The sequence below is a fragment of the Lissotriton vulgaris genome, chromosome 4_1, assembly GCF_964263255.1.
Source record: "Lissotriton vulgaris chromosome 4_1, aLisVul1.2, whole genome shotgun sequence".
NCBI lineage: Eukaryota > Metazoa > Chordata > Amphibia > Caudata > Salamandridae > Lissotriton > Lissotriton vulgaris.
This window is the reverse complement of record NC_141691.1, coordinates 2,086,452,490-2,086,596,668: the sequence shown is the minus strand read 5'-3', so window position 1 is coordinate 2,086,596,668 and position 144,179 is coordinate 2,086,452,490.

Genomic DNA, 144,179 nt, shown 5'->3' with positions numbered 1-144,179 from the left:
AGGAAAGACGTATGAATCATCATTTCATGCACAAAAAACAAACAGCAATTGGTTTCATCAGAGCCAGACACCCATTGCTGTCCACTGCATGCCATCTTCTCAATTATTCATTACCTGTTCTACTTTTTGTCCGCATCTTTTTTGGAAAGTGAGGGCCCACAGGGCAGCCTCTCCTGTCAATATCAGAAGTAACTCTGTCAGCAATCAGCAAGCATGTAGTCAGTCAGTAATTTCAGTCCCACTTGAGGGGACTCGTCTTAATCCATCCATCTGCTTTGAGGGAAATGGATAGGGGGAGTCTGGAGGAGGAGTATAAAGGAGCATGATTGAGTTATGAACTTGTGAACCTCAGGAATGCAGACTGCGGCACCTTCAAATCAATAAGGAATATAAGATGAAGACAGTGCTGCTGATGGACTTGTTGTGATTAGGTGATTAGAGTTTTGTTGTGGTAAAAGTTGCAAAACAAAGAAAGACACACAGGAATAAAAGTGAATAAGGACGAAAAAAAGGAAGTCATTTTCAGGTCTTGGTGTCAGGGAAGTAGAGCTCATCCTCAAACTCCATGAATTGAGACAGGAGTAGGTCAGGTAACAGGGAAGAACTTCCGTCACCTAAGTCAATGTCCTCTTCTTCCTGCGTGCATTCACGTACTTTGTAATCTGGTGGTATCAAGTGCTGATTCATCTTGATCAGTGTTAACCTCTCCACATTTTTGGCCGAGAGGCGAGTCCTTTTTGAAGTTACAATGGTACTAGCAGCACTGAAAACACGTTCAGAAGACACGCTTGCAAGTGGGCAAGACAAATAATTTATAGCCAGGTTGGTGATCAGTGGCCATTGAGCCATTTTCCTGTACCAATACAGCAATGGGTTCGGATTAACAAAGACCTCTATTGGGTCATCCAGATAGGCCTGCACCATCAAATACAGATAGGCCTGCACCATCAACTCAAACTTCTCCACAGTTGCTCCACTTTGTGTACCATCTGTGGCCTTCGCAGCACTGGAACGAGCAAACCCTTGATGAGTTAGCCAATCCGCTTCTGACAAAATTATGGCTGGGCCTGGTGCAGGTGAGGATGATAATACGGTTGCTGCTGGTGTCCTTAATGGCTGCAAGGGAAAGTGACTCCCTTTGCCCACAGATTCAGAAGTGGAACTTGACACTGGATGGCCTGCTGATTCAGTTGGACTTCTGCCGGCTCCTTGAATTTTCTGCCGCTCTTTTTCGAACCGAGTGGCTGACACAGCTAGCCAATGTTTGTACTTTGAAACATCTGCTTCATCAAAAGGAATAAATGCTTTGCTGACCACTGCCTTTTTGTACTGTGGATCCAGAATAGTGGCACAAATGTAATGTTGTTCTATGTATGTTTTTAAGCCTTTCATTGGCAACTAGTGGGATTAATAAGCTCTCCGCCAAATGATATGCATCTTGCTTTTTTTCACCAGCATCTCTGAACGTTGAAGACACCGCCTTCAGTTGGTGCTCTAGCATGACCAACAATGGGATAGCTTTGCCCAAAGAACAGTCCTCCCTGCTGACTTCACGCGTGAAGACCTCAAAAGGATGAAGCATGTCTGTCAGGCTTTTAACTAGCTTCCATTCTTCCAACTCTAGCCTCATAGTAGAACCTAGTTGAAAGACTTAGTCATTGATTACCATGCACTGCTCAGACAGACGCTCAAGCATGTAAAAGGTTGAGTTCCAACATGTTGCCACCTCCTGGATGAGTCCTATGACTGGCACCTTATGTTCATGTTGAATGCTCCTCAGCTCCTTCCGGGCCTTAAAAGAATGGCTGAAATGTGTGCAGATTCTTCGGCAGGTGGTCAGTAACTTCTTGACTGTGTTTTCAGTTTTCAAGAATTCTTGAACAACCAGGTTTATACAGTGCGCCAAACGCGGCACTCTGAAATATTCACCTTGATGCATGGCCTTAACTATATTACTGCCATTATCCGTGGAAACATAACCAACTATGCGATTTCTTAGTTGCAGCCATTCAGAGACCTTACTGTTAAACTCCTCCAAAATGTTTTTTGCAGTATGAGTTTTCTCCATGGCAAATATGGCTAATGTTTCACGTTTCCGAGTAGCTTGAAAAAGTGTGTCCAGGTCAACAACTGCACTTGACTTGTCTCTAACCCCTGCAAAAGACCCTGCAAAAGAGACCCAGTGTGCAGTGATGCACATGTAATCAAGGGCTTGGCAACTGGTCCACATGTCTGTTGTCAAGTGGATAGTGTGAACAGCATTCTTCTGCAAAGCTGCCCCAATCACCTCCAGCACATCTTGATGTAGTGCTGAAACCGCAACTCTGGCAAAATAGAACCAGCTAGGAACCTTCCATTTAGGGCAGACTGTTGCCACTAATTCTAGAAACCTCACCCCTTCCACGAAAGAAAAAGGGAGAAGGTAAAGCGCTATCATTTTAGCCAGCTTTGCGTTATACAGACGTACTGTTGGGTGGTTGCGTTCAAATGATGCCTCCGACCACAACATTCCGCGAATGGTGGGCTGAATCATTTTACGTGATGATGATGATGATGACGGCTTCAAACCAGTTAGGCCCAGTGATGTAGTTTTTCGCATTGGTGTCTCTCCCACACTCTTAGTGTGCCTCATAGATGTTGCAGGGGTAGAGGGTGTGGGCAATACCACTGCAGTGCTCCTGCCAGCAGAACTGGGTGTACCAGAAAAAATGTCTGTCGCTTCTTCACTTCCCCCCTGCACGAGCAGCATCTCGTCATCATCAGATACAATATCAAGGGATACATTTGGATTTGTGTTTCTTTTGCCTTCCTTGATCTTCCTCATATGTGCTTCCCAAATGATAGTGTGGTGTTGCTTGAGATGACCTCTCTGGCCTCCGGTACCATAGTTGTTACCAAGCTTACCCCGACTAACGGATACTTTACAAATAGAACAAACTACCATGTTTTCCGCCTTTGCGCTAACAGTAAAGAAGTCCCAAACTGTGATGTCTGCTGAAGGTGGAGGTGCTACTATGACTTTCAATGCCAGATGAAGTGGAGGATGGGCGTGGCTGAATTCGTTTCTGTTGTTCACTTACAGCACCACTACTTGAGGTTGAGCTGGATGGAGGTCCATGCCGGCCCTTCTGACTAAAAAAGATGGAAGCTGTAGGTCGTATTGGTGTTGTAGTTAAAAGTGGTGGTACCAGTGCTACGCCGCCCATATCCCGCTCAGAAGCCATTCGGGATAGGGTCAAAATGTGTGTCTGCTGCATGCCCGCTGGGGCTGGAGTGACAACTGTGATGACTGGGTCGTTGTCAGACTGTTCATCAGCAGCAGGAGACACCACTTTTTGTTCATTGTCATCACCCATAAGTCGAAGCTTTGCGGGAGCCTTCCTTTTAGGCTTTGCTACCTTTGTCGGCTCATGGTGTGACTCACTCTCAGACTGCATGGCTGGGTTCCAATCACGATCAAGGTCATCAGAATGAAGGGGGCTTGAAGAAGAACTTGTAGTAGTAGTAGTATCCCTCTTTGACCTGATTCTTGCTGGGGATCTGGAAGACAATGGATAATCATCATCAGGAGCAGTGGCTTCCTCGGATGATACCTCCTCTTGAATATCAATTTCCTGATGTGCCCCTACTTCTGGAGGAACAAGCGTTGTAGGCAGTTGTGCCGCTCCATGAACCTCTAGTTGTACCTCTCCATGCACCTGTCCATGCGCCTCTCCTTGCGCCTCTACTTGCGCCTCTCCTTGCAGCTCTACTTGCGCCTCTCCTTGAGGCTCTACTTGCGCCTCTCCTTGCGGCTCTACTTGTGCCTCTCCTTGCGGCTCTATTTGCACCTCTCCTTGCCCATGTACTTGCGCTTGTACTAGTTGCACCTGTGTTTGTGGCTGTGGTTGTTAAACACTCGTCAGCTGAGTTACACCCGGCTTTGATTGGATGGTACTTTCTTGTGATGAGCCAAGATCACTGGTCTATGTTGATTGAACAACCAAAATGGCTTCCACAGCAGCACTCATGGTCTTGGGCATAACTTGGCGTGGTGGCACTGAGCTCAATGAAGCGGAGGTGCTGCTTCCAGCTTGGTCCCCGGCGGACACCGCTGCTGCTGCAGGCGTACTTTTTTTTTCTCCCAAAAAAGGTGTCGGTGGGCACACCAGTCTCCTTGGTAGGTGGTGCCACTTGCTTCTTCTTCTCCTTCTTACTGGCAGTGGCACTGGCAACTTTTTTCGCTGAGGCGCTACGGCCAACTTTCTTTGGGGCCATATTCTTGAGATGTCAGAACAGCAGGCCGCAGTTGCACGAGTTGCAGTGTTGTCTTGTCTGTGGCCACACGTGACGCCACGTGACATTGTGCTGCACACACCGCTGCAGGACTTCTTCCTTCAGTACAAGGAAAATGGTCCCAGTGTGTGCAAATATTCTTAAATCATCATTCTACATTATATGGAAAAATGTTCACCACAAAATTATAACATTGGGCATTTACAACAAAATAAACAGTAAAACTTGCAGTATTCAAAGTGTGATTGTGTTTATTTCCACAATCATGTTCATTATAAATTGATTGTATCACAAAAATGACTTTTCATTGTGATCATATTGCACATTATGTAAGCATAGTTTACAAAGCATCACGGCGAAAGTGCTCTTGGTGAAGGAGGAAAGGGATGTTAACAGAAATGTGGATACTGACAGTAAATGGGCGTTCCACACTCAATAACAATGGGATAGTACCAAGAATACTAAGTCAACAGTAGGTGCTTCTAGAGGGAGGGTGCGCATCCAACACCCTAACCTTCTGTAAAAACAGAACCAAAATGTATTGTATCCCCAAGATCATATCGTTATAGTAATATAAACACAACACTTATACATCAAAGGCAATCAATCTAATCTGTAAGTGCCCTCATTCTTGTCCTAAATATTATTGATATTCATTGTCAATATTAAGACCCCTCTCCACTGCTCTCAATTTCATGATCCAGATCACTACTCTCCGTCTCAGTCTCAATTGTCTGTTACCCCCCCTGGGGTCTTGCACAACATGGTCAATCCCATGGTAACTAAAATGGTGCTGATGCTGATTCTCAAGATTTTGCACACTGTGGGCAGCAATCGGATATCTAGTGTCACCAATCTTCCAAGCTCGGAAGTGCTTCATCATCCTGTCTCTCAACCTCCTTATCGTGCTGCCCACGTATATTTGACCACTCGTACATGAAATCACATAAACCACATAAGTGGTTTCACAGTTAATAAATGTGTCAATATCAAATGTGTCGGAACCATTATAGCTAAAGCGTTGGACTTTTTTCTTTGCCCATCTACACAAGTTACAACGACCACATTTGTGAAAACCCCTGGCAGCAGATGTCAACCAAATTTTCTTGTTCTTGGTTGGGTAACTCGGGCTTAAATCATTGGCTAATGTTCTTCCTTTCCTAAAAGTGATTGAGGGTCTTTCACTGATGTGGGGCAGCAGGTCCTTATCTGCTCTTAGTAAGTGCCAGTGTTTATTGATTATCGAGTATAGCCGTTTAGACTCAATATTATACTGTGTGATGAGCCTAACTTTCTCTGCACCTCTCTCTATATTCTTCTTCTGTGCTAAGGTATGTGCCCTCTGGAGATTCAATGCTCTCTTTTTCGCCTTATTAATCACATTCCATTCATAACCCCTGGTTGCAAATCTTTGTGACATGTCTGGTAAATTAAATTGAAAATCCTCTTCCTCAGAGCAATTCCTTCTCGCTCTTACCATTTCTTAGTATGGAATGGAATTCTTCTGACAGTTAGGGTGGCAACTTGTTGCGTAAAAGACTGCATTACAACTCGTCTCTTTTCTGTACATTTTGGAACATAGTCTATTGTCCTTAACAAATAACTCCACATCCAAGTATACAATTTTCCTGGTGTCGTATTGAGTGGTAAATTGTAGGTTAACATCATTACTATTTAAATATCTAAAGAAGCAAAGTAAGTCATCCAGGGTACCAGTCCAGATCATGAGACAATCGTCTATAAATCTTCCCCAGTAATGTATGCTGTCAATCCACCTCTGACCACGATGGCCCCAGATCAACTCCGCCTCGAACCACCCCATGAAGAGGTTAGCAAAAGACGGAGCGAACCTGGAACCCATCGCAGTCCCAAGGCATTGCTTGTACGATTTCTGATCAAAGATAAACACATTGTTCTTTAACACAATCTCAGTCATATCCAACAACATTTTAGTATGTTCAAAAAGTTCCACAGATCTTTTGTTAAGGAAGGTTTCTATTGCTGTTATTCCTAGGGAGTGGTCAATATTAGAATACAGTGAGACTACATCTAAAGTCACCAAGTACATTCCTTCCTCCCATATGACATCAGACATAATATTAAGCACATGCTTAGTATCCTGTATGTATGAGGGTAAAGACTGAACATAAGGCCTTAAAAATATATCAATATACTGTGAGATCCTCTCTGTGGGTCCACCAATTCCAGAAATTATCGGTCTACCCGGTGGATTATTTCTATTCTTATGTACTTTGGGCAAAGTATAAAGACAGGGTGCCCTAGGTGCCATTACAGTCAAATAATTGTATTCATCGATGTCCAATAGTGTCAAATCATACCATTATTTCAGCCTACTGTTGATACTGTTTTTCAAGGATTCAAGTGGGTTGCCTCTCAATAATTCATAATACCTGGTGTTGTCAAGCTGAGACAGAATTTCAGCATTGTATTTGTCCGTATCCATGATGACAATATTGCCACCTTTATCTGCCATTCGGATGGTAATACTGTCATCTTCTCTCAGTTTTCTAAGGGCAATTCTTCCGGCAAAAGATAGGTTATCTGGTTTCCTGTAGTGGCAACTCTTAGACTTATTATCAATGATATTGTTGATATCTAATTCCCCCATCCTGTGGAATGCATCAATAGTATTCCCTGTTCCTAGTTGTGGTGTCCACTTTGATTTAAGTTTCAATCCACTACTCTCACTCAAATATCTATTGATTTCTAGGTCATCTAATAGTTTCGCCATTGTTATAGGATCTTGTTCAGTCTCCGTTAATGATAGCAAAAGCTTTGTAGCGTTAGCCCCCTCAATACTCAAGTCACTCATAGCCTGTAAAGTTTCACATCCTTGACTTTTAATGGGTGCATGCACAAAATGCTTCTTAATTTTCAGAAGCCTAACAAATCTGTAAATGTCAATCTTAGTCATATACCAATCCGGTACAACATTAGGGCAAAACCCAAGACCCTTCTTTAACAAAGTAGGCATATCTTCTGTTAAGGTAACATGTGACAAATTAATAATTTCTAGTTTACAATCTGACATAGTTTGAGTGTCACCTATTCTTTCCAAGATCTGAGTCTCATTTCCCTTCTTGTTACCTGTCGACCCCTTGCCCCTTTATCCTCTCCTTGTCTGAGAGAGAGGTGCAGAGAAAGTTAGGCTCATCACACAGTACAATATTGAGTCTAAACGACTATACTCGATAATCAATAAACACTGGCACTTACTAAGAGCAGATAAGGACCTGCTGCCCCACATCAGTGAAAGACCCTCAATCACTTTTAGGAAAGGAAAAACATTAGCCAATGATTTAAGCCTGAGTTACCCAAACAAGAACAAGAAAATTTGGTTGACATCTGCTGCCAGAGGTTTTCACAAATGTGGTTGTTGTAACTCGTGTAGATGAGCAAAGAAAAAAGTCCAACGCTTTAGCTATAATGGTTCCGACACTTTTGAGATTGACACATTTATTAACTGTGAAACCACTTATGTGGTTTATGTGATTTCATGTACGTGTGGTCAAATATACGTGGGCAGCACAATAAGGAGGTTGAGAGACAGGATGATGGAGCACTTCCGAGCTTGGAAGATTGGTGACACTAGATATCCGATTGCTGCCCACAGTGTGCAAAATCATGAAAATCAGCATCAGCACCAGTTTAGTTACCATGGGATTGACCATGTTGTGCAAGACCCCAGGGGGGGGTAACAGACAATTGAGACTGAGACGGAGAGAAGTGATCTGGATCATGAAATTGAGAGCAGTGGAGAGGGGTCTTAATATTGACAATGAATATCAATATTATTTAGGACAAGAATGAGGGAGCTTGCCTTTGATGTATAAGTGTTGTGTTTATATTACTATAACGATATGATCTTGGGGAACTATATTAGGATTCGTTTGGAACATCTATGATTCATATTAATAATTGCTGAGAATTTGATTGTTTATATTGCTTCCATAAACTGTTCTCTGCTCTTACGTGATGCCATTGGAAATTGAATGCTATCTCATATTGCTGAAAAGATTGTTGTCTATACTATGTACCTAACCCTTGATAATAATGATGTACTGTTATTATTGGTGACCTTACATTCGAATTGGTTATATGTATCTATGTTCTGTGTAGGCTTTGTTAGTACTGTATGTGTACCGGGGTTAATATGGCACACACAGATATACTCCTTTTTTTCACTCTTTATCTATACTTTCTCTACTACTCTTTTCAATAACTTCTTTATTATTATTATTTAGTAGGCAATATACATCATAGAATTCCTTAGTCTACTGTTGGACTCGTTGGTATGCACGCTGATATTAGGATTGTAGACATGATTGATTGATTAGGAGATGTGTAGTCTTCAACTGCTGTAACGGTTAAAGTAGGTTTATTACAATATTAATTTTGTGCCTAGTTTGGAACATATGTAGCTGAGCTATGTATATTCGGCTATAAACCGCATACTTCTCAGACGTTTTGATCTGATATTTATTACACGGGTTCGCTGATATACGTAACGCTATAATTTAATATATGTATGATCAATAGGACGATAAGATATTGTGATTAGCATCGATATCAGTGACTTTATTAGTATTAATTCATGGACATCATATTTACAATTCGTAACAAAAAACTTTTACCACTACAAGATGGCGCCTATTGTTGATCACAATAAATAGGCATTACAATATGGCGCCTACACAGAACGCCGAAGAGCAGTGAGCACTTTTGCTGCCGAATCGCAGGTATGCTTTGAATGAGATTTATTCATGGCTCGATTCTTGACGCTTACAATTGATTGTAGATAAATACGCGTCTACCTCTCTTTAATAGGAGGGGGTCGTTTGGATGAAGAACGCCATGAATATATGATACAGACATTGGGTAAGATATTTGAGAGTAGTAAGTTAGTAAGGACTATGTTTATCTATACAATTATAGTGATTATTGGTTTTTAACTGTTGCAGATACTTTTGGACGATTTATCCCCTCAACTCCAATTAAATTGTATTCGTGAATAATATTCTGCACTATGGATTGATAAATGATTGAGGACATTACCAGAGTGCTACATATACTCGGTAAGTTCTAGGCTTATCAGTTAGACAGGCAGTCTTGTGACATAGAGTGGAGGTAATTAGGAGGATTTTAAATACAAATAATCTTTCACTTTTTCAGCATATATCCTCAGAATTCACTCGAGTTCAGCACTTGTGGTAAGGGGTGTTAAGCTTTGTGATTCGTAATATCGCTAAGTTTTAGATAACTCTTGATAACGCCTATTGCCTTAGTAAACTATAGATCGATTGTTTAACACAGCGCTTGTATCGTAATTTGTATGTATTTATAATAGAGTCTGTTCAATAACAGCTGTTGCTTAAACAACAAATTTGTAATAACTGAGAGTTCGGTGTTCATGAGCTGTCTTGTATTTATAGATATTGTCAAGGAGAGATAGGACACTAAGCAGAGATCTGAGAAATGTTTCTAAATTTTATTGGTGAGTGTTACTATGCTTATGAATATCAACCAGTATTATGCGTATCAATTCGTCCTAGCAGACACTAGGGGCTTTTATGGTATAGCTTGAAATAGATCTATATATGATATTGCGATAATTTATTTTAATTATCGTGTGTTGTTGACAGCAATCAAATTATGGGTGTTAGATTTCTGAAAAAGTATCTCGTAGGTGATTGAATTACTACGATGAAGCTACATATAGGACATGTTTGGTGATTTGGTTTACGTTCATTTTGTTATATAGAGCTTTAACCTGGTAAAAGACTTGGAAGCTTTATACTCCAGGATATGAGATTATGTTTGAGGTAAATATTCTATATCAACTAGATATTGACAGTGTCTGGGTTATAAGGTATTCATGGAACATAAACCCTTTTGAAAGTAACTGAATGGTTATCCAGTTTCTGTCTTTCTCACGTAGGGTACCTACACTGACACTAGTTAATGGTGAGATTTATTTTTCTTGGTGGAGGTTACTATAATTTTCCTTCAATTTTCAAACATATAGAGGTTTTATGTTAAAATATGCATTGCTTTTATTTTTTGGTTACAGCCCTGAGAAAGTCTAAGTGTTGTATAAATACATGACGAAACACGTGTTGGCTGATGTGGCTGTAGTACCATCTATACACTGGACTGTTGTACTGAATGTACAGGAACATTGGATTGGAATAAATTTCGAAGATACAAAGTGACTGCAACTACTGAAGAATGGACTTGAATTCATTTTGATACCTTGTGGCTTGCCGAGTATTTACAATTCGTGAAACTATAATAATATAAAGACTTACATTGATATTACTATTAGTGTGCTCAGGGGGATACAATACATTGAGGAAAGGGATGTGATCGGGTTTGTGAGGGACTGGGTAAAGGGGGTGTGACATTTATAGCCTCACATTAACATTTGTAGGCCTTTGCATATAAACAAATACATGTGTTCCCTAATTGCATCACACATAGTTTAGACAAATCCAGTGCATTTTTTCTATGGTGTGCTGGGTTGGTGCAGTCTACGTTTCGACCCCTCTGGTGTTTGAAATGGTTATTCGAGCCTCATGTTGGGGTCTTCATCAGGAAGATAAATGTGAGCAGATTGGGTGGCAGTCAGCTTCTGCACCGCCACTGTGTGGGCCAGCGTGGCTCCTAACGATTTTTAATAATGCTCATATGAATGAGCATATTCATTACACCTAGGTCATGTTTTCAGTGAAGCGCGATTCCTTAATTCTTATCTGGCATCATACTGCTCTCCGTGCAGCGTTCGCTTCAAACGGCGGCACCGGGATACTGACCTGGTGAGTCATAAGTAGGACTTCTCCCTGGCACTGGTGGTTCTCTTGTGCACCTAAAAGCAATGGAAGCCAGAGGAACATAGGTTATACACCCTAAAAAGTTGAAAATCACTCCAAGGCTTCAACAACAACCCAAAAAGTCAAAAAACACTCCAGAATCACCACAATCCCATGCCATCCATGCCCTCAATCATGTTTAAATTCAAGACACCCCACAGAAAGACTAGGCCCATGCACCACTGAGTACCCCTGGGCATAATGGTTGAAAGCAAGGCAAACTGGGTGCAGGCCTGAGCACACTGCCTGGCTTCAAACTGGCTCCTTGACCCCACCACATGGCCAGGCCCTGCCTGTCCCAGGCCTCGAAATGGCCCCCACCCACATGGCCAGGCCCCAACAACACCCCAAAAAGTCGAAAAACACACAAAAATCACCACAATCCAATGCCATCCATGCCCTCAATGATGTTTAAATTCAAGACACCCCATAGAAAGACTAGGTCCATGCACCACTCACTACACCTGGGCCTACAACATACAACAGTGAGCTAAAATTCCATGACATAAATGAGAATTAAGTTAAAACAAAAATCGCAGAAACAGTTGTATTATGCACCCATGACTAACCCTGGGCCTACTGGATACTGTGGCCACCCACCACAATATATATTTTGTTAAAGTTGTGAAAAAAGTTTTAGAACTGTAGTTGCCTCAACTGCAATGCCCCAAACAAACAACACCAACTTACTTGTAAAATCTCAAGTCCAAAAGTGATCCAAACTCCAAAGTCCAAAAAGTCCTCAAATGCAAATATCCAGCAGCAGCCACAAAAAATAATCCTTCCAGCTCCACAGCCAAATGAATAGTGACCAGGACATGGACAAAGCACTGGGAGGAGACTGCTGGACAGGAACAGGAAGTTGGAGACTCTGGGGCACTTCCTTCCTCCCACCCCACCCCAAAAAATGGACTCCTGCACCAAAAAGTGCAGCCAAATGTCAATCTGAGGAGTTATTCTGATCAAAATCATCATTTTCACAAGGTTTATTCTTCCTGCGGTGGATTTCGTGTGCAGAATTGCAATTTTTGCAATTTCGGGAACGCAAGCTTTTCAAATCTCCCGCCGGAAGTCAGCTGCGCGCTGCATCTACGTGTTTGGCATTGTTTACTCCCGCAATGCGGATAGTTGTTCCGCTCAGCTGAAACATGTTGACCTCACTGCACAGCGCCAAAACATAGTTATATTTTCAGACTATTAGGTGCAATTTTATCTTTGACACTAGGACAATCCTTATTAAACTCGATTTTTTGCCCTAGTAGCCAATTTTAACATTTCACACACATCCTCACAAGCACTGCACATCATCAGCATCATTTGAACAACACTGTGGCTTGAGTTCCACCTCAGAAATCTATCTCTGCACCATCGATTGATGGGTTGGGCGAGGTTTGGATTTACTATCTGTATCCCACATGATGATATTCCGCCATAAGGGTGGGCCGATGGGAGTTTCTCAGCCCTGTGCTATTTCATTTGGTTGCTACATGATCTCACTTTGTCTTTACTTTCTAGTACAGCACACATGTTTACTTGACCGGACATCTCTTCTTTTGTTATTACATTTGAGTTGGGGTTTAGAGATGTCATGGTCGATAAACTGACCCCTTGAGACCCTCCTCACCTCTCTTTTTTCAATGTGCAGTGACTATTTATAAATCGCAAGGTTTGAGTGTAGATAGTGTTTTGGTGAATATTGGAAGCACTGTGTTCAAAGAGGGTATGGCATATGTTGCTTTATCTCGAGTCAGAACTTTATCTGGATTATACTTGATTGATTTTGATGAGACAAAGATTAATGCAGATCTGAATTGTGTGAAAGAGTATAATATGTTAAGAAGAGAATATGCTCCATATTTACCTCAATATACTTTATTTGAAAAGGTTGTGGTACGTTGAAAAAGAAGATTGGAGAAACATTGTAGTGAGGTTGTACAGAAAAGAAAAAAACTAAATGAACCAGTAATTGCAAGGAGAAGGCTAGTATTGAAGAGGTTTTTGGATTTCAGTTTGAAAACAGTACTGGTGTCAACTGCTATGCTAATGTAGTGGTTAATGTTGTTTTTTTCTTCAAACTTTACGGCAACAGATTGTTGATAATCAGGATCAAAGATTTTGTTGTTTGTTGAATTCTGTCTGAGAAATGTAGCAGTGATAAAACAAAAATAGAAAGTGTTTCTGATATTCGAAATGTTTTAGACATATGTTCTGAAGTAAATCAATTTTCACATAATATACAGCAAGATTGTTAGGAATTTCTTATGTATATGCTTGTTGTATTGCAAGATGAAGGTATAGATATTTGAAAAATATTTGGTGTATCTTATAAATGGCAACATGACTGTGATGATTGTTCGTTTTCAAGTAGTACTCAAATAGACACAGAAAGATTTATATATTTGACATTACCATACTGCAAATCAGTGACTTTTAATACTCTAGTTAGAGAAGCAAAACATGGTTTGTACCCAATGTAACTCAGAAATGTTATCAACATTTTTTTTACAAAGATATGGACAGTATGTCATTTTAATGCTCCAACGATGCAGACCTGATGGAACAAAATTGACAACTTTTATTAAAAAGTGTGTGGCTTCTCAAATATCAATTTCAGGAAGAACTTTTGTAACTGTAGCAATTATTTTCCATGTTGGTTCTTCTACAACATCAGGACATTATACAGCTTACTTAAAATGTGCAAAAGGCTGGACTCATTGTAATGATACTCAATTAACTTTTAAACAACGTTTGCCTTTTGAATTACCAAATTCTTACCTAGTGTTTTTAGAACCCAAATTTTAGGGAAAACAATTGGCCTAGGAAGATTAGTGCTGTAAAAAAAGGTTAATCTGCTGCTGAGAATTACTTTGTAAGTCAGGGTGACAAAGATAAAAAAAAACTTAAACTTGTCATAGAGGTAGTGTAATTGTATCATATAGTGAGTGATATGAGTATTACAGGAAATGTTGATCATGAGTGAGGCAATGGTGTTTTGGATTTGTTGTAGTTGTTGGAGATGTTGGTGACATTTTGTATTCCTTGTAGAGGTTTGTTTTAATGGTATACAGCTCCTTGGTGAAATAAAGGATGAGGAGAGTTTGATCGGCATACCAGATGATGTTGAGGTTCTGATAGCATGCTATTTGTTTAAGGTTCTATATTCACGATAAATACTATCGGGTGGAGATGCAACCATTGTTAGATGGTACAAAAGATGTGGGTGCTTTTGTTTCAGAAGGTCCAGAGACGAATGCTTAAGAGTACTATTAAGTAACTTCCAAACTAAGGATTTCACACATACTATTTGGCCATGAGGAATAGTATCACAAACAAATGACTATTTCGAGTAAATGCATATGTTTGGACATTACTTTATTTACAGTGTATAAGAAAGAAGTAGTATTGTTTTGTTACTTTGTGAATGTTTTTCACATTCTGTACTTACATCTGAAATTGCTGTTTGAAAAAGACATTTAAGATATGTTTTTTTTCTAATTGTTACATTGTCAATGAAAATGTTGAATGGTTTTGATTGTGTTTTTTTTTGCCCGCTGTCATATGATGAGTTGTATTGAACTCACTGTTTTTAGTGAAATTCAATATATTCTGAGAACAGCAAAATAAAACATATAACATATTGTACAAATTATTTTGTATTGTGAAAAATATATTATAACTCAATTGTTTTCTCTCTTCCACAGATGTTATATTTAGGTAGGTACGACAAAAAAATACTTTTTCATTACTTTTTTACTTCTATTTCTCTCTATCCTTTCTTCACTGTCTCTCTTACTTTTTTACCGTTCCTCATCTTACTCCTCTTCCCTCATTCTACTTACTCCCATTAATTCACCTTTACTCTGCTTCTCTCACCATAAGTTCTCTTTCTTCACCCTCACTCATCTTGCCCAACTCCCTCTTTCCTCTATCTGTTCCTCACTCCTCTTCTCTTTTTCTCTTTCTTATTCTTTAATTTTTCTCTTACTCACCTTCCTCTACTCATCTTAGTCTCCTTTTCTCATTCTCATTACTGCCCTTCATTCACTTTTACAGTCTTTCTGTCACTATCAGTACTCTCTCCTCACCCTGACTCAGCTTGTCCAACTCCCTCTTTCCCTTTTCTGTCTCTCACTTCTCTTTCCTATCTTCCTCCATCACTACCCTTTTTTTGCTGTATCGATCAGTCTCTTGTCACTGTCCCCTTACTCTCTTTCCTTCATATGATCATTGAGTGACCTTCACTCACTCCACTTCTTCCAGTTCCTCACTCCCTTTCGCTCACTGCCCTTTTTCCCATTCGTGTCTAAGTCTGTTCCTCTGTGCCAGTCAGTATAACTGATTTACTACTTCAGAGTCCATCACTCTTCCTCTGTTTTTCTGTTTTACTGTCTCCCTCTCTCTCTCCGCCAGTCTTCCTTTTGTTTTCTCTCTCTTTCCATACATTCTCTCTCTCACTTACTTCTTTTTCCTTTCTCTTAATATGCTTCTTTTTGCATCACTCCCCTTCCCTCACTCTTATATTGCTTCCCTCACTATCCCTGTCCTTCATTCAATCTAAGTCTTCTTCCTCCACTTCATGTTCTCTTCTCTCTGCATCACTCTCATTCCATTTATCCTGCAACCTTTCCCTCACTCTTCCTCACACTCTTATGCTTACTCCATTCATCAATTCCCTTCCCTTAATCTCGTTTCCTCATTCCCTTTTGGTAACTCTCATTCCTTTAGTCTCTCACTCCTTTTAGTCCATTACTTAGTTCCTCTCTTCCTCTGTGTTTCTCCCTCCTCCTTCCTTTCTTTCCCTTTCTGTTTTTTTCACTTCTACTTTCTTTTGTATTATGAAAAATATATTGTAATTCATTTTTTTCTTGTCTTCACAGATACTATATTTATGGAAAATAATTATTTTAAGTTGTCATTATTTATAAGGAAAGTATGACAAACACGTTTTCTTCACTCTCTTACTTGTGTTTCTCTCTTTTCTATTCTTTATTCTCTCTCCTACTCTTCTTCCTCCAGTCGTCTAACTCTGCTTTTGTCATTGTTATTATTGCTCTTCATTCACTTTTATAATGTTTCTGTGACAATCAGTACTCTCTATTTTCTGTCACTCACCTTGTTCAACTCCCTGTTTACCATGTCTGTCTCTCACTTCTCTTTCCTATGTTCGTACATCACTACCTTTGTGAAATTGTATCATTTAGTCTCTTCGCAGTCCCCCCTTACTCTCTTTCCATAACATTAACCCTCACTGACCTTCACTCACTCTATTTCTGTCACTCCCTCACTCCCTTTTGCTCAATTCTCTTTCTTTATTCCTTCCCTCACTCACCTTTCCTCCATCTGTTTTTAAATCTCTTCCTCTGTCTTAGTCACTGTAACTGATTTACTCCTTCACACCCCCTCACTCTCCTTTTGTTTGTCTCTTTTACTGTTTCCCCTCTCTTCACGACTCTTTCTTTTATTTTATCTCTCTCTTTCTATAAATATGGTTCTTTTTGAATCACTCATTTTTCCTCAATTTTATATACCTTCCCTCACTGTCACTGCCCTTCTTTTAATCTGAGTCTTTTTTCGCACTTCATGTTCTCCTCACTATGCATCCAATTTTGTCTTTACCCTCTCTGTCCCTCACTTCTCTTTCTATCTTCCTCCATTACTACCTTTGTCTTGCTGTATCACTTAGTCTCTTCTTAATCTCTCCTTACTTATTTTTCTTCATATCATCCTTCAGTCTTTCACTCTCTCCCCTTACTCCTCTTTCCTCATTCACTTTTGCTTTCTCCCATTCGTTTAGTCCCACACTTCCTTTCACTCCTTTTCTTTCTCCCTCTCGTTCCCTCTATCTCACTCAGTCTAACGGCCTTACTCCCTCTGAGTCACTTGCTCTCCCTCTCTTTCTCTCTTACTCTTTCTCTCTCTTTCTCACTCCCTCACCCTTCCTCTCTTTCTCTTTCTGTTTCCTTCACTCCTATTTTCTTTTTTATTATGAAATATATATTAAAACTACATTTTTTCTTTTCTTCCACAGATAGTATATTTTTTGAAAAAAATATACTATAAAGTTGTAATTATTTATAAGGTGAGTTTGACAAACAAAAAATACTTTTTCATCACTCTCTTACTTTTCTTTCTCTCTTTCACATTCTTTAATCTTTCTCTTACTAACCTTCCTTTACTGTTCTTACTCTCCTTTTCTCGTTGTCATTACTTCCCTTCATTCACCTCTACACTCCTTTTCTCTCCAAAAGTAATCTTCCTTCACCATAACTGACCTTGTCTAACTCCCTCTTTCCACCTCCTGTTTCTCACTTCTCTTTCCTATCTTCCTCAATCACTACCTTGCTTGCTGTATCATTCAATCTGTTCTCACTCCCTCTCTTACTCTCTGTCTATTACATCATCCCTCACTGACCTTCAATGGCTCCACTTCTCTCACTCTTTCACTCCCTTTTGCTCACTCCCCTTCCTTTCTTCTCTCCCTCATTCTCCTTTCCTTCATCCGTCTCTAAGTCTCTTCCACAGTCTCAGTAAGTATAACTGATTTACTCCTTCACACTTCTTCACTCTCCCTCTGTGTGTCTCCCCACCACTCTTTTTTGTCTTTCCTCTCTCTTTCCATCAATCCTTCTCTCTCACTCACTACTGTTTACTCTCTCTTAATATGCTTCTTTTTCCCTCCCTGTCACTGTCCGTCAGTAACTCTCACTCATCTTCTCCTACTTCATATTCTCATCTCTGTGCATCACTCCTATTCTCTTTCACCTGCTTCTATTCTCTCACTCTCCCTTACTCTCTTTCCCTCAGTCTATCCGTCTATCCTCTTCCCTTACTTCACTTTCATCATTCACTTTTGCTAACTCCCATTCGTTTAGTCCCCCTTTCACACCATTTTTCTCTCCCTCTCTTCTTCTGTGTCACTCAGTCTAACCGCCTTACTCCCTCTCACTCACTTCCTCTCCTTCTCTTTCTCCCTCATTCTTCTTCCCCCACCCTCATACCCTTTCTCTAACTGTCCCTGCCCTTCATTCACCGTCACTCCCCTTCTCCCACTACATTTCCTCCTGTCTCTATGTCACCCCTCTAGTCTTTGCCGCTCTCTTTGCCTCACTCTCCCTCACTCTCCTTCACTCATTTAAATCCTCAGTCCCCTTCCCTTACTACACTTTGCTAAGTCCCTCCATTCCCTCTCTCAATTTCTCTCTCCCTCACTCCCCACTTCTCACTTTCACTTATCTCCTTTTTATCATCCTCATACTCCTTCCCTCACCATCACTCCACTTCTCTTACCTTCACTCCCCTTACCCCACTCTATTTCCCTCTCTCTGTCCCTTACTCCCCTTCCCTGTCTCCGCCACAGCTCCCCTTTTCTTAATCCTCCTCCCTCACTCTCTTTTTCTTAGTGACCTTCCCTTACTTTTGTACTCCCCTTAACTCACTCCCCTACCCTTAGTCCCCTTCTTTCAGTCACTCTTTGCCTCCCCTTTCCTCACTCACCATACTCCCCTTTCCTCACTTATTCTCTCAGTCCGTTCCACCCCTTCACTCAGTAATTTCAGTCATTTATTTATACACTACACTTTCATTCAAAAAATGAATGACACAGTGTGTAAGAAATTCAGCTCTTTTTGGAGAAGTGAGTTAGTAGTGAAAATAACTTTTTTTTGTTTTGATGTTTTATATATTTTTTATTTTTTTAAAGTTTTATATATATTTTTTTTTTCAAACAGGAACAGGAAACTGGATTGGCAAAACTGTTCAACAGGAACAAAGTAAATCAAGAATAAAAAAAAATCATCTCCTCTGGGAGCATTGGTGGTCTCGAATTTTAAGTTCAACCAGATTGAGACTATGCTACCCATAGACGATTATTTTATTGCACATGTTGCATCTCATGTGCACAGAACTCAGGAATGGTGTCATATCCAATTGTGAGGTGGATGGTGAGGCATATGGTGGTGCTGTTGATGTGCTGGCCACAGCAGGTGAAATCTGATATTCAAGTCATCTGATTCTGAAGAGAAATCTTGTCTTTCTGCCATTATTAGGAAATTTCTCTGGAAAGCTGGAAAGGCTCCATCTCGCAAGAGAGTGAAACAGATAGTGAGGGAAGTGGGTGGGGTTTTTGAAGATTCTAGAACAGAAACTACTTTTAACCAATGAAAAGTGTTGTTTTCGAGTCACATGACTTGACGTGCGCACACGGTGCGCGCACGTCACATTAAAATGGCGTTTTATCCGATTTTCATAAAAGTTTCTAAATGGGAAAAGGAGACAATGAAGAGACTCCCTGACCCCCTAGGTTTTTTAGGGAGTCCCTGAAGAACCCCGATAGGAGAAAAAAAAGTTTAAAAATATAAAAAAATCACGAGGTGCGCGCACATAAGAAACACAAAAAAAATCAACACATTTAATTGTTTACATGTGGACTAAAGATGTAGAGTATACTGATCAACTTTATGCAAATCATAAAAAATATATGTGCTGTTGCATATTACATAATACAGTCAATGTATTACAACATACAAAGGCAGTTTGTTGAAAAATAAATTTATAATTAAATAATGATTTACAAATTAGCATTTTAAAAATATTGAAAATTCACTAGAAAATTCACTAGAAAATCATAGCTTTCACACACATCATAGTTAATATTTAGCATTTAAAAATCTCACTGAAAAAAACATAGGTTTAACACACTTTTTTGTTAGAAATTAGCATTCAAAAAACCTTTGAAATTCAATGAAAAACCATAGGTTTCAGGCCTGATATAGCTATGAATTAGCATTTGAAAAAACCATTAAAGTTCACAAAAAGAAACATAGGTTTCAGGCGTTATATAGTTAGGAATTAGCATTTAAAAAACCTTTGAAATTCACTGAAAAAAACATAGGTTTCACTATAACTCGCGCGCCCGCACCCGTAATCCACTGCTGATTATGTCACATATTACATCATTCATGATAAGGTCAGTGACATCACTGATGACATCTCAAATGACATCATCCACGTGACAATCACATACACCTTTTCATACACTAGTAAAATCTTTCATCACTGTTTGTAAAATACAGAGTATCATATTTGAATCCATTGACACAGCAATACAAGTACATTAAAACCCACTAAGAGATTCCTAGATGTATACATACATCTTAACACTTACCTGTAGATTCACTCATACATGCTGTCAATGAACAATAGGATTCAGAAAAGGGGGTGGTGATGGACAGAGTATCTGAATTAAGCAGAACACTCCTACCCAGTCAACAGATCAGGGCTTGATCCATCACCGTTTTTTAGCTCACTGCACCATCCCAGCTCAGAACCTGGCTACATGCAAATTAGTCTGTCCCTGGCCCAGTGCATCATGGGAACAGGGCAGACCAAACTACCAAGCCAATTCTTTTACTGGAAAGGAAACAAGCTTCCGGGGACCGGTTTCTGGCATTACAGCCGTCTTCGGCCCGGCTTGCTTGAATCCTGATGGTGCAGTGAGCAAGGGACTCATGTCTGAGCATACCCTTCCACGCTTATGGTGGACAAAACGATTCAGAGCACCCCCTTTTCTGAATCGTCAATGAACAATATCAAAAATACTTATACACCTATATCGACATTACACACCAGCACACATCCTAATCATATATGAAGTCATCCTACTCACTTATGCAAACAATGGATCATACTTACATAATTACTTAGCTACACACTTATACAAACACCACTTCATCTATTCATTTAGATAGTAAGTCATACTTAGTGAATTATAAAATCACTAGCAGCCCGCCCCAGCGTTGCCTGGGGCAGAAGAGGGCTGGGGGCTGCATTTGTAGCCCGGGGCCAGAAGGTGGCTGGGTCAGCATGTTGTCTTGCGGTGCACCCGCCGACTCCCTCCCGCTGTCCCCCACCTCCAGCCTCCCGCCCCCCCCGCCTCCAGGCTCCCGGCCCCCGCGCCTCCAGCCTCCAGCCTCCCGCCCTCCTGCCTCCAGCTTCCCGAGTACCGCCCCGACTTCCTCCCGCCCCCGACTATTTACTTTTGTTACCTGACCCGCTGCTCCTCCTCTTCATGTCGCCACCACTGCACCGCCGCCTCTTCATGTCGTTGCCGCCGCCTCCGCTCCTCCATGACGCCGCCGCTCCTCCATGACGCCGCCGCTCCTCCTTCGTCATGACGCACGTCGCGTCCAGCGCTAGGTCCCGGCCGGAGCTACTTTCAGGGGACTACTTTGTTTTGTAAATTATTTTTTTTATTTTGCATTTTTTTTAAAATTTATATAGCCTATGTCCATCTACACACCCTGACATTTTCAAAGATGTATCGGATGTGTAGATTGGCGCTGTGGTTCCAGAGATTACCTTGCCAAAAGGAGCAAGTTCTCTCTTTATAATAGTAGTATAGATTATTACAAGTATACAGTTATCCATACAGTCACTCACACAATCATTTAGTCTCATGTATACTTATTTATATAAAACAATTGACACACACACTGCCTTTTATTTTTCTAGTTTGATGGACATGTACCATTGAGAAATATATTTTCTCATCTCCACGCCCATAAAGAGATTCACTCACACAAACAACTGTTAGACCATGTAGTTATAACTTCATATATCTACTGAATCAACTATTCACACATCTTTTGGACACTCACACACCCCCCTCCGAACCACACACACTTTCACTCTCCCATACAAATACACAGTTAACTAATATAGACCTTCACATAGCTAGTAACCAACTGTAGAACCAGTTTATACAACAACTGACAAAGTGATACAGATATTCACACAGTTTAGTCACTATCCACTATATTTTGTGAGACACTATAAATTGGACAAGTAAACAGTCAATTACACTGCTACTAAATCCTCCATCAAAATATTTATTTATATATATCCACTCATTCTTCAATGAAAATTGCTATATATATAATGCATATTTAAATAACGAAGCAAACCACATTCACTGGATGATGTCATCAGTGATGTCAACAGTGATGTCATTTGAGATGTCATCAGTGATGTCACTGACCATGCCATGAATGATGTAATATGTGACATAATCATCAGTAGATTGTGGGTGCGCGAAATATAGTTAGTACAACTAACTATATAGGAGCAATTTCAATGGTTTTGTATGAGTGAAATGTCCAGTTAACTATAACACCCCTAAAACTTATAGGTTTTTGAGTGAATTTCAAAGGTTTTATAAATGCTAATTCCTAACTATATAAGGCCTGAAACCTATGGTTTTTTCAGTGAATATATATATATGGAAAGAAAAAGTTGCCGCTAGGTGGGGATGCACTTACAGGTAGGAATTGATGCCAGCGCAAGGGCGCGAGCTGCGAACAGAGTACCTTTCCTGCCAGATGCGTTTTGGGCCAACGCCCTCTTCAGTGGCAGCAAATGTGACATGACGGCAAGCTGCAGGCACCAGTAAATACCCTCAGTAATTATGCACAGGTGTAAAACCTGAAGCAATGCTCTCTGGGACTGGTGGTTCTGTAAATCCCAAGTGGGTTCGTCACCGCCATTCGCATGCAAAAAAAAGTGTTAAAGGGATTGCCAATGTCCCCGCAAGCACCCCGCAAGTAAAGGCACCTCCTGTACCACAGAAAGCTGCCTAAGTGAGGCAGCTGTGGACCCACATTTGTAAGCGGTAGTGCAACCCCGCGACCGGGCAGGCCGCAAAAAATGGAAATATATATATATATATATATATATATATATATATATATATATATATATACATAAATAAAGGAACACAACTTCAACCAAGGAAGAAAAAAAAACAGCAGAACATCAGTGCTATAGAAATGATACATTGAATTGGAGATATTCAGGGAGTCGAACATTGATGGATAATGTTGAAATGATACACAATGTAACCCAATAACATCCCATTTCCTCCTCATGCTCACAAAAACGAATATTTTGCAAGATTTAAGGTACTGTAGGCTTAAGTGCGGGGAGACGCTCAGAGGGATCTCCTCCTTCCTCAATAGAAGAACCCAGAGAATCTACCACCCACCTTTCACCTCTGATTCCAAGGGTTCCCCTAAGGAGTTCCCCAGGGCTCATCCCTGAACCCCAAGCTCATCAAGGCATATATGACCCTGCTGGCCAACACTGACAGATCCCGCGGTCTCAACATATTTTTCTATGCAGAGAACACCGAACTCATCCTCTCACACATGGACAACCCTACCACCACCAGAACCAACTTACACAGACGCATGATGAACATCTCTGACTGGATGACAAACAACTCAGCTGAACACAGACAAGACAGAAGTTCCCATCTCAGGAAACTCCACTGGCTCCCCGTACAGAAGAGATGCCAATTCAAGCTGCTGATCCATGCACACAAGGCTCCACACAACAAAGGACCCTCCTATATTAATCACCACCGGAACTCCTACCAACCGTCAAAAAGACTACGCTCTGCATCCCTTTCACTTGCCCATATTCTCCACATATACCGAAACAGAAGTGGAGGACATTCCTTCTCCCACATCACAGCAAAGACCTGGAAAACCTCCCCATGCACCTCCGGACCATTACCTCACTTTAGGAATTCCAAATGGCATTCAAGACCTGGCTGTAGAATAAGCCTCTGGAGCCTGCAAGAATCTGGATACCCTATCAGGATATTTGCCGTCCTTTTTAAATCCTGATTGATTTGAGTGAAGCCTACACACCCTTGTGAGAGAAGGTAGGTTAGTGGTCTAGCCCTATTCATGTATTTTTGAGAATATCATGGTCACCTTCTATTCCCAGAGATACAAACTCAATAACTGGAGATAGGGGGACACCTCAAAACAAGTCACTACTGCAATCATTGAATTTGAAGACCAGCTGAGCCACTTCAAGTCACAGACAGAGGATTGAAACTGACTTCATGTAGAAGGCAGCCAGGGCAGGGCACTGCCTATTGTTGCAGCACACACCGGACAGGTCTGGGTGGGGAGAGCCATTAAATATATCCTTGCCCTACATTAACATCTCACTTGAAAAACCATTTTCATGTTTGACTGTGTGCTGGACAGCACAAGCAGCAAGGTATGGCGAGGACTGGGTGTGACATCACCTGAGCAGAATGCAGCTGAGGCAGAAAGAGGCCAGTAATAATAGACAGATATAGAAGTGCCCTAATCCACACTAGAAACTACAGACTTCATAACAATAATGCAGCCTTCCAAGTTCCACGCATCAGGCGTTAGACTTTGCATTTCAGTGCAGTGGTCAAGCATTAATGCGCCCCCTCAGCTGTCTAGACTGAGGGCTGCTGTAATATGCCCCTCTGACTGAAAGCTGCAGCAGCGCACGCTCCCCGCAGGTTAAGGAGCCTGGCTCAGCTGTTCGCAGTTCTAGCTGCTACTAATGTACCTCGAGGTAACACTTCTAATGTTGTAGTACTGAACACAGGCAATTTAGCATATTTACAATTTTATAGAAACAGACCCACGCGACTGTTTAAAAGAAAACAAAAGTGAGCTGAGAATATTTTCCCCAGTGTCAACACTTCCTCTTCATCTCTTCCTTTCTCTCTCTCACACTTTATCTCTTTCTCTGTCTCTTCCTCTCTCTCATTCTTTTTTCTCTCTCACACTCTTTTTCTCTCTCACTTTCTCTCTCTCTTCCTTTCTCTCACTCTTTATCTCTCTCTCTTCCTCTCTCTCACACTCTTTCTCTTGTTGTCTTCCTCTCTGTCTTACTCTTTCTCTCTTTGTCCGTCTTCCTCTCTCTCACTCTTCATCTCTTCCTCTCTCACTCTTTATCTCTCTCTTCCTCACATCACACTCTTTCTCTCTTCTTCTCTCTCACTCTTTCTCTCGCTATCTTCCTCACACTGTTTCTCTCTCTCTCTCTCCCTTGTATCTTACTCTTTCTCTCTCTTTCTCTATCTCTCTTTCTTCCTCTTTCCCTCACTCTTTCTCTCTTTCTTTGTTTTCCTCTCTCTCACTCTTTCTCTCTTCTTCTCTCTCTCTTCCTCTAGTAGTGTGGTTTATGGGCCACTTTTTGCGTGCATGTTAAGTAATAATGGCTTGTTAGGAGTATAAACGCCATTTTACCGTTTGCTGCTTTTTGCAGACGACACGGCTTAGCTGTTTTTGCAGAGTTAGCTTCCACGATGTTCTATACATGGGAAAGGGTTTGTTTTTCAACATCTCTAGACATACTTCGTGCCCCCAGTCTGTACAGTGAGTGCTGAGACGCCAAGGTTATCATAATGTGCAAGCCTGTTTATCGGGATGTCCGTGTAACACATTCTAGAAAAAAAACATTTTGGCAGCTGCAAACCGAGTAGATTTCTGGCGCCTTTATCATAGCACACTTGCCATAACCGGTCCTGATGTAATTTACAATTCCTGAGCGGACAAGTAAATGGGGTCCCCCTAACAAAGCTCAAGAGACCTTCTATAGTTTTATAATACATAGTTCCAATATAGGGAGGGTGTTTGAACTAGGTGCTTTTATCACATGTTTGCACTATTATTGTAATATGATTCCTCCTTTTGTATTTTATGGAGTTGTTAGCATGCTGATCATATTATTTTTAATCATATGTATGCTTATGTTGACTAAAATACTGCGCTTGAGATCAAGTCGTTAAAATAAATATTTTAACCTTAGTGTGTCTCATATTTACTCCTGTTGTGGACTGTTATGGTAGTATAACAAAAGAGTGTTCTCACTTCCCACCATTCCTGAGATGGTCCTAAGTCGCATGTTCTAGGTTATCTAATCATTGGTTTCTTTTCTATAGGACGAGGAGCTAATGTGACACTGATTGCTAGTCTGGTAGGGGATTTTGGGTGCTAATGTGAGTTTTTGGCACACCCTAATTCACTGAGGTCCTGAGTCTCTGTGCACTGTTCTGTATCTGAGCAGAATCCCTGAAACACTCTCTTTCATTCTCTCTCTATCTATCTCCTTTGCTGGACGCATGACGCACCATCTTATCCTTCTTTTTGTCTTGCAGGTTGTGTTTCACAAATGGACCAGAGATGACACGCCACGACTGTACATAGTTTTATTTGTTGTTATTTTGTTTTAATAAAATGTTGTATATGTAAATCTATACATGACTAAGATTCTTATTAGTCCAACCTCACAAGCATCTTCTTAGTAATAGTTCGCAGAGGGACATTTCTGGGCCCAAGAAGGTTGTTGGGGGTATGCTGGTGATGTGGGAAGGTGGTGCATTACCTGCTAAAATGGGAAGACGCAGCATGAATGGGGTATCTCTCACATAAAGATCTCTGGTATGTTTTCAGAAATGCCCCGGACAGATGCCAGCAGACGGACTGAATATCAAAATGGCTTTCCAATGCTCATATAGTGTGACTCATGAACAGTTCGCACCCAGGCTCGCAGAGGGACAACTGCGGCCTGTGCGCTCGACTCACAGAGGCAGAATTACGACCCGTCCGCTCCCAAAGGAACAGCAGCTTAGTAGATGGCAGACGTAGAGGCACAGCAGCGTACTAGCTCGCAAAGGTAGAGAGCTGCGAGCCGACGGACTGGCTTCTAAAGGCATAGCTGTGAAGTGGTGATGTTGGACATAGGGAGCGTGAAAGAGTTATCTTCCTACTGGTGTCCTGGAGTGGAAGTCCTGCTGCCTGGCGCTAACCTGTTTCTCGTTTATTGTTAATAAATCTTAAACCTTCACTGCTTCCCAATCACCATTACACAGAGTTCCGCTATATTAAATTGCCCCCGGAATCTTTCCTATATATTTTCACTTGATGCGAGGCACAAGATGGCTGCTAACACTTCCTGGTTTGAAGTGTTAGCAGCCAATCAAAGGCAAGCTCGTGCTTGGCAGTTAGGCTCCAAACGGATATATATATACATTTTTTTCCTTTAATATCTCAAAACACTACTGAACGGATTTACATCATTTCTACAAAAGCACGCTAATCCTTTCTCCCGTCCAAATTTGTCATAATTCAGTTCAGCAGTTTCACCTGTAGCCTTGTCTAAAGTTTTGTATGGAGAACGCACTGAGAAAACATGTTTTGGGACTCCCCTTTTTTCTCAACCACCCCTTAACCAATCACCCCTAAACTTTCAAGGTAGGAGCTGATCAAAAAAGAGAAACATTTTGGAAAATGTCATAAACATTTGTCAAACGACGCCAAAGTTATAAGCACATGGAGAGCTCCAGGAGAGGGGCTGCGCAATTCCCTGCCCAACATGAGTATACCCCGGCACTGCGGGGACCCCAGGGGGCCCCCGCAGTCTCAGCAAGCCCCTGCTATTTTTTGAAAAAATTCCCTCAAGACGTCGCTCCCCCGGGGTCTCCTTAAAATAAAACACAGGAACCCATGACCCCAGCGCAAATTGCGCTGATGTTTTTAATAAAAATGCTTTCTTTGACCTGGGGGTCCTTCTGAGACCCCCTAAGCATGCCGATGGGGTCGGGATGTTTCTACCCTACCACCTTCTCTTCTTTTATACCTTTGTTTCTATGTTTTCGGGTGACTCGCTTCTACAGAGTCACAAGATGGTTGCCAACACTTCCTAGTTTGGAGTGTTGCTAGCTAATCACAGTGAAGCTCATGCACAGGACTTAGGCTCCGCATAGATAACAAAACGTTTATTTTTCTATTTTCTCAGCAACTACTGAACGTATTTACACCATTTCAAAAGATGGTCGCTTGGGGATCCAAGCACTACCGTTCTTCCAAATTTGGGGTTATTCCGTTCAGTAGTTTTGGCTGTAGCCTTGCTCAAAAGCTACTGAACGGATTTACACCATTTAAAAAAGGTTGCTTTCTGAACCAAGCTCTAATTTTTTGCCAGATTTGGGCAAAATCTGTTTAGTAGTTCGGGCAATAAGCTTGTCGCAAAATTTCCTATGGAAATTAACATGGAGAAAACGCTTTTTGGGACCCCCTGTTTTTCTCCGCCCCCGCTTGACGAATCACTCCCAATCTTTCAGGATAGGAGCTGACCTGGATAGACTTTTTTAGGAGAATTCCAGGAATATTCATCAAAAGACGGCAAAGTTATTAGCAAAATCAAAAAATGCTTTTCCTACGGAAACTAGGTTCTAACTATAACTACCTACTGGCGACCGCCAGTAGGTTATATATATAAATATACGTAAATAAAGGAACATAACTTTCACTAATGAAGACAAAAAAATACAGCAGTGCTATAGAAATGATACATTGAATTGGAGATATTCAGGGAGTCGAACATTGATGAAGAATGTTGAAATGATACACAATGTAACCCAATCACATCCCATTTCCTCCTCATTCTCACAAAAACTGATATTTAGGAAGATTTAAGGTACTGTAGGCTTTAGTGGGGGGAGACGCTCAGAGGGATCACCTCACTAGATGATCCCAGAGAATCTACCACCCACCTTTCACCTCTGATTCCAAGGGGTGCCCTGTGGAGTTTCCCAGGGCTCATCCCTGAACCCCAAGCTCTTCAGCGAATATATGAGCCCGCTGACCAACACTGACAGATCCCACATCTCAATATATTTTTCTATGCAGAGGACACCCAACTCATCCTCTCACACACATACAACCCTACCAACACAGGAACCAACTTACATAGATGCATGATAAAAGTTGCTGACTGGATGAAGAACAGCTCAGCTGCACACAGACAAGACAGAAGTTCCCACCTCAAGAAACTCCACTGGCTCCCTGTACAGAAGAGATGCCAATTCAAGCTGCTGACCCATGCACACAAGGCTCCACACAAGTGAGACCCTCCTATATTATTCACCACCTGAACTCCCACCAACCATCAAAAAGACTACGCTCTGCCTCCCTTTCACTTGCCCATATTTTCCACATATACCCAAACAGAAGTGGAGGACGCTCCTTCTCCCACATCACAGCAAAGACCTGGAACAGCATCCCCATGCACCTCTGGACCATTACCTCACTTCAGGAATTTCAAATGGCATTCAAGACCTGGCTGTAGAATAAGCCTCTGTGGCCTGCCTGCATCTGGATACCCTATCAGGATATTAGCCATCCCTTTTAAATCCTGATTGATTTGAGTAAAGCCTACATACCCTTGTGAGAGAAGGTAGATCGGTGGACTAGCCCTATTGATGTACTTTTGAGAATATCATGGTCACCTTCTATTCCCAGAGATACAAACTGCAATCATTGAATTTGAAGACCAGCAGAGCCATTTCAAAGTCACGGTCAGAGGATTGAAACTGAATTCATGAAGTAGGCAGCCAGGCTAGGGCACTGTCTATTGTTGAAGCACACACCCAGACAGGTCTGGGTGGGGAGAGCCATTAAGCATATCCTCACCCTACATTAACATCTCACTTGAAAAACCAATTTCATGTTTGACTGTGTGCTGGACAGCACAAGCAGCAAGTATGGCGACGACTGGGTGTGACATCACCTGAACAGATCTGTGTTTAATCCGACATGGCACATTAGCTCACTTTGCCACCCCAGTTCAGACCCAGCCCCATGCAAATCAGTCCAGACCCTGTTCCTCATGGGAACAGTCCAGCCCGAACTGTCAGGTCAGGTCTTCCCCGGACCAGAAACAAGCATCCTTTACACAGTTTCAGGGTAAGACCCCCTCATCAGCCAGACTAGCTTGAATCCAGTGGCAAAGTGAGTAAAGGTCCCACGTCTGGGCATACTAACTTAATGCCAGCAAAGCAAATACAAGGAGATGATGGATGGTGCACTGAAACTTTTCAGATGCTCACCCCCAGTCACAGATCTGGATTGAATCCATCATCGTTCTCAGGCTCACTTTGCAACGCCAGTTCAGGCCCAGCTTTCTGCAAATCAGTCTTGACCCTGTGCCTTGTGGAAGAGTCCAGCCCGAACTGCCTAGCCAGGTCTTCCCTGGACCGGAAAAATGCATCCTGGCCTGTCAGGAGGTGCCTGTTCCAGTACTGGGACTCTGGAGGTTGTAATTAATACTGGGAGCTGGACGAAATTTGAAGAACAATGAAATTTGATGCATCGCTATTCCTGCGGTTGTTTTCCTGACAAAGCACCGCTGTGCAAGAAGAATCTCCACACATCACTGCACAACTGCCAAAGCCAACGCAGCACCTGTCGTGCTCCAAGAACCGATGCATCAAGGGATCGTGGCTGACGAAACCGATTTAGCGCCGTTGGCCGCTGCCTGCCACTGCCGAATAAATCACCACTGCATCCTGGATTTCCATGCATTTTACCTGCTTGCTACCTGCATCATACCTGTGCCGTAAGTTTTTCGCAATGCATCACCCACTGAATCAACACATCACTTCTCCCTACACCCCGGATTCGACACATCACTTCTGCGTGAAGCTGAACTGTCACATCGCCTCCCCATGGTCTCAGAAACTAATTCATCCCTTTGTTTTTCAACCATTTCCATTTCTGCGGCTGGTTGTCCTTTTGAATTTTGACACATCTACAGGTACTTTGTGAGAATTCACACATCCATAGTTTTCTATGGACCAAGTTGTTTGAAGCCTTTTTAAAGTCATGTTTTTGTTGTTTTGCCCTTGTTGATGTGAGATAAATATACTTTATTTTTCCTAAACTGGAGTGGTTTCCATTTGTGATGTTATCAGTGTATTCCTGAGTGTTTTGAGAACAACAGCTTTACAGATAGTCTTTGAGATAAGTCGGTCTGCTCAGACCAAGCCACCCAGGGGGTAAGCAGGCGTTAGCTAAAGTGTGTACCCCACTTACACAGATTAGAAGCAAGGGTCCCTATGTGGACAAAGGTACCTACCGCTGTCTCCTAGAGACCCCTATTTCTAGCAGCACAAATATAAAACAACATTACATATGTTAATTGGCTTTTTTTGCAAAAACATAGCACCTGAAAGCTGGTATTTGACCTTATTTACTTCGATAGCATCACAAAAACAATTCTGCAGTTTGGCACAAGGGTACAAAAAAAGCTAGTTTTTTTCATCAGCCGTTCAATAGAACTACTATAACGATTGGACAATGAATTGATGACATATACCTTACAGATGATGACTTAGATGCCTATTTGGTCAGATTAAATTGCATAATATGGGACTCTCTATGGATGGATACAAATTAAATTTAAAACAATTGAAAATTGCATATCTCAGTGTCTGTTCTTGACTATTTCCTTGAGGAAAGAATCTGCAAAAAATAGTCTTTAGTATGATAGTCACTTGCCCCATTTCTCATGATACTGCCCCTCATGGCTCCGCCCCTTTGTGGCGCGCACTAAGTTTATGGTATCACAAAATAAAACTTTTCTGCTTATAACACTGTACAAGGATCTGCTGTGAGGTTAGAAAAAGAGACAACCTATGGTGCGCACATATTTCAAGCCCAGCGCATTGTTGAACCCCGCAGTCCTCACGAATGGTAGTAGTTGAGATAGATTCTCAAAAGGAAGCTTGACTGTTGGGAAAGGTGAGTGAAAAGATAGACAAAGTCAAAATGTATAGCTAGTTAGAAAGTTCTGAGGATTAATATCAAAGGATATCTATGTGCAGTTGATAAGTCACAGATCAACATGCAGGGTCAACTCAGCTTTTAATCCACCTGAGATAGAGAAACTGAGGCAACATTAACTGGGTCTCACTAAAACCTTTTATTTACAATACTGAAGTCACAAGCACTACAAAAAACATAGCCCTTACTCCCCAAAGCACGGTGAGCATATGGGTGATCTACTAAATGCAAAGTACAAAAGATTTAACTTTCACAATACTGTCAAAGTAACTTTTTGTTGTGTTTTATACGGCTCAAACTCACTCCTATTTATAAGGCATGGGAAGATCACAACCATTCTTCCAGGTCATGTGGAGGAATATATACTGGAATTAAAACACAGGGCAGAGCAGCAAGCTACCTTGCTGCACTACCCTGCATCACTGGGAAAGGACAGGAATGCAACATATTTATCCAATATGGTCCTTTCCTCCTGTGCTGGCATTGCTTCAGAAGCCCAGCACCAATGCAGGCACCCTTGCACCTTGGTTACAGGCAGGATTTGTTTTGTTGAGGAGGGGCACCGTCCTGCACACAAACAATCCATGCAGGCGCTTTCCTCTTTCTATGTGTGCTACAGAATGTACCTCACAAAGATTGAGGAAACCACAAGGAGAAATAAGCATATTTCTCTTTGTTATGCCTCATTTGGCGATGAGAATGATCTTGACACATTCCTAGAATGACAAGTCCTTGTGAATCTTAGAATGCTTTAAAAATCATGGAAGTTCTTGTGGAAACACCCACTGCAACACCCAGGAACACCACATTGCGCAGAACAAGATAATCCAAAGATTTGTGCTACATTGCATCACTTCATGTTTGTTAAGCCATTCAAAGCTATACAAAGTGGTTGTGCGTGACCTCATAAATACGACTGAGAGGTTTGTGTCATGCATGTACCACGTTGCAAGGTGCAAGAATGAATAATACCCCACATGTATATGCCCCGTGATGTGGACCCAGGTAGGTATTTTCAAACCTGTATCTAAGTTCGACAGCTCTGGCAGTGAGGCCACGTCTCATCTCTAAGTAGATAAGTAAGTTTATAAACATCTGGCTACTCTCACCTTCACGATGTTTTGCAAATCAATATTTTAGAGTCAATATTGTTGCAGGTCAAATTTTTGTGTTTGATATTTTGACATACAACAGTCAGAGAATTAAAACTGAATTCATGTAGAAGGCAGCCAGGCCAGGGCACTGTCTATTGTTGCAGCACACACCCAGACAGGTCTGGGTGGGGAGAGCCATTAAATATATCCTCGCCCTACATTACCGTTTCACCTGAAAAACCAGTTTCATGTTTGACTGTGTGCAGGAGAGCACAAGCAGCAAGGTATGGCGAGGACTGGTTGTGACATCACCTGAGCAGAGTGCACCTGAGGCAGAAATAGGCCAGTAATAATAGAAAGATCTAGAAGTGCCCTAATCCACACTAGAAACAACAGACTTCAGAAAAAGAATGCAGCCCTGCCAAGTTCCACGCATCAGGAGTTAGACTTTGCATTCCAGTGCAGTGGTCAAACATTAATATGCCTCCTCAGCTGTCAAGACTGGGCGCTGCTGTAATGCATCACTCTGACTTAAAGCTGCAGCAGCGCACGCTCCCTGCAGGTTAAAGAGCCTGGCCCAGCTGTTCACAGTTCTAGCTGATACTAATGTTCCTCGAAGTAACAAGTTTAATGTTGTAGGAGTGAAAACAAGCAACTTAGCATTTTTATAATTCTATAGAAACAGACCCATGTGACTGTTTAAAATGAACATTGAAAAACCCTTGACCCCAGTCAAAAATCTGGGTTTAATTCATCATCATTCTTTAGCTCTCTACACCACCCCAGTTCAGACCCAGCCATTTGCAATTCAGTATTGACCCTGTTCCTCATGTAAATAGTCCAGCCTTAACTGTCAGGCCAGTACCTCCCTGGACCAGAAACAAGAATGCTGAGACCGCTTTTTGGGTAACACCCCTCATCAGCCAGGCTAGCTTGAATCCAGTGGCAAAGTGAGCAAGGGACCCAGGTCTGTGCATACCCTGCCAACTTAGGGCGAACAAAGAAAACACAAGTAGATCATGGACAGAGCACTGAAACTGTTCAGACACTTACCTCAGTCACAGATCTGGGTTTAATCCATCATCTTTTTTTAGCTCACTTCGCAACCCAAGTTCAAACCTAGTCAATCTAAATCGGTCTTGACCCTGTTCCTGATGGGCACAGTCCTGCCTGAACTGTTGGTCCGGAAACATGCATCCTGGGATCGGTTTCTGGGTAATTCTAGCCAACTTATATTCCAGTGGCAAAGTGAGCAAGTGACCCACGTCTGGGCATACCCTTCCAACTTAGGACAAAAAAAGAAAACAGAAGGAGATGAGGGACGCAGTGTTGAAATGTTTCAGACACTCACACTCAGTAACAGTTCTAGGTTTAATCCATTATCATTCTTTAGTTCAGTTCGCAACTCCAGTTCAGACCCAGCCATAAGCAAATCCGTCTTGACCTTGTTTATCCTGGTAACAGTCCGGCCCAAATTGTCAGGCCAGGCCCTCCTCGTTCCGAAACGAACATCTTGCGACCGGTTTCGGGGTTACTCCGCTCATCAGCCAGGCTAGCTTGAATCTAGTAGCAAAGTGAGCAAGGGACCCACGTCTGGGCAACCCTGCCAACTTAGGGTGAACAAAGCAAACAGAAGGAGATGATGGACGGAGCGGTGAAACTTTTCAGACACTCATCCCCAGTCACAGATCTGGGTTTATCTATCATCATTCTTTAGCTCACTTTGCCACCCCAGTTCAGACATGACCATATGCAAATCAGTCTTGACCCTGTTCCTCATGGGACCAGACCAGCCAGAATTATCAGGCCATAACCTCACTGGACCGGAATCAAGCATCCTGGGACCGGTTTTATAGTAACACACCTCATCGGCCAGGCTAGCATGAATCCAGTGGCAAAGTGAGCAAGTGACCCACATCTGGATTTTCCCTGCCAACTTTGGGCTAACACATAAAATACAAGAAATGATGGACGGGGTGCTGAAACTTTTCAGAAACTGTCCCCCAGTCACAAATCTGGGTTTAATCCATCATCATTCTTTAGCTCACTTCGCCACCCCAGTTCAGACCCGGGCATATGCAAAGCAGACTTGACCCTTTTCCTCATGGGAACAGTCCAGCCCGAAATGTCAGGCCAGGTCTTCCCCGGACCAGAAACAAGCATCCTTCACACAGTTTCAGGGTAAGACCCCCTCATCAGCCAGACTAGCTTGAATCCAGTGGCAAAGTGAGTAAGGGTCCCACGTCTGGGCATACTAACTTAATGCCAGCAAAGCAAACAAAAGGAGATGATGGATGGAGCACTGAAACTTTTCAGACGCTCACCCCCAGTCACAGATCTGGATTGAATCCAGCATCGTTCTTAGGCTCACTTTGCAACGCCAGTTCAGGCCCAGCTTTATGCAAATCAGTCTTGACCCTGTGCCTTGTGGAAGAGTCCAGCCCGAACTGCCAAGCCAGGTCTTCTCTGGACCGGAAAAATGCATCCTGGCCTGTCAGGAGGTGCCTGTTCCAGTTCTGGGACACTGGAGGTTGTAATTAATACTGGGAGCTGGAAGAAATTTGAAGAACAATGAAATTTGATGCATCGCTATTCCTGTGGTTGTTTTTCTGACACAGCACCGCTGTGCAAGAAGAATCTCCACACATCACTGCACAACTGCCAAAACCAATGCAGCGCCTGTCGTGCTCCAAGAACCGATGCATTAAGGGATCGTGGCTGACAAAACCGATTTAGCGCTTTTGGCCGCCGCCTGCCACTGCCAAATAAATCACCACTGCATCCTGGATTTCGATGCATTTTACCTGCTTGCTACCTGCATCATGCCTGTGCGGTAAGTTTTTCCCAATGCATCACCCAGTGAATCAACACATCACTTCTCCCTACAGACCGGATTTGACACATCACTTCTGCATGAAGCTGAACTGTCACATCGCCTCCCCATGGTCTCAGAAACTAATTCATCTCTTTGTTTTTCAACCGTTTCCTTTTCTGCGGCTGGTTGGCCTTTTGAATTTTGACACATCTACAGGTACTTTGTGAGAATTCACACATCCCTAGTTTTCTATGGACCAAGTTGTTTGGAGCCTTTTTAAAGTCATGTTTTTGTCGTTTTGCCCTTGTTGATGTGAGATTAATATACTTTATATTTCCTAAACTGGTGTGGTTTCCATTTGTGGTGTTATCAGTGTATTCCTGAGTGTTTTGAGAACAACAGCTTTTCAGATAGTCTTTGAGATAAGTCGGTCTCCTCGGACCAAGCCACCCAGGGGGTAAGCAGGCGTTAGCTAAAGTGTGTATCCCACTTACACAGATTAGAAGCAAGGGTCCCTATGTGGACAAAGGTACCTACCGCTGTCTCCTAGAGACCCCTATTTCTAGCAGCACAAATATAAAACAACATTAGATATGTTAATTGGCTTTTTTTGCAAAAACATAGCACCTGAAAGCTAGTATTTGATATCTATATATCGATAGCATCACAAAAACAATTCTGCAGTTTGGCACAAGGGTACAAAAAAAGCTAGTTTTTTTCATCAGCCGTTCAATAGAACTACTATAACGATTGGACAATGAATTGATGACATATACCTTACAGATGATGACATAGATGCCTATTTGGTCAGATTAAATTGCATAATATGGGACTCTCTATGGATGGATACAAATTCAATTTAAATCAATTGAAAATGGCATATCTCAGTGTCTGTTCTTGACTATTTCCTTGAGGAAAGAGTCTGAAAAAATAGTCTTTAGTATGATAGTCAATTGCCCCATTTCTCATGATACTACCCCTCATGGCTCCACCCCTTTGTGACGTGCACTAAGTGTATGTTATCACAGAATAAAAGTTTTCTACTTATAACACTGTACAAGGATCTGCTGTGAGGTTAGAAAAAGAGACGACCTATGGTGCGCACATATTTCAAGCCCAGTGCATTATTGAACCCCGCAGTCCCCACGAATGGTAGTAGTTGAGATAGATTCTCAAAAGAAAGCTTGACTGTTGGGAAAGGTGAGTGGAAAGATAGAGAAAGTCAAAATATATAGCTAGTTAGAAATTTCTGAGGATTAATATCAAAAGATATCTATGTGCAGTTGATAAGTCAAAGATCAACATTCAGGGTCCACTCAGCTTTTAATCCACCTGAGAGAGAAATTGAGCTAACATTAATTGGGTCTTACTGAAACCTTTTATTTACAATACTGAAGTCACAAGCACTACATAAAAAGATAGCCCTTACTCCCCAAAGCACGGTGAGCATATGGGTGATCTACTAAATGCAAAGTACAAAAGATTTAACTTTCACAATACTGTCAAAGTAACTTGTTGTTGCGGTTCATACAGCTCAAACTCACTCCTATTTATAAGGCATGGGGAGATCACAACCATTCTTCCAGGTCATATGGAGGAATATATACTCGAATTAAAACACAGGGCAGAGCAGCAAGTTACCTTGCTGCACTACCCTGCATCACTGGGAAAGGACAGGAATGCAACGTATTTATCCAATATGGTGCATTCCTGTACTTTCCTCCTGTGCTGGCATTGCTTCAGAAGCCCAGCACCAATGCAGGCACCCTTGCACCTTGGTTACAGGCAGGATTTGTTTTGTTGAGGAGGGGCACCATCCTGCACACAAACAATCCATGGAGGCGCTTTCCTCTTTCTATGTGTGCTACAGAATGTACCACACAAAGAAAGAGGAAACCACAAGGAGAAATAAGCATATTTCTCTTTGTTATGCCTCATCTGGCGATGAGAATGATCTTGACACATTCCCAGAATGACAAGTCCTTGTGAATCTTAGAATGCTTTAAAATTCATGTGAGTTGCATGGAAACACCCACTGCAACACCCAGGAACACCACATTTGCGCAGAAAAAGATAATCCAAAGATTTGTGCTGCATTGCATCACTTCATGTTTGTTAAGCCATTCAAAGCTATACAAAGTGGTTGTGCGTGACTTCATGAATACGACGGAGAGTTTTGTGTCATGCATGTACCACGTTGCAAGGTGCAAGAATGAATAATACCCCACATGTATATGCCCCGTGATGTGGGCCCAGGTAGGTATTTTCAAACCTGTATCTAAGTTCGACAGCTCTGGCAGTGAGGCCACGTCTCATCTCTAAGTAGATGTGGATTTTTAATAGTAAGTTTATAAACATCTGTCTACTCTCACCTTCACGATGTTTTGCAAATCAATATTTTAGAGTCAATATTGTTGCAGGTCAAATTTTTGTGTTTGATATTTTGACATACAACAGTCAGAGAATTAAAACTGAATTCATGTAGAAGGCAGCCAGGCCAGGGCACTGTCTATTGTTGCAGCACACACCCGGACAGGTCTGGGTGGGGAGAGCCATTAAATATATCCTCGCCCTACATTACCGTTTCACCTGAAAAACCAGTTTCACGTTTGACTGTGTGCAGGAGAGCACAAGCAGCAAGGTATGGCGAGGACTGGGTGTGACATCACCTGAGCAGAGTGCACCTGAGGCAGAAAGAGGCCAGTAATAATAGAAAGATCTAGAAGTGCCCTAATCCACACTAGAAACAACAGACTTCAGAAAAAGAATGCAGCCCTGCCAAGTTCCACGCATCAGGAGTTAGACTTTGCATTCCAGTGCAGTGGTCAAGCATTAATACGCCTCCTCAGCTGTCAAGACTGGGCGCTGCTGTAATGCATCACTCTGACTTAAAGCTGCAGCAGCGCACGCTCCCTGCAGGTTAAAGGAGCCTGGCCCAGCTGTTCACAGTTCTAGCTGATACTAACGTTCCTCGAAGTAACAAGTCTAATGTTGTAGGAGTGAAAACAAGCAACTTAGCATCTTTATAATTCTATAGAAACAGACCCACGCGACTGTTTAAAATGAACATTGAAAAACCCTTGACCCCAGTCAAAAATCTGGGTTTAATTCATCATCATTCTTTAGCTCTCTACACCACCCCAGTTCAGACCCAGCCATTTGCAATTCAGTATTGACCCTGTTCCTCATGTAAATAGTCCAGCTTTAACTGTCAGCCCAGTACCTCCCTGTACCAGAAACAAGAATGCTGGGACCGCGTTTTGGGTAACACCCCTCATCAGCCAGGTTAGCTTGAATCCATGGCAAAGTGAGCAAGGGACCCAGGTCTGTGCATACCCTGCCAACTTAGGGCGAACAAAGAAAACACAAGTAGATCATGGACAGAGCACTGAAACTTTTCAGACACTTACCTCAGTCACAGATCTGGGTTTAATCCATCATCTTTTTTTAGCTCACTTCGCAACCCAAGTTCAAACCTAGTCAATCTAAATTGGTCTTGACCCTTTTCCTGATGGGCACAGTCCTGCCTGAACTGTTAGGCCAGGTCCGGAAACATGCATCCTGGGATTGGTTTCTGGGTAACTCTAGCCAACTTATATTCCAGTGGCAAAGTGAGCAAGTGACCCACGTCTGGGCATACCCTTCCAACTTAGGACAAAAAAAAGAAAACAGAAGGAGATGAGGGACGCAGTGCTGAAATGTTTCAGACACTCACACTCAGTAACAGTTCTAGGTTTAATCCATTATCATTCTTTAGTTCACTTCGCAACTCCAGTTCAGACCCAGCCATAAGCAAATCCGTCTTGACCTTGTTTATCCTGGTAACAGTCCGGCCCAAATTATCAGGCCAGGCCCTCCTCGTTCCGAAACTAACATCTTGCGACCGGTTTCGGGGTTACTCCGCTCATCAGCCAGGCTAGCTTGAATCTAGTAGCAAAGTGAGCAAGGGACCCACGTCTGGGCAACCCTGCCAACTTAGGGTGAACAAAGAAAACAGAAGGAGATGATGGACGGAGCGGTGAAACTTTTCAGACACTCATCCCCAGTCACAGATCTGGGTTTATCCATCATCATTCTTTAGCTCACTTTGCCACCCCAGTTCAGACAAGTCCATATACAAATCAGTCTTGACCCTGTTCCTCATGGGAACAGTCCAGCCCGAATTTTCAGGCCATAACCTCACTGGACCGGAATCAAGCATCCTGGGACCGGTTTTATAGTAACACACCTCATCGGCCAGGCTAGCATGAATCCAGTGGCAAAGTGAGCAAGTGACCCTCATCTGGATTTTCCCTGCCAACTTTGGGCTAACAAACAAAATACAAGAAATGATGGACGGGGTGCTGAAACTTTTCAGAAACTGTCCCCCAGTCACAAATCTGGGTTTAATCCATCATCATTCTTTAGCTCACTTCGCCACCCCAGTTCAGACCCGGGCATATGCAAAGCAGACTTGACCCTTTTCCTCATGGGAACAGTCCAGCCCGAAATGTCAGGCCAGGTCTTCCCAGGACCAGAAACAAGCATCCTTCACACAGTTTCAGGGTAAGACCCCCTCATCAGCCAGACTAGCTTGAAACCAGTGGCAAAGTGAGTAAGGGTCCCACGTCTGGGCATACTAACTTAATGCCAGCAAAGCAAACAAAAGGAGATGATGGATGGAGCACTGAAACTTTTCAGACGCTCACCCCCAGTCACAGATCTGGATTGAATCCATCATCGTTCTTAGGCTCACTTTGCAACGCCAGTTCAGGCCCAGCTTTATGCAAATCAGTCTTGACCCTGTGCCTTGTGGAAGAGTCCAGCCCGAACTGCCAAGCCAGGTCTTTCCTGGACCGGAAAAATGCATCCTGGCCTGTCAGGAGGTGCCTGTTCCAGTTCTGGGACACTGGAGGTTGTAATTAATACTGGGAGCTGGAAGAAATTTGAAGAACAATGAAATTTGATGCATCGCTATTCCTGTGGTTGTTTTTCTGACACAGCACCGCTGTGCAAGAAGAATCTCCACACATCACTGCACAACTTCCAAAACCAATGCAGCGCCTGTCGTGCTCCAAGAACCGATGCATCAAGGGATCGTGGCTGACAAAACCGATTTAGCGCTTTTGGCCGCCGCCTGCCACTGCCAAATAAATCACCACTGCATCCTGGATTTCCATGCATTTTACCTGCTTGCTACCTGCATCATGCCTGTGCGGTAAGTTTTTCCCAATGCATCACCCAGTGAATCAACACATCACTTCTCCCTACAGACCGGATTTGACACATCACTTCTGCATGAAGCTGAACTGTCACATCGCCTCCCCATGGTCTCAGAAACTAATTCATCTCTTTGTTTTTCAACCGTTTCCTTTTCTGCGGCTGGTTGGCCTTTTGAATTTTGACACATCTACAGGTACTTTGTGAGAATTCACACATCCCTAGTTTTCTATGGACCAAGTTGTTTGGAGCCTTTTTAAAGTCATGTTTTTGTCGCTTTGCCCTTGTTGATGTGAGATTAATATACTTTATATTTCCTAAACTGGTGTGGTTTCCATTTGTGGTGTTATCAGTGTATTCCTGAGTGTTTTTAGAACAACAGCTTTTCAGATAGTCTTTGAGATAAGTCGGTCTGCTCGGACCAAGCCACCCAGGGGGTAAGCAGGCGTTAGCTAAAGTGTGTACCCCACTTACACAGATTAGAAGCAAGGGTCCCTATGTGGACAAAGGTACCTACCGCTGTCTCCTAGAGACCCCTATTTCTAGCAGCACAAATATAAAACAACATTAGATATGTTAATTGGCTTTTTTTGCAAAAACATAGCACCTGAAAGCTAGTATTTGACCTTATTTACTTTGATAGCATCCCAAAAACAATTCTGCAGTTTGGCACAAGGGTACAAAAAAGCTAGTTTTTTTCATCAGCCGTTCAATAGAACTACTATAACGATTGGACAATGAATTGATGACATATACCTTACAGATGATGACTTAGATGCCTATTTGGTCAGATTAAATTGCATAATATGGGACTCTTTATGGATGGATACAAATTCAATTTAAAACAATTGAAAATTGCATATCTCAGTGTCTGTTCTTGACTATTTCCTTGAGGAAAGAGTCTGCAAAAAATAGTCTTTAGTATGATAGTCAATTGCCCCATTTCTCATGATACTGCCCCTCATGGCTCCGCCCCTTTGTGACGCGCACTAAGTTTATGGTATCACAGAATAAAGCGTTTCTGCTTATAACACTGTTCAAGGATCTGCTGTGAGGTTAGAAAAAGAGACGACCTATGGTGCGCACATATTTCAAGCCCAGCGCATTGTTGAACCCCGCAGTCCTCACGAATGGTTGTAGTTGAGATAGATTCTCAAAAGAAAGCTTGACTGTTGGGAAAGGTGAGTGAAAAGATAGAGAAAGTCAAAATATATAGCTAGTTAGAAAGTTCTGTGGATTAATATCAAAGGATATCTATGTGCAGTTGATAAGTCAAAGATCAACATGCAGGGTCAACTCAGCTTTTAATTCACCTGAGAGAGAAATTGAGCCAACATTAACTGGGTCTTACTAAAACCTTTTATTTACAATACTGAAGTCACAAGCACTACATAAAAACATAGCCCTTACTCCCCAAAGCACGGTGAGCATATGGGTGATCTACTAAATGCAAAGTACAAAAGATTTAACTTTCACAATACTGTCAAAGTAACTTTTTGTTGTGGTTTATACAGCTCAAACTCACTCCTATTTATAAGGCATTGGGAGATCACAACCATTCTTCCAGGTCATATGGAGGAATATATACTGGAATTTAAACACAGGGCAGAGCAGCAAGTTACCTTGCTGCACTACCCTGCATCACTGGGAAAGGACAGGAATGCAACGTATTTATCCAATATGGTGCATTCCTGTCCTTTCCTCCTGGGTTGGCATCGGTTCAGAATCCCAGCACCAATGCAGGCACCCTTGCACCTTGGTTACAGGCAGGATTTGTTTTGTTGAGGAGGGGCACCATCCTGCACACAAACAATCCATGGAGGCGCTTTCCTCTTTCTATGTGTGCTACAGAATGTACCTCACAAAGATTGAGGAAACCACAAGGAGAAATAAGCATATTTCTCTTTGTTATGCCTCATCTGGCGATGAGAATGATCTTGACACATTCCCAGAATGACAAGTCCTTGTGAATCTTAGAATGCTTTAAAAATCATGGGAGTTGTGTGGAAACACCCACTGCAACACCCAGGAACACCACATTTGCGCAGAACAAGATAATCCAAAGATTTGTGCTGCTTTGCATCACTTAATTTTTGTTAAGCCATTCAAAGCTATACAAAGTGATTGTGCGTGACTTCATAAATATGATTGAGAGGTTTGTGTCATGCATGTACCACATTGCAAGGTGCAAGAATGAATAATACCCCACATGTATATGCCCCGTGATGTGGACCAAGGTAGGTATTTTCAAACCTGTATCTAAGTTCGACAGCTCTGGCAGTGAGGCCACGTCTCATCTCTAAGTAGATGTGGATTTATAATAGTAAGTTTATAAACATCTGGCTACTCTCACTTTCACAATGTTTTGCAAATCAATATTTTAGAGTCAATATTGTTGCAGGTCAAATTTTTGTGTTTGATATTTTGACAAACAACAGTCAGAGAATTAAAACTGAATTCATGTAGAAGGCAGCCAGGCCAGGGCACTGTCTATTGTTGCAGCACACACCCGGACAGGTCTGGGTGGGGCGAGCCATTAAATATATCCTCGCCCTACATTACTGTTTCACCTGAAAAACCAGTTTCATGTTTGACTGTGTGAAGGAGAGCACAAGCAGCAAGGTATGGTGATGACTGGGTGTGACATCACCTGAGCAGAGTTCACCTGAGGCAGAAAGAGACCAGTAATAATAGAAAGATCTAGAAGTGCCCAAATTCACACTAGAAACAACAGACTTCAGAAAAATAATGCAGCCCTGCCAAGTTCCGCGCATCAGGAGTTAGACGTTGCATTCCAGTGCAGTTGTCAAGCATTAATACGCCTCCTCAGCTGTCAAGACTGGGCGCAGCTGTAATGCATCACTCTGACTTAAAGCTGCAGCAGCGCACGTTCCCTGCAGGTTTAGGAGCCTGGCCCAGCTGTTCACAGTTCTAGCTGATACTAATGTTCCTCGAAGTAACAAGTCTAATGTTGTAGGAGTGAAAACAAGCAACAAAGCATTTTTAAAATTCTATAGAAACAGACCCACGCAACTGTTTAAAATGAACATTGAAAAACCCTTGACCCCAGTCAAAAATCTGGGTTTAATTCATCATCATTCTTTAGCTCTCTACACCACCCCAGTTCAGACCCAGCCATTTGCAATTCAGTATTGACCCTGTTCCTCATGTAAATAGTCCAGCCTTAACTGTCAGGCCAGTACCTCCCTGGACCAGAAACAAGAATGCTGGGACCGCTTTTTGGGTAACACCCCTCATCAGCCAGGCTAGCTTGAATCCAGTGGCAAAGTGAGCAAGGGACCCAGGTCTGTGCATACCCTGCCAACTTAGGGCGAACAAAGAAAACACAAGTAGATCAAGGACAGAGCACTGAAACTTTTCAGACACTTACCTCAGTCACAGATCTGGGTTTAATCCATCATCTTTTTTTAGCTCACTTCGCAACCCCAGTTCAAACCTAGTCAATCTAAATCGGTCTTGACCCTGTTCCTGGTGGGCACAGTCCTGCCTGAACTGTTAGGCCAGGTCCTCCCTTGTCCGGAAACATGCATCCTGGGATCGGTTTCTGGGTAATTCTAGCCGAATTATATTCCAGTGGCAAAGTGAGCAAGTGACCCACGTCTGGGCATACCCTTCCAACTTAGGACAAAAAAAGAAAACAGAAGGAGATGAGGGACGCAGTGCTGAAATGTTTCAGACACTCACACTCAGTAACAGTTCTAGGTTTAATCCATTATCATTCTTTAGTTCACTTCGCAACTCCAGTTCAGACCCAGCCATATGCAAATCCGTCTTGACCTTGTTTATTCTGGGGACAGTCCAGCCCAAATTGTCAGGCCAGGCCATCCTCATTCCGAAACTAACATCTTGCGACCGGTTTCGGGGTAACTCCGCTCATCAGCCAGGCTAGCTTGAATCTAGTAGCAAAGTGAGCAAGGGACCCACGTCTGGGCAACCCTGCCAACTTAGGGTGAACAAAGCAAACAAAAGGAGATGATGGACGGAGCGGTGAAACTTTTCAGACACTTATCCCCAGTCACAGATCTGGGTTTATCCATCATCATTCTTTAGTTCACTTCGCAACTCCAGTTCAGACCCAGCCATATGCAAATCCGTCTTGACCTTGTTTATCCTGGGGACAGTCCAGCCCAAATTGTCAGGCCAGGCCATCCTCATTCCGAAACTAACATCTTGCGACCGGTTTCGGGGTAACTCCGCTCATCAGCCAGGCTAGCTTGAATCTAGTAGCAAAGTGAGCAAGGGACCCACGTCTGGGCAACCCTGCCAACTTAGGGTGAACAAAGCAAACAAAAGGAGATGATGGACGGAGCGGTGAAACTTTTCAGACACTCATCCCCAGTCACAGATCTGGGTTTATCCATCATCATTCTTTAGCTCACTTTGCCACCCCAGTTCAGACACGACCATATGCAAATCAGTCTTGACCCTGTTCCTTATGGGAACAGTCCAGCATGAACTGTCAGGCCATAACCTCCTTTGACGGGAATCAAGCATCCTGAGACCGGTTTTGGAGTAACACATCTCATCAGCCAGGCTAGCCTGAAACCAGTGGCAAAGTGAGCAAGGGACCCACCTCTGGGTATACCCTGCCAACTTAGGGCTAACAAAGCAAATACAAGAGATGATGGATGAGGTGCTGATCCTTTTCAGACACTCTCCCCCAGTTACAAATCTGGGTTTAATCCATCATCGTGCTTTAGCTTACTTCGCCACCTCAGTTCATACACAGGCATATGCAAATCAGACTTGACCCTTTTCCTGATGGGAACAGTCCAGCCCGAACTGTCAGGCCGTGTCCTCCCTGGATCAGAAACAAGCATCCTGGGACCTGTTTCAGGGTGGTTAATCAAAGAGAACTAGTTATGTCTGTGTGCTATGTGTCTGCATCGGAAACCATTTGTTTTAGTATGAAGGCCCTTACCCACCAACCTAGTTGGTGGCATGCTTCATCATTGGGCCCCACCCGAGGCACCGAGTGCGCCTCAGGTGTGCTGCAATGCCAGATTACTGGGGAGCTGGTTTTTTGGGAAGGTGAGTGTGCTGTGCAGGTGTGTTGTGTGAGATTTTAAAATGCTGTCCTAGGGGTCCCTAACAGTTACTTTATTGGTGGGCTCCAGGCAAAGGTTAAAAACAAAGGCTTGGAAAATGTAGGGGTTTAATTATGGTCTCACACGTCCAGTGTGGTCGACTAGTTTCAGCCAGGCCTTTTATTAAACTGCCTCACCAGCCATGCTAGCTTGAATTCAGTGGCAAAGGGAGTAAGGGACCCACGTCTGGGCATACCAACTTAGAGCAAGCAAAACAAACAAAAGGAGATGATGGACGGAGTGTTGAAACTATTCAGACACTCATCTCTAGTCTCAGATTTGGGTTTAATCCATCATCGTTCTTTAGCTCACTTCGCCACTACAGTTCAGACCTAGCTATATGCAAATCAGTCTTGACCCTGTGTCTCATGGAAGAGTCCAGCCCGACTTACCAATCCAGGTCTTCCCTGGACCGGAAATATGAACCCTGGCCCGCTAGGAGGTGCCTGTTCCAGTTCTGGGCCTCTGGAGGTTGTACTTGCTGCTGGGAGCTAGAAGAAATTTGACGAACAACGAAAATCAATGCATCGCGGTTGTTTTCCTGACACAGAACAGCTGTGCAACAAGAATTTCCATACATCACTGCACCAAGGCCAAAACCGGCACAGCGCCTATTGTGCTGAAAGAATGGATGCATCAAGGGATTGTGGCTGATGAAACCGACTTTTCGCCACTGGCCACCGCCGCATCAATTGCCGCTGCATCGTGGATTTCCATGTATTTTACCTGTATCCTACCTGTGCAGCAAGTTTTTCTCAATACATCACCCTTGGAATTGACACATCACTACCCCCTAAAGAACGTATTCGAAAAATCACTTATGCTTGCAGCAGAACTGTCGCATTGCTTCCCTAATGTCTCAGGAACAAGGCATCTCTTTGTTTTTCAATGCTTTCCATCCCCGTGGCTGGTTGGCCTTGTGAATGTTGACACATCTACAGGTACTCTGTGAGAATTCACACATCCATAGTTTTCTATAGACCAATCTGTTTGAAGCCTTTTTAAAGTCATATTCCTATTACATGTATGTTGTATTTTTGTAGTTTTGATCTTGTTGAGTTAAGATAATTATACCTTATTTTTTCCTAAACTGGTGTGGTATCCATTTGTGGTGTTATCACTGTATTACTGAGTGTTTTGAGTACAAAAATCTTTACACATTGTCTTTGGGATAAGTCTGTCTGCTCGTGCCAAGCTTCCCATGGGGTGACCATGTGGCCAGTCCTACACAGTAGGCCACAAGAGATCCTGAGTAGTTACCTCCTTCTCTCACTACAATACAGGAAATCTATTACACCCCGGCTGGGGTATTCTGATACTGAAGTGCTGCTACTACTAGTCACATCAACTTACAACATTCATTCTGCACACTCAACTCTACAAAATTCATCAACAAATGTAAGTAACAATGATGTGTGCTTGGTTACACCATTGACGTCAGCTACAAGTTCAATAATACCTCTTAAAGACCTTGTCTTTACATAAAATACCTCTGACTACTTTGTCAACGTTAAGACCCACCATTGCATGGAAATTGTGCATCAATAATCTGGCTCAAATAAACATACTTTGACTCCATCATGGATTTATATTTGAATTTTACTGGCATTGCTTCTTCTTTCAATTTGGATTGGATTTGCAACTGTGTAATTTATACTTTTAAATTGACATTTTCTCCCAAAAGACTCTGTGCTAGAACTTGTGGTTTAAATATTGAAGCCTCATTCATCATCACACAAAGTGCAATGAAACCTGTCTGGTATGAACATTAGAGTGGTTCCCTACTGAATGGAATTGTTTGGGATAAGTTACCTTTTGAAATTCTTTGACCGACAGAAGTGCTATGAATTTCTTATATTTTCAAATTGACACTTCAAGATGTTATTACTCCTGGCACCATATCTTATGAATGTATGAATGGGACTTTAATTCAGTTAAGCCTATGCTCACTGAGCTAGCACAATATACTATATTCGAGAATGAAGATATGTACAGGGGGATGTCTAATTCTGATGAAATGTCCTGTTTCCACCACTATACACTAACCTCCCACAACTTTTTGGAGCAATTGTGCACCGCATATTTAACGCATCAAATACGGCTGTAATTTTTTTTAAATCAATTGGAACTGAGCAACTCAGTACGTCCCAGACTTTATCCAAAGTAATTCACTCTTTTATACACTCTGTTGTGTCCAGCATGTTTGGAGGTTTGCCGCTTATCCTATTTTTTGATTGATGGTATCTTGATTTCATTTTGCCTGCACCTCAATGGATGTTTCCGCCTTGCAGCCAAATGAGAATGAGACAGATGTGCTGCTGAGTTGGGATAGAATGAGGCAGTATTTTGGTGCACCTGTGCTCCAGCAACTGAACGAAAATTGATCTTTGCCCTTTTATCCTATATGGTTACATTGTGTACAGCCAGTCTTCTGTTGCATATTCGAGTGTGCAATGGAATTATGTCTGGTTAAACAACTGGTTCAGGCTTTGGAAGTAAGGTTGCTAATGGGTCTGTTACAAATCGACCTGCACCAATGTCCTGGGAGATTGCCCTTGTTGCAGAAGGCATTCTCTGAGTCTTCCACGGATGCTGACCCCAGCTCCTCATTGAAAGGAACACAACTGACAGCCACGCCTTAAGCAGCTGCATTGTGAGTCAAAAATTACTATGTTTGTTATCTAGATCTTGTTTTTGGGGTGACAACAGAAATATCATCTGTGGATGCTGGAAAAGAAAACGTTCCAACTGACTCAGAGCTTCTGACAGCCCTGGGTGGGTATTATAAAGAAGATTTAGCTGATCTGGAGCTCAGACACTGAATGAATGGGTTTTGTTTAAATCGCTTGAGCCCTTGCTTAGGCAGACTAGCATTTCAACAGGATTGTCTTGGTCACCCTAGGCCTGAACAGGTAAATGGGGAGTTAGACCACCCTAAGGGGTTCTGTCAGATTAGCACACCAATACTTATTAGGATAGGTAGAACTAGGTAGGGGTACAATTATATGTTTACATATAATTTGATGTGATTGTACAATGTTGAATCATTCATCCTGTTTACCATTCTTGTCATGTCTGTGACATTGGTTTGCTTCATTTTATTAATCATTGCAGCACATATATGTAATACAACATTGCAGGTACCTCAAGAAATATCGGAAACGCCACTTGTGTATTTCTTGTGTAGCTCTATGGGCATGCCTGAATTACAAACAATGGGGTAAAATTTGTTTACACAAATTCCTTTGAGGATTTAGGGTTGTCATGTAATGAGGTTGCAGACACAATCCAGTGCACTGTCAGTTTAGAGGCCTAGATGGTGCACTGTGAGCTAGTCAGGTACCAGGTCAACATATTCTTATGGTATATGTGAAATCAGTCGCATATAATTTTGACACTTATGTTACCCAAAAAGCACAGTCAAACCTAGAAAGTGGGAACTGTACGGCACCTCCCGGAGTGAGAGCTAAAACCAATGTGTGACTAGTGACCCATCTCTATGCTATGGTATAAATAAATGAACAGCATGTGCCCCAGCAGTGAGAGCTGAAAGCAGTGTGACTAGCGGGCTTGGTCTATGCAATGATACTGTCAAGCATTCAAACCCCCCTCCCCTCTCTGCGGCTGCCCGCACTCAAAGACTGCAGAGACAAAAAAATATGGCATCATTCAAAAGTAAACATTTAATATGGGGTTTGGGGAGCCAACACCCCCACATCTTATTAAAGAAACTGCCACTGCACTCATTTATATACATAATTTCCAAAGCCCATGTGTTTAGCACTAACCACAGTAAGAGCGTCACACATGTTTTCAAGTGTCTGGAGGCTGCAGTCACTCCGGCGGATCCAGTTGGGACCCTGCTAAGAACATGAAACAACCAACTCACAATTGATATTCTGCTACAGCCAGTATCAATCCCACTATGATCACGGTGTATAAAAAAACGGCAGCACGCAAATGCCCCTGTGTGCCAAGATCTCCCCAATATCTTGAAATCAAGACTGAGTAGGGTTAAGGGGGGCAGGAGCCAACATTCAGGGCTTTGGACCCGCCATTGGTGGCACAACCAGCACAGCTTCTTTGGTAGTCAGGTGATGGTCCTCATGGTAAAGTTAGAAAATACGTGGAGTCAGCTGCCCCTGCAGCTCCTTATAGAAGCACACCAGGTGCCCGCGCATGTGCATTTGTGAGGAAGAAGTCGGCAATAAACCAGGAAGAGGGAACCCCAGGACGCCGCATCTCAGGCAAGTCTTTTTATTACTTTTACAATGCTTTTAATGATTGTAAGGGCATTTAAAAGAGGGCGGGAGGGAGGCTTGCGGCACGTAGTAGGGCTACGCGGAGTCTGTGGGTGTGCGTAGATTCCCCCTCACTTAGTGATGCTCCGCATAGCCCCACTATGCCCACTACGTCCAAGGTTAAAAATAAACAAAATAAGGAAAAATGAAAAGAATTAAAATCTTTGTGATGAATTAAAAAAGCATCTAATAGCAACTAAATGAAGTTTGTAAAGCACTTGCTCAAAAATGCCCAGAAATGAGTCATTCTGATGTAGCTATATAGATTAAAAACAAAAAGAAGTTTATGGAGTGACAAACATGTTTTTTAGTTTTGCACTCAATCAATAAGAGTGACATACTTCTTTATAGTATTCTTATTAAACTCTGGATGGTCTCTGATGAGTTCCTTTTCTATAGACAACATGGCCAATGCATACAGACAAGGCGTGGACAGAGGGAACTCCGCAAAATGACCAGAAAACTCTGCCATGCTACGCAGAGTTTGGCAAGTGGCAGAATGAGTTACGTTGTAGTGGTAGTTTTTCTATCTCAACTTATCAAAACTTGACACATGGTAACCTGCATGATCAGTGAACATAATTTGTAACTTGGCAGGCAAGTGAGACTGGGCAAGATGAGTTTAGCATGTTGGTTAGAGTTCCAGTCACAGGGCCTCATGGTTGTTGTTGTGACCTCAAACTCACATTGTAAAAACTAGTAAAATGGTTATAAAAATAATATAAATGCTTTTAGGATGGGCCATACATTTGCATATTTACACAAGTCATAGGCCATGTGATGATATTTTTATGTAAACACAAGAAGATAATGGATGGAGCGCTGAAACTTTTCAGACACTCACCTCCAGTCACTGATCTGGGTTGAATCCATGTGTTTTCTAGGATATTTTTATGGAAATCCCATTACAGACATCCTTCCAACATGCGGCATGTTCGGGAGATTGATAGATGTGCTCTTAGATGCAACACTACACGTTGAAACAGACAAACCAACATCTCTGAGACTTTCAGTATTGCTTGGTATGAAAGTTAAGAGAAAAAGCATTAGCAAAAGCAGAATTAAGAGCATAAGGACATTGTGGTAGTGTGAGTTAGTGAATTGTAACTTAGCAGACTCCACTCCTCCAAGTATTTCTGTCAGGCCCTCAGAATACAGGATGGCCAAGACCATCTCCTCCCATGGGAACAAATGTAACAGGTTGATGGAACAGCCACCAGCAGTCCTCTGGGACTCCAGGTGGTGGATGTTGTACCTGGTAAATCCCTCAACCTGAGGTCAGTCCACCTCCTCCTAATTTCCACCTGAGTGTGCATGATGGTAGCAATAGTATGCAGTCTGTTGACAATCCTGTCCCACAATGTATTTTTCCTACTGAGAGGAGTATGCTGGACTTGGAACCCAAAATTTGGGGCCAGGCATGGTATATTAACACCTTGGCTGCTGGCAGTTTTCCCGTCCTGTGCTGGGAATTGCCATTTTGCTGGTGTCATGACGAGCTCAGCTCGTCATCAGCACAGCTCAACTGTGCATCATGACGAGCTGAGCTCGTCATCAGCATCGAAAGGGTTAAAAACCTGAGTGACTAGAAAAAGAAAAAAGAAATAAGTGATATTGGTGAAAAAGTGTGAAAGTAAATAATTAAAAACGTGGTGGTGAGGGCTCAATGGTAAGATGTGAGCAGAAAGTGGTCTGCCTGGGGATCAGCACACTGTCTCCTGCTTCTGTGTTCTTAGTGAGTGGCAAAGGATCCTCGTCAGGAAAGAAAAGTGTGTTTTATGGTGTGATTTGAAAGTGTGTCCACTTAGCAAAAGAACATCAGGTGTAAAGTTTTTGAATTAATCAAGTGGTCACAATTGTGTTGATTCACTGCGAACTTACCGTGGCTGTGTACCACCATTGCCTATCTGTCACTGGGAGACTGCCAGGACGCCTATGTGGTCGTAATAGGCTCTGTGGGACAGCTGCATCCCTGAAGGCACTAGTCTGCATCGCCAACATTGCAGACCACTGCTGCCCCGGCGGCAACTTTGCCACAGCCACGGTTGGCGTTTCAGGCAGTAAAACATGGAATGTGGCGGGTGGAAGACCACCCCCAATGCTGTGTGCAGGAGGACTAAACTCGTAATTGGCCCCTAAGTAATAAATAAAACAATTGGAATAAATTAATAACATTTTGGAAATTATTATTACTTAAATAACTTCCCATCCTATTCTCCTAAAACACAACAACAAAAAATATATATAACATATACAATTCTTTTTTACAAAAGTATTAATAAATACATATTTCAATTAAAATATTTAAATTAAATTAATTACTTCCAACCCAATTCCCTACAAACTGGTGGTAGCACAATTAAAATATAACTTAACAAATGCATTTTCACAATTTGGAATAATAATGAATTAAATAATTCATAATTAATTATAGATCCATTATTTCTTAATTATTTTCCCACCGTATACCCCTAAAGACTCAACAACCTGCACCTAAAATATATCTTAACAATCATAATATCACACAATATACTAAACTAATAATCAATTAAACAATATATTTTAAGTTATTATGAATTCATTATGATACTATTACTTCCCACCCTTTACCCCTACAAATACCAGAACGCACACCTAAAATAAAACTTTAAAAATTAATTATTTACACAATTTACATCATTATCAAATGCATAATTAATTACAATTAATAATTGATTAATATTAATTTACGTCCAACCCTTCAACCCTATAAATACCATAACCCACACCTACAATAGAACTTAAAAGATACATTAATTGCAGTTTACATAATTATCAATAACATAATTAAGTGTAAGTAAAATAATTAATTTATAATTAATTTATTTCCAGCCTCTTCCTCTGACGACCCTACAACCAGCTATGAGAGTAAAATTAACAATTAAATTACATATAAAAACAACTAAAAATACATTAATTATATTTAAAAACATTTACAATTTTTATATGAACTGTTTATAACATATACAATTAAAACATATATTAAAATACATAAAGATAATTAAAAAACATTATAGTTTGCAAATGTATTTTTGTAAATGATTAACACAAGATAAATAGGGGCGTGGACTGGCCACAAAGGAAGATGGCAGCCTGAACGTAGAGCTCTGCTTCGGGGCGGTCTCTAAATGAAGGCAGCGTTCTTCCCAGCACGTCCAGGGCTGTTACAGTGATGTTTTGCGGAGAGCCATGCACTGTGGCTATGATCGGTCCTTGTTTTGTTGAACAGAACTCTTTTCGAGTTCATTCTCAGCTGGGCATCATTTGGGCCTTGTGAGGCAACAAAAGCCTCGGACCTTGCGTACTCTGTGTGCCCTGCCCGTCAATTTCGAGAAGATTCCCTGATATCGCTTACAGCGATTTTGAAGAGAAGAGATCCTCTTCTGCTTCGGTTCCTCCAAAATGGAAGGCAATTGCAAAGTCTTCATAAAATACTGTGAAATCTCCTCTGAAATTACTTTTTAAAAAGGAAATGTTAACCTTCTATGAATTGAGGCATTGTGCACAGTATTTTGAAGGAGAAAGTCATTTTGAGCGCTTTTGAGTGATATTCATTTTAAGAAGGTGACAAGTTAGGTCAGCACTCCTCATATTACAGAGGTTGTTTTGTGGCACTCTTCATATTATACTCCAGAGATAAGGATTCAGTGGTGGAAATCCATGTTTTTTTTAACATTCAGAACAATTCTCCTGCCATTTTATGAGGAGATTAATTTGATTGAGGCTGGTCTGTGTCTTGATGTACGATGAATTATTTCAGATCCTATTCAGCCAATGTTAGAGAGGGACTCTGAGGTGCAAGGAAACCGCTAGGCCCTGTGACACACTTCGAGCCTAGGGTCTTATGCATTCTGTAAATTTTATATTGAGCCTCCATGAAGGTCTCCTAATTTTACGCACACTACTATTGAGGAAATATTATTTCCCTCCGTATTGAGGATTACAAAAGCATAACATATTATGTTGAACTTCATAAATTAATTGAAAATGTACTGTTTCTTCTTCCTTCATACAACTTTACACAGAACCTTACAAACAACATTCTGAGGTAAGGAATTGCCATACCTGTTTCTACAAGATATCCATATCTGGAATGTGACAACCCCAATCTATGATTTACACACTGCTGACGCCCCTAATTTGAGAAGTTATTTAGACTATAATTGAGGAGAGTGGCAAAGTCGCAAAAGCTACATTTTTTTGTTATTGTCGGTTTATGGAATTTGAGTGACGCTTTGTAAACAATAGTGATTCAGAAAAGGGGGTGGTGATGAACTGAGTGTCTGAAATAAGCAGACCACTCTTACCCAGTCCAAAGATCAGGGCTTGATCCATCACCGTTTTTTAGCTCACTGCACCATCCCAGCTCAAAACTTGGCTATATGCAAATTAGTCTGACCCTGGCCCAGTGCATCATGGGAACAGGGTCATGGAACATGGGAATAGATAAAATAAGGCTTTTATGTGAACATCCTACTGCACATGTTAACTGCAGTGGTTTTGTTTCAGACCCATTTCAAATCAGCAGAGGAACACGTCAGGGCTGTCCCCTTTCCCCCTTCTATTCCTATTGGCTATTGAACCTCTAGAAGCGGCAATTAGTCAATCAGCCAATGTTGTTGGCATTCATCTTCCGGTGGGAGAATCTAAACTATCTCTATGCTGATGACATTCTACTTACTATTGCTGATTTATCACGATCTTTGCCATCATTGCTTAAAATCATAGAAGATTTCTCCAATTATTATGAATATAAAATTTATTGGGATAAGAGTATAGCACTCCCCATATCAGATTGAACTACAAAAGCATCTATACAAGGTTATGTCTTTCACTGGCAACCTTCACTTTTAAAGTACTTGAGTATTTTAGTGAATAAGGGAACAGAAGGGATGGACACAGAAAATTGATGCCCTTTACTTACCCAGATGCAGCATGATTTCGACAAATGGAAGATATTGGGAGTATTCATGTGGGGTAGGGTCCAAGTAATAAGAATGGTTACACTTCCAAGTTTCATTTGTACCCTTGGAATGCTTCCTCTTCAGATTCCATCATCCTCATTGCGCCTCATAGATTCTAAGATCAAATCTTTAGTATGGGGTTCTGTGCAATCTCGTTTAGCTGAGAGTAAATTAAATGCTCATCACTCTAATGGAGGTTTGAGTCTTCCATCGATAGAGCATTATACACTTGTACTACAATTATCTCAAGTAACGCACATGTTAACAGAAAATTCCAATACATCACAATGCGTAAATGTTAAGAGGCACCTGTTGTTTACAGAGCTGGGTCTTTCAGCCTTATATGGGTCAGGCACAAGTTGCCTTGATTTTCATATTCCATTGTTGTATGCAATGCTCAAACATGGCAAAGAGCACATCATATATTGATTTTAATTCACGTAACATTGAGAAAACCCCAATATGGAAAAATGCATGTATACGTATTAAAGGGAAAACTTTATATTAGCCCCAATGGAAAACAGCAATTATCCTTACTTTAGATCAGCTTCTTCATGATTGAGCTTTGAAATCTTTTGCGCAACTGGTGGACGAGTTTAACGTTCGATCACAAGAAGCAGAAAATTACACACAACTCAGTAACTGCCTTAAGACTCTAGGACGAAAGCCCTGGTTACTGCAAACCTCACCAATAGTATTCTATCTGCACACTTTGAGGAGGAATAAAGGGGTTATATCCGGTTTATACAAAACACTTACATCACGCTTATTCTCACAACCCTTATCACATGATCTTCGTGCTAAGTGGCAAACACGTCTATGAACCTCCTATGAAGATGAAGAATGGGCGGACTAACTGGAAATTTTTAGCTAGAGGTTCCCGAGAATCTAGACTGAAATTTGGTCTATTTAAAATATACCATGACTGGCACTAGTCCCCAGTAAAATTACATAAGGCAGGATTACTGCCTCAAACTAATTGCTGGAGATGTAATACTTCTGGTTGTGACATAGTTCACGTCATAAGCAAATGCCCTATGGGTCAATCTTACTGGTCTTTCATAGGCCAGATTTTACATAATACTAAACCTTTACAACTCCCTTAACACCTGCTACCATTCTCTTACATATCCCATAATGAATATTTCAGCAAGTTAAAATATATGCTTGTCACTTATTATTATTTTTAATTCCAATCTTTTTCCATTTACATTATTAACTTAGCATCAATTCCTATCAATAGGGAATCACTCTCCCCATGAACATAAACTGTTACTTTTTCAAACACTAGGTTGTATCTGTTTAATGCAATATATAATTTAATAACTTTATAATTTAATATTTAAAAAAAGTTTGCTTAATAATTGAATGCTTTAATATTTAATGTGTCATATTTAAGGTTCATCTATTATAATATACTGTGTTGTGTTTTGCACATATTTACTGCCAGTTTATCCCTTAATCTACATTAGTATGAAATTGTTTGTTCCTTTTCCAAAACATTTTTCAGATATAATATTATGTATATCTCAATGTACCCGTTTATTTATTCATGTGTTCATTTACTAATTTCTAACTCCTGCAATTGTTATAGAAAATATTATATCTTACTGTAATTTATTTTGAATTATGCTGATAAAAATTGTCAACACAAAAAAACAGGATATTCCTGTATCATGATATTTGTGTATCTCAATAATAAAAATTTTATATTTCTGTGTTTCAACATTTTTGACTTGATATTTTGTCAGAATACCGTTCCTCCTTGCACCTCTCTCAAGGGGAATTCCTTTATCACATCCTTGGTGACTTCGCCCTGATCATTCCACACTGGTTCTTTCTTTGACTTTCCTTTTGCTCCTTCTTTCCCAGATCCGATCTCCCTCAATTTCCTCACTCCAATCCCTGATGTTCTCTATCATTTCCCTCATGTGCCCTCAATCCTCTCAGTTTTAACAGTTTTAATGCCTTGTTACTCATCATCATTCTGACATTCTTCCACTGTGTCTTTCTCTGTTTTACATCAAACCCATAACAAAAATGAGGGGAGATGGAGGTAGACGTTAGGTTCATCCTCAAGACTGTGTATAGTTATTAACAAATCTGTAAATGACAGATCTGAGAACCTAGCCAAGCAGAAGGGCTTCCGTTAAATGTGAGAAACAATGCCCCAAATATAAGAAGATAAAATTATTTTCTTGAGTTCCCTCACTTACCACGGGTTGCCCCTAGGTGACGTATACTGTCTGGGGCGTGCTGCAACTTGCGGAACTACGTAGAAGCAATTTTTGAGAAAAATATGTAGTGCAGTGTTGAGGGGGAGTGGTGATGCTGATGTTAAAAATACCTAGCTAGTGAGCGATTAATGTATTCCTGTTCTAGTTGGTATGGATAAAAGGGGTTAATAGTATTAATAGTAGGGAGGAAGTGTAACTGTTATGTGTATACTATCCCTAGTATTTGGTCGACATGTTTTGAGGTTTCCCCTAAACCTATTCTTCAGGAAAACATGGGGACCAGCCCATGGCCCTTTTACTTGACTCAAAAACTTTATATACATTCTTCCGGGGTTACTACAAGCCCCTCCACCTTGGCAGTCTATGAGGCACAGAGTTGCCAAAACAGAAGTATGTTCTTACAAATTGTGAACAGTATGTTTACATGTTGACCAAACACTAGGGATAGTATACACATAACAGTAACACTTCCTAGGTATTTTTTATCATCAACAACACTGCACTACACATTTTACACAAAAGTGCTCCTACGTAGTTCGGCAAGTTGCAGCATGCCCCAGACAGCAGTTATCTGGGATAGCCTCAATTATGAAGCTTTTCACCTAGGAGCAACCCTTGTTGAGTGAGTGGACTCAAGAAAAGAATTTTCTCTTCTTAGATTCGAAGCATTCTGTCATTTACGGAACCTTTAATAACATCAGACCCATATTTATCTGCCACTTGTTCAATTTTTGTGTCTCCCTCATGTGCCACCGTTACAGTTGCCTTAAACATGTTAAGTAATTCACTCTCACTGTAGTGTCCTAAGAAGTCCATCCCTTTGAACCAGCTGAACCAAGCTATCAACCAGCCAAAAAACTCTTTGAAATTGTCAAGCAACAATCATACAATACAACTAACTCTAGGGATCTAAACGATCTGGCCACACCTACCTGTGATGTGCTTGCCAATTTCTTCCACAAAAAAGACTAAGACAATCGAGCTAGACATCCTATCCAAGATGTCGCTTCTGCAATCTATGGTCCAAGATTCTAAATGTGGCGCTCTATTCAAAGTACATTTTAATAATCCAGGAGAAGTCACAAAAAACAATGCCACATGGCACACCTTCTCGTCAATCTCTCAACAAATGATTGACAACACTCTTCAAGCAATCAACCCCTCCAATCATTTCTCTGACCCCCTGCCTCCTGCCCTGTTCGAAATTTTAAAAACATCTATCCTACCGCTATTGGCAAAAATTGTAAACGCCTCCCTGAGTCAAGGTGGCATTCCGGACTGACTTAAAATAGGGCAGGTCACATCTATACTAAAGAAAGCTGACACCAATCCATCTGATCTCAACAACTACCGTTCTACATCCAACATCCCCAACTTTGGTGAAACTATTGGAGAAATGTGTACTAATTCAATTATGCAACCATATTGAGAATTAAAGCCTCTTAGACAGTTACCAATCAGGCTTCCGCCAAGGTAACTGCACAGAATCTGTACTCACACACATTATGGATGACATACTAAGAATACTTGACCGCAATGAGTCATGCCTATTGTTACTTCTTGACCTGTCCTCTGCCTTCGATACGGTCAAGCATGACAGCATTCTGTCCCTATTGGAATGAAGGATGGGCCTCTTGGGCACAGTGCTGCAATGGTTCTCCTCCTTCTTGAATAACAGAACTCAAAGAATCAAGATGAAGAATTCACTCTCGCAACCCTCTGTGGTCACCATAGGTGTCCCTTAGGGATCAGCCCTATCACCCATTCTTTTCAACCTCCTAATGGAGACTTTGGCAATGGCACTGAAATCAGCAAACATTCTATATGACCTATACGTGGATGACACCCAGCTGTATCTGAAAATCTCTACCCCAGAAGATGTCATTGCCTTTCTACTGAACACGCAAAGCTGGCTCACTGACAACCACCTCATGTTGAATACCTAAAAAACTGAATTAATTCTCATCTCGCCACCGAGCCAAACACTGAGGTTAGACCTATTGTTAAAACACCTAACCTCTTTTGACTGTGTTCCTCTCATCATTGACATAGCAAAATCACTAGGAATCACCATAGACAAACACCTGACTGCAGTCGCACATCTCTAATGCCACCAAGGAAGCTAATCACAAGTTGAGTATACTAAGGAAACTCAAACCCTTCCTCCCTCAGGCTGACCTAAAAATGGCAACATAAGCCCAAGTGCTGCCAGAATTAGACTACAGATGCACCACTCTCTGTGGTCTCCCCAAATGCAAGCTGTCTCCAATAAGGGCATCACTAAATGCTGCGGCTAGAGAGGTATCAGGAACCAAAAGAAATAGTCACATCTGTCTGACCTTGAAAGCCCTGAACTGGTTGCTTTACGAGGCAAGAATATACCTAAAGGTGGCCTACATGACACACAAAGCAATTCATAACAATACACCCAGTTATTTGACTCTAAAGCTGGAAATGTCTGGAGGCTGCACACAATTACAAAGTGTGAGTACTTTCCTTCTGAAACCTCAATCATTTCATAAGAAGAGAACTGGCTGCAGAGCTTTTCTCAGGGATTCACACCAAAGATTTGGAACTTCTTACCTCCAGAAGTGGTTGAATCTCTTCTTTTACCGCTTTCAAAAAGAAGTATAAATACTACTAATGAACACATTTACGTCCTAAGTTTTAATTCTAGGCTGTCACCGAGTCATATATAAGACCTGAATACCATTGCCTATCTCAGGTGGAATGGACAAGACTAATAAATGTAAGATTAATACCACAGCCCTTAATGATCAATAACTGTGTGTAGTGTAAAGCGTAGCTGGCCTCGGGTCCCCCTTGGTTATCTATATATTTCATATCCATTGTGAATCGAATGAGGATATTATATGTTTGTTTGCTAACACAATCACCTAATGTTCAATAACTGTATATTGTGCAACGTCCTGCAGATTCCTGGTTCCTCTATGTTTGTTATCCATATATTTTATATCTCTTTTGTACAAATCAACACATCTGAATGCATGTATACCACCTCATCCTTTATGTTCTTATACTGTAAAGCGCTCTGATACCCTTGTGGTTCATGTTCGCGCTATATAAAACGTTATAAATAAATAAATGTCGTCCTTTACAATTTCCTAGAGTTTAACTATTGATTGGGTGACATTAAGGCGCTGAGGAGTCTGTTGTCTACCTTGTGGGGCAATGGGTGCAGTTGAAATGGCCATGTTACTTTCTGCAACCGGAGCCCAAGAGGCCTCTTCCTGTGGGGGGGGCTTATATTAGATGTGCTTGTATTATTTGACGTTAGGGAGTTTGCCAACAGGGCAGGTGTTAAGGGCTGGAAAGAGATGGAGCAGTAGTCTGAATGTAACTCTGAGTGTGCTAGACCCCAGGAGCTCACGCTTGCCATTCCATTTTTAGGAGCCGTCCAGACTCAGGCGTCTATTGCCAGTGCTCCATTATATAAGGGTGGTCTTATCTTAAGAAGTTTGTCTATGAATGCGTCCTCCTCCCTTCCTCTCTACATCTGCCTCGTCCCTTAGTTTCTTTCTGTTAATATGCTTTTCTTCTCTGTGTCCTCGCTCTCTATCAATGGGTAAGCTCCAATTGTTTCAATCAGTTCTTCCCTTCCTCTCTTCTGTCTCTCAATGTCCTCTATTCTTGTCCATGAATGATGCTTATTGCGTACCTATAATACAAATGTATTTCTATTCTTTTCATTTGAAGCTGCTCCCCAAGATTCAGAGCATCAAACTGTGTCTTTCTAAAATGAGGTCTAAAATAATGCATTCACCTCACATCTTCTATTCTGTGTATGTGAAAAGCATCGCTTAGCAGGAACTGTAATGCTGAATCATTGGCTGTTCTAATTGTGCCACTGGCTGAGCCACAAGCACATGTGTAACCCTCTCTTTGTAGCTATTTCCTTGGCTGGTGTGACTTCTGGCAGGATTTTCTCCTCTTTTTTGTGTTTTTACTTTTGAAAAGAGATTTCCCATTTTGTCAGTGATCTCAGCCACTCCTCATTCTGATCTTACACACTCACCATACTATTGGACTCTCAACCTTACGGACAATACCAGTACATCTTTGTCAAAGATCACCCTATTGCAGCATGACTATTATGTTTCCCAGACAATACCTGCAGGGACTGTATGGCGTAGGCGCCCCTATCGTTCCAGGTTCATAGCCCATGTGTCATGTATAGCGTTGAGTCAAAACACTATCCACTTGTCTCAACGGCATGTTTTCTCGAACCAATTGTTGGATTTCTGCGGCTCTGAGCCTTCTAGTGCCTCCCGAATACTGTCAATCAGTATAAACCTGATTCTGATTGCTTCTCCTAGCTCTCGCTTATCAAAGTCGTTTACACTCATGTGATACAGTAAATTTGGTGGAGTCAAAGCCAAAGGGACAAAGCAAAAGCAGTCAAATAATTAAAAGCCTGTGCCCAGAGGTGGAAGGTATCCAGTTTGTGGACAGATAATGCTGGCCATGATTGATGATAACGAACTTTGGATTTGCAATCGACCATGGAGATATGCTTCCTTTATTTAAGACCAGAAGTACTTTTCTTTATACTGAACTGAGCCCTGATGAAGTTCCAAAAAGTTATGAAAAGAAACGTGTCAGCTGGATTTTAATGTTTACAATGAGGAATATTAATAAAGAGAATCTTGAAAAATTAATCTGGATGTGGACTTTTTTCCAGGTGCACCTTCCTATAGGGTAAAACTATTGTTCCAGGTTCTCCTGAACTAATTTTCTCATGATGTATGTTTGTCTGATCCTGTTAAACAGAAATTTCTACAAAGGAGTAAGCATGGGCGGAAAATCCGTTACGCTCCGGATTTTGCGGATTTTTGGTAAATTCGCAATCCGCGAGATCCGCGAATTTCCCGCAAAATCCGCAAATTCGCACGCAGCGGATTTTTTTTTCTTGGTGATACAATTTTGCTGCGTGCGGTGTAAGTTCGCAATTGCGAACTGGTACAAAACCCTCGCGAACTGGCAGAAATCCTTGCGAACTGGCAGAAATGCTTGCGACACAAAAAAAGCATTCAGCAGGTTCAAACGTTCAAACTCATCATTAGTAACCATTCCCTGTAGTGCTTCCTGACAAGGGCTCCTCCAGAGTTCAGTTGCTAGTTGCAACAATTATATGACCCTGCTCTGACCCTCACATCAGGCTCATAGAATAGCTACAAGTAGGCCACAAAGGTCCTGGGAAAAAAAATTGCACTGCAACAGAAAGCAAATTACAGATAAGGAAGCAGGTGCCAGACTGGAATTTTAAAACATTGACACATTAATAAATCAACCCCAAATTAATTCATGTCAGTTGAAGCAGGCAGGTGTGCTTGCTTTTCCCCCCCATAATCTATAGTGATGATGAACCAGAGGGTGGCATTGATGCACCAGAGGATGGCATGGGTGAAACAGAGGGTGGCAGGGGTGAAACAGAGGGTTCTGGGAACCTGTGATGATGAACCAGACGTAGAAACAACATAATCGTGACAGTTGCGAGCCGACATGTAGGTTCGCAATTGCGAACTGGTACAAAACCCTCGCGAACTGGCAGAAATCCTTGCGAACTGGCAGAAATCCTTGCAAACACAAAAAAAGCATTCAGCAGGTTCAAAAGTTCAAACTCATCATTAGTAACCATTCCCTGTAGTGCTTCCTGACAAAGGCCCCTCCAGAGTTCAGTTACTAGTTGCAACAATTATATGACCCTGCTCTGACCCTTAGAGCAGGCTCATAGAATAGCTACAAGTAGGCCACAAAGGTCCTGGAAAAAAAAATTGCACTGCAACAGAAAGCAAATTACAGATAAGGAAGCAGGTGCCAGACTGGAATTTTAAAACAGTGACACATTAATAAATCAACCCCAAATTAATTCATGTCAGTTGAAGCAGGCAGGTGTGCTTGCTTCCCCCCCATAATCTACAGTGATGATGAACCAGAGGGTGGCATTGATGCACCAGAGGATGGCATGGGTGAAACAGAGGGTGGCAGGGGTGAAACAGAGGGTTCTGGGAACCTGTGACGATGAACCAGACGTAGAAACAACATAATCGTGACCGTTGCGAGCCGACATGTAAGTTCGCAATTCCGAACTGGTACAAAACCCTCGCGAACTGGCAGAAATCCTTGCGAACTGGCAGAAATCCTTGCGAACACAAAAAAAAAAAATCCGCAAATTTGCGAGAATTCACGGATTTTGCGGATTGCGAGTTCGCAAATTCGCAAAATTCGCGAACGCCAGATTCGCAAAATTCGCCCATGCTTACAAAGGAGACTTTTACATACTTTCACGTAACAGCAGACTATTGACCTGAGAGAGCTACTGTACCCATTGTACCCACTCCTGTGCACTATGAAATGAACAGAAATGTGATATCCCTTTCTTGGTGTGATAGAGAGCGCCATAAAGTACTTCTCACCTGAGCCGATAATTCAAAAAATAAAAAAATCTAATGGTGGTGCCTTTCTTCAACTTCATGTCATATACATGAACAATTTATAAACTGTCATTCTTAGAAATCAATAAACATACTCAAAAATACAATAACTGCTGCTACTACAAGTCCAAGAACTAATGTCACATAATAGTAAGGCTTAAAATCCATCCATCACACATCACCACATACTTTCTAATTATAAGTCCCAACATAGGGTTACTGTGAAAACCACCTCATGTTCATGAATCAGGATCAAGTTGGTACTGGGTCAATTTGAATCTCGGGGCAAAACCGCATGAGCCATAAAGGTACAGTAATTGGTTCTATAATGAATTTACCTCTCCCAAGTAGGTCCATTCAGTGCCAGCTGGATCAATAGAAACCCTCCTCTGCTACCAGATATGTCAGCACACACATTGGTCCCCCTTCTTTTTCTTCCAATGTGTGCCAACTAATTGGACTCATAAACTGCATAGTCCCTGTGAACTTTGTTTCTCCCTAACTGGACATGTCTCTATTTTATTGGATCTAGCACATTAACATAAAGATGTGGTATTCTCAATAAGAACGACAGACACGGACTAAAGTTTGAAATGTTTACTTAAAGTTCTACATAAAATCCAGGATAGATTTGCCTACCAAATTTGGCAAAAGGAGGTCTCTTTAGACAGAAGAAAATGAGTACTTGTATAGGACTTTAGACAAAGGACGTCATACATTCACTGTACAAGAACAGGGTTCCCAGAATATGCACCTATGCGGAACGAGAACCAAGAAACATTTTACTACATAGTGCATTCAAAGATTCAATTATAATACTATTACATTGGAGTCATATATTCTCAAAATCTATTCAGGTAGTTGGAGTTAATATTGTATGCGACATAACCTGTAACAGCCATGTTGTCTTGATTAGGTTTATCAATTTCAGTGTGATTGGGAAACCCTCAAGGGCATATTCACAAGGATTTATCCCCGAGCAATCAGCACTTTATCGCAGCCAAAGTGGTGATAAATTTACCCCCATTCACAAGCTCACAGCATCAGTTTACCAATGATAGCAACCGCAAAAAACATTGCCGCAAAGGATCACTGCAACTATGTCTAATGAAATCAGATTGGGCATTCCTGTGCCAAAATCTGTGATAAGAGCACACCCCAACATTTTAAATGACCAGCCACATCAGGAATAAAAACACTAAGCCGGCGATAAGGCGAGTTAGCACCAGGAAATCCACACCTGCTCTAACCTGGTGTTCGGTCGGACGGCAGCCAGCACCACAAAAGGGAGACCAGCCCAGGGCCACAATGGAAGGGCAACAGATACCATGGAGCCACACATCATGCGGCCTGGACACCCAAGAGGGCTACAGCATCCACTCATACCACACCCAGGCCCGCCAGGCCCCACACATCCCCCTCCCCGGGATCACCCTAACCCCGGACAAAGAAACTGCACACCAACACCACGATGCCCAATACAAACATTTTGCTTGATGTTGTACAAGCAGGAAATTCAACCGACCGGCGTGGCCAGAAAATGGAGCCTCGGTCAAACAGCAATGCAATCACCTAAACAAAACACCATACAGAAAAAAGCTGGGTCAACCCTTAGGATGAGCCCAAGTAGCTCCTCACTGGACAATCCGTAGCACACAGCCTGGAAGACAAAATCCAAGAGAAGGTGTGCCATGCACCTACCAAAGGAAAGAGAGGGAGAGAGCGAGGGAGAAAGACGGAGTGAGATTGCACAAGCAGTGCAAGGCCTCTCAGCCACCTGGCTCCACTTGCCGACATGTGTGTGTGTATCGCCATCCGTACACCATGAGCCCAAAACCGGGTCCCAATCTCAGCGCCAAAGCCACATCGCATCCCTAAAATGCAAGTAGTAGTCAGACAAACTTCAGGGATGAAAGCTCCATTGTCCCAATGCAGAAGGCGGGAGGACACTGGCAACTCGGACCTTGGTCCAGGACACGCCTGGAACACCCTGAGCGAGATGCCATAGCATACAGATATGACTCCCACACAATGCATTCTGCAAATGAACTATCCGACTCATCCACACCCACACACATGCCTGTGGTACCCAGGCATGACCTGATTTTGACAAACATGGAATCAGAAAACCACTCTCCTGAACATTGCACACACATTCGATTAATTGCTCAGAGCTGTGTTATATCCTCCACACAACTGCCGCAGTTCAGAAGTGTGCCGGTTCCACAAGACTCACCAACGCAATGGCAGGCCACACCGGGCACATGCACAACCCCCATCAAGTGGAACTGTACCGTGCACGTATGTTGCATTTACTGGGCACAGTGCCACTGATAGTGCTGCGGATCAATTATCGGCTCAGCTTCCGCATTGCCTACATCACCTGCGTCCATCCCTGGTTCCACTGCCGAACATGCACATTCGATTGTTAATAGATGTCTGCCTATCCAACACAACTGTTGATGAATTGGACTATGACCTCTGTCTGCTCCCACTGTTGGATCACGAACAGGAGTGTAACCGAGACAGCCGTGTATGAGATGCCCTGACATACTGCGTAAGTAATGGTAGTTGTGCATGGGCGATTGCACAATTCCTTGTGTGCAGTGACCAAATCGAGACGCTCCCCCATTGGGCTGTGTTGGGGATTGGTGAAATGATGTGGGCTGAACACACCTGCCTGGCCCACTTAATGGATTGGCTCACCCTGTTATTCCTTGAACACAACAACAACGTTCTATTGGAACACTGGCATTCATGGACGAGTAACTACGTTCCTGCAGCCACATCCGATTGGCACCCACAGCACATGTCCCAACAAGTTGTTGCATTGTGGGGAATGCTCACATATCCCACCACCACATTGAAAATATCTGCCTTCGTCCGGGCTCTGGGTGCATTTGTGTGCTACAACGCCTGTGTACACACACACCTGTGCAAGGTGATGCAGGTCCATGCTCTGTGCCACACAGCATCATTTGGCACAGTTGCCAATTCGGACACACTGCCGGGGCAGAGCACACACATGGCAATGTAGCACAACATGTGAACCTGTTGGACGCTCACACCTGATCACCGTCAGCAGAGCCGACAATCTGCACTCTCCGGAGGCATACCAACATGCAGATCCCATGGACAGTGAGTTGTGCCCCCTCACACTGGGTAATGGTCAGACGCCAAACAAAATATCACTCATCCAGCAAGGCAAGGTGGACTGGGAGCGTTGCCATCAGTGATGAATGTTGCCCATTTTAGCCCCAACATTTCCCTGAACCTTGACATGTACCCAGGCTGTGTGTAAGTGTCTCAAGCATGTCCCTGCCTGTTGTGGCCGTTGCCTCATCCGTACTGACATGCACATTCCAATAAAGTCAATGAAACTCCACTGGTGTCTAACTGTGAGGTGTGTTGTTGGGATTGTCCACTTGTGTGCCACAATGAGCATCTTCCCTTCTCAAGAAGGAACTGACTGACGCATGTGCAATGGGGAGCTGTCCCTTTGGAAAGCTCTGACTCTGTGAGCCAGACAGTGTCTTTGAATAGGAGCTGGAGGACATGTGCACATACGTGTCTACAGCAATGTGAGTATGGTGTCCAACCTCGGACCAAGTTGAGCAATGTCATATATCACAACAGGATGTGTCCACACAGCTGTGTGTGAGTTGGTATGTAACATGAACTTCTGGTGTCACATGTGCTGTAGGACACCACTCCTGGCCTACTTTTGTTTGGATCAGTTCTACGCACAGCCATATTCAGTACATGGATGTGTGCCTACGTTGGGGGTTGTGAGATTGTTGATGTGCATGGGGACACTGCTAGTACTCACCTCCTCAGTCAACCAATTTGCCATGTGTCTCAGGGAAACACATGTGCATGGATGTCAGTTATCAGGGTGTACCTTCATGTGCAAATATTATTCCTACATCCAGCCACAACTCCATACTTGAGTGAACATAGTGATGGCACATCGTTTGATTTAGAATGCTTTATTCACATTCAGGTTATTGACAGAGCTGGGGCTGTACATGGCCATCTAAGCTCACATCACATGGAAACCCAGTGGTGGGCCAAGAAGAGTCCTTCGTGGTTTTGCACAGTTATTGGGAAGATGGAGAGTGCAGTCCGCAGCAGAATAGCTGTGTAATTGGCCTGCAGTCACAAAGTGGCTGTCCGTGTCAGGGTCCGGGTGAAAGCTGCAGAGTGTTCCGGGGGCCACTGGGTGTTTCCCAGGTCATGTTGCATAGGTCATAACCAGGCAGGGACTGGCCATACGGTGGTGATGGCTGCTACTGCCTCCTTCCTCACACAGTAGTTCACAACCCCTTCTTACTACTCTGATATGGGTTCTGTGTCTGGTGTGTGTGGTGGGGTGATGGCTGTATCACTATGTGCCACTGGCACATCAGACTGGGAAGGTGATGGGGCAGCATCACTGTGTGCTACGGACACATCAGGGGTCGGAGCTGTGTGTGTCGATGTTCCTGCTGCAGTCATCTGTGGCTGAGCATGGTGTGGACCGGGGGTGTCCGATAGGGTCTGAACATGGTCCCTGATGGGATTCCGACACCCACGTACGGCATTGCGTTTGGGTGCCATGAGCTCGAGCCACACCCACAGCTGTTCAGCCAACTCCACCTGGGAAGACCACACACGTTGTATGGTCTCCATTTATTGTTCGTAGGGGTCCTTGGAGACAGCTTTTGTGGTGTATTTTTCCTGCTGTATGGTCTGTGCAGGTGGTGGGGTCACCTCGAGGCAGCTGGCCTGCCCTGCTCCTAGGGGTGGGGTGCAGAGGCTGCCCAGTATCCCTTGGAGAGTATCTTGACATATGTGCAGGTTGTCTTCTACATCATCAATGATGGGGTTTGTGTTCTTCTCTGCAGTAGGTTTTGATTGTCCCTCTGACATGTTAAGGGGAGATGCAGGTTAACAGAGTTTCAAATTATTGTAGTTGATTTTCAGATGTTTACATTCAGACTGCATGCCAATGCACATTGTGACTGTTTTTGGGGAGCTGTCTATTTGATGTCAGTCAGTGTGTTTTCCGAATGTATGACGGATGTGTGGTAGTACCAGTTCATTATCATCACAACGTGTCAGTCAATGCCAGATGTGGGTGAAGTTACTACGCACGAGCTGAACCTGTTGTGAGCTTTGTCCTGTGGTGCTGGTGCTGCACATTGTACCACATTGCCATTGTTGCTGATGTCCTGTGATTGCTATGTGTGTGTGGTGCATTGTGGGGAAGTAGCCCCTGCAGCTTTGATTTCCTGTGGCCTTCTCCCTTTGAGGCGGCGTGGCTTAGAATTGTGTGCTTATCGGGCCCGATTTGCTTTTTGACTTGGTTCATATGTGCTCCCGGACAGATTTTCTGGTCTGCTGCATTGTTCGTGTGCTTCATGTTTCGTAGGGTATGGGTTGTGTGTGCACGTGGACATGTCAGAGTGTGACCTGCTTCTTTATGCATGTGATCCGCACTGGGCTACCTCCATGTCGATTTGTGGGTCATGTCATTTTTTTGTCCGCTGCCAAGGTATCAGGCATGCAGTGTTACTTGCATAGTCAGTATGGGTCACAGAGCTGCTGCTTTGCTGGTTTCAGCACATGTATATGGGTCAGTTGTGATGTTGGTGATAGGGGGGGGCCCTCTGTGCACTTTGTGGGTGGGGACCTACTTGGAATTTCTATGTGTACTGCAGTGTGACAAACCAATCAAGGACATGTTCCACGGTCATTGTGGGTGTGCAGTGTGCTATGCATACTTGTGAATGTGTGCCATTGTGCCCATCTCCCCGTCCCTGGTCGTTACTCACCCTGTTGCTGTTGTGTCAGTTCGTATTTTGCTGTGTCCAGGCCTCCCAATCCTGCAACCGTCTCCTCACTGCTGACTGTGGCCACCATTTGCTACAGCTCATTCAGCTCCTCCTGTGTCACAGGAGGCCCACCTCCAGTCGCCGTTGCTGCCTCCCTGTTTGTGGCAAGCTTATGTTTGGTCTGCCTTTCAGATCATGCCAGCGCCTCTTAACGTCCTCCAGTGACCTTTTTGACACTCTGCATTGACGTTGGTGATGAATGCTTGTCATATTTCTGTTTGGGTTGCCAGTGCCGCAATGGAGGTGTTGTGGATGGTGTTGGGTCACCTCCGTGACGATAATCCGGTCTTCCTGCGTACTAAACCCTGTCTTCCTCTTGTCCTTCCCTGGACCCAGGGTTCCTGTCTGGTCGTCCGTGGGTCTTGTGGAGTTAGGATTGTCCTCTGCACTCGGTCCGGGTGCATCCATGTTGCTACGCAGTTTGAACTGTTTTGGTGCTTTATTTTCTTGCTTTTATAGTAAATTTTTCCTCCACACCTGTGGGATTTGCAGGCCTGTGGCTGGTCTTCGATGATTTTTGTACCGCGATTGGTCTCATTGCATGTTTTTTCGCATGGGCATTTTGTATTTTTGCAGTGAGGCATTGGTTTTAAGACTGACATTTTCTGCATTATCTGATTGCTATCACATGCTACCACCTTGTTGTGAATCACACGTTGTCACTGGGTTATTTTCCCACGATGTGCTGCGATATTGAAAGTTGTGTTACGCTACTCTTGCGGTAGTTATCACACTTTCTTGTGAATATACCCATCAGTCTTTCTGTGTAAGCTCCCAATTCTTTAATACAGCAATGATAATAACATTGGCCATTAACACATGGTGTATTAGGATGTCACATTCACAATGGAAGAAAGCAAGAAATTGGCTAATGTTACCAAAGGCTCTAATTATTTTTCATTAAACCCTACAATAAAAAAATGGATACCATAACATCCACCTGACACAAATTAAAAACTGTCTGGTGACCCTTTATTGATTTTATTGTAAATCTATAGCTGACTGGAGAATCTTATATATTTTTGTTAGTCCAACTCATGTGTGACACAATCAGCCAATCCATGCTGTTAGGTCTGGCTTGATAGCACAATTGTCACCAGACCGTAAGTGATCAATATACAAATGGGCGGCTTTCAGGAATACTACAGAGAGGGGCCTTGGTCCACCCACATATTTTTGGACATGATAGGATGGGCTTCCATAGAAAAAGGTGCTTTGCTTAAAAGCAGATGTAAATATTGTATTTATTTAATTCACTTGCCTAAGTCAGCAACAATACAATTAACTGAGCTTGAACTTTCCGAGGTCCACACATGGCATGTAATGCTGTTAAAGCATCTTATGTCACAATATAATTTATGGTGCCTGTTTTCCTTTGGCAGCAACAGAGATAGGAGGAGGGCAGTCATGGGGAATTTATTGCTGCTTTCCTGTCCCAGGACCATCATCTTCCATCATTAACTTTAGACTTCAAGGTTGTGCATTTTAGAGCAGTATACAATGCCCATGGCTACAATATTCTACTTCGATTCATTAGGCCAAGTTTGTGTGGTTTCAATAAAATGACTGCTTGTTTTGCAGTTTTTCTCTTGTTGAAAAAGTGTATACTCAATACATTAAGCCTGAGTTGGTTAGGGTGGCAAAACAATTATCACTGCTATGCGCATGATCTGTTTAACATGAAGTATTATGATCTAAGGACTATGTTTGGCGTATTAATTATGAAACGCATATTTAAGGTCAAGAGGCATTTAAGAATGAACTGTTATTAAGATATATTAAAGCCTAAAAGTAGGTATTAGTCCAAGAAATCTCACAGATTACCACAGTAGGCAAGGCTTTGGTGTTGGGAGTCCTATGTGGCAAACCGTGCATATAGAAGAATTAAGGCCTGGTTACGAGTTTTATGATGTTGCAGCTGGAGATAGGAGACCACTGCCATGGCTCTCTTCTCCGCTGGTTGCCAATATTCTGCAACCATCACTCTCGTGGTATGCCACCAACGCGATGTTTCCGATGGGGCGGTGGTTTTTTGGCAGCGGTGTCCGATTGGAGTGACGTTTTGCTGCTGGAAAAATTATGTAAGTCCAATGTGTGTATATCTGAAACACAGTTATATGTTGTGTATGTGTTGTAATATAAATGTAGGTCATATGTACTTTATATTTTGTTGCATGTTAGATATGACATACTGTTACCATGAACTACATAGGAGAAGAGATGGTGAAGCCTATCTTAGAATATGGCAACAATGGGGTTGCAGAGCATCATGATCTGGGGGCAGTACCACAGGAAGGACCTGGTCATTGATTTCCGACACAGATTCCAAAGTGGGACCCTGAAAAAAGGTGATTTTTACCTCTTTTCCTGCCTTTCCGCCGATGTGCGCATGGCAGTGTCCCTGCCAGGAAAAGGTCGATGGGAAGTTAGATCGTAAATTGGACGGCGGGAAGCTCGTCCGGACTGCCTCTAAGACCCACCTCTGGCTTTCTACAGTCTTCGCAGGAGTCTCAGCGGTGGTGGTGGTCTATCAGCAGTCTTGAAGCCGAGTTTGCACCAGGATCGTAATCAGCCACCAAGTCAGCGGGCAGAAAGACCCCCTGAAAAAGTAATAGGGGTGCCTTTCCTCCAGACTCGTAATCAGGCCCTCAGTCTGGGAGTATCCCTGTTAGGCCTTTTTAGGAGAGATCGGATAATGTAAGGACTGTTTGAGTGATTGTTACCTTGTGGAAAGGCTTCCACCCAAACCTGTAGGCCTGATTTGGTTATGGTGATAAGCTACAGGCGTGATTGGTGCACTGGGAAACGTTTTGCTGTCATATGTCTATTCTGCTTATATTGAAACGTTATGATAAAAGGAGTCGGTCTACCTTATTAATTGTGGAAATACATGTTAAAGCCAGTGATTCTTTAAGAGCTGGTTGTTACAAGCCATCAAAAGGAATTTTACTAGATGAAATCTCACAGATGACAGAAATAGGCCAGTGTTTTAGTATGAGATCAGCCACTCAAGGTTATGTGCAATATGTGAAATTGTGTCTTAATTACACACACTCTTTTCATTAATATCACACAATATTAAGCTCACTTTTGTTTATGTCTGGTACATTTTAGCTAATATTGGTCTTGCTTTTACATGTTTCACACACTTTTCGCCAAATCACTCTAGGTTGGCCACCACATCACTAGAAGACAATTTGTTTGCTCCTCTGATGTTCACGGTGAAATGTTGTTTGGCTAAACAAAAGTCTTCCATAACATTATTGATCTGGTGGCTGGTGAAATAGTACAGAATGTTATCTATTAACTTAGCGGGTGGGTAAGTAATGAAGTCTTCACTTATGGTTGCCAGTCTGTAGCAATGTAGTGGAGATAGGCACTCTTTGGTGTGACTGCTTCTCGGATAAATAGAAACTGTAAAATGTGCGGCCAGGGCACTGAGTGAGAAGGACCATGAAGGTTTCCACAGGATGTCAAGGGCGCTAGGCATCACCCACCCCTCCCCCCTCACAGCAAGACTTAATTTCCTTTGGCAGCCCAGAGCTTGTGGTGCTCCTCATAGTGTTGTGAAGTCACACTTTCAATGTTGGCATAGTGTCAGCCGGCACCAAACAGTCTCTACACCCAATATATACTGGAGTCTAATGGCCCTGTTCCATTCCTCTCCAAACATCCTTTTGAATAAGCCCCCACCTCCTCCCCAGCTTCATCATGAAATTATCACATTTTAAAAAATGTATGAGAAAATAAATAGTAGTCCAAAATCATTACAGGGTACATGAATCAAGATATTATTTTGTGAAACCTTAATTGTGATTATTAAGGAATCGCAATTAAGGACTGGCAAAAGCCTTTGCATGTAGTAATCGCTCTAAAAATAGTGATTCCTAAACATGGCTCCCCATTCATTCCGATGGTCCTATAGGACTGCAGGCCCATAGGAATAAATAAGCAATTGCACTTGCAATTTCAAGTGTGTCAAAAGGACCCCCTGTTGCACCCCTGGAATTGTGATGTGCACCTATTTTGCGCACACACATGCAGCTCAATTGCTCAGTAATTTGTGACCCCAAATAGAGAAATCGCTTTTTAAAAGTGGTTATTGCATTGCATTTGAGGAATCACAAATTGCGATTCCTTAAATGCAAACGCAATTTAGGAAAAGATACAGGCACTTGTACGAACGTACTGCCCTTTCCATTTCACAGAAATGGTATAAGGTATTTTTAACATGTCTGATACGACGGGTATGGTACACCTATTTAAGACCATAGGTTCTGGACTGCTAAGCACCTTTCAGATAACTTCATACACTCTGTGTTTGTTAGCATTTTTGGAGGGCTTCCGCTTATCCGGTTCCTAATAGCAGGAATACTGATTGTCATTTTTCTACTACGCAATGGACTTCCCAGTCATCAAGGCAATGTAAAAAACGCTCTTGGAGTGCCAATACCATGATCGCATGGTACTCCATCTGGGCACACCTCGCCTTCGGGAGCTGACCGAGTCTTGGTTCCTATCATTTCAACTAGTTTGGATTGACTGTGTTCTGCCTGTCCTGCACTGCTTATTCTTTGGACAAGAATACAAGTTGGATCTCTGTCTAACACTTCCATCCATTGTGCAACCCGACCGGGATGCTTTACTGGATCCGTTAAAGGACCATATACTGCTGTGTCCCCAGCCTATTCCCATGTTGATGTCGGCATTCTTAGAGCCAGCACGGGATGCTTCTGCTCCTGTTGGGACTGAGTCTGGCTCTTCTACAGGCACACAAGTCATGTATACTAAACAGGTCTTTTCAGCATTGGCTGTGGGCACTGCAGAAGATCATCTGTGCTCAATTTACCTGAGCTATGAGGTGTTGTAGGGATCATCATCTGCGATGACAAGTGACAGTGATGTTGCGTCTCCCAGTCAGGACACATTAACATTTGGCTCATCGTGTCCTGGGAAAAATGTGGCCTTTTTCAAAACATCCAAATTAAGAATTTTAAACAATAGACACTTCTTTCGAGCTGAACAGCATGGCTTTCAGGCACTCATAGTTATTAAAACCATAAATAGGAACATATTTTAACCCCTTAACTGCTGGGCCACCCCCACCCCCTAGTGCGAATCCCTTTTTTGGCTATTTAGGGTAGGTTGCACTTAGGCCCCTGTAACTTTTTGACCACATACGGCATCCATGCTAAATCTGCGTCCTTTTCTTCCAACATCATGTGGATTCTAAAAGAACCCATGACTTGTGAATTCCCCCTGGAGGGGACCCAGGAATTAGCCAACAAACAACTACATTGTGTTTTTTTGTTGTTGTAAAAATTGAAAAAAAGTCCTACAAATGAAAGCGTCTGGTTTTTCCATGCAAATTGTATCAACAAAGGATTTGTGGGGCTTAAATCATCCTTTTCCCAGCTTTTAGGGACTGACAGGCTTTTGTCAGAAAACCAAAATTCTTTACACAGTTTTGCCATTTTTCTGGGACATAGCCTATTTGTGCTATTTTTATGTGCTTTAACCTTTTGCCAGTTAATGGTAGAAATGGGTAAAAAAGCATGAATGGATCCTGGACAGCTATACATTTTTAAAAATAAAACAAAATTCTGATTTCAACACGGGGTTATTTGTGTACATCCTTCAAGGTTTCTTTATAGAAACTAACAGTAAAATATAGGAACAATTGTACATTTTTTGAAAAAAATAGCCATTTGTGCCAACATATTCACCTGTAACTTCTTCTTAGTATGACAGCTGTTTAAAAGCAATATGCCATTACATTTGCTGGACCTTTCTGGTTGTGGGGGTATATAGGACTTGTAGGTTCACCAAGAACACGATAAACCCAGAGCCAATTTCTGAGCAGCGTTTTACAATGTTTTTTTATTATGTACCCGATATATAGCATAACCCTGGGCGTAGTTCACATAGTAGCGCTACCCATAGCTACGCGAAGTACGCTTTGCACTACGCAAGCTACATGTAACTTTGCGAACTGCGTAGTGCACTGTGCAAAATGCTGTTTGCACCGATTGCACAGTGACGGATCTTGCACAGTACAAGCGGTCATTTTCTGCCGCTCAAGTAGATTTCTACTCGAACTGCAGATTTCTCAATGCGGACCAGTAGTTTCACATCACGAGCAGTCACAAGCATACGCGACTACTCAATGAGAAACCTGACCTCTCCGAGTTGAGAATCTCGCTTGGAGGTTTATTTTGCACGCTCGCGGTCACCAACTTGATGTTGAGGACCACGAGCAGGCAAAAAATGACCCCTGCACTATGCTATGTGTGTTTGCACTGTGCTACGTGTAATTTGCATAGTGCGTAGTAGCGCAAACTTCACAAACTACACAAGCGTAGCATAGTACTTTGCCCTGGGTTAATATAGCATTTAATTTGTGAAAATATATGCATGGAAAAATCGGTATAAAAGACACCTATGTATTTCTGAAATTGGAACAAAATATAGAGTTTAGAAACAGTAGATATTTGCACATTTCCGAAATTGTGAGTACCCATATTAACATGAGAATTATAGGACATTTCTCAAAGTGACTTATTTTTTACACATTGTCTTTCATTTGGAAGGCAGAAATGCATCCAAAGTCAATAGGTATTAACAGTTGCTCTACAATTCTGTGTTACCCTAAGTCTCCAGATAAAAATGGTACCTCACTTGTGTAGGTAGGCCTAGTGCCCGCAACAGGAAACTGCTCAAAACGCAACGTGGACATACTTTATTTTTACAGTGAAAAATGACCCTTTTTTTGCAAAGTGCCTAGATGCAGATTTTGCACCCTAGCTCTGCCGGCACATAGGAAACGTATACATTTTTTAAAACTAGACACCCAGGGAAACCAGGATGGGGTGACTTGTCTGGCTCTCACCAGGTCCTGTCACCCAGAATCCCTTGCAAACCTCAAACTTTGTTAAAAAAACACATTTTCCTCACATTTCTGTGGTGGAAAGTTCTGGAATCTGCGTGGATCCACAAAATTCCACCCACCCCGCATTCCTCTAAGTCTTCTGAGAAAAATATTACCTCACTTGTATGGGTAGGTCTAGTGCCCGTGACAGGAAACGACCCAAAATGTAAGGTGGACACACCATATTTTCACAATGAAAACGTACCATCTGTTTGCAAAGTGCCTAGCTGTAGCTTTTGAACCCTAGCTCTGCAGGAACCTAGGGAAACCTAGCAAACCTGTACATATTTAAAAAATAAACACTCAGGGGAATCCAGGTTGGGGTGTCTTGTTTGGCTCTCACCAGGTTCTGTTACCCAGAATCCCTTGCAAACCTCAAACTTTGTCCCAACAAACACATTTTGATCCACAAAATTCCACCCACCCCGCATTCTCCAAAGTTTTCCAAGAAAAATCGGACCTCACTGGTGTGGGTAGGCCTAGTGCCCGCGACAGGAAACAGTCCAAAATGCAACGTGGACACACCACATTTTCACAGTATAAACAGACCCTTTTTTTGCAAAGTGCATAGCTGTAGATTTTGAACCCTAGCTCTGCCGGCACCTACGGAAACCAAGCAAACATATACATTTTTAAAAAATAGAAACGTAGGGGAATCCAGGATGGGGGAACTTGTCTGGCTCTCACCAGGTTCTGTTACCCAGAATCCCTTGGAAACCTCACGATTTGTCAAAAAAGCACATTTTACTCACATTTCTGTGGTGGGAATTTCGGGATACTGACTGGATCTCAAAAATTCCACCTACCCCGCATTCCCCAAAGTCTTCAAAGAAAAATGGCTGTCCTCGGCTCCGGTGGAGAATACATTGACGTCAGAGTGCCTCACGACGTGCTGGCGTCACAGATGGGCGGGAGTGTGACGGGGGAGCCCTCCCTGGTGACGGCCATTGGACGTGCACCGCACCTGGGAGGTAGTGCTTGCATCAGCCATTGGCTGACGCAAGCACCAAATGAGTTAAGAGACTTCTACAGTTTCTACTACTTTTTTGCATTTTGAATGCAATTTGTTTTTAGACTTATTAGTTGTCTGCGTATTTTAGACGTACATTTATTATTTTTGATATGTCGTCCATTTGGATGAGGAGTGGGTGTTATGTTTCATACAGTTGTCTGATATAGGCTCAGTTAGCAACCAGATATTTTACCTATATTCCCTTGATACTACACTACATAACATTTGTTAGTACAGACCTTTTACCTAGTTACGGTAATGCCTAAATGACATGGCGTTTTCTCTGATAACTAGCCTCATTCATTAAGCATGAGGATTCTTGAAAAGTCAGCAGGACTACCATATCCTGCATAATAACTATTTATAAGGGTCGTTCCTTTTGTCATCCTAGTCCAACATGACACAGCAAGGCGTATCCCCTGAGGGTGTCACATTGGATATGTAAACACCATATCTCTGCTGAGACAGTAGAGGAGAGAAGGACTTCCATGCTGACCCACTAACGCGAGACACTGATGTTCCTGCACCCAGACACTCCAGCTCGCAGTAGAGACAAATAATGGGTTCCACAGTCTCTCACTTCAGGTAATAGGGTTGACTTTATCCTGGAGGGATCTTGGCTTCACACCCACATACAAGCTACGTACACTTAGGTACATCTAGTTTGGGGCGCATCATGAGAGTATGCATTTTATTGTCATGTATTTTCAAACTCGCCTGTATTTATGGTTTTAGCACTATGATAGAAATCTCCAATCCTTTTTCTCTGTTGGTGCTTGCAATCATTTATATCTCTTTCTGTCTAATGGTTGTTTCAGCACACTTATTTTACATTAGAGTGAGGCTGGTTCACTAAATGCTTATTGGAAAACATCCCCACTGTTTATTCTTTGTATCTCTCTGAGACAAAAGTAAAGACGAGTGGCTGAGCGAAAAGTATTGCACTGTTTCCACGATCCTGAGGGATCAGCGATGTCATGTTTGATAGTTGCCAAGAACTATTTTCTCCTTTGAAGGAGGGGTTTCTAGTGGCACTGTGAGCTAGCTGGTGTACAGGCTGACATACCAGTTGAAGGTGTCTAGAATTTTTGGATATCAACAAGAACTTGCCCCCACAGCACTTCTTTCCTCCCTCTCCTATTGATGTATATTTGGTGTCTAGAATCAGTCTGGACACCAATCCTACAGTGTTTGTTGTCTAAATGCGCAGATCCTATATAGGAACTACATGACAATAGTATGTAATTATTAGATATTATAATCAAAACTCTTTGAGTTTTTTTACTTATGGATAATCAACCATAAAAAACAGCATGAAAATATAGATCAAAATGACAAGGACGAGGAATGTAGTTTCCAGAAAAATGCTTTGGAAGATGGTGGCACACATTCCTTTCATGTCTGTGTTAGGCTGGGGATGAACAGGTACGTGTTTAACCTGAGGGCATAAAAGAAGGATTCAGTCACACACTGCTCTCGCCTCCCTCCTCCCTCCTCCCTCCTCCCTCCTCCCTCCCATCATGTGTCCTCCCTTGGAGGCCTGTAGATATGAGGAGCCCAGGACACCTCCCCAGATCTCCACCACACACCAGCCTTCTGCAGTCACCCCTCTCTTGCTGCACTCTCAGCGCAGTTACTTCCTGCAGACACACTCTGTGGGTAGCAGTTAGACATGGCTTCGCACAGTCTAGCCCCACTCCTGGCCTTCCTGCTCATCTGGACCGCGACCACCGGAGGACAGGTCACTGAAGGTAAGGCAGTGCTAGCAGCCTCTGGGCAGCAGCAAACCTCACTTCAATGGACCTTGAGAACCGACAGGCTGGGCAAACACTCCAGTGCAAGGAGAGGATATTATATATGCTAATAATAGCACTTCTGTCTGGACATGTCACAGTTAATATGCAGTATCAGCACTTCTGTCAGCAATATCATATTGATGGGTCATTTAATGTCCAATACAAGTGCTTCATTGCAGCTATTTAGCTCTTCTTTGCAGGCAGGTGCTCTTTACTGTGCCAATAATGGCCCTTATGTGCAGGAGTGTAATATCTAATGGGGCAGTAGGGGCTCTCCTGTGCAGGCATGTCTTGTTTATTGTGCAGTGTTAGCACTTCTGTCAGGCATGTCATATTAATGGGTCATTTAATGTGCAGTACAAGTGCTTCACTGCAGCCATTTGATATGCAACATACATTATTAGCACTTCTGTGCAGGCATGTGCTCTTTACTGTGCAAATAATGGTGCCCCTGTGTAGGAGTGTAATATCTAATGGGGCAGTAGGGGCTCTCCTGTGCAGGCATGTCATATTTAGTGTGCATTATTAGTACTTATGTCAGGCATGCCATATTAATGTGCCATTTAATGTGTTTTTCTAGTGCTTCTGGACAGGCATTTTGTGTAATCGTGCAAATAAATATGCAGAAATAGCGCTTCCGCTTCTGCCAAGCACGCCATTGTAATGTGCCATTTAATGTGCAGTGCTCATGCTTCTGTGCTGGCATTTGATATGTAATGTACAGTATTCACCCCTCTGTGCATCCATGTGACATTTACTGTACCAATAATATGACCTCTTTACAAGTAGGTAATATCTAATGGGCCAGCAGCACAATTCTGTGTCGGAATTCCATGTTAATGTGCAGTGATAGTGCTTCTTTTCAGACATGGCAGATGAGTGTGTAATTTAATGTGCTTTCCCAGTGTCTCCTGAGTCGCATCTATGGGTGCAGCCTGACTTTTAAATACTCTACTTATGTAACTCTGGAAATACAGGGACATTGCATCAGGCACATGTTTTTTAACATTTGCATAAAACACAACATAATAGGACACCCATATAAGGTTGATTGGTTCTGTTTTTAGTGATACGTCTGTCGCATTTTAAAATATAATTTTGGCACATTCGAGACTGATAAAATGAAATGAGGTAGTAGGTGAGGTAGTGTGGCTCACTGGTTAGAGGCGGCAGACCCGAGAGCAGAGAACGGCCCGGGACCAGGGTTCGATTCCCGGCGCGGCAGGTTTCTGGACCAGGGTCAGCGGACTCGATAATTCTCTCGCCTCGGTGCCCACTCTGATCAGCGATCACACTCGGCAACTCTGGGCATTAGCTTGCCTCATCTTCACTAAAGGCCCCACCAGACCGCCGGGGATGCCTGGTCTCACCCTGGAGATACCCATTAAGGGACCATCTCTCAGGGAAGCCAGGAAGGGTTTCGCAGCGGTCGAAGCGCGGAGATACTCCCCCGGGAGTGATTCTAGCGCTATATAAACACGCAAATCAAATGTAATGTCTTTTTGGGAAACAAATACAAGTGTTGCAGGTGATACACACTTCAGTCAACGTGCCATATGCAAGGAACTACTGTACCTTTACTCCAGGCCACATTCCCAGTAACCAGACAAAAATCAACATAAATGGAAACTGGGGTAGTATTGTAACTGACGGTAAATTGCAATGCAGTTGAGAGAGGACAGAAGTGGAAGAAGCGCCATTCAGTGCGGGTAACTCATGGTGTCACCCCCTCATGACACCAATTACATGTTTGAGTGATTAGCGCAAACCGGAACTCCGGTTTTGTGCACAAACTTCTGATGGTGTCTGAATCTGGATTCCCCCAGGATGGCAACTTTGTCTAAAAGCACCTCAGCTGCCCAGCGTTGCAAAACAGTAAACTTGAGCCTCAACATGTGCTGGGAATAAAATCATGTGAATTAACAATGCGCAGTGAAGAGGAAGCCCTTTTTGGGGTGAGCTTCATGCACGCCCACCCCTCGATCTATGACTGATGAGAGCTACAGAAACTGTGGTCTGCCGCTGGTGGGTTCCAGATAGGACCAAATTAAGCCAGGCAGTATTTTCGGCTGTCTGAGCATTGTCGCCTGCCTCACTGGCTTTCCTAGGCCTTGTCAGAAGGGAGGGAGCTGTGTTTGGGACTGTGTGCCAGGTGGGGGCGCTCTCCCAGGGGGCAGAACTCCGTCCGTCCGGGCATGAATCTCTCCACACGAGTGTGACTGGGAGAGAGCCAATCCCATTCTGAAACTAATGCCAACAGCTAATTTGGTTTACTTGCTTCATCCCACGAGATTCTCTTTCACGTTGGCACAGTCCCAATGAGAGGAAAGGTCACAGGCTAGGTGTGATGTAGGAAAAGGTGTGGTGCCCCCTAGCGGTTACAAAACAGGAACCTCGCATGGTTTTAAACCATGACTCGCTTTGTTTCTCTCAGGCCCCCTTTCTCGCCTTTCACCTATTTTTTATTGGCTCTTCTGTGACACTCTCTGACTTTCCCTCGTTGTCTCTCTCTCTCTCTCACTCTCAATCTCTCTCTCTCTCTCGCATTCTCTAGCTCACTCTCTTCCGTCTGTGTCACTCTCACTGTCCCTTGCATGCACTCTCAATCTCTCTCTCTTGCGCGCTCTCTAGCTCACTCTCTTCCTTCTGTGTCACTCTTACTGTCTCTTGCATGCACTCTCAATCTCTCTCTCTGGCGCGCTCTCTAGCTCACTCTATTCCTCCTGTGTCACTCTCACTGTCCCTTGCATGCACTCTCAATCTCTCTCCCTTATGCGCTCTCTAGCTCACTCTCTTCCTTCTGTGTCACTCTCACTGTCCCTTGCATTCACTCTCAATCTCTCTCTCGTGCGCTCTCTAGCTCACTCTCTTCCTTCTGTGTCACTCTCAGTCTCCCTTGCATGCACTCTCAATCTCTCTCTCTCGTGCGCTCTCTAGCTCACTCTCTTCTGTGTCACTCTCATTGTCCCTTTCATGCACTCCAGTCTCTCTCTCTCGCGCGCGCTCTCTAGCTCACTCTCTTCCTTCTGTGTCACTCTCACTGTCCCTTGCATGCACTCTCAATCTCTCTCTCGTGCGCTCTCTAGCTCACTCTCTTCATTCTGTGTCACTCTCATTGCCCTTTGCATGCACTCTCAATCTCTCTCTTGTGCGCTCTCTAGCTCACTCTCTTCCTTCTGTGTCACTCTCACTCTCCCTTGCATGCACTCTCAATCTCTCTATCTTGCGCGCTCCCTAGCTCACTCTCTTTCTTCTGTGTCACTCTCACTGTCCCTTGCATGCACTCTGAATCTCTCTCTCTCTTGCGCGCTCTCTAGCTCACTCTCTTTCTTCTGTGTCACTCTCACTGTCCCTTGCATGCACTCTGAATCTCTCTATCTCATGCACTTTCTAGCTCACTCTCTTCCTTCTGCGTCACTCTCACTCTCCCTTGCATGCACTCTCAATCTCTCTCTCTTGCGCTCTCTCTAGCTCACTCTCTTTCTTCTGTGTCACTCTCACTGTCCCTTGCATGCACTCTCAATCTCTCTCTCTGGCGCGCTCTCTAGCTCACTCTCTAACTCCTGTGTCACTCTCACTGTCCCTTGCATGCACTCTCAATCTCTCTCTCTGGCGCGCTCTCTAGCTCACTCTCTACCTCCTGTGTCACTCTCACTGTCCCTTGCATGCACTCTCAATCTCTCTCTCTCTTGCGCGCTCTCTAGCTCACTCTCTTTCTTCTGTGTCACTCTCACTGTCCCTTGCATGCACTCTGAATCTCTCAATCTCATGCACTTTCTAGCTCACTCTCTTCCTTCTGCGTCACTCTCACTCTCCCTTGCATGCACTCTCAATCTCTCTCTCTTGCGCTCTCTCTAGCTCACTCTCTTTCTTCTGTGTCACTCTCACTGTCCCTTGCATGCACTCTGAATCTCTCTCTCTCGCGCGCTCTCTAGCTCACTCTCTTCCTTCTGTGTCACTCTCACTGTCCCTTACATGCACTCTCAATCTCTCTCTCTGGCGGGCTCTCTAGCTCACTCTCTACCTCCTGTGTCACTCTCACTGTCCCTTGCATGCACTTTCAATCTCTATCTCTGGCGCGCTCTCTAGCTCACTCTCTACCTCCTGTGTCACTCTCACTGTCCCTTGCATGCACTCTTAATCTCTCTCTCGCATGCTCTCTAGCCCACTCTCTTCCTTCTGTGTCACTCTCACTGTCCCTTGCATGCACTCTCAATCTCTCTCTCACGTGCTCTCTAGCTCACTCTCTTCCTTCTGTGTCACTCTCACTGTCCCTTGCATGCACTCTCAATCTCTCTCTCTGGCGCGCTCTCTAGCTCACTCTCTACCTCCTGTGTCACTCTCACTGTCCCTTGCATTCACTCTCAATCTCTCTCTCGCACGCTCTCTAGCTCACTCTCTTCCTTTTGTGTCACTCTCCCTTGCATGCACTCTCAATCTCTCTCTCGCGTGCTCTCTTCCTCACTCTCTTCCTTCTGTGTCTCTCTCGCTGTCCCTTGCATGCACTCTCAATCTCTCTCTCTGGCGCGCTCTCTAGCTCACTCTCTTCCTTCTGTGTCACTCTCACTGTCCCTTGCATGCACTCTCAATCTCTCTCTCGCGCGCAGTCTCTTCCTCACTTTCTTCCTTCTGTGTCACTCTCACTGTCCCTTGCATGCACTCTCACTCTCACTCTCTCGCGGGCTCTCTAGCTCACTCTCTTCCTTCTGTGTCACTCTCACTGTCCCTGGCATGCACTCTCAATCTCTCTCTCTCGCTCACGCTCTCTAGCTCACTCTCTTCCTTCTGTGTCTCTCTCGCTGTCCCTTGCATGCACTCTCAATCTCTCTCTCTGGCGCGCTCTCTAGCTCACTCTCTTCCTTCTGTGTCACTCTCACTGTCCCTGGCATGCACTCTCAATCTCTCTCTCTCTCGCACACGCTCTCTAGCTCACTCTCTTCCTTCTGTGTCTCTCTCGCTGTCCCTTGCATGCACTCTCAATCTCTCTCTCACGTGTTCTCTAGCTCACTCTCTTCCTTCTGTGTCACTCTCACTGTCCCTTGCATGCACTGTCAATCTCTCTCTCACGTGCTCTCTAGCTCACTCTCTTCCTTCTGTGTCACTCTCACTGTCCCTTGCATGCACTCTCAATCTCTCTCTCGCGTGCTCTCTTCCTCACTCTCTTCCTTCTGTGACTCTCTCGCTGTCGCTTGCATGCACTCTCAATCTCTCTCTCTGGCGCGCTCTCTAGCCCACTCTCTTCCTTCTGTGTCACTCTCACTGTCCCTTGCATGCACTCTCAATCTCTCTCTCATGCGCAGTCTCTTCCTCACTCTCTTCCTTCTGTGTCACTCTCACTGTCCCTTGCATGCACTCTCAATCTCTCTCTCTCGCGTGCTCTCTAGCTCACTCTCTTCCTTCTGTGTCACTCTCACTGTCCCTGGCATGCACTCTCAATCTCTCTCTCTCTCACACATGCTCTCTAGCTCACTCTCTTCCTTCTGTGTCTCTCTCGCTGTCACTTGCATGCACTCTCAATCTCTCTCTCACGTGTTCTCTAGCTCACTCTCTTCCTTCTGTGTCACTCTCACTGTCCCTTGCATGCACTGTCAATCTCTCTCTCACGTGCTCTCTAGCTCACTCTCTTCCTTCTGTGTCACTCTCACTGTCCCTTGCATGCACTCTCAATCTCTCTCTCGCGCGCAGTCTCTTCCCCACTCTCTTTCTTCTGTGTCACTCTCACTGTCCCTTGCATGCACTCTCAATCTCTCTCTCACGTGCTCTCTAGCTCACTCTCTTCCTTCTGTGTCACTCTCACTGTCCCTTGCATGAACTCTCAATCTCTTTCTCACGTGCTCTCTAGCTCACTCTCTTCCTTCTGTGTCACTCTCACTGTCCCTTGCATGAACTCTCAATCTCTTTCTCACGTGCTCTCTAGCTCACTCTCTTCCTTCTGTGTCACTCTCACTGTCCCTCGCATGCACTCTCAATCTCTCTCTCTGGCACGCTCTCTAGCTCACTCTCTTCCTTCTGTGTGACTCTCCCTGCCCCTTGCATGCATTCTCAATCTCTCTCTCGCGCGCAGTCTCTTCCTCACTCTCTTCCTTCTGTGTCACTCTCACTGTCCCTTGCATGCACTCTCAATCTCTCTCTCGCGTGCTCTCTTCCTCACTCTCTTCCTTCTGTGTCACTCTCACTGTCCCTTGCATGCACTCTCAATCTCTCTCTCGCGCGCAGTCTCTTCCTCACTCTCTTCCTTCTGTGTCACTCTCACTGTCCCTTGCATGCACTCTAAATCTCTCTCTCTCTCGCGTGCTCTCTAGCTCACTCTCTTCCTTCTGTGTCACTCTCACTGTCCCTTGCATGCACTCTCAATCGCTCTCTCGCGTGCTCTCTTCCTCACTCTCTTCCTTCTGTGTCTCTCTCGCTGTCCCTTGCATGCACTCTCAATCTCTCTCTCTGGCGCGCTCTCTAGCCCACTCTCTTCCTTCTGTGTCACTCTCACTGTCCCTTGCATGCACTCTCAATCTCTCTCTCGCGCGCAGTCTCTTCCTCACTCTCTTCCTTCTGTGTCACTCTCACTGTCCCTTGCATGCACTCTAAATCTCTCTCTCTCTCGCGTGCTCTCTAGCTCACTCTCTTCCTTCTGTGTCACTCTCACTGTCCCTGGCATGCACTCTCAATCTCTCTCTCTCTCGCACACGCTCTCTAGCTCACTCTCTTCCTTCTGTGTCTCTCTCGCTGTCCCTTGCAGGCACTCTCAATCTCTCTCTCACGTGTTCTCTAGCTCACTCTCTTCCTTCTGTGTCACTCTCACTGTCCCTTGCATGCACTGTCAATCTCTCTCTCACGTGCTCTCAAGCTCACTCTCTTCCTTCTGTGTCACTCTAACTGTCCCTTGCATGCACTCTCAATCTCTCTCTCTGGCGCGCTCTCTAGCCCACTCTCTTCCTTCTGTGTCACTCTCACTGTCCCTTGCATGCACTCTCAATCTCTCTCTCGCGCGCAGTCTCTTCCTCACTCTCTCCCTTCTGTGTCACTCTCACTGACCCTTGCATGAACTCTCAATCTCTTTCTCACGTGCTCTCTAGCTCACTCTCTTCCTTCTGTGTCACTCTCACTGTCCCTTGCATGCACTCTCAATCTTTCTCTCTCGCGGGCTCTCTTGCTCACTCTTTTCCTTCTGTGTCACTCTCGCTGTCCCTTGCATGCACTCTCAATCTCTCTCTCTCGCGCGCTCTCTTGCTCACTCTTTTTCTTCTGTGTCACTCTCCCTTGCATGCACTCTCAATCTCTCTCTCTCGCGTGCTCTCTAGCTAACTCTCTTCCTTCTGTGTCAATCTCACTGTCCCTGGCATGCACTCTCAATCTCTCTCTTTCTCGCACACGCTCTCTAGCTCACTCTCTTCCTTCTGTGTCTCTCTCGCTGTCCTTTGCATGAACTCTCAATCTCTCTCTCACGTGTTTTCTAGCTCACTCTCTTCCTTCTGTGTCACTCTCACTGTCCCTTGCATGCACTGTCAATCTCTCTCTCACGTGCTCTCTAGCTCACTCTCTTCCTTCTGTGTCACTCTCACTGTCCCTTGCATGCACTCTCAATCTCTCTCTCGCGCGCAGTCTCTTCCTCACTCTCTTCCTTCTGTGTCACTCTCACTGTCCCTTGCATGCACTCTCAATCTCTCTCTCACGTGCTCTCTAGCTCACTCTCTTCCTTCTGTGTCACTCTCACTGTCCCTTGCATGAACTCTCAATCTCTTTCTCACGTGCTCTCTAGCTCACTCTCTTCCTTCTGTGTCACTCTCACTGTCCCTTGCATGAACTCTCAATCTCTTTCTCACGTGCTATCTAGCACACTCTCTTCCTTCTGTGTCACTCTCACTGTCCCTCGCATGCACTCTCAATCTCTCTCTCTGGCACGCTCTCTAGCTCACTCTCTTCCTTCTGTGTCACTCTCCCTGCCCCTTGCATGCATTCTCAATCTCTCTTTCGTGCGCAGTCTCTTCCTCACTCTCTTCCTTCTGTGTCACTCTCACTGTCCCTTGCATGCACTCTCAATATCTCTCTCTCATGTGCTCTCTTCCTCACTCTCTTCCTTCTCTGTCACTCTCACTGCCCCTTGTATGCACTCTCAATCGCTCTCTTGTGTGCTCTCTTCCTCACTCTCTTCCTTCTGTGTCTCTCTCGCTGTCGCTTGCATGCACTCTCAATCTCTCTCTCTGGAGCGCTCTCTAGCCCACTCTCTTCCTTCTGTTTCACTCTCACTGTCCCTTGCATGCACTCTCAATCTCTCTCTCGCGTGCAGTCTCTTCCTCACTCTCTTCCTTCTGTGTCACTCTCACTGTCCCTTGCATGCACTCCCAATCTCTCTCTCTCGCGTGCTCTCTAGCTCACTCTCTTCCTTCTGTGTCACTCTCACTGTCAATGGCATGCACTCTCAATCTCTCTCTCTCTCGCACACGCTCTCTAGCTCACTCTCTTCCTTCTGTGTCTCTCTCGCTGTCCCTTGCATGCACTCTCAATCTCTCTCCCACGTGTTCTCTAGCTCACTCTCTTCCTTCTGTGTCACTCTCACTGTCCCTTGCATGCACTGTCAATCTCTCTCTCACGTGCTCTCTAGCTCACTCTCTTCCTTCTGTGTCACTCTCACTGTCCCTTGCATGCACTCTCAATCTCTCTCTCGCGCGCAGTCTCTTCCTCACTCTCTTCCTTCTGTGTCACTCTCACTGTCCCTTGCATGCACTCTCAATCTCTCTCTCACGTGCTCTCTAGCTCACTCTCTTTCTTCTGTGTCACTCTCACTGTCCCTTGCATGAACTCTCAATCTCTTTCTCATGTGCTCTCTAGCTCACTCTCTTCCTTCTGTGTCACTCTCACTGTCCCTTGCATGCACTCTCAATCTCTCTCTCTGGCACGCTGTCTAGCTCACTCTCTTCCTTCTGTGTCACTCTCCCTGCCCCTTGCATGCATTCTCAATCTCTCTCTCGCGCGCAGTCTCTTCCTCACTCTCTTCCTTCTGTGTCACTCTCACTGTCCCTTGCATGCACTCTCAATCTCTCTATCGCGTGTGCTCTCTTCCTCACTCTCTTCCTTCTGTGTCACTCTCACTGTCCCTTGCATGCACTCTCAATCTCTCTCTCTCACGTGCTCTCTTCCTCACTCTCTTCCTTCTGTGTCTCTCTCGCTGTCCCTTGCATGCACTTTCAATGTCTCTCTCTGGCGCGCTATCTAGCTCACTCTCTTCCTTCAGTGTCACTCTCACTGTCCCTTGCATGCACTCTCAATCTCACTCTCGCGCGCAGTCTAGTCCTCACTCTCTTCCTTCTGTGTCTCTCTCGCTGTCCCTTGCATGCACTCTCAATCTCTCTCTCTGGCGCACTCTCTAGCTCACTCTCTTCCTTCTGTGTCACTCTCACTGTCTCTTGCATGAACTCTCAATCTCTTTCACACGTGCTCAGTCTCTTCCTCACTCTCTTCCTTCTGTGTCAGTCTCACTGTCCCTTGCGTGCACTCTCAATCTCTCTCTCTCGCGTGCTCTCTAGCTCACTCTCTTCCTTCTCTGTCACTCTCACTGTCCCTTGCATGCACTCTCAATCTCTCTCTCTCGGACAAGCTCTCTAGCTCACTGTCTTCCTTCTGTGTCACTCTCACTGTCCCTTGCATGCACTCTCAATCTCTCTCTCACGCACACGCTCTCTAGTTCACTATCTTCCTTCTGTGTCACTCTCAATGTCCCTTGCATGCACTCTCAATCTCTCTCTCTCGCGTGCTCTCTTCCTCACTCTCTTCCTTCTGTGTCACTCTCGCTGTCCCTAGCATGCACTCTAAATCTCTCTCTCTTGCGTGCTCTCTTCCTCACTCTCTTCCTTCTGTGTCACTCTCACTGTCCCTTGCATGCACTCTGAATCTCTCTCTCTCGCGTGCTCTCTTCCTCACTCTCTTCCTTCTGTGTCACTCTCACTGTCCCTTGCATGCTCTCTCAATCTCTCTATCTCGTGCACTCTCTTGCTCACTCTTTTCCTACTGTGTCACTCTCACTCTCCCTTGCATGTACTCTCAATCTCTCTCTCTCGCGTGCTCTCTTCCTCACTCTTTTCCTTCTGTGTCACTCTCGCTGTCCCTTGCATGCACTCTCAATCTCTCTCTCTCGCGGGCTCTCTTGCTCACTCTTTTCCTTCTGTGTCACTCTCGCTGTCCCTTGCATGCACTCTCAATCTCTCTATCTTGCGCGCTCTCTAGCTCACTCTCTTTCTTCTGTGTCACTCTTACTGTCCCTTGCATGCACTCTGAATCTCTCTCTCTCGCGCGCTCTCTAGCTCACTCTCTTCCTTCTGTGTCACTCCCACTCTCCCTTGCATGTACTCTTAATCTCTCTCTCTCGCGTGCTCTCTTCCTCACTCTTTTCCTTCTGTGTCACTCTCGCTGTCCCTTGCATGCACTCTCAATCTCTCTATCTTGCGCGCTCTCTAGCTCACTCTCTTTCTTCTGTGTCACTCTTACTGTCCCTTGCATGCACTCTGAATCTCTCTCTCTCGCGCGCTCTCTACCTCACTCTCTTCCTTCTGTGTCACTCCCACTGTCCCTTGAATGCACTCTCAATCTCTCTCTCTGGCTCGCTCTCTAGCTCACTCTCTACCTCCTGTGTCACTCTCACTGTCCCTTACATGCACTCTCAATCTCTCTCTCTGGCGTGCTCTCTAGCTCACTCTCTATCTCCTGTGTCACTCTCACTGTCCCTTGCATGCACTCTCAATCTCTCTCTCTCTTGCGCGCTCTCTAGCTCACTCTCTTTCTTCTGTGTCATTCTCACTGTCCCTTGCATGCACTCTGAATCTCTCTATCTCGTGCACTTTCTAGCTCACTCTCTTCTTTCTGCGTCACTCTCACTCTCCCTTGCATGCACTCTCAATCTCTCTCTCTTGCGCTCTCTCTAGCTCACTCTCTTTCTTCTGTGTCACTCTCACTGTCCCTTGCATGCACTCTGAATCTCTCTCTCTCGCGCGCTCTCTAGCTCACTCTCTTCCTTCTGTGTCACTCTCACTGTCCCTTACATGCACTCTCAATCTCTCTCTCTGCCGGGCTCTCTAGCTCACTCTCTACCTTCTGTGTCTCTCGCGCTGTCCCTTGCATGCACTCTCAATCTCTCTCTCTGGCGCGCTCTCTAGCCCACTCTCTTCCTTCTGTGTCACTCTCACTGTCCCTTGCATGCACTCTCAATCTCTCTCTCGCGCGCAGTCTCTTCCTCACTCTCTTCCTTCTGTGTCACTCTCACTGTCCCTTGCATGCACTCTTAATCTCTCTCTCTCGCATGCTCTCTAGCTCACTCTCTTCCTTCTGTGTCACTCTCACTGTCCCTGGCATGCACTCTCAATCTTTTTCTCTCTCGCACACGCTCTCTAGCTCACTCTCTTCTGTGTCTCTCTCGCTGTCCCTTGCATGCACTCTCAATCTCTCTCTCACGTGTTCTCTAGCTCACTCTCTTCCTTCTGTGTCACTCTCACTGTCCCTTGCATGCACTGTCAATCTCTCTCTCACGTGCTCTCTAGCTCACTCTCTTCCTTCTGTGTCACTCTCACTGTCCCTTGCATGCACTGTCAATCTCTCTCTCACGTGCTCTCTAGCTCACTCTCTTCCTTCTGTGTCACTCTCACTGTCCCTTGCATGCACTCTCAATCTCTCTCTCGCGCGCAGTCTCTTCCTCACTCTCTTCCTTCTGTGTCACTCTCACTGTCCCTTGCATGCACTCTCAATCTCTCTCTCACGTGCTCTCTAGCTCACTCTCTTTCTTCTGTGTCACTCTCACTGTCCCTTGCATGAACTCTCAATCTCTTTCTCATGTGCTCTCTAGCTCACTCTCTTCCTTCTGTGTCACTCTCACTGTCCCTTGCATGCACTCTCAATCTCTCTCTCTGGCACGCTGTCTAGCTCACTCTCTTCCTTCTGTGTCACTCTCCCTGCCCCTTGCATGCATTCTCAATCTCTCTCTCGCGCGCTCTCTTCCTCACTCTCTTCCTTCTGTGTCTCTCTCGCTGTCCCTTGCATGCACTCTCAATCTCTCTCTCTGGCGCGCTCTCTAGCCCACTCTCTTCCTTCTGTGTCACTCTCACTGTCCCTTGCATGCACTCTCAATCTCTCTCTCGCGCGCAGTCTCTTCCTCACTCTCTTCCTTCTGTGTCACTCTCACTGTCCCTTGCATGCACTCTAAATCTCTCTCTCTCTCGCGTGCTCTCTAGCTCACTCTCTTCCTTCTGTGTCACTCTCACTGTCCCTGGCATGCACTCTCAATCTCTCTCTCTCTCGCACACGCTCTCTAGCTCACTCTCTTCCTTCTGTGTCTCTCTCGCTGTCCCTTGCAGGCACTCTCAATCTCTCTCTCACGTGTTCTCTAGCTCACTCTCTTCCTTCTGTGTCACTCTCACTGTCCCTTGCATGCACTGTCAATCTCTCTCTCACGTGCTCTCTAGCTCACTCTCTTCCTTCTGTGTCACTCTAACTGTCCCTTGCATGCACTCTCAATCTCTCTCTCTGGCGCGCTCTCTAGCCCACTCTCTTCCTTCTGTGTCACTCTCACTGTCCCTTGCATGCACTCTCAATCTCTCTCTCGCGCGCAGTCTCTTCCTCACTCTCTCCCTTCTGTGTCACTCTCACTGACCCTTGCATGAACTCTCAATCTCTTTCTCACGTGCTCTCTAGCTCACTCTCTTCCTTCTGTGTCACTCTCACTGTCCCTTGCATGCACTCTCAATCTTTCTCTCTCGCGGGCTCTCTTGCTCACTCTTTTCCTTCTGTGTCACTCTCGCTGTCCCTTGCATGCACTCTCAATCTCTCTCTCTCGCGCGCTCTCTTGCTCACTCTTTTTCTTCTGTGTCACTCTCCCTTGCATGCACTCTCAATCTCTCTCTCTCGCGTGCTCTCTAGCTAACTCTCTTCCTTCTGTGTCAATCTCACTGTCCCTGGCATGCACTCTCAATCTCTCTCTCTCTCGCACACGCTCTCTAGCTCACTCTCTTCCTTCTGTGTCTCTCTCGCTGTCCTTTGCATGAACTCTCAATCTCTCTCTCACGTGTTTTCTAGCTCACTCTCTTCCTTCTGTGTCACTCTCACTGTCCCTTGCATGCACTGTCAATCTCTCTCTCACGTGCTCTCTAGCTCACTCTCTTCCTTCTGTGTCACTCTCACTGTCCCTTGCATGCACTCTCAATCTCTCTCTCGCGCGCAGTCTCTTCCTCACTCTCTTCCTTCTGTGTCACTCTCACTGTCCCTTGCATGCACTCTCAATCTCTCTCTCACGTGCTCTCTAGCTCACTCTCTTCCTTCTGTGTCACTCTCACTGTCCCTTGCATGAACTCTCAATCTCTTTCTCACGTGCTCTCTAGCTCACTCTCTTCCTTCTGTGTCACTCTCACTGTCCCTTGCATGAACTCTCAATCTCTTTCTCACGTGCTATCTAGCACACTCTCTTCCTTCTGTGTCACTCTCACTGTCCCTCGCATGCACTCTCAATCTCTCTCTCTGGCACGCTCTCTAGCTCACTCTCTTCCTTCTGTGTCACTCTCCCTGCCCCTTGCATGCATTCTCAATCTCTCTTTCGTGCGCAGTCTCTTCCTCACTCTCTTCCTTCTGTGTCACTCTCACTGTCCCTTGCATGCACTCTCAATATCTCTCTCTCATGTGCTCTCTTCCTCACTCTCTTCCTTCTCTGTCACTCTCACTGCCCCTTGTATGCACTCTCAATCGCTCTCTTGTGTGCTCTCTTCCTCACTCTCTTCCTTCTGTGTCTCTCTCGCTGTCGCTTGCATGCACTCTCAATCTCTCTCTCTGGAGCGCTCTCTAGCCCACTCTCTTCCTTCTGTTTCACTCTCACTGTCCCTTGCATGCACTCTCAATCTCTCTCTCGCGTGCAGTCTCTTCCTCACTCTCTTCCTTCTGTGTCACTCTCACTGTCCCTTGCATGCACTCCCAATCTCTCTCTCTCGCGTGCTCTCTAGCTCACTCTCTTCCTTCTGTGTCACTCTCACTGTCAATGGCATGCACTCTCAATCTCTCTCTCTCTCGCACACGCTCTCTAGCTCACTCTCTTGCTTCTGTGTCTCTCTCGCTGTCCCTTGCATGCACTCTCAATCTCTCTCCCACGTGTTCTCTAGCTCACTCTCTTCCTTCTGTGTCACTCTCACTGTCCCTTGCATGCACTGTCAATCTCTCTCTCACGTGCTCTCTAGCTCACTCTCTTCCTTCTGTGTCACTCTCACTGTCCCTTGCATGCACTCTCAATCTCTCTCTCGCGCGCAGTCTCTTCCTCACTCTCTTCCTTCTGTGTCACTCTCACTGTCCCTTGCATGCACTCTCAATCTCTCTCTCACGTGCTCTCTAGCTCACTCTCTTTCTTCTGTGTCACTCTCACTGTCCCTTGCATGAACTCTCAATCTCTTTCTCATGTGCTCTCTAGCTCACTCTCTTCCTTCTGTGTCACTCTCACTGTCCCTTGCATGCACTCTCAATCTCTCTCTCTGGCACGCTGTCTAGCTCACTCTCTTCCTTCTGTGTCACTCTCCCTGCCCCTTGCATGCATTCTCAATCTCTCTCTCGCGCGCAGTCTCTTCCTCACTCTCTTCCTTCTGTGTCACTCTCACTGTCCCTTGCATGCACTCTCAATCTCTCTATCGCGTGTGCTCTCTTCCTCACTCTCTTCCTTCTGTGTCACTCTCACTGTCCCTTGCATGCACTCTCAATCTCTCTCTCTCACGTGCTCTCTTCCTCACTCTCTTCCTTCTGTGTCTCTCTCGCTGTCCCTTGCATGCACTTTCAATGTCTCTCTCTGGCGCGCTATCTAGCTCACTCTCTTCCTTCAGTGTCACTCTCACTGTCCCTTGCATGCACTCTCAATCTCACTCTCGCGCGCAGTCTAGTCCTCACTCTCTTCCTTCTGTGTCTCTCTCGCTGTCCCTTGCATGCACTCTCAATCTCTCTCTCTGGCGCACTCTCTAGCTCACTCTCTTCCTTCTGTGTCACTCTCACTGTCTCTTGCATGAACTCTCAATCTCTTTCACACGTGCTCAGTCTCTTCCTCACTCTCTTCCTTCTGTGTCAGTCTCACTGTCCCTTGCGTGCACTCTCAATCTCTCTCTCTCGCGTGCTCTCTAGCTCACTCTCTTCCTTCTCTGTCACTCTCACTGTCCCTTGCATGCACTCTCAATCTCTCTCTCTCGGACAAGCTCTCTAGCTCACTGTCTTCCTTCTGTGTCACTCTCACTGTCCCTTGCATGCACTCTCAATCTCTCTCTCACGCACACGCTCTCTAGTTCACTATCTTCCTTCTGTGTCACTCTCAATGTCCCTTGCATGCACTCTCAATCTCTCTCTCTCGCGTGCTCTCTTCCTCACTCTCTTCCTTCTGTGTCACTCTCGCTGTCCCTAGCATGCACTCTAAATCTCTCTCTCTTGCGTGCTCTCTTCCTCACTCTCTTCCTTCTGTGTCACTCTCACTGTCCCTTGCATGCACTCTGAATCTCTCTCTCTCGCGTGCTCTCTTCCTCACTCTCTTCCTTCTGTGTCACTCTCACTGTCCCTTGCATGCTCTCTCAATCTCTCTATCTCGTGCACTCTCTTGCTCACTCTTTTCCTACTGTGTCACTCTCACTCTCCCTTGCATGTACTCTCAATCTCTCTCTCTCGCGTGCTCTCTTCCTCACTCTTTTCCTTCTGTGTCACTCTCGCTGTCCCTTGCATGCACTCTCAATCTCTCTCTCTCGCGGGCTCTCTTGCTCACTCTTTTCCTTCTGTGTCACTCTCGCTGTCCCTTGCATGCACTCTCAATCTCTCTATCTTGCGCGCTCTCTAGCTCACTCTCTTTCTTCTGTGTCACTCTTACTGTCCCTTGCATGCACTCTGAATCTCTCTCTCTCGCGCGCTCTCTAGCTCACTCTCTTCCTTCTGTGTCACTCCCACTCTCCCTTGCATGTACTCTTAATCTCTCTCTCTCGCGTGCTCTCTTCCTCACTCTTTTCCTTCTGTGTCACTCTCGCTGTCCCTTGCATGCACTCTCAATCTCTCTCTCTCGCGGGCTCTCTTGCTCACTCTTTTCCTTCTGTGTCACTCTCGCTGTCCCTTGCATGCACTCTCAATCTCTCTATCTTGCGCGCTCTCTAGCTCACTCTCTTTCTTCTGTGTCACTCTTACTGTCCCTTGCATGCACTCTGAATCTCTCTCTCTCGCGCGCTCTCTACCTCACTCTCTTCCTTCTGTGTCACTCCCACTGTCCCTTGAATGCACTCTCAATCTCTCTCTCTGGCTCGCTCTCTAGCTCACTCTCTACCTCCTGTGTCACTCTCACTGTCCCTTACATGCACTCTCAATCTCTCTCTCTGGCGTGCTCTCTAGCTCACTCTCTACCTCCTGTGTCACTCTCACTGTCCCTTGCATGCACTCTCAATCTCTCTCTCTCTTGCGCGCTCTCTAGCTCACTCTCTTTCTTCTGTGTCATTCTCACTGTCCCTTGCATGCACTCTGAATCTCTCTATCTCGTGCACTTTCTAGCTCACTCTCTTCTTTCTGCGTCACTCTCACTCTCCCTTGCATGCACTCTCAATCTCTCTCTCTTGCGCTCTCTCTAGCTCACTCTCTTTCTTCTGTGTCACTCTCACTGTCCCTTGCATGCACTCTGAATCTCTCTCTCTCGCGCGCTCTCTAGCTCACTCTCTTCCTTCTGTGTCACTCTCACTGTCCCTTACATGCACTCTCAATCTCTCTCTCTGCCGGGCTCTCTAGCTCACTCTCTACCTTCTGTGTCTCTCGCGCTGTCCCTTGCATGCACTCTCAATCTCTCTCTCTGGCGCGCTCTCTAGCCCACTCTCTTCCTTCTGTGTCACTCTCACTGTCCCTTGCATGCACTCTCAATCTCTCTCTCGCGCGCAGTCTCTTCCTCACTCTCTTCCTTCTGTGTCACTCTCACTGTCCCTTGCATGCACTCTTAATCTCTCTCTCTCGCATGCTCTCTAGCTCACTCTCTTCCTTCTGTGTCACTCTCACTGTCCCTGGCATGCACTCTCAATCTTTCTCTCTCTCGCACACGCTCTCTAGCTCACTCTCTTCTGTGTCTCTCTCGCTGTCCCTTGCATGCACTCTCAATCTCTCTCTCACGTGTTCTCTAGCTCACTCTCTTCCTTCTGTGTCACTCTCACTGTCCCTTGCATGCACTGTCAATCTCTCTCTCACGTGCTCTCTAGCTCACTCTCTTCCTTCTGTGTCACTCTCACTGTCCCTTGCATGCACTCTCAATCTCTCTCTCGCGCGCAGTCTCTTCCTCACTCTCTTCCTTCTGTGTCACTCTCACTGTCCCTTGCATGCACTCTCAATCTCTCTCTCACGTGCTCTCTAGCTCACTCTCTTCCTTCTGTGTCACTCTCACTGTCCCTTGCATGAACTCTCAATCTCTTTCTCACGTGCTCTCTAGCTCACTCTCTTCCTTCTGTGTCACTCTCACTGTCCCTCGCATGCACTCTCAATCTCTCTCTCTGGCACGCTCTCTAGCTCACTCTCTTCCTTCTGTGTCACTCTCCCTTCCCCTTGCATGCATCCTCAATCTCTCTCTCGCGCGCAGTCTCTTCCTCACTCTCTTCCTTCTGTGTCACTCTCACTGTCCCTTGCATGCACTCTCAATCTCTCTCTCTGGCGCGCTCTCTAGCCCACTCTCTTCCTTCTGTGTCACTCTCACTGTCCCTTGCATGCACTCTCAATCTCTCTCTCGCGTGCAGTCTCTTCCTCACTCTCTTCCTTCTGTGTCACTCTCACTGTCCCTTGCATGCACTCTCAATCTCTCTCTCTCGTGTGCTCTCTAGCTCACTCTCTTCCTTCTGTGTCACTCTCACTGTCCCTGGCATGCACTCTCAATCTCTCTCTCTCTCGCACATGCTCTCTAACTCACTCTCTTCCTTCTGTGTCTCTCTCGCTGTCCCTTGCATGCACTCTCAATCTCTCTCTCACATGTTCTCTAGCTCACTCTCTTCCTTCTGTGTCACTCTCACTGTCCCTTGCATGCACTGTCAATCTCTCTCTCACGTGCTCTCTAGCTCACTCTCTTCCTTCTGTGTCACTCTCACTGTCCCTTGCATGCACTCTCAATCTCTCTCTCGCGCGCAGTCTCTTCCTCACTCTCTTCCTTCTGTGTCACTCTCACTGTCCCTTGCATGCACTCTCAATCTCTCTCTCACGTGCTCTCTAGCTCACTCTCTTCCTTCTGTGTCACTCTCACTGTCCCTTGCATGAACTCTCAATCTCTTTCTCACGTGCTCTCTAGCTCACTCTCTTCCTTCTGTGTCACTCTCACTGTCCCTTGCATGCACTCTCAATCTCTCTCTCTGGCACGCTGTCTAGCTCACTCTCTTCCTTCTGTGTCACTCTCCCTGCCCCTTGCATGCATTCTCAATCTCTCTCTCGCGCGCAGTCTCTTCCTCACTCTCTTCCTTCTGTGTCACTCTCACTGTCCCTTGCATGCACTCTCAATCTCTCTCTCTCGTGTGCTCTCTTCCTCACTCTCTTCCTTCTGTGTCACTCTCACTGTCCCTTGCATGCACTCTCAATCTCTCTCTCTCGCGTGCTCTCTTCCTCACTCTCTTCCTTCTGTGTCTCTCTCGCTGTCCCTTGCATGCACTCTCAATGTCTCTCTCTGGTGCGCTATCTAGCTCACTCTCTTCCTTCAGTGTCACTCTCACTGTCCCTTGCATGCACTCTCAATCTCACTCTCGCGCGCAGTCTAGTCCTCACTCTCTTCCTTCTGTGTCTCTCTCGCTGTCCCTTGCATGCACTCTCAATCTCTCTCTCTGGCGCACTCTCTAGCTCACTCTCTTCCTTCTGTGTCACTCTCACTGTCTCTTGCATGCACTCTCAATCTCTCTCTCGTGCGCAGTCTAGTCCTCACTCTCTTCCTTCTGTGTCACTCTCACTGTCCCTTGCATGCACTCTCAATCTCACTCTCGCGCGCAGTCTAGTCCTCACTCTCTTCCTTCTGTGTCTCTCTCGCTGTCCCTTGCGTGCACTCTCAATCTCTCTCTCTCGCGTGCTCTCTAGCTCACTCTCTTCCTTCTCTGTCACTCTCACTGTCCCTTGCATGCACTCTCAATTTCTCTCTCTCGCACAAGCTCTCTAGCTCACTGTCTTCCTTCTGTGTCACTCTCACTGTCCCTTGCATGCACTCAATCTCTTTCTCACGTGCTCTCTAGCTCACTCTCTTCCTTCTGTGTCACTCTCACTGTCCCTCGCATGCACTCTCAATCTCTCTCTCTGGCACGCTCTCTAGCTCACTCTCTTCCTTCTGTGTGACTCTCCCTGCCCCTTGCATGCATTCTCAATCTCTCTCTCGCGCGCAGTCTCTTCCTCACTCTCTTCCTTCTGTGTAACTCTCACTGTCCCTTGCATGCACTCTCAATATCTCTCTCTCATGTGCTCTCTTCCTCACTTTCTTCCTTCTGTGTCACTCTCACTGTCCCTTGCATGCACTCTCAATCTCTCTCTCGCGCGCAGTCTCTTCCTCACTCTCTTCCTTCTGTGTCACTCTCACTGTCCCTTGCATGCACTCTAAATCTCTCTCTCTCTCGCGTGCTCTCTAGCTCACTCTCTTCCTTCTGTGTCACTCTCACTGTCCCTTGCATGCACTCTCAATCGCTCTCTCGCGTGCTCTCTTCCTCACTCTCTTCCTTCTGTGTCTCTCTCGCTGTCCCTTGCATGCACTCTCAATCTCTCTCTCTGGCGCGCTCTCTAGCCCACTCTCTTCCTTCTGTGTCACTCTCACTGTCCCTTGCATGCACTCTCAATCTCTCTCTCGCGCGCAGTCTCTTCCTCACTCTCTTCCTTCTGTGTCACTCTCACTGTCCCTTGCATGCACTCTAAATCTCTCTCTCTCTCGCGTGCTCTCTAGCTCACTCTCTTCCTTCTGTGTCACTCTCACTGTCCCTGGCATGCACTCTCAATCTCTCTCTCTCTCGCACACGCTCTCTAGCTCACTCTCTTCCTTCTGTGTCTCTCTCGCTGTCCCTTGCAGGCACTCTCAATCTCTCTCTCACGTGTTCTCTAGCTCACTCTCTTCCTTCTGTGTCACTCTCACTGTCCCTTGCATGCACTGTCAATCTCTCTCTCACGTGCTCTCAAGCTCACTCTCTTCCTTCTGTGTCACTCTAACTGTCCCTTGCATGCACTCTCAATCTCTCTCTCTGGCGCGCTCTCTAGCCCACTCTCTTCCTTCTGTGTCACTCTCACTGTCCCTTGCATGCACTCTCAATCTCTCTCTCGCGCGCAGTCTCTTCCTCACTCTCTCCCTTCTGTGTCACTCTCACTGACCCTTGCATGAACTCTCAATCTCTTTCTCACGTGCTCTCTAGCTCACTCTCTTCCTTCTGTGTCACTCTCACTGTCCCTTGCATGCACTCTCAATCTTTCTCTCTCGCGGGCTCTCTTGCTCACTCTTTTCCTTCTGTGTCACTCTCGCTGTCCCTTGCATGCACTCTCAATCTCTCTCTCTCGCGCGCTCTCTTGCTCACTCTTTTTCTTCTGTGTCACTCTCCCTTGCATGCACTCTCAATCTCTCTCTCTCGCGTGCTCTCTAGCTAACTCTCTTCCTTCTGTGTCAATCTCACTGTCCCTGGCATGCACTCTCAATCTCTCTCTTTCTCGCACACGCTCTCTAGCTCACTCTCTTCCTTCTGTGTCTCTCTCGCTGTCCTTTGCATGAACTCTCAATCTCTCTCTCACGTGTTTTCTAGCTCACTCTCTTCCTTCTGTGTCACTCTCACTGTCCCTTGCATGCACTGTCAATCTCTCTCTCACGTGCTCTCTAGCTCACTCTCTTCCTTCTGTGTCACTCTCACTGTCCCTTGCATGCACTCTCAATCTCTCTCTCGCGCGCAGTCTCTTCCTCACTCTCTTCCTTCTGTGTCACTCTCACTGTCCCTTGCATGCACTCTCAATCTCTCTCTCACGTGCTCTCTAGCTCACTCTCTTCCTTCTGTGTCACTCTCACTGTCCCTTGCATGAACTCTCAATCTCTTTCTCACGTGCTCTCTAGCTCACTCTCTTCCTTCTGTGTCACTCTCACTGTCCCTTGCATGAACTCTCAATCTCTTTCTCACGTGCTATCTAGCACACTCTCTTCCTTCTGTGTCACTCTCACTGTCCCTCGCATGCACTCTCAATCTCTCTCTCTGGCACGCTCTCTAGCTCACTCTCTTCCTTCTGTGTCACTCTCCCTGCCCCTTGCATGCATTCTCAATCTCTCTTTCGTGCGCAGTCTCTTCCTCACTCTCTTCCTTCTGTGTCACTCTCACTGTCCCTTGCATGCACTCTCAATATCTCTCTCTCATGTGCTCTCTTCCTCACTCTCTTCCTTCTCTGTCACTCTCACTGCCCCTTGTATGCACTCTCAATCGCTCTCTTGTGTGCTCTCTTCCTCACTCTCTTCCTTCTGTGTCTCTCTCGCTGTCGCTTGCATGCACTCTCAATCTCTCTCTCTGGAGCGCTCTCTAGCCCACTCTCTTCCTTCTGTTTCACTCTCACTGTCCCTTGCATGCACTCTCAATCTCTCTCTCGCGTGCAGTCTCTTCCTCACTCTCTTCCTTCTGTGTCACTCTCACTGTCCCTTGCATGCACTCCCAATCTCTCTCTCTCGCGTGCTCTCTAGCTCACTCTCTTCCTTCTGTGTCACTCTCACTGTCAATGGCATGCACTCTCAATCTCTCTCTCTCTCGCACACACTCTCTAGCTCACTCTCTTCCTTCTGTGTCTCTCTCGCTGTCCCTTGCATGCACTCTCAATCTCTCTCCCACGTGTTCTCTAGCTCACTCTCTTCCTTCTGTGTCACTCTCACTGTCCCTTGCATGCACTGTCAATCTCTCTCTCACGTGCTCTCTAGCTCACTCTCTTCCTTCTGTGTCACTCTCACTGTCCCTTGCATGCACTCTCAATCTCTCTCTCGCGCGCAGTCTCTTCCTCACTCTCTTCCTTCTGTGTCACTCTCACTGTCCCTTGCATGCACTCTCAATCTCTCTCTCACGTGCTCTCTAGCTCACTCTCTTTCTTCTGTGTCACTCTCACTGTCCCTTGCATGAACTCTCAATCTCTTTCTCATGTGCTCTCTAGCTCACTCTCTTCCTTCTGTGTCACTCTCACTGTCCCTTGCATGCACTCTCAATCTCTCTCTCTGGCACGCTGTCTAGCTCACTCTCTTCCTTCTGTGTCACTCTCCCTGCCCCTTGCATGCATTCTCAATCTCTCTCTCGCGCGCAGTCTCTTCCTCACTCTCTTCCTTCTGTGTCACTCTCACTGTCCCTTGCATGCACTCTCAATCTCTCTATCGCGTGTGCTCTCTTCCTCACTCTCTTCCTTCTGTGTCACTCTCACTGTCCCTTGCATGCACTCTCAATCTCTCTCTCTCACGTGCTCTCTTCCTCACTCTCTTCCTTCTGTGTCTCTCTCGCTGTCCCTTGCATGCACTTTCAATGTCTCTCTCTGGCGCGCTATCTAGCTCACTCTCTTCCTTCAGTGTCACTCTCACTGTCCCTTGCATGCACTCTCAATCTCACTCTCGCGCGCAGTCTAGTCCTCACTCTCTTCCTTCTGTGTCTCTCTCGCTGTCCCTTGCATGCACTCTCAATCTCTCTCTCTGGCGCACTCTCTAGCTCACTCTCTTCCTTCTGTGTCACTCTCACTGTCTCTTGCATGAACTCTCAATCTCTTTCACACGTGCTCAGTCTCTTCCTCACTCTCTTCCTTCTGTGTCAGTCTCACTGTCCCTTGCGTGCACTCTCAATCTCTCTCTCTCGCGTGCTCTCTAGCTCACTCTCTTCCTTCTCTGTCACTCTCACTGTCCCTTGCATGCACTCTCAATCTCTCTCTCTCGGACAAGCTCTCTAGCTCACTGTCTTCCTTCTGTGTCACTCTCACTGTCCCTTGCATGCACTCTCAATCTCTCTCTCACGCACACGCTCTCTAGTTCACTATCTTCCTTCTGTGTCACTCTCAATGTCCCTTGCATGCACTCTCAATCTCTCTCTCTCGCGTGCTCTCTTCCTCACTCTCTTCCTTCTGTGTCACTCTCGCTGTCCCTAGCATGCACTCTAAATCTCTCTCTCTTGCGTGCTCTCTTCCTCACTCTCTTCCTTCTGTGTCACTCTCACTGTCCCTTGCATGCACTCTGAATCTCTCTCTCTCGCGTGCTCTCTTCCTCACTCTCTTCCTTCTGTGTCACTCTCACTGTCCCTTGCATGCTCTCTCAATCTCTCTATCTCGTGCACTCTCTTGCTCACTCTTTTCCTACTGTGTCACTCTCACTCTCCCTTGCATGTACTCTCAATCTCTCTCTCTCGCGTGCTCTCTTCCTCACTCTTTTCCTTCTGTGTCACTCTCGCTGTCCCTTGCATGCACTCTCAATCTCTCTCTCTCGCGGGCTCTCTTGCTCACTCTTTTCCTTCTGTGTCACTCTCGCTGTCCCTTGCATGCACTCTCAATCTCTCTATCTTGCGCGCTCTCTAGCTCACTCTCTTTCTTCTGTGTCACTCTTACTGTCCCTTGCATGCACTCTGAATCTCTCTCTCTCGCGCGCTCTCTAGCTCACTCTCTTCCTTCTGTGTCACTCCCACTCTCCCTTGCATGTACTCTTAATCTCTCTCTCTCGCGTGCTCTCTTCCTCACTCTTTTCCTTCTGTGTCACTCTCGCTGTCCCTTGCATGCACTCTCAATCTCTCTATCTTGCGCGCTCTCTAGCTCACTCTCTTTCTTCTGTGTCACTCTTACTGTCCCTTGCATGCACTCTGAATCTCTCTCTCTCGCGCGCTCTCTACCTCACTCTCTTCCTTCTGTGTCACTCCCACTGTCCCTTGAATGCACTCTCAATCTCTCTCTCTGGCTCGCTCTCTAGCTCACTCTCTACCTCCTGTGTCACTCTCACTGTCCCTTACATGCACTCTCAATCTCTCTCTCTGGCGTGCTCTCTAGCTCACTCTCTACCTCCTGTGTCACTCTCACTGTCCCTTGCATGCACTCTCAATCTCTCTCTCTCTTGCGCGCTCTCTAGCTCACTCTCTTTCTTCTGTGTCATTCTCACTGTCCCTTGCATGCACTCTGAATCTCTCTATCTCGTGCACTTTCTAGCTCACTCTCTTCTTTCTGCGTCACTCTCACTCTCCCTTGCATGCACTCTCAATCTCTCTCTCTTGCGCTCTCTCTAGCTCACTCTCTTTCTTCTGTGTCACTCTCACTGTCCCTTGCATGCACTCTGAATCTCTCTCTCTCGCGCGCTCTCTAGCTCACTCTCTTCCTTCTGTGTCACTCTCACTGTCCCTTACATGCACTCTCAATCTCTCTCTCTGCCGGGCTCTCTAGCTCACTCTCTACCTTCTGTGTCTCTCGCGCTGTCCCTTGCATGCACTCTCAATCTCTCTCTCTGGCGCGCTCTCTAGCCCACTCTCTTCCTTCTGTGTCACTCTCACTGTCCCTTGCATGCACTCTCAATCTCTCTCTCGCGCGCAGTCTCTTCCTCACTCTCTTCCTTCTGTGTCACTCTCACTGTCCCTTGCATGCACTCTTAATCTCTCTCTCTCGCATGCTCTCTAGCTCACTCTCTTCCTTCTGTGTCACTCTCACTGTCCCTGGCATGCACTCTCAATCTTTTTCTCTCTCGCACACGCTCTCTAGCTCACTCTCTTCTGTGTCTCTCTCGCTGTCCCTTGCATGCACTCTCAATCTCTCTCTCACGTGTTCTCTAGCTCACTCTCTTCCTTCTGTGTCACTCTCACTGTCCCTTGCATGCACTGTCAATCTCTCTCTCACGTGCTCTCTAGCTCACTCTCTTCCTTCTGTGTCACTCTCACTGTCCCTTGCATGCACTGTCAATCTCTCTCTCACGTGCTCTCTAGCTCACTCTCTTCCTTCTGTGTCACTCTCACTGTCCCTTGCATGCACTCTCAATCTCTCTCTCGCGCGCAGTCTCTTCCTCACTCTCTTCCTTCTGTGTCACTCTCACTGTCCCTTGCATGCACTCTCAATCTCTCTCTCACGTGCTCTCTAGCTCACTCTCTTTCTTCTGTGTCACTCTCACTGTCCCTTGCATGAACTCTCAATCTCTTTCTCATGTGCTCTCTAGCTCACTCTCTTCCTTCTGTGTCACTCTCACTGTCCCTTGCATGCACTCTCAATCTCTCTCTCTGGCACGCTGTCTAGCTCACTCTCTTCCTTCTGTGTCACTCTCCCTGCCCCTTGCATGCATTCTCAATCTCTCTCTCGCGCGCTCTCTTCCTCACTCTCTTCCTTCTGTGTCTCTCTCGCTGTCCCTTGCATGCACTCTCAATCTCTCTCTCTGGCGCGCTCTCTAGCCCACTCTCTTCCTTCTGTGTCACTCTCACTGTCCCTTGCATGCACTCTCAATCTCTCTCTCGCGCGCAGTCTCTTCCTCACTCTCTTCCTTCTGTGTCACTCTCACTGTCCCTTGCATGCACTCTAAATCTCTCTCTCTCTCGCGTGCTCTCTAGCTCACTCTCTTCCTTCTGTGTCACTCTCACTGTCCCTGGCATGCACTCTCAATCTCTCTCTCTCTCGCACACGCTCTCTAGCTCACTCTCTTCCTTCTGTGTCTCTCTCGCTGTCCCTTGCAGGCACTCTCAATCTCTCTCTCACGTGTTCTCTAGCTCACTCTCTTCCTTCTGTGTCACTCTCACTGTCCCTTGCATGCACTGTCAATCTCTCTCTCACGTGCTCTCTAGCTCACTCTCTTCCTTCTGTGTCACTCTAACTGTCCCTTGCATGCACTCTCAATCTCTCTCTCTGGCGCGCTCTCTAGCCCACTCTCTTCCTTCTGTGTCACTCTCACTGTCCCTTGCATGCACTCTCAATCTCTCTCTCGCGCGCAGTCTCTTCCTCACTCTCTCCCTTCTGTGTCACTCTCACTGACCCTTGCATGAACTCTCAATCTCTTTCTCACGTGCTCTCTAGCTCACTCTCTTCCTTCTGTGTCACTCTCACTGTCCCTTGCATGCACTCTCAATCTTTCTCTCTCGCGGGCTCTCTTGCTCACTCTTTTCCTTCTGTGTCACTCTCGCTGTCCCTTGCATGCACTCTCAATCTCTCTCTCTCGCGCGCTCTCTTGCTCACTCTTTTTCTTCTGTGTCACTCTCCCTTGCATGCACTCTCAATCTCTCTCTCTCGCGTGCTCTCTAGCTAACTCTCTTCCTTCTGTGTCAATCTCACTGTCCCTGGCATGCACTCTCAATCTCTCTCTCTCTCGCACACGCTCTCTAGCTCACTCTCTTCCTTCTGTGTCTCTCTCGCTGTCCTTTGCATGAACTCTCAATCTCTCTCTCACGTGTTTTCTAGCTCACTCTCTTCCTTCTGTGTCACTCTCACTGTCCCTTGCATGCACTGTCAATCTCTCTCTCACGTGCTCTCTAGCTCACTCTCTTCCTTCTGTGTCACTCTCACTGTCCCTTGCATGCACTCTCAATCTCTCTCTCGCGCGCAGTCTCTTCCTCACTCTCTTCCTTCTGTGTCACTCTCACTGTCCCTTGCATGCACTCTCAATCTCTCTCTCACGTGCTCTCTAGCTCACTCTCTTCCTTCTGTGTCACTCTCACTGTCCCTTGCATGAACTCTCAATCTCTTTCTCACGTGCTCTCTAGCTCACTCTCTTCCTTCTGTGTCACTCTCACTGTCCCTTGCATGAACTCTCAATCTCTTTCTCACGTGCTATCTAGCACACTCTCTTCCTTCTGTGTCACTCTCACTGTCCCTCGCATGCACTCTCAATCTCTCTCTCTGGCACGCTCTCTAGCTCACTCTCTTCCTTCTGTGTCACTCTCCCTGCCCCTTGCATGCATTCTCAATCTCTCTTTCGTGCGCAGTCTCTTCCTCACTCTCTTCCTTCTGTGTCACTCTCACTGTCCCTTGCATGCACTCTCAATATCTCTCTCTCATGTGCTCTCTTCCTCACTCTCTTCCTTCTCTGTCACTCTCACTGCCCCTTGTATGCACTCTCAATCGCTCTCTTGTGTGCTCTCTTCCTCACTCTCTTCCTTCTGTGTCTCTCTCGCTGTCGCTTGCATGCACTCTCAATCTCTCTCTCTGGAGCGCTCTCTAGCCCACTCTCTTCCTTCTGTTTCACTCTCACTGTCCCTTGCATGCACTCTCAATCTCTCTCTCGCGTGCAGTCTCTTCCTCACTCTCTTCCTTCTGTGTCACTCTCACTGTCCCTTGCATGCACTCCCAATCTCTCTCTCTCGCGTGCTCTCTAGCTCACTCTCTTCCTTCTGTGTCACTCTCACTGTCAATGGCATGCACTCTCAATCTCTCTCTCTCTCGCACACGCTCTCTAGCTCACTCTCTTGCTTCTGTGTCTCTCTCGCTGTCCCTTGCATGCACTCTCAATCTCTCTCCCACGTGTTCTCTAGCTCACTCTCTTCCTTCTGTGTCACTCTCACTGTCCCTTGCATGCACTGTCAATCTCTCTCTCACGTGCTCTCTAGCTCACTCTCTTCCTTCTGTGTCACTCTCACTGTCCCTTGCATGCACTCTCAATCTCTCTCTCGCGCGCAGTCTCTTCCTCACTCTCTTCCTTCTGTGTCACTCTCACTGTCCCTTGCATGCACTCTCAATCTCTCTCTCACGTGCTCTCTAGCTCACTCTCTTTCTTCTGTGTCACTCTCACTGTCCCTTGCATGAACTCTCAATCTCTTTCTCATGTGCTCTCTAGCTCACTCTCTTCCTTCTGTGTCACTCTCACTGTCCCTTGCATGCACTCTCAATCTCTCTCTCTGGCACGCTGTCTAGCTCACTCTCTTCCTTCTGTGTCACTCTCCCTGCCCCTTGCATGCATTCTCAATCTCTCTCTCGCGCGCAGTCTCTTCCTCACTCTCTTCCTTCTGTGTCACTCTCACTGTCCCTTGCATGCACTCTCAATCTCTCTATCGCGTGTGCTCTCTTCCTCACTCTCTTCCTTCTGTGTCACTCTCACTGTCCCTTGCATGCACTCTCAATCTCTCTCTCTCACGTGCTCTCTTCCTCACTCTCTTCCTTCTGTGTCTCTCTCGCTGTCCCTTGCATGCACTTTCAATGTCTCTCTCTGGCGCGCTATCTAGCTCACTCTCTTCCTTCAGTGTCACTCTCACTGTCCCTTGCATGCACTCTCAATCTCACTCTCGCGCGCAGTCTAGTCCTCACTCTCTTCCTTCTGTGTCTCTCTCGCTGTCCCTTGCATGCACTCTCAATCTCTCTCTCTGGCGCACTCTCTAGCTCACTCTCTTCCTTCTGTGTCACTCTCACTGTCTCTTGCATGAACTCTCAATCTCTTTCACACGTGCTCAGTCTCTTCCTCACTCTCTTCCTTCTGTGTCAGTCTCACTGTCCCTTGCGTGCACTCTCAATCTCTCTCTCTCGCGTGCTCTCTAGCTCACTCTCTTCCTTCTCTGTCACTCTCACTGTCCCTTGCATGCACTCTCAATCTCTCTCTCTCGGACAAGCTCTCTAGCTCACTGTCTTCCTTCTGTGTCACTCTCACTGTCCCTTGCATGCACTCTCAATCTCTCTCTCACGCACACGCTCTCTAGTTCACTATCTTCCTTCTGTGTCACTCTCAATGTCCCTTGCATGCACTCTCAATCTCTCTCTCTCGCGTGCTCTCTTCCTCACTCTCTTCCTTCTGTGTCACTCTCGCTGTCCCTAGCATGCACTCTAAATCTCTCTCTCTTGCGTGCTCTCTTCCTCACTCTCTTCCTTCTGTGTCACTCTCACTGTCCCTTGCATGCACTCTGAATCTCTCTCTCTCGCGTGCTCTCTTCCTCACTCTCTTCCTTCTGTGTCACTCTCACTGTCCCTTGCATGCTCTCTCAATCTCTCTATCTCGTGCACTCTCTTGCTCACTCTTTTCCTACTGTGTCACTCTCACTCTCCCTTGCATGTACTCTCAATCTCTCTCTCTCGCGTGCTCTCTTCCTCACTCTTTTCCTTCTGTGTCACTCTCGCTGTCCCTTGCATGCACTCTCAATCTCTCTCTCTCGCGGGCTCTCTTGCTCACTCTTTTCCTTCTGTGTCACTCTCGCTGTCCCTTGCATGCACTCTCAATCTCTCTATCTTGCGCGCTCTCTAGCTCACTCTCTTTCTTCTGTGTCACTCTTACTGTCCCTTGCATGCACTCTGAATCTCTCTCTCTCGCGCGCTCTCTAGCTCACTCTCTTCCTTCTGTGTCACTCCCACTCTCCCTTGCATGTACTCTTAATCTCTCTCTCTCGCGTGCTCTCTTCCTCACTCTTTTCCTTCTGTGTCACTCTCGCTGTCCCTTGCATGCACTCTCAATCTCTCTCTCTCGCGGGCTCTCTTGCTCACTCTTTTCCTTCTGTGTCACTCTCGCTGTCCCTTGCATGCACTCTCAATCTCTCTATCTTGCGCGCTCTCTAGCTCACTCTCTTTCTTCTGTGTCACTCTTACTGTCCCTTGCATGCACTCTGAATCTCTCTCTCTCGCGCGCTCTCTACCTCACTCTCTTCCTTCTGTGTCACTCCCACTGTCCCTTGAATGCACTCTCAATCTCTCTCTCTGGCTCGCTCTCTAGCTCACTCTCTACCTCCTGTGTCACTCTCACTGTCCCTTACATGCACTCTCAATCTCTCTCTCTGGCGTGCTCTCTAGCTCACTCTCTACCTCCTGTGTCACTCTCACTGTCCCTTGCATGCACTCTCAATCTCTCTCTCTCTTGCGCGCTCTCTAGCTCACTCTCTTTCTTCTGTGTCATTCTCACTGTCCCTTGCATGCACTCTGAATCTCTCTATCTCGTGCACTTTCTAGCTCACTCTCTTCTTTCTGCGTCACTCTCACTCTCCCTTGCATGCACTCTCAATCTCTCTCTCTTGCGCTCTCTCTAGCTCACTCTCTTTCTTCTGTGTCACTCTCACTGTCCCTTGCATGCACTCTGAATCTCTCTCTCTCGCGCGCTCTCTAGCTCACTCTCTTCCTTCTGTGTCACTCTCACTGTCCCTTACATGCACTCTCAATCTCTCTCTCTGCCGGGCTCTCTAGCTCACTCTCTACCTTCTGTGTCTCTCGCGCTGTCCCTTGCATGCACTCTCAATCTCTCTCTCTGGCGCGCTCTCTAGCCCACTCTCTTCCTTCTGTGTCACTCTCACTGTCCCTTGCATGCACTCTCAATCTCTCTCTCGCGCGCAGTCTCTTCCTCACTCTCTTCCTTCTGTGTCACTCTCACTGTCCCTTGCATGCACTCTTAATCTCTCTCTCTCGCATGCTCTCTAGCTCACTCTCTTCCTTCTGTGTCACTCTCACTGTCCCTGGCATGCACTCTCAATCTTTCTCTCTCTCGCACACGCTCTCTAGCTCACTCTCTTCTGTGTCTCTCTCGCTGTCCCTTGCATGCACTCTCAATCTCTCTCTCACGTGTTCTCTAGCTCACTCTCTTCCTTCTGTGTCACTCTCACTGTCCCTTGCATGCACTGTCAATCTCTCTCTCACGTGCTCTCTAGCTCACTCTCTTCCTTCTGTGTCACTCTCACTGTCCCTTGCATGCACTCTCAATCTCTCTCTCGCGCGCAGTCTCTTCCTCACTCTCTTCCTTCTGTGTCACTCTCACTGTCCCTTGCATGCACTCTCAATCTCTCTCTCACGTGCTCTCTAGCTCACTCTCTTCCTTCTGTGTCACTCTCACTGTCCCTTGCATGAACTCTCAATCTCTTTCTCACGTGCTCTCTAGCTCACTCTCTTCCTTCTGTGTCACTCTCACTGTCCCTCGCATGCACTCTCAATCTCTCTCTCTGGCACGCTCTCTAGCTCACTCTCTTCCTTCTGTGTCACTCTCCCTTCCCCTTGCATGCATCCTCAATCTCTCTCTCGCGCGCAGTCTCTTCCTCACTCTCTTCCTTCTGTGTCACTCTCACTGTCCCTTGCATGCACTCTCAATCTCTCTCTCTGGCGCGCTCTCTAGCCCACTCTCTTCCTTCTGTGTCACTCTCACTGTCCCTTGCATGCACTCTCAATCTCTCTCTCGCGTGCAGTCTCTTCCTCACTCTCTTCCTTCTGTGTCACTCTCACTGTCCCTTGCATGCACTCTCAATCTCTCTCTCTCGTGTGCTCTCTAGCTCACTCTCTTCCTTCTGTGTCACTCTCACTGTCCCTGGCATGCACTCTCAATCTCTCTCTCTCTCGCACATGCTCTCTAACTCACTCTCTTCCTTCTGTGTCTCTCTCGCTGTCCCTTGCATGCACTCTCAATCTCTCTCTCACATGTTCTCTAGCTCACTCTCTTCCTTCTGTGTCACTCTCACTGTCCCTTGCATGCACTGTCAATCTCTCTCTCACGTGCTCTCTAGCTCACTCTCTTCCTTCTGTGTCACTCTCACTGTCCCTTGCATGCACTCTCAATCTCTCTCTCGCGCGCAGTCTCTTCCTCACTCTCTTCCTTCTGTGTCACTCTCACTGTCCCTTGCATGCACTCTCAATCTCTCTCTCACGTGCTCTCTAGCTCACTCTCTTCCTTCTGTGTCACTCTCACTGTCCCTTGCATGAACTCTCAATCTCTTTCTCACGTGCTCTCTAGCTCACTCTCTTCCTTCTGTGTCACTCTCACTGTCCCTTGCATGCACTCTCAATCTCTCTCTCTGGCACGCTGTCTAGCTCACTCTCTTCCTTCTGTGTCACTCTCCCTGCCCCTTGCATGCATTCTCAATCTCTCTCTCGCGCGCAGTCTCTTCCTCACTCTCTTCCTTCTGTGTCACTCTCACTGTCCCTTGCATGCACTCTCAATCTCTCTCTCTCGTGTGCTCTCTTCCTCACTCTCTTCCTTCTGTGTCACTCTCACTGTCCCTTGCATGCACTCTCAATCTCTCTCTCTCGCGTGCTCTCTTCCTCACTCTCTTCCTTCTGTGTCTCTCTCGCTGTCCCTTGCATGCACTCTCAATGTCTCTCTCTGGTGCGCTATCTAGCTCACTCTCTTCCTTCAGTGTCACTCTCACTGTCCCTTGCATGCACTCTCAATCTCACTCTCGCGCGCAGTCTAGTCCTCACTCTCTTCCTTCTGTGTCTCTCTCGCTGTCCCTTGCATGCACTCTCAATCTCTCTCTCTGGCGCACTCTCTAGCTCACTCTCTTCCTTCTGTGTCACTCTCACTGTCTCTTGCATGCACTCTCAATCTCTCTCTCGTGCGCAGTCTAGTCCTCACTCTCTTCCTTCTGTGTCACTCTCACTGTCCCTTGCATGCACTCTCAATCTCACTCTCGCGCGCAGTCTAGTCCTCACTCTCTTCCTTCTGTGTCTCTCTCGCTGTCCCTTGCGTGCACTCTCAATCTCTCTCTCTCGCGTGCTCTCTAGCTCACTCTCTTCCTTCTCTGTCACTCTCACTGTCCCTTGCATGCACTCTCAATTTCTCTCTCTCGCACAAGCTCTCTAGCTCACTGTCTTCCTTCTGTGTCACTCTCACTGTCCCTTGCATGCACTCAATCTCTCTCTCTTGCGTGCTCTCTTCCTCACTCTCTTCCTTCTGTGTCACTCTCACTGTCCCTTGCATGCACTCTGAATCTCTCTCTCTCGCGTGCTCTCTTCCTCACTCTCTTCCTTCTCTGTCACTCTCACTGTCCCTTGCATGCACTCTCAATCTCTCTATCTCGTGCACTCTCTTGCTCACTCTTTTCCTACTGTGTCACTCTCACTCTCCCTTGCATGTACTCTCAATCTCTCTCTCTCTAGCGTGCTCTCTTCCTCACTCTTTTCCTTCTGTGTCACTCTCGCTGTCCCTTGCATGCATGCACTCTCAATCTCTCTCTCTCGCGGGCTCTCTTGCTCACTCTTTTCCTTCTGTGTCACTCTCGCTGTCCCTTGCATGCACTCTCCATCTCTCTCTCTCGCGCGCTCTCTTGCTCACTCTTTTCCTTCTGTGTCACTCTCGCTGTCCCTTGCATGCACTCTCAATCTCTCTATCTTTCGCGCTCTCTAGCTCACTCTCTTTCTTCTGTGTCACTCTCACTGTCCCTTGCATGCACTCTGAATCTCACTCTCTCGCGCGCTCTCTAGCTCACTCTCTTCCTTCTGTGTCACTCCCACTGTCCCTTGCATGCACTCTCAATCTCTCTCTCTGGCTCGCTCTCTAGCTCACTCTCTACCTCCTGTGTCACTCTCACTGTCCCTTACATGAACTCTCAATCTCTCTCTCTGGCGCGCTCTCTAGCTCACTCTCTACCTCCTGTGTCACTCTCACTGTCCCTTGCATGCACTCTCAATCTCTCTCTCTCTTGCGCGCTCTCTAGCTCACTCTCTTTCTTCTGTGTCACTCTTACTCTCCCTTGCATGCACTCTCAATCTCACTCTCTTGCGCTCTCTCTAGCTCACTCTCTTTCTTCTGTGTCACTCTCACTGTCCCTTGCATGCACTCTGAATCTCTCTCTCTCGCACGCTCTCTAGCTCACTCTCTTCCTTCTGTGTCACTCTCACTGTCCCTTACATGCACTCTCAATCTCTCTCTCTGGCGGGCTCTCTAGCTCACTCTCTACCTCCTGTGTCACTCTCACTGTCCCTTGCATGCACTCTCAATCTCTATCTCTGGCGCGCTCTCTAGCTCACTCTCTACCTCCTGTGTCACTCTCACTGTCCCTTGCATGCACTCTCAATCTCTCTCTCACGTGCTCTCTAGCTCACTCTCTTCCTTCTGTGTCACTCTCACTGTCCCTTACATGCACTCTCAATCTCTCTCTCTGGCGCGCTCTCTTGCTCACTCTCTACCTCCTGTGTCACTCCTACTGTCCCTTGCATTCACTCTCAATCTCTCTCTCCCACGCTCTCTAGCTCACTCTCTTCCTTCTGTGTCACTCTCCCTGCCCCTTGCATGCACTCTCAATCTCTCTCTCGCGTGCAGTCTCTTCCTCACTCTCTTCCTTCTGTGTCACTCTCACTGTCCCTTGCATGCACTCTCAATCTCTCTCTCTCGCGTGCTCTCTTCCTCACTCTCTTCCTTCTGTGTCACTCTCACTGTCCCTTGCATGCACTCTCAATCTCTCTCTCGCGTGCTCTCTTCCTCACTCTCTTCCTTCTGTGTCTCTCTCGCTGTCCCTTGCATGCACTGTCAATCTCTCTCTCTGGCGCGCTCTCTAGCTCACTCTCTTCCTTCTGTGTCACTCTCACTGTCCCTTGCATGCACTCTCAATCTCTCTCTCGCGCGCAGTCTCTTCCTCACTTTCTTCCTTCTGTGTCACTCTCACTGTCCCTTGCATGCATTCTCAATCTCTCTCTCACGTGCTCTCTAGCTCACTCTCTTCCTTCTGTGTACCTCTCACTGTCCCTTACATGCACTCTCAATCTCTCTCTCTGGCGCGCTCTCTTGCTCATTCTCTACCTCCTGTGTCACTCTTACTGTCCCTTGCATTCACTCTCAATCTCTCTCTCGCATGCTCTCTAGCTCACTCTCTTCCTTCTGTGTCACTCTCCCTGCCCCTTGCATGCACTCTCAATCTCTCTCTCGCGTGCAGTCTCTTCCTCACTCTCTTCCTTCTGTGTCACTCTCACTGTCCCTTGCATGTACTCTCAATCTCTCTCTCTGGCGCGCTCTCTTGCTCATTCTCTACCTCCTGTGTCACTCTTACTGTCCCTTGCATTCACTCTCAATCTCTCTCTCGCATGCTCTCTAGCTCACTCTCTTCCTTCTGTGTCACTCTCCCTGCCCCTTGCATGCACTCTCAATCTCTCTCTCGCGTGCTCGCTTCCTCACTCTCTTCCTTCTGTGTCTCTCTCGCTGTCCCTTGCATGCACTCTCAATCTCTCTCTCTGGCGCGCTCTCTAGCTCACTCTCTTCCTTCTGTGTCACTCTCACTGTCCCTTGCATGCACTCCCAATCTCTCTCTCGCGCGCAGTCTCTTCCTCACTTTCTTCCTTCTGTGTCACTCTCACTGTCCCTTTCATGCACTCTCAATCTCTCTCTCTCGCGTGCTCTCTAGCTCACTCTCTTCCTTCTGTGTCACTCGCACTGTACCTGGCATGCACTCTCAATCTCTCTCTCTCGCACACGCTCTCTAGCTCACTCTCTTCCTTCTGTGTCTCTCTCGCTGTCCCTTGCATGCACTCTCAATCTCTCTCTCACGTGTTCTCTAGCTCACTCTCTTCCTTCTGTGTCACTCTCACTGTCCCTTGCATGCACTCTCAATCTCTCTCTCACGTGCTCTCTAGCTCACTCTCTTCCTTCTGTGTCACTCTCACTGTCCCTTGCATGAACTCTCAATCTCTCTCTCACGTGCTCTCTAGCTCACTCTCTTCCTTCTGTGTCACTCTCACTGTCCCTTGCATTCACTCTCAATCTCTCTCTCTGGCACGCTCTCTAGCTCACTCTCTACCTCCTGTGTCACTCTCACTGTCCCTTGCATTCACTCTCAAACTCTCTCGCGTGCTCTCTAGCTCACTCTCTTCCTTCTGTGTCACTCTCCCTGCCCCTTGCATGCACTCTCAATCGCTCTCTCGCGCGCAGTCTCTTCCTCACTCTCTTCCTTCTGTGTCACTCTCACTGTCCCTTGCATGCACTCTCAATCTCTCTCTCGCGCGCAGTCTCTTCCTCACTGTCTTCCTTCTGTGTCACTCTCACTGTCCCTTGCATGCACTCTTAATCTCTCTCTCTCGCATGCTCTCTAGCTCACTCTCTTCCTTCTGTGTCACTCTCACTGTCCCTCGCATGCACTCTCAATCTCTCTCTCTGGCACGCTCTCTAGCTCACTCTCTTCCTTCTGTGTCACTCTCCCTTCCCCTTGCATGCATCCTCAATCTCTCTCTCGCGCGCAGTCTCTTCCTCACTCTCTTCCTTCTGTGTCACTCTCACTGTCCCTTGCATGCACTCTCAATCTCTCTCTCTGGCGCGCTCTCTAGCCCACTCTCTTCCTTCTGTGTCACTCTCACTGTCCCTTGCATGCACTCTCAATCTCTCTCTCGCGTGCAGTCTCTTCCTCACTCTCTTCCTTCTGTGTCACTCTCACTGTCCCTTGCATGCACTCTCAATCTCTCTCTCTCGTGTGCTCTCTAGCTCACTCTCTTCCTTCTGTGTCACTCTCACTGTCCCTTGCATGCACTCTTAATCTCTCTCTCTCGCATGCTCTCTAGCTCACTCTCTTCCTTCTGTGTCACTCTCACTGTCCCTCGCATGCACTCTCAATCTCTCTCTCTCGCGCGCAGTCTCTTCCTCACTCTCTTCCTTCTGTGTCACTCTCACTGTCCCTTGCATGCACTCTCAATCTCTCTCTCTGGCGCGCTCTCTAGCCCACTCTCTTCCTTCTGTGTCACTCTCACTGTCCCTTGCATGCACTCTCAATCTCTCTCTCGCGTGCAGTCTCTTCCTCACTCTCTTCCTTCTGTGTCACTCTCACTGTCCCTTGCATGCACTCTCAATCTCTCTCTCTCGTGTGCTCTCTAGCTCACTCTCTTCCTTCTGTGTCACTCTCACTGTCCCTTGCATGCACTCTTAATCTCTCTCTCTCGCATGCTCTCTAGCTCACTCTCTTCCTTCTGTGTCACTCTCACTGTCCCTTGCATGAACTCTCAATCTCTCTCTCACGTGCTCTCTAGCTCACTCTCTTCCTTCTGTGTCACTCTCACTGTCCCTTGCATTCACTCTCAATCTCTCTCTCTGGCACGCTCTCTAGCTCACTCTCTACCTCCTGTGTCACTCTCACTGTCCCTTGCATTCACTCTCAAACTCTCTCGCGTGCTCTCTAGCTCACTCTCTTCCTTCTGTGTCACTCTCCCTGCCCCTTGCATGCACTCTCAATCTCTCTCTCGCGCGCAGTCTCTTCCTCACTCTCTTCCTTCTGTGTCACTCTCACTGTCCCTTGCATGCACTCTCAATCTCTCTCTCACGTGCTCTCTAGCTCACTCTCTTCCTTCTGTGTCACTCTCACTGTCCCTTGCATGAACTCTCAATCTCTTTCTCACGTGCTCTCTAGCTCACTCTCTTCCTTCTGTGTCACTCTCACTGTCCCTTACATGAACTCTCAATCTCTCTCTCTGGGGCGCTCTCTAGCTCACTCTCTACCTCCTGTGTCACTCTCACTGTCCCTTGCATGCACTCTCAATCTCTCTCTCTCTTGCGCGCTCTCTAGCTCACTCTCTTTCTTCTGTGTCACTCTTACTCTCCCTTGCATGCACTCTCAATCTCACTCTCTTGCGCTCTCTCTAGCTCACTCTCTTTCTTCTGTGTCACTCTCACTGTCCCTTGCATGCACTCTGAATCTCTCTCTCTCGCACGCTCTCTAGCTCACTCTCTTCCTTCTGTGTCACTCTCACTGTCCCTTACATGCACTCTCAATCTCTCTCTCTGGCGGGCTCTCTAGCTCACTCTCTACCTCCTGTGTCACTCTCACTGTCCCTTGCATGCACTCTCAATCTCTATCTCTGGCGCGCTCTCTAGCTCACTCTCTACCTCCTGTGTCACTCTCACTGTCCCTTGCATGCACTCTCAATCTCTCTCTCACGTGCTCTCTAGCTCACTCTCTTCCTTCTGTGTCACTCTCACTGTCCCTTACATGCACTCTCAATCTCTCTCTCTGGCGCGCTCTCTTGCTCACTCTCTACCTCCTGTGTCACTCCTACTGTCCCTTGCATTCACTCTCAATCTCTCTCTCCCACGCTCTCTAGCTCACTCTCTTCCTTCTGTGTCACTCTCCCTGCCCCTTGCATGCACTCTCAATCTCTCTCTCGCGTGCAGTCTCTTCCTCACTCTCTTCCTTCTGTGTCACTCTCACTGTCCCTTGCATGCACTCTCAATCTCTCTCTCTCGCGTGCTCTCTTCCTCACTCTCTTCCTTCTGTGTCACTCTCACTGTCCCTTGCATGCACTCTCAATCTCTCTCTCGCGTGCTCTCTTCCTCACTCTCTTCCTTCTGTGTCTCTCTCGCTGTCCCTTGCATGCACTGTCAATCTCTCTCTCTGGCGCGCTCTCTAGCTCACTCTCTTCCTTCTGTGTCACTCTCACTGTCCCTTGCATGCACTCTCAATCTCTCTCTCGCGCGCAGTCTCTTCCTCACTTTCTTCCTTCTGTGTCACTCTCACTGTCCCTTGCATGCACTCTCAATCTCTCTCTCACGTGCTCTCTAGCTCACTCTCTTCCTTCTGTGTACCTCTCACTGTCCCTTACATGCACTCTCAATCTCTCTCTCTGGCGCGCTCTCTTGCTCATTCTCTACCTCCTGTGTCACTCTTACTGTCCCTTGCATTCACTCTCAATCTCTCTCTCGCATGCTCTCTAGCTCACTCTCTTCCTTCTGTGTCACTCTCCCTGCCCCTTGCATGCACTCTCAATCTCTCTCTCGCGTGCAGTCTCTTCCTCACTCTCTTCCTTCTGTGTCACTCTCACTGTCCCTTGCATGTACTCTCAATCTCTCTCTCTGGCGCGCTCTCTTGCTCATTCTCTACCTCCTGTGTCACTCTTACTGTCCCTTGCATTCACTCTCAATCTCTCTCTCGCATGCTCTCTAGCTCACTCTCTTCCTTCTGTGTCACTCTCCCTGCCCCTTGCATGCACTCTCAATATCTCTCTCGCGTGCTCGCTTCCTCACTCTCTTCCTTCTGTGTCTCTCTCGCTGTCCCCTGCATGCACTCTCAATCTCTCTCTCTGGCGCGCTCTCTAGCTCACTCTCTTCCTTCTGTGTCACTCTCACTGTCCCTTGCATGCACTCTCAATCTCTCTCTCGCGCGCAGTCTCTTCCTCACTTTCTTCCTTCTGTGTCACTCTCACTGTCCCTTTCATGCACTCTCAATCTCTCTCTCTCGCGTGCTCTCTAGCTCACTCTCTTCCTTCTGTGTCACTCGCACTGTACCTGGCATGCACTCTCAATCTCTCTCTCTCGCACACGCTCTCTAGCTCACTCTCTTCCTTCTGTGTCTCTCTCGCTGTCCCTTGCATGCACTCTCAATCTCTCTCTCACGTGTTCTCTAGCTCACTCTCTTCCTTCTGTGTCACTCTCACTGTCCCTTGCATGCACTCTCAATCTCTCTCTCACGTGCTCTCTAGCTCACTCTCTTCCTTCTGTGTCACTCTCACTGTCCCTTGCATGAACTCTCAATCTCTCTCTCACGTGCTCTCTAGCTCACTCTCTTCCTTCTGTGTCACTCTCACTGTCCCTTGCATTCACTCTCAATCTCTCTCTCTGGCACGCTCTCTAGCTCACTCTCTACCTCCTGTGTCACGTTCACTGTCCCTTGCATTCACTCTCAAACTCTCTCGCGTGCTCTCTAGCTCACTCTCTTCCTTCTGTGTCACTCTCCCTGCCCCTTGCATGCACTCTCAATCGCTCTCTCGCGCGCAGTCTCTTCCTCACTCTCTTCCTTCTGTGTCACTCTCACTGTCCCTTGCATGCACTCTCAATCTCTCTCTCGCGCGCAGTCTCTTCCTCACTCTCTTCCTTCTGTGTCACTCTCACTGTCCCTTGCATGCACTCTTAATCTCTCTCTCTCGCATGCTCTCTAGCTCACTCTCTTCCTTCTGTGTCACTCTCACTGTCCCTCGCATGCACTCTCAATCTCTCTCTCTGGCACGCTCTCTAGCTCACTCTCTTCCTTCTGTGTCACTCTCCCTTCCCCTTGCATGCATCCTCAATCTCTCTCTCGCGCGCAGTCTCTTCCTCACTCTCTTCCTTCTGTGTCACTCTCACTGTCCCTTGCATGCACTCTCAATCTCTCTCTCTGGCGCGCTCTCTAGCCCACTCTCTTCCTTCTGTGTCACTCTCACTGTCCCTTGCATGCACTCTCAATCTCTCTCTCGCGTGCAGTCTCTTCCTCACTCTCTTCCTTCTGTGTCACTCTCACTGTCCCTTGCATGCACTCTCAATCTCTCTCTCTCGTGTGCTCTCTAGCTCACTCTCTTCCTTCTGTGTCACTCTCACTGTCCCTGGCATGCACTCTCAATCTCTCTCTCTCTCGCACATGCTCTCTAACTCACTCTCTTCCTTCTGTGTCTCTCTCGCTGTCCCTTGCATGCACTCTCAATCTCTCTCTCACATGTTCTCTAGCTCACTCTCTTCCTTCTGTGTCACTCTCACTGTCCCTTGCATGCACTGTCAATCTCTCTCTCACGTGCTCTCTAGCTCACTCTCTTCCTTCTGTGTCACTCTCACTGTCCCTTGCATGCACTCTCAATCTCTCTCTCGCGCGCAGTCTCTTCCTCACTCTCTTCCTTCTGTGTCACTCTCACTGTCCCTTGCATGCACTCTCAATCTCTCTCTCACGTGCTCTCTAGCTCACTCTCTTCCTTCTGTGTCACTCTCACTGTCCCTTGCATGAACTCTCAATCTCTTTCTCACGTGCTCTCTAGCTCACTCTCTTCCTTCTGTGTCACTCTCACTGTCCCTTGCATGCACTCTCAATCTCTCTCTCTGGCACGCTGTCTAGCTCACTCTCTTCCTTCTGTGTCACTCTCCCTGCCCCTTGCATGCATTCTCAATCTCTCTCTCGCGCGCAGTCTCTTCCTCACTCTCTTCCTTCTGTGTCACTCTCACTGTCCCTTGCATGAACTCTCAATCTCTCTCTCACGTGCTCTCTAGCTCACTCTCTTCCTTCTGTGTCACTCTCACTGTCCCTTGCATTCACTCTCAATCTCTCTCTCTGGCACGCTCTCTAGCTCACTCTCTACCTCCTGTGTCACGTTCACTGTCCCTTGCATTCACTCTCAAACTCTCTCGCGTGCTCTCTAGCTCACTCTCTTCCTTCTGTGTCACTCTCCCTGCCCCTTGCATGCACTCTCAATCGCTCTCTCGCGCGCAGTCTCTTCCTCACTCTCTTCCTTCTGTGTCACTCTCACTGTCCCTTGCATGCACTCTCAATCTCTCTCTCGCGCGCAGTCTCTTCCTCACTCTCTTCCTTCTGTGTCACTCTCACTGTCCCTTGCATGCACTCTTAATCTCTCTCTCTCGCATGCTCTCTAGCTCACTCTCTTCCTTCTGTGTCACTCTCACTGTCCCTCGCATGCACTCTCAATCTCTCTCTCTGGCACGCTCTCTAGCTCACTCTCTTCCTTCTGTGTCACTCTCCCTTCCCCTTGCATGCATTCTCAATCTCTCTCTCGCGCGCAGTCTCTTCCTCACTCTCTTCCTTCTGTGTCACTCTCACTGTCCCTTGCATGCACTCTCAATCTCTCTCTCTGGCGCGCTCTCTAGCCCACTCTCTTCCTTCTGTGTCACTCTCACTGTCCCTTGCATGCACTCTCAATCTCTCTCTCGCGTGCAGTCTCTTCCTCACTCTCTTCCTTCTGTGTCACTCTCACTGTCCCTTGCATGCACTCTCAATCTCTCTCTCTCGTGTGCTCTCTAGCTCACTCTCTTCCTTCTGTGTCACTCTCACTGTCCCTGGCATGCACTCTCAATCTCTCTCTCTCTCGCACATGCTCTCTAACTCACTCTCTTCCTTCTGTGTCTCTCTCGCTGTCCCTTGCATGCACTCTCAATCTCTCTCTCACATGTTCTCTAGCTCACTCTCTTCCTTCTGTGTCACTCTCACTGTCCCTTGCATGCACTGTCAATCTCTCTCTCACGTGCTCTCTAGCTCACTCTCTTCCTTCTGTGTCACTCTCACTGTCCCTTGCATGCACTCTCAATCTCTCTCTCGCGCGCAGTCTCTTCCTCACTCTCTTCCTTCTGTGTCACTCTCACTGTCCCTTGCATGCACTCTCAATCTCTCTCTCACGTGCTCTCTAGCTCACTCTCTTCCTTCTGTGTCACTCTCACTGTCCCTTGCATGAACTCTCAATCTCTTTCTCACGTGCTCTCTAGCTCACTCTCTTCCTTCTGTGTCACTCTCACTGTCCCTTGCATGCACTCTCAATCTCTCTCTCTGGCACGCTGTCTAGCTCACTCTCTTCCTTCTGTGTCACTCTCCCTGCCCCTTGCATGCATTCTCAATCTCTCTCTCGCGCGCAGTCTCTTCCTCACTCTCTTCCTTCTGTGTCACTCTCACTGTCCCTTGCATGCACTCTCAATCTCTCTCTCTCGTGTGCTCTCTTCCTCACTCTCTTCCTTCTGTGTCACTCTCACTGTCCCTTGCATGCACTCTCAATCTCTCTCTCTCGCGTGCTCTCTTCCTCACTCTCTTCCTTCTGTGTCTCTCTCGCTGTCCCTTGCATGCACTCTCAATCTCTCTCTCTCGCGTGCTCTCTTCCTCACTCTCTTCCTTCTGTGTCACTCTCGCTGTCCCTAGCATGCACTCTAAATCTCTCTCTCTTGCGTGCTCTCTTCCTCACTCTCTTCCTTCTGTGTCACTCTCACTGTCCCTTGCATGCACTCTGAATCTCTCTCTCTCGCGTGCTCTCTTCCTCACTCTCTTCCTTCTCTGTCATTCTCACTGTCCCTTGCATGCACTCTCAATCTCTCTATCTCGTGCACTCTCTTGCTCACTCTTTTCCTACTGTGTCACTCTCACTCTCCTTTGCATGTACTCTTAATCTCTCTCTCTCTAGCGTGCTCTCTTCCTCACTCTTTTCCTTCTGTGTCACTCTCGCTGTCCCTTGCATGCATGCACTCTCAATCTCTCTCTCTCGCGGGCTCTCTTGCTCACTCTTTTCCTTCTGTGTCACTCTCGCTGTCCCTTGCATGCACTCTCCATCTCTCTCTCTCGCGCGCTCTCTTGCTCACTCTTTTCCTTCTGTGTCACTCTCCCTGTCCCTTGCATGCACTCTCAATCTCTCTATCTTTCGCGCTCTCTAGCTCACTCTCTTTCTTCTGTGTCACTCTCACTGTCCCTTGCATGCACTCTGAATCTCACTCTCTCGCGCGCTCTCTAGCTCACTCTCTTCCTTCTGTGTCACTCCCACTGTCCCTTGCATGCACTCTCAATCTCTCTCTCTGGCTCGCTCTCTAGCTCACTCTCTACCTCCTGTGTCACTCTCACTGTCCCTTACATGAACTCTCAATCTCTCTCTCTGGCGCGCTCTCTAGCTCACTCTCTACCTCCTGTGTCACTCTCACTGTCCCTTGCATGCACTCTCAATCTCTCTCTCTCTTGCGCGCTCTCTAGCTCACTCTCTTTCTTCTGTGTCACTCTTACTCTCCCTTGCATGCACTCTCAATCTCACTCTCTTGCGCTCTCTCTAGCTCACTCTCTTTCTTCTGTGTCACTCTCACTGTCCCTTGCATGCACTCTGAATCTCTCTCTCTCGCACGCTCTCTAGCTCACTCTCTTCCTTCTGTGTCACTCTCACTGTCCCTTACATGCACTCTCAATCTCTCTCTCTGGCGGGCTCTCTAGCTCACTCTCTACCTCCTGTGTCACTCTCACTGTCCCTTGCATGCACTCTCAATCTCTATCTCTGGCGCGCTCTCTAGCTCACTCTCTACCTCCTGTGTCACTCTCACTGTCCCTTGCATGCACTCTCAATCTCTCTCTCACGTGCTCTCTAGCTCACTCTCTTCCTTCTGTGTCACTCTCACTGTCCCTTACATGCACTCTCAATCTCTCTCTCTGGCGCGCTCTCTTGCTCACTCTCTACCTCCTGTGTCACTCCTACTGTCCCTTGCATTCACTCTCAATCTCTCTCTCCCACGCTCTCTAGCTCACTCTCTTCCTTCTGTGTCACTCTCCCTGCCCCTTGCATGCACTCTCAATCTCTCTCTCGCGTGCAGTCTCTTCCTCACTCTCTTCCTTCTGTGTCACTCTCACTGTCCCTTGCATGCACTCTCAATCTCTCTCTCTCGCGTGCTCTCTTCCTCACTCTCTTCCTTCTGTGTCACTCTCACTGTCCCTTGCATGCACTCTCAATCTCTCTCTCGCGTGCTCTCTTCCTCACTCTCTTCCTTCTGTGTCTCTCTCGCTGTCCCTTGCATGCACTGTCAATCTCTCTCTCTGGCGCGCTCTCTAGCTCACTCTCTTCCTTCTGTGTCACTCTCACTGTCCCTTGCATGCACTCTCAATCTCTCTCTCGCGCGCAGTCTCTTCCTCACTTTCTTCCTTCTGTGTCACTCTCACTGTCCCTTGCATGCACTCTCAATCTCTCTCTCACGTGCTCTCTAGCTCACTCTCTTCCTTCTGTGTACCTCTCACTGTCCCTTACATGCACTCTCAATCTCTCTCTCTGGCGCGCTCTCTTGCTCATTCTCTACCTCCTGTGTCACTCTTACTGTCCCTTGCATTCACTCTCAATCTCTCTCTCGCATGCTCTCTAGCTCACTCTCTTCCTTCTGTGTCACTCTCCCTGCCCCTTGCATGCACTCTCAATCTCTCTCTCGCGTGCAGTCTCTTCCTCACTCTCTTCCTTCTGTGTCACTCTCACTGTCCCTTGCATGTACTCTCAATCTCTCTCTCTGGCGCGCTCTCTTGCTCATTCTCTACCTCCTGTGTCACTCTTACTGTCCCTTGCATTCACTCTCAATCTCTCTCTCGCATGCTCTCTAGCTCACTCTCTTCCTTCTGTGTCACTCTCCCTGCCCCTTGCATGCACTCTCAATCTCTCTCTCGCGTGCTCGCTTCCTCACTCTCTTCCTTCTGTGTCTCTCTCGCTGTCCCTTGCATGCACTCTCAATCTCTCTCTCTGGCGCGCTCTCTAGCTCACTCTCTTCCTTCTGTGTCACTCTCACTGTCCCTTGCATGCACTCTCAATCTCTCTCTCGCGCGCAGTCTCTTCCTCACTTTCTTCCTTCTGTGTCACTCTCACTGTCCCTTTCATGCACTCTCAATCTCTCTCTCTCGCGTGCTCTCTAGCTCACTCTCTTCCTTCTGTGTCACTCGCACTGTACCTGGCATGCACTCTCAATCTCTCTCTCTCGCACACGCTCTCTAGCTCACTCTCTTCCTTCTGTGTCTCTCTCGCTGTCCCTTGCATGCACTCTCAATCTCTCTCTCACGTGTTCTCTAGCTCACTCTCTTCCTTCTGTGTCACTCTCACTGTCCCTTGCATGCACTCTCAATCTCTCTCTCACGTGCTCTCTAGCTCACTCTCTTCCTTCTGTGTCACTCTCACTGTCCCTTGCATGAACTCTCAATCTCTCTCTCACGTGCTCTCTAGCTCACTCTCTTCCTTCTGTGTCACTCTCACTGTCCCTTGCATTCACTCTCAATCTCTCTCTCTGGCACGCTCTCTAGCTCACTCTCTACCTCCTGTGTCACTCTCACTGTCCCTTGCATTCACTCTCAAACTCTCTCGCGTGCTCTCTAGCTCACTCTCTTCCTTCTGTGTCACTCTCCCTGCCCCTTGCATGCACTCTCAATCGCTCTCTCGCGCGCAGTCTCTTCCTCACTCTCTTCCTTCTGTGTCACTCTCACTGTCCCTTGCATGCACTCTCAATCTCTCTCTCGCGCGCAGTCTCTTCCTCACTCTCTTCCTTCTGTGTCACTCTCACTGTCCCTTGCATGCACTCTTAATCTCTCTCTCGCATGCTCTCTAGCTCACTCTCTTCCTTCTGTGTCACTCTCACTGTCCCTCGCATGCACTCTCAATCTCTCTCTCTGGCACGCTCTCAAGCTCACTCTCTTCCTTCTGTGTCACTCTCCCTTCCCCTTGCATGCATCCTCAATCTCTCTCTCGCGCGCAGTCTCTTCCTCACTCTCTTCCTTCTGTGTCACTCTCACTGTCCCTTGCATGCACTCTCAATCTATCTCTCTGGCGCGCTCTCTAGCCCACTCTCTTCCTTCTGTGTCACTCTCACTGTCCCTTGCATGCACTCTCAATCTCTCTCTCGCGTGCAGTCTCTTCCTCACTCTCTTCCTTCTGTGTCACTCTCACTGTCCCTTGCATGCACTCTCAATCTCTCTCTCTCGTGTGCTCTCTAGCTCACTCTCTTCCTTCTGTGTCACTCTCACTGTCCCTGGCATGCACTCTCAATCTCTCTCTCTCTCGCACATGCTCTCTAACTCACTCTCTTCCTTCTGTGTCTCTCTCGCTGTCCCTTGCATGCACTCTCAATCTCTCTCTCACATGTTCTCTAGCTCACTCTCTTCCTTCTGTGTCACTCTCACTGTCCCTTGCATGCACTGTCAATCTCTCTCTCACGTGCTCTCTAGCTCACTCTCTTCCTTCTGTGTCACTCTCACTGTCCCTTGCATGCACTCTCAATCTCTCTCTCGCGCGCAGTCTCTTCCTCACTCTCTTCCTTCTGTGTCACTCTCACTGTCCCTTGCATGCACTCTCAATCTCTCTCTCACGTGCTCTCTAGCTCACTCTCTTCCTTCTGTGTCACTCTCACTGTCCCTTGCATGAACTCTCAATCTCTTTCTCACGTGCTCTCTAGCTCACTCTCTTCCTTCTGTGTCACTCTCACTGTCCCTTGCATGCACTCTCAATCTCTCTCTCTGGCACGCTGTCTAGCTCACTCTCTTCCTTCTGTGTCACTCTCCCTGCCCCTTGCATGCATTCTCAATCTCTCTCTCGCGCGCAGTCTCTTCCTCACTCTCTTCCTTCTGTGTCACTCTCACTGTCCCTTGCATGCACTCTCAATCTCTCTCTCTCGTGTGCTCTCTTCCTCACTCTCTTCCTTCTGTGTCACTCTCACTGTCCCTTGCATGCACTCTCAATCTCTCTCTCTCGCGTGCTCTCTTCCTCACTCTCTTCCTTCTGTGTCTCTCTCGCTGTCCCTTGCATGCACTCTCAATGTCTCTCTCTGGTGCGCTATCTAGCTCACTCTCTTCCTTCAGTGTCACTCTCACTGTCCCTTGCATGCACTCTCAATCTCACTCTCGCGCGCAGTCTAGTCCTCACTCTCTTCCTTCTGTGTCACTCTCACTGTCCCTTGCATGCACTCTCAATCTCACTCTCGCGCGCAGTCTAGTCCTCACTCTCTTCCTTCTGTGTCTCTCTCGCTGTCCCTTGCATGCACTCTCAATCTCTCTCTCTGGCGCACTCTCTAGCTCACTCTCTTCCTTCTGTGTCACTCTCACTGTCTCTTGCATGCACTCTCAATCTCTCTCTCGTGCGCAGTCTAGTCCTCACTCTCTTCCTTCTGTGTCACTCTCACTGTCCCTTGCATGCACTCTCAATCTCACTCTCGCGCGCAGTCTAGTCCTCACTCTCTTCCTTCTGTGTCTCTCTCACTGTCCCTTGCGTGCACTCTCAATCTCTCTCTCTCGCGTGCTCTCTAGCTCACTCTCTTCCTTCTCTGTCACTCTCACTGTCCCTTGCATGCACTCTCAATTTCTCTCTCTCGCACAAGCTCTCTAGCTCACTGTCTTCCTTCTGTGTCACTCTCACTGTCCCTTGCATGCACTCTCAATCTCTCTCTCTCGCACACGCTCTCTAGCTCACTATCTTCCTTCTGTGTCACTCTCAATGTCCCTTTCATGCACTCTCAATCTCTCTCTCTCGCGTGCTCTCTTCCTCACTCTCTTCCTTCTGTGTCACTCTCGCTGTCCCTAGCATGCACTCTAAATCTCTCTCTCTTGCGTGCTCTCTTCCTCACTCTCTTCCTTCTGTGTCACTCTCACTGTCCCTTGCATGCACTCTGAATCTCTCTCTCTCGCGTGCTCTCTTCCTCACTCTCTTCCTTCTCTGTCACTCTCACTGTCCCTTGCATGCACTCTCAATCTCTCTATCTCGTGCACTCTCTTGCTCACTCTTTTCCTACTGTGTCACTCTCACTCTCCCTTGCATGTACTCTCAATCTCTCTCTCTCTAGCGTGCTCTCTTCCTCACTCTTTTCCTTCTGTGTCACTCTCGCTGTCCCTTGCATGCACTCTCAATCTCTCTCTCTCGCGGGCTCTCTTGCTCACTCTTTTCCTTCTGTGTCACTCTCGCTGTCCCTTGCATGCACTCTCCATCTCTCTCTCTCGCGCGCTCTCTTGCTCACTCTTTTCCTTCTGTGTCACTCTCGCTGTCCCTTGCATGCACTCTCAATCTCTCTATCTTTCGCGCTCTCTAGCTCACTCTCTTTCTTCTGTGTCACTCTCACTGTCCCTTGCATGCACTCTGAATCTCACTCTCTCGCGCGCTCTCTAGCTCACTCTCTTCCTTCTGTGTCACTCCCACTGTCCCTTGCATGCACTCTCAATCTCTCTCTCTGGCTCGCTCTCTAGCTCACTCTCTACCTCCTGTGTCACTCTCACTGTCCCTTACATGAACTCTCAATCTCTCTCTCTGGCGCGCTCTCTAGCTCACTCTCTACCTCCTGTGTCACTCTCACTGTCCCTTGCATGCACTCTCAATCTCTCTCTCTCTTGCGCGCTCTCTAGCTCACTCTCTTTCTTCTGTGTCACTCTTACTCTCCCTTGCATGCACTCTCAATCTCACTCTCTTGCGCTCTCTCTAGCTCACTCTCTTTCTTCTGTGTCACTCTCACTGTCCCTTGCATGCACTCTGAATCTCTCTCTCTCGCACGCTCTCTAGCTCACTCTCTTCCTTCTGTGTCACTCTCACTGTCCCTTACATGCACTCTCAATCTCTCTCTCTGGCGGGCTCTCTAGCTCACTCTCTACCTCCTGTGTCACTCTCACTGTCCCTTGCATGCACTCTCAATCTCTATCTCTGGCGCGCTCTCTAGCTCACTCTCTACCTCCTGTGTCACTCTCACTGTCCCTTGCATGCACTCTCAATCTCTCTCTCACGTGCTCTCTAGCTCACTCTCTTCCTTCTGTGTCACTCTCACTGTCCCTTACATGCACTCTCAATCTCTCTCTCTGGCGCGCTCTCTTGCTCACTCTCTACCTCCTGTGTCACTCCTACTGTCCCTTGCATTCACTCTCAATCTCTCTCTCCCACGCTCTCTAGCTCACTCTCTTCCTTCTGTGTCACTCTCCCTGCCCCTTGCATGCACTCTCAATCTCTCTCTCGCGTGCAGTCTCTTCCTCACTCTCTTCCTTCTGTGTCACTCTCACTGTCCCTTGCATGCACTCTCAATCTCTCTCTCTCGCGTGCTCTCTTCCTCACTCTCTTCCTTCTGTGTCACTCTCACTGTCCCTTGCATGCACTCTCAATCTCTCTCTCGCGTGCTCTCTTCCTCACTCTCTTCCTTCTGTGTCTCTCTCGCTGTCCCTTGCATGCACTGTCAATCTCTCTCTCTGGCGCGCTCTCTAGCTCACTCTCTTCCTTCTGTGTCACTCTCACTGTCCCTTGCATGCACTCTCAATCTCTCTCTCGCGCGCAGTCTCTTCCTCACTTTCTTCCTTCTGTGTCACTCTCACTGTCCCTTGCATGCACTCTCAATCTCTCTCTCACGTGCTCTCTAGCTCACTCTCTTCCTTCTGTGTACCTCTCACTGTCCCTTACATGCACTCTCAATCTCTCTCTCTGGCGCGCTCTCTTGCTCATTCTCTACCTCCTGTGTCACTCTTACTGTCCCTTGCATTCACTCTCAATCTCTCTCTCGCATGCTCTCTAGCTCACTCTCTTCCTTCTGTGTCACTCTCCCTGCCCCTTGCATGCACTCTCAATCTCTCTCTCGCGTGCAGTCTCTTCCTCACTCTCTTCCTTCTGTGTCACTCTCACTGTCCCTTGCATGTACTCTCAATCTCTCTCTCTGGCGCGCTCTCTTGCTCATTCTCTACCTCCTGTGTCACTCTTACTGTCCCTTGCATTCACTCTCAATCTCTCTCTCGCATGCTCTCTAGCTCACTCTCTTCCTTCTGTGTCACTCTCCCTGCCCCTTGCATGCACTCTCAATATCTCTCTCGCGTGCTCGCTTCCTCACTCTCTTCCTTCTGTGTCTCTCTCGCTGTCCCCTGCATGCACTCTCAATCTCTCTCTCTGGCGCGCTCTCTAGCTCACTCTCTTCCTTCTGTGTCACTCTCACTGTCCCTTGCATGCACTCTCAATCTCTCTCTCGCGCGCAGTCTCTTCCTCACTTTCTTCCTTCTGTGTCACTCTCACTGTCCCTTTCATGCACTCTCAATCTCTCTCTCTCGCGTGCTCTCTAGCTCACTCTCTTCCTTCTGTGTCACTCGCACTGTACCTGGCATGCACTCTCAATCTCTCTCTCTCGCACACGCTCTCTAGCTCACTCTCTTCCTTCTGTGTCTCTCTCGCTGTCCCTTGCATGCACTCTCAATCTCTCTCTCACGTGTTCTCTAGCTCACTCTCTTCCTTCTGTGTCACTCTCACTGTCCCTTGCATGCACTCTCAATCTCTCTCTCACGTGCTCTCTAGCTCACTCTCTTCCTTCTGTGTCACTCTCACTGTCCCTTGCATGAACTCTCAATCTCTCTCTCACGTGCTCTCTAGCTCACTCTCTTCCTTCTGTGTCACTCTCACTGTCCCTTGCATTCACTCTCAATCTCTCTCTCTGGCACGCTCTCTAGCTCACTCTCTACCTCCTGTGTCACGTTCACTGTCCCTTGCATTCACTCTCAAACTCTCTCGCGTGCTCTCTAGCTCACTCTCTTCCTTCTGTGTCACTCTCCCTGCCCCTTGCATGCACTCTCAATCGCTCTCTCGCGCGCAGTCTCTTCCTCACTCTCTTCCTTCTGTGTCACTCTCACTGTCCCTTGCATGCACTCTCAATCTCTCTCTCGCGCGCAGTCTCTTCCTCACTCTCTTCCTTCTGTGTCACTCTCACTGTCCCTTGCATGCACTCTTAATCTCTCTCTCTCGCATGCTCTCTAGCTCACTCTCTTCCTTCTGTGTCACTCTCACTGTCCCTCGCATGCACTCTCAATCTCTCTCTCTGGCACGCTCTCTAGCTCACTCTCTTCCTTCTGTGTCACTCTCCCTTCCCCTTGCATGCATCCTCAATCTCTCTCTCGCGCGCAGTCTCTTCCTCACTCTCTTCCTTCTGTGTCACTCTCACTGTCCCTTGCATGCACTCTCAATCTCTCTCTCTGGCGCGCTCTCTAGCCCACTCTCTTCCTTCTGTGTCACTCTCACTGTCCCTTGCATGCACTCTCAATCTCTCTCTCGCGTGCAGTCTCTTCCTCACTCTCTTCCTTCTGTGTCACTCTCACTGTCCCTTGCATGCACTCTCAATCTCTCTCTCTCGTGTGCTCTCTAGCTCACTCTCTTCCTTCTGTGTCACTCTCACTGTCCCTGGCATGCACTCTCAATCTCTCTCTCTCTCGCACATGCTCTCTAACTCACTCTCTTCCTTCTGTGTCTCTCTCGCTGTCCCTTGCATGCACTCTCAATCTCTCTCTCACATGTTCTCTAGCTCACTCTCTTCCTTCTGTGTCACTCTCACTGTCCCTTGCATGCACTGTCAATCTCTCTCTCACGTGCTCTCTAGCTCACTCTCTTCCTTCTGTGTCACTCTCACTGTCCCTTGCATGCACTCTCAATCTCTCTCTCGCGCGCAGTCTCTTCCTCACTCTCTTCCTTCTGTGTCACTCTCACTGTCCCTTGCATGCACTCTCAATCTCTCTCTCACGTGCTCTCTAGCTCACTCTCTTCCTTCTGTGTCACTCTCACTGTCCCTTGCATGAACTCTCAATCTCTTTCTCACGTGCTCTCTAGCTCACTCTCTTCCTTCTGTGTCACTCTCACTGTCCCTTGCATGCACTCTCAATCTCTCTCTCTGGCACGCTGTCTAGCTCACTCTCTTCCTTCTGTGTCACTCTCCCTGCCCCTTGCATGCATTCTCAATCTCTCTCTCGCGCGCAGTCTCTTCCTCACTCTCTTCCTTCTGTGTCACTCTCACTGTCCCTTGCATGAACTCTCAATCTCTCTCTCACGTGCTCTCTAGCTCACTCTCTTCCTTCTGTGTCACTCTCACTGTCCCTTGCATTCACTCTCAATCTCTCTCTCTGGCACGCTCTCTAGCTCACTCTCTACCTCCTGTGTCACGTTCACTGTCCCTTGCATTCACTCTCAAACTCTCTCGCGTGCTCTCTAGCTCACTCTCTTCCTTCTGTGTCACTCTCCCTGCCCCTTGCATGCACTCTCAATCGCTCTCTCGCGCGCAGTCTCTTCCTCACTCTCTTCCTTCTGTGTCACTCTCACTGTCCCTTGCATGCACTCTCAATCTCTCTCTCGCGCGCAGTCTCTTCCTCACTCTCTTCCTTCTGTGTCACTCTCACTGTCCCTTGCATGCACTCTCAATCTCTCTCTCTCGTGTGCTCTCTTCCTCACTCTCTTCCTTCTGTGTCACTCTCACTGTCCCTTGCATGCACTCTCAATCTCTCTCTCTCGCGTGCTCTCTTCCTCACTCTCTTCCTTCTGTGTCTCTCTCGCTGTCCCTTGCATGCACTCTCAATCTCTCTCTCTCGCGTGCTCTCTTCCTCACTCTCTTCCTTCTGTGTCACTCTCGCTGTCCCTAGCATGCACTCTAAATCTCTCTCTCTTGCGTGCTCTCTTCCTCACTCTCTTCCTTCTGTGTCACTCTCACTGTCCCTTGCATGCACTCTGAATCTCTCTCTCTCGCGTGCTCTCTTCCTCACTCTCTTCCTTCTCTGTCATTCTCACTGTCCCTTGCATGCACTCTCAATCTCTCTATCTCGTGCACTCTCTTGCTCACTCTTTTCCTACTGTGTCACTCTCACTCTCCTTTGCATGTACTCTCAATCTCTCTCTCTCTAGCGTGCTCTCTTCCTCACTCTTTTCCTTCTGTGTCACTCTCGCTGTCCCTTGCATGCATGCACTCTCAATCTCTCTCTCTCGCGGGCTCTCTTGCTCACTCTTTTCCTTCTGTGTCACTCTCGCTGTCCCTTGCATGCACTCTCCATCTCTCTCTCTCGCGCGCTCTCTTGCTCACTCTTTTCCTTCTGTGTCACTCTCGCTGTCCCTTGCATGCACTCTCAATCTCTCTATCTTTCGCGCTCTCTAGCTCACTCTCTTTCTTCTGTGTCACTCTCACTGTCCCTTGCATGCACTCTGAATCTCACTCTCTCGCGCGCTCTCTAGCTCACTCTCTTCCTTCTGTGTCACTCCCACTGTCCCTTGCATGCACTCTCAATCTCTCTCTCTGGCTCGCTCTCTAGCTCACTCTCTACCTCCTGTGTCACTCTCACTGTCCCTTACATGAACTCTCAATCTCTCTCTCTGGCGCGCTCTCTAGCTCACTCTCTACCTCCTGTGTCACTCTCACTGTCCCTTGCATGCACTCTCAATCTCTCTCTCTCTTGCGCGCTCTCTAGCTCACTCTCTTTCTTCTGTGTCACTCTTACTCTCCCTTGCATGCACTCTCAATCTCACTCTCTTGCGCTCTCTCTAGCTCACTCTCTTTCTTCTGTGTCACTCTCACTGTCCCTTGCATGCACTCTGAATCTCTCTCTCTCGCACGCTCTCTAGCTCACTCTCTTCCTTCTGTGTCACTCTCACTGTCCCTTACATGCACTCTCAATCTCTCTCTCTGGCGGGCTCTCTAGCTCACTCTCTACCTCCTGTGTCACTCTCACTGTCCCTTGCATGCACTCTCAATCTCTATCTCTGGCGCGCTCTCTAGCTCACTCTCTACCTCCTGTGTCACTCTCACTGTCCCTTGCATGCACTCTCAATCTCTCTCTCACGTGCTCTCTAGCTCACTCTCTTCCTTCTGTGTCACTCTCACTGTCCCTTACATGCACTCTCAATCTCTCTCTCTGGCGCGCTCTCTTGCTCACTCTCTACCTCCTGTGTCACTCCTACTGTCCCTTGCATTCACTCTCAATCTCTCTCTCCCACGCTCTCTAGCTCACTCTCTTCCTTCTGTGTCACTCTCCCTGCCCCTTGCATGCACTCTCAATCTCTCTCTCGCGTGCAGTCTCTTCCTCACTCTCTTCCTTCTGTGTCACTCTCACTGTCCCTTGCATGCACTCTCAATCTCTCTCTCTCGCGTGCTCTCTTCCTCACTCTCTTCCTTCTGTGTCACTCTCACTGTCCCTTGCATGCACTCTCAATCTCTCTCTCGCGTGCTCTCTTCCTCACTCTCTTCCTTCTGTGTCTCTCTCGCTGTCCCTTGCATGCACTGTCAATCTCTCTCTCTGGCGCGCTCTCTAGCTCACTCTCTTCCTTCTGTGTCACTCTCACTGTCCCTTGCATGCACTCTCAATCTCTCTCTCGCGCGCAGTCTCTTCCTCACTTTCTTCCTTCTGTGTCACTCTCACTGTCCCTTGCATGCACTCTCAATCTCTCTCTCACGTGCTCTCTAGCTCACTCTCTTCCTTCTGTGTACCTCTCACTGTCCCTTACATGCACTCTCAATCTCTCTCTCTGGCGCGCTCTCTTGCTCATTCTCTACCTCCTGTGTCACTCTTACTGTCCCTTGCATTCACTCTCAATCTCTCTCTCGCATGCTCTCTAGCTCACTCTCTTCCTTCTGTGTCACTCTCCCTGCCCCTTGCATGCACTCTCAATCTCTCTCTCGCGTGCAGTCTCTTCCTCACTCTCTTCCTTCTGTGTCACTCTCACTGTCCCTTGCATGTACTCTCAATCTCTCTCTCTGGCGCGCTCTCTTGCTCATTCTCTACCTCCTGTGTCACTCTTACTGTCCCTTGCATTCACTCTCAATCTCTCTCTCGCATGCTCTCTAGCTCACTCTCTTCCTTCTGTGTCACTCTCCCTGCCCCTTGCATGCACTCTCAATCTCTCTCTCGCGTGCTCGCTTCCTCACTCTCTTCCTTCTGTGTCTCTCTCGCTGTCCCTTGCATGCACTCTCAATCTCTCTCTCTGGCGCGCTCTCTAGCTCACTCTCTTCCTTCTGTGTCACTCTCACTGTCCCTTGCATGCACTCTCAATCTCTCTCTCGCGCGCAGTCTCTTCCTCACTTTCTTCCTTCTGTGTCACTCTCACTGTCCCTTTCATGCACTCTCAATCTCTCTCTCTCGCGTGCTCTCTAGCTCACTCTCTTCCTTCTGTGTCACTCGCACTGTACCTGGCATGCACTCTCAATCTCTCTCTCTCGCACACGCTCTCTAGCTCACTCTCTTCCTTCTGTGTCTCTCTCGCTGTCCCTTGCATGCACTCTCAATCTCTCTCTCACGTGTTCTCTAGCTCACTCTCTTCCTTCTGTGTCACTCTCACTGTCCCTTGCATGCACTCTCAATCTCTCTCTCACGTGCTCTCTAGCTCACTCTCTTCCTTCTGTGTCACTCTCACTGTCCCTTGCATGAACTCTCAATCTCTCTCTCACGTGCTCTCTAGCTCACTCTCTTCCTTCTGTGTCACTCTCACTGTCCCTTGCATTCACTCTCAATCTCTCTCTCTGGCACGCTCTCTAGCTCACTCTCTACCTCCTGTGTCACTCTCACTGTCCCTTGCATTCACTCTCAAACTCTCTCGCGTGCTCTCTAGCTCACTCTCTTCCTTCTGTGTCACTCTCCCTGCCCCTTGCATGCACTCTCAATCGCTCTCTCGCGCGCAGTCTCTTCCTCACTCTCTTCCTTCTGTGTCACTCTCACTGTCCCTTGCATGCACTCTCAATCTCTCTCTCGCGCGCAGTCTCTTCCTCACTCTCTTCCTTCTGTGTCACTCTCACTGTCCCTTGCATGCACTCTTAATCTCTCTCTCGCATGCTCTCTAGCTCACTCTCTTCCTTCTGTGTCACTCTCACTGTCCCTCGCATGCACTCTCAATCTCTCTCTCTGGCACGCTCTCAAGCTCACTCTCTTCCTTCTGTGTCACTCTCCCTTCCCCTTGCATGCATCCTCAATCTCTCTCTCGCGCGCAGTCTCTTCCTCACTCTCTTCCTTCTGTGTCACTCTCACTGTCCCTTGCATGCACTCTCAATCTCTCTCTCTGGCGCGCTCTCTAGCCCACTCTCTTCCTTCTGTGTCACTCTCACTGTCCCTTGCATGCACTCTCAATCTCTCTCTCGCGTGCAGTCTCTTCCTCACTCTCTTCCTTCTGTGTCACTCTCACTGTCCCTTGCATGCACTCTCAATCTCTCTCTCTCGTGTGCTCTCTAGCTCACTCTCTTCCTTCTGTGTCACTCTCACTGTCCCTGGCATGCACTCTCAATCTCTCTCTCTCTCGCACATGCTCTCTAACTCACTCTCTTCCTTCTGTGTCTCTCTCGCTGTCCCTTGCATGCACTCTCAATCTCTCTCTCACATGTTCTCTAGCTCACTCTCTTCCTTCTGTGTCACTCTCACTGTCCCTTGCATGCACTGTCAATCTCTCTCTCACGTGCTCTCTAGCTCACTCTCTTCCTTCTGTGTCACTCTCACTGTCCCTTGCATGCACTCTCAATCTCTCTCTCGCGCGCAGTCTCTTCCTCACTCTCTTCCTTCTGTGTCACTCTCACTGTCCCTTGCATGCACTCTCAATCTCTCTCTCACGTGCTCTCTAGCTCACTCTCTTCCTTCTGTGTCACTCTCACTGTCCCTTGCATGAACTCTCAATCTCTTTCTCACGTGCTCTCTAGCTCACTCTCTTCCTTCTGTGTCACTCTCACTGTCCCTTGCATGCACTCTCAATCTCTCTCTCTGGCACGCTGTCTAGCTCACTCTCTTCCTTCTGTGTCACTCTCCCTGCCCCTTGCATGCATTCTCAATCTCTCTCTCGCGCGCAGTCTCTTCCTCACTCTCTTCCTTCTGTGTCACTCTCACTGTCCCTTGCATGCACTCTCAATCTCTCTCTCTCGTGTGCTCTCTTCCTCACTCTCTTCCTTCTGTGTCACTCTCACTGTCCCTTGCATGCACTCTCAATCTCTCTCTCTCTCGCGTGCTCTCTTCCTCACTCTCTTCCTTCTGTGTCTCTCTCGCTGTCCCTTGCATGCACTCTCAATGTCTCTCTCTGGTGCGCTATCTAGCTCACTCTCTTCCTTCAGTGTCACTCTCACTGTCCCTTGCATGCACTCTCAATCTCACTCTCGCGCGCAGTCTAGTCCTCACTCTCTTCCTTCTGTGTCACTCTCACTGTCCCTTGCATGCACTCTCAATCTCACTCTCGCGCGCAGTCTAGTCCTCACTCTCTTCCTTCTGTGTCTCTCTCGCTGTCCCTTGCATGCACTCTCAATCTCTCTCTCTGGCGCACTCTCTAGCTCACTCTCTTCCTTCTGTGTCACTCTCACTGTCTCTTGCATGCACTCTCAATCTCTCTCTCGTGCGCAGTCTAGTCCTCACTCTCTTCCTTCTGTGTCACTCTCACTGTCCCTTGCATGCACTCTCAATCTCACTCTCGCGCGCAGTCTAGTCCTCACTCTCTTCCTTCTGTGTCTCTCTCGCTGTCCCTTGCGTGCACTCTCAATCTCTCTCTCTCGCGTGCTCTCTAGCTCACTCTCTTCCTTCTCTGTCACTCTCACTGTCCCTTGCATGCACTCTCAATTTCTCTCTCTCGCACAAGCTCTCTAGCTCACTGTCTTCCTTCTGTGTCACTCTCACTGTCCCTTGCATGCACTCTCAATCTCTCTCTCTCGCACACGCTCTCTAGCTCACTATCTTCCTTCTGTGTCACTCTCAATGTCCCTTTCATGCACTCTCAATCTCTCTCTCTCGCGTGCTCTCTTCCTCACTCTCTTCCTTCTGTGTCACTCTCGCTGTCCCTAGCATGCACTCTAAATCTCTCTCTTGCGTGCTCTCTTCCTCACTCTCTTCCTTCTGTGTCACTCTCACTGTCCCTTGCATGCACTCTGAATCTCTCTCTCTCGCGTGCTCTCTTCCTCACTCTCTTCCTTCTCTGTCACTCTCACTGTCCCTTGCATGCACTCTCAATCTCTCTATCTCGTGCACTCTCTTGCTCACTCTTTTCCTACTGTGTCACTCTCACTCTCCCTTGCATGTACTCTCAATCTCTCTCTCTCTAGCGTGCTCTCTTCCTCACTCTTTTCCTTCTGTGTCACTCTCGCTGTCCCTTGCATGCACTCTCAATCTCTCTCTCTCGCGGGCTCTCTTGCTCACTCTTTTCCTTCTGTGTCACTCTCGCTGTCCCTTGCATGCACTCTCCATCTCTCTCTCTCGCGCGCTCTCTTGCTCACTCTTTTCCTTCTGTGTCACTCTCGCTGTCCCTTGCATGCACTCTCAATCTCTCTATCTTTCGCGCTCTCTAGCTCACTCTCTTTCTTCTGTGTCACTCTCACTGTCCCTTGCATGCACTCTGAATCTCACTCTCTCGCGCGCTCTCTAGCTCACTCTCTTCCTTCTGTGTCACTCCCACTGTCCCTTGCATGCACTCTCAATCTCTCTCTCTGGCTCGCTCTCTAGCTCACTCTCTACCTCCTGTGTCACTCTCACTGTCCCTTACATGAACTCTCAATCTCTCTCTCTGGCGCGCTCTCTAGCTCACTCTCTACCTCCTGTGTCACTCTCACTGTCCCTTGCATGCACTCTCAATCTCTCTCTCTCTTGCGCGCTCTCTAGCTCACTCTCTTTCTTCTGTGTCACTCTTACTCTCCCTTGCATGCACTCTCAATCTCACTCTCTTGCGCTCTCTCTAGCTCACTCTCTTTCTTCTGTGTCACTCTCACTGTCCCTTGCATGCACTCTGAATCTCTCTCTCTCGCACGCTCTCTAGCTCACTCTCTTCCTTCTGTGTCACTCTCACTGTCCCTTACATGCACTCTCAATCTCTCTCTCTGGCGGGCTCTCTAGCTCACTCTCTACCTCCTGTGTCACTCTCACTGTCCCTTGCATGCACTCTCAATCTCTATCTCTGGCGCGCTCTCTAGCTCACTCTCTACCTCCTGTGTCACTCTCACTGTCCCTTGCATGCACTCTCAATCTCTCTCTCACGTGCTCTCTAGCTCACTCTCTTCCTTCTGTGTCACTCTCACTGTCCCTTACATGCACTCTCAATCTCTCTCTCTGGCGCGCTCTCTTGCTCACTCTCTACCTCCTGTGTCACTCCTACTGTCCCTTGCATTCACTCTCAATCTCTCTCTCCCACGCTCTCTAGCTCACTCTCTTCCTTCTGTGTCACTCTCCCTGCCCCTTGCATGCACTCTCAATCTCTCTCTCGCGTGCAGTCTCTTCCTCACTCTCTTCCTTCTGTGTCACTCTCACTGTCCCTTGCATGCACTCTCAATCTCTCTCTCTCGCGTGCTCTCTTCCTCACTCTCTTCCTTCTGTGTCACTCTCACTGTCCCTTGCATGCACTCTCAATCTCTCTCTCGCGTGCTCTCTTCCTCACTCTCTTCCTTCTGTGTCTCTCTCGCTGTCCCTTGCATGCACTGTCAATCTCTCTCTCTGGCGCGCTCTCTAGCTCACTCTCTTCCTTCTGTGTCACTCTCACTGTCCCTTGCATGCACTCTCAATCTCTCTCTCGCGCGCAGTCTCTTCCTCACTTTCTTCCTTCTGTGTCACTCTCACTGTCCCTTGCATGCACTCTCAATCTCTCTCTCACGTGCTCTCTAGCTCACTCTCTTCCTTCTGTGTACCTCTCACTGTCCCTTACATGCACTCTCAATCTCTCTCTCTGGCGCGCTCTCTTGCTCATTCTCTACCTCCTGTGTCACTCTTACTGTCCCTTGCATTCACTCTCAATCTCTCTCTCGCATGCTCTCTAGCTCACTCTCTTCCTTCTGTGTCACTCTCCCTGCCCCTTGCATGCACTCTCAATCTCTCTCTCGCGTGCAGTCTCTTCCTCACTCTCTTCCTTCTGTGTCACTCTCACTGTCCCTTGCATGTACTCTCAATCTCTCTCTCTGGCGCGCTCTCTTGCTCATTCTCTACCTCCTGTGTCACTCTTACTGTCCCTTGCATTCACTCTCAATCTCTCTCTCGCATGCTCTCTAGCTCACTCTCTTCCTTCTGTGTCACTCTCCCTGCCCCTTGCATGCACTCTCAATCTCTCTCTCGCGTGCTCTCTTCCTCACTCTCTTCCTTCTGTGTCTCTCTCGCTGTCCCTTGCATGCACTCTCAATCTCTCTCTCTGGCGCGCTCTCTAGCTCACTCTCTTCCTTCTGTGTCACTCTCACTGTCCCTTGCATGCACTCTCAATCTCTCTCTCGCGCGCAGTCTCTTCCTCACTTTCTTCCTTCTGTGTCACTCTCACTGTCCCTTTCATGCACTCTCAATCTCTCTCTCTCGCGTGCTCTCTAGCTCACTCTCTTCCTTCTGTGTCACTCACACTGTCCCTGGCATGCACTCTCAATCTCTCTCTCTCGCACACGCTCTCTAGCTCACTCTCTTCCTTCTGTGTCTCTCTCGCTGTCCCTTGCATGCACTCTCAATCTCTCTCTCACGTGTTCTCTAGCTCACTCTCTTCCTTCTGTGTCACTCTCACTGTCCCTTGCATGCACTCTCAATCTCTCTCTCACGTGCTCTCTAGGTCACTCTCTTCCTTCTGTGTCACTCTCACTGTCCCTTGCATGAACTCTCAATCTCCCTCTCACGTGCTCTCTAGCTCACTCTCTTCCTTCTGTGTCACTCTCACTGTCCCTTGCATTCACTCTCAATCTCTCTCTCTGGCACGCTCTCTAGCTCACTCTCTACCTCCTGTGTCACTCTCACTGTCCCTTGCATTCACTCTCAAACTCTCTCGCGTGCTCTCTAGCTCACTCTCTTCCTTCTGTGTCACTCTCCCTGCCCCTTGCATGCACTCTCAATCGCTCTCTCGCGCGCAGTCTCTTCCTCACTCTCTTCCTTCTGTGTCACTCTCACTGTCCCTTGAATGCACTCTCAATCTCTCTCTTTCGTGTGCTCTCTTCCTCACTCTCTTCCTTCTGTGTCTCTCTCGCTGTCCCGTGCATGCACTCTCAATGTCTCTCTCTGGCGCGCTATCTAGCTCACTCTCTTCCTTCAGTGTCACTCTCACTGTCCCTTGCAGGCACTCTCAATCTCTCTCTCGCGCGCAGTCTAGTCCTCACTCTCTTCCTTCTGTGTCTCTCTCGCTGTCCCTTGCATGCACTCTCAATCTCTCTCTCTGGTGCACTCTCTAGCTCACTCTCTTCCTTCGGTGTCACTCTCACTGTCTCTTGCATGCACTCTCAATCTCTCTCTCGCGCGCAGTCTCTTCTTCACTCTCTTCCTTCTGTGTCACTCTCACTGTCCCTTGCATGCACTCTCAATCTCTCTCTCGCGTGCTCTCTTCCTCACTCTCTTCCTTCTGTGTCTCTCGCGCTGTCCCTTGCATGCACTCTCAATCTCTCTCTCTGGCGCGCTCTCTAGCCCACTCTCTTCCTTCTGTGTCACTCTCACTGTCCCTTGCATGCACTCTCAATCTCTCTCTCGCGCGGAGTCTCTTCCTCACTCTCTTCCTTCTGTGTCACTCTCACTGTCCCTTGCATGCACTCTCAATCTCTCTCTCTCGCGTGCTCTCTAGCTCACTCTCTTCCTTCTGTGTCACTCTCACTGTCCCTGGCATGCACTCTCAATCTCTCTCTCTCTCGCACACGCTCTCTAGCTCACTCTCTTCCTTCTGTGTCTCTCTCGCTGTCCCTTGCATGCACTCTCAATCTCTCTCTCACGTGTTCTCTAGCTCACTCTCTTCCTTCTGTGTCATTCTCACTGTCCCTTGCATGCACTGTCAATCTCTCTCTCACGTGCTCTCTAGCTCACTCTCTTCCTTCTGTGTCACTCTCACTGTCCCTTGCATGCACTCTCAATCTCTCTCTCTCTCGCGAGCAGTCTCTTCCTCACTCTCTTCCTTCTGTGTCACTCTCACTGTCCCTTGCATGCACTCTCATTCTCTCTCTCACGTGCTCTCTAGCTCACTCTGTTCCTTCTGTGTTACTCTCACTGTCCCTTGCATGAACTCTCAATCTCTTTCTCACGTGCTCTCTAGCTCACTCTCTTGCTTCTGTGTCACTCTCACTGTCCCTTGCATGCACTCTCAATCTCTCTCTCTGGCACGCTCTCTAGCTCACTCTCTTCCTTCTGTGTCACTCTCCCTGCCCCTTGCATGCATTCTCAATCTCTCTCTCGCGCGCAGTCTCTTCCTCACTCTCTTCCTTCTGTGTCACTCTCACTGTCCCTTGCATGCACTCTCAATATCTCTCTCTCGTGTGCTCTCTTCCTCACTCTCTTCCTTCTGTGTCACTCTCACTGTCCCTTGCATGCACTCTCAATCTCTCTCTCTCGCGTGCTCTCTTCCTCACTCTCTTCCTTCTGTGTCTCTCTCGCTGTCCCTTGCATGCACTCTCAATGTCTCTCTCTGGCGCGCTATCTAGCTCACTCTCTTCCTTCAGTGTCACTCTCACTGTCCCTTGCATGCACTCTCAATCTCACTCTCGCGCGCAGTCTAGTCCTCACTCTCTTCCTTCTGTGTCTCTCTCGCTGTCCCTTGCATGCCCTCTCAATCTCTCTCTCTGGCGCACTCTCTAGCTCACTCTCTTCCTTCTGTGTCACTCTCACTATCTCTTGCATGCACTCTCAATCTCTCTCTCTCGCACACGCTCTCTAGCTCACTGTCTTCCTTCTGTGACACTCTCACTGTCCCTTGCATGCACTCTCAATCTCTCTCTCTCGCACACGCTCTCTAGCTCACTATCTTCCTTCTGTGTCACTCTCACTGTCCCTTGCATGCACTCTCAATCTCTCTCTCTCGCGTGCTCTCTTCCTCACTCTCTTCCTTCTGTGTCACTCTCGCTGTCCCTAGCATGCACTCTCAATCTCTCTCTCTCGCGGGCTCTCTTGCTCACTCTTTTTCTTCTGTGTCACTCTCACTGTCCCTTGCATGCACTCTTAATCTCTCTCTCTCGCGCGCTCTCTTGCTCACTCTTTTCCTTCTGTGTCACTCTCGCTGTCCCTTGCATGCACTCTCAATCTCTCTCGCGCGCTCTCTTGCTCACTCTCTTCCTTCTGTGTCACTCTCGCTGTCCCTTGCACGCGTTCTCTGTTGCAAATGCGTTTGCCGTTTAACCACTTTGTGAATTATTTCCTACACTTTATTTTTCTGCTAAACCACTGATTAAATCTCCAGATATATTAGCCACCTTTTACATTTTGTTCAGGTGTCAGGGTGTCATCCCATGTGATCGTGTCACCCCATGTGATGGTGTAACCCCATGTGATGGTGTCACCCGGTGCGGTCCGCACCCCCCCCAGTGACGCCACTGTGCTTTCCTAGTGCTTCTCGGCAAGCATTTGATATGTAATTGGCAGCACTTCTTTGCAGGCATGCAATAGCTACTGTGCCAATATTGGCAACCCTGTGGGGCAGTAGGGGCTCTGTCGTGCAGGCATGTCTTATTGATAGTGCAGTGTTAGTGCTTCTATGCAGGTATGTTTCATTGCATGTGCCAGTAATAACCATTTTGTGCAGACATGACATTTACTTGCTGGCAATAGCACTTCGTTGCAGACATGTGATATTTAGATGTGTCAGTAATAGATCCTCAGTGCAGATATGTGACATTAAAAGTTCAGGCATAGCACTTCTTTGAAGACATGATATTAAATTGTGCCAGTAACAGCACTTCTGTGCAGACATGTGATATTTAAATGTCAGTAATAGCACTACTGGACAGACATGTGATAATAAATGTGCCAGTAATAACACTTCTATGCAGATATGTGATATTAAATGTGCTAGTAATAGCACTCATGTGCAGACATGTTATATTAAATGTGCCAGTAATAGCACTTCTGTGCAGATATGTGATAGTAAATATGCCAGTATTAGCACTTTTGTTGAGATATGAGACATTAAATGTGTTGTTAATAGCACTTTTGTACTGACGTGACATTAAATGTGCCAGTAATAGCACTTCTGTGCAGATATGTGATATTAAATGTGCCGGTAATAGCACTTCTGTACAGACATGTTTTATTAAATGTGCCAGAAATAGCACTTCTGTGCAGATAAGTGATAGTAAATATGCCAGTAATAGCACTTCTGTGCAGACATGTAATATTTAAATGTGTCAATAATAGCACTACTGTGCAGACATATGATATTAAATGTTGTCATTTACACGCCAAAGATAACCCCTGCTCACCCCCTTAGTAGCTTTGCCTGAGCAGTCAGGCTTATCCCGGAGGTCATGTGTAAAGCATTTGCGCATGCACACAGTAACAACATTCCAGGTACACTACAAAAGGAACTCCACACAAGGTTATATCAAAAATAGCCTTTGTATTCTCAAAAGAATAGTAAACACATCAAATACATGGTGCCACCTGGTACTTGGTCATATCTACAAGGGATGTATTTACACATGACAGGGCCACTTGGACTACTGTCAGGACCATCACAAAGCGAAATTAGTAAGAGTAAAACAGATCATAAACGTACAACCAGTAAACACTGGTAATCACTGTACTTAGCATCAGCCTGTAACATAACATAACGTAACATAACTACATTATGCACAGTATCACATCAGGCGCGAATTACATTCTGCACCAACCTTACCAGCATAAACACATTATGCAATCCTCTCACAAGTCCAAACACCTTAGACCCTGACCTCCTAAGCATAACTCACATTAGGGGCACAAATCACACAGTAAAACATAATCTCACTAGCAAAAAACATGATATGCAAAACAATCTCATAATCATAAAAGGCCACATTTAGAGGTATCACACAGGGTGCGTAAAACATACTACACATTACATTTCCTGGCACCCAAAATACTTTTAGCACCAAAATCATATTAGGGCCTGGCGCCCTATTTACCTCCAAGTCCCTCTGGCCAACTGGCCATCTCAGTAAAGGGGCTCAAATGCACTGTGTCCCCAGAGTCAGGGTGCGCTGCCAAAGCAGCGAAATCCAATTGCGCCATTGCGCAAACCTAAACGGTGCAGCTGGCCTTAAGTGCGGTACAAAAGGGGGTAGTGATAGACGGAGCATCTGAATCAATCAAACACTCACACCCAGTCAAAAGATTTGGGTTTAATCCATCACCGTTCTTTAGCCCATTCTGCCACCCCAGTTCAGACATGGCTATATGCAAATCAGTCTGACCCTGTGCCTCATGGGAACAGTCCAGCCCGAACTGCCAAGCCATGTCTTCCCTGGACCGCAAACAAGCTTCCGAGGACCGGTTTCTGGCATTCCAGCCGTCTTCAGCCCGGCTTGCTTGAATCCAGGGGCAAAGTGAGCAAGGGACTCACGTCTGAGCATACCCTGCC